Genomic DNA, 124,321 nt, shown 5'->3' on the forward strand with positions numbered 1-124,321 from the left:
TATAGTGATAACAATAATATAAGTATCTAAATGGATACTTAATAGCATCTCTATCATATGCAAGATAATTACTTGCTAGATATAAGTAAAAACAAGGAATGAAGCTACCAATACTTCACCACACTTATATCATATAAAGTTACTTGAACTGCCACCGTTCAAAGTATTATAAGTTTTAAGAAAAACATCCCATAGATGAGACCACAAGTTAAGACTTGAATAGATTCAATCTTTGAAATATTATTGAATGAAAAAGTTATGAGATACTTTATTTAGTCCCGATATATATATATCCACATATATATATATCCCGAAAACATTTCCTGGAACCTCTGTTATGTGAAGTATGAACAGAGTTCGAAACATCCAATGAATTTAGGAAAGGAAAAGAATTTTGGCATAAACCCGATATCTTGCTGATCAGGCAAAGATACCAATAAGTAACCTTTTCTACTAGTAGATGGACGAATTCCCCACTGGTCATCACCCTGGTCATAATTAAGACCTATGCTGGACTGCCACTCAGCCACTTATGCATTTGATGGACTCCCACTGAGCCACTTACACAATAATAGACCGTACCCCGGCCTGTCGCTTATGCCGACTCAATGAGAGGGGCTTACTTCCCGAACGTTGGGCAAGTAATCAATTCATTTACCAAATCTGCAACCTTGTTGCGAATATAAAATACACCACAGAGCCGGATTCCCCAGGTTTTGAGCGAGTATTTAAATCCCCTTAAAAAGGAAGATCTTAAATATAAAAATGAGTTTTGGGATCCACTCTGACTTTTAAAAATCATTTTGAAGACTCGAAAACACTTTAAAGAGTGTTTGGAGTAAGGCTGATTTAATGAAGTAAATCAGTCCCCAGAATTTTTAGAAGTGACTGAATATTATTATTTAATATAATATTCCCATAAAGAATAATCTTTATAAAAATAATAGAAGTAGAAGTATTAAAACTTATACTTGAAACGAGTATTAAATAACCCAAGATATACTTATATGAAAGTATTATCTTTATTTGAATAATCGAAAATAAGTTTGATTATTTACACCTTATTCTTTAATAAAATAAAGAATATATCTCAGCAAATAATCGGAGTCATAGATCCTCAAATGAATATTCAAATAATATTCAATAAATAAAATAAGCTGAGTCATAATACCTCGAATGAATATTATAAATAATATTCATTAAATAAAATAAAGGAGTCATACACCCTCAAATGAATATTCAAATAATATTCAGATAAATAAATAAAAGAGTCATAAACCCTCGAATAATATTCGAAATAATATTCAATAATAAAATGAAGTTTAAAGTTATCGAATAAACCTTATTCGATTAATAGTTTGGAAAACTATAACCATATATATATATATATATATCCATATCCATATATATAAAATCTACTCGGGATCCTCGACTCCCGGTTTTTGAAAACATTTTCACCTTTGAGTCCCTATACTAAGGGTATATGCAAGATACAACTATCCTCTAGCATAGGTATTATCAAATAAACCAACAGATATATATCTCAAGAATATAAAACAGGCATGCATATATACCATATCACATGCTACAATATATCGCAACATTTGCTAAATAACAATCATGCAATATCACAAGATAATGCATAAATATACATTTACATCACAACAACAGTGTATCGGATAGAATACTTGCCTGAGCGACTTGGGGGTGAGAAAGGCTCGGGACGAGTCTGATAACCTATAAACAACAAGTAAGTTGGAATTAAACCAAAATCACTTGTAAATCTATGCTTTAACTAACTTAGACTCTAATGCTAGTTTTACGCTCACCGATTCGCTTAAGTCACTCGGGTACCCTCGGCTCCATCATTTTTAATAATTTAATCTTTACGAGTTTTAAAGCGATTCCTTCGCGAATGTCTTACCAACTGCCTAACAAACTTACCATAAATGTTTCATACATTAATTAACCCTTTTTGGTCTTTAACCTATGTTTCAAAGTAAGGCGAGGGAAAAAGTTTCGTTCGCGAAACGCCGTTACTTGAAACGGTCGTTTCTCCTAAACCATGCATCGGAATCGAACGAACTACATATCAAAACGAAGCTCGTAACATGAGCTACCTAAACATGGCAGTGGTCACAATCTAGCAGGGGGTCCTCGGGTCCTAATGTTATGCACAAAACAGTCTAAAGAAAATCGGACGTTACGACGGCTATGTTTACGCGATTACCAATATTTATACCACTCCAATTCTTTACCAATTCACTACAAACCACCCAACCATCATCAATACCTCAAACACAACTTATATCAAGGCAAAGTCAGTCCATAATATCAAGGTTTTCCAACTTATTCAACCACAAACATGATCTACTAACCATAACTTAAGATTCATTAACCATTAACCAAGATTCATATCCAAAATCACCACAAATCCAACCAAACCATCTATCATACATGGATCTTGCTATACATACATGGATATTTCTATATATACATTAATCCATCCATAAACTCATCAAAACTCAAAGTTCAAACTATAAGTTAAAGGTGAAAGTTGTTTATACCTCCTTGAAGCTTCCTAACACAACCCAAGAGTTTTGAATGCCTAAAAGAACCTTGATCCTTGCTTGTATAACCTTAATCTTTCATAAAAATTCAAGAAAACTAAAGTTATTTCTTGAAGGTTACTATTCACCATCTTCTTCCTTGATTTATAGAAAAAGATTGGCTTGGAATTAGAAGCTTAAACTTATAGGAAGTATGTAACTATCCATGGGGAAGCTTAGATAATTACCTTGCTAAATAGTAAGTGGTGGAGCTTGGATCTTCAAATTTTAAGAAATGGGCCGAGAGCTAGCTTGGGAAGAAGATATTTTTGTGTTTTGTTTGATGAAAATGAAATGATTTGCTTGGTTGGTTGATTTTTGTGTTGTTTTTGGTTAATGACTTAATTAACCTTGATTTTGTGTGGTTATAATTCAACCACACTTCCTTCCCTTCTATGTCATGCTTGTGTCACCTTGCACATGTCATTATGCTCCCACTTGTCCACACCTTGTGGTTTGATGATGTCACAATCCCTGGCTTCTTGTACAAGCTTGTCTCTTGGTCACTTATTTATTTTACGGTTCGCTTATCTTTAGTTCTCGTTTATCAGTTTGAGGGATCATACCCGGGATCTTATTACTTAGGTTCCCTTAACCTTTCTCAATATATTATATTCCTTTTATGATCCTCTCCTATAATCCTTTAATTTCAATCCTTTTTATCCTGTTACCTTATACTCAATTCTCTCCGTATCTTGTGGATTTCCGGGAAAAATCAAAGTGTTCGGAATTGGATTCTGACGATCTTTACATACACTTATATACCACATAGAGTACTAATAATATCCCATAAGATCAATAACAGAACCCCTACATAGCGTGGCATGAAAAGTTTTCTCGTTCAGCAAAAACACTATTCATAAGGGTTTCAAAATTTCTCAAAAATTGGGGTTATTACAGTCTCCCCTCCTTAAAAGGATTCCGTCCCGGAATCAGATAGAAAACAAATGGGGATACTTTCTTAGCATTACACTTTCTAACTCTCGAGTCAATTTTCTACATTGTGGTTCTACCACCAAACTCTGCCTAGTTTGATAATCCTTCTCCTAAGCACTTGTTCCTTTTCACTCTATAACCCTTCCTGGTTGCTCCATATAGGTTACGTCGGGTTGCATATCTATGCGCTCATATGCCCTCTATTTATCTGGCATCTGAATTACGCTTCCTTAACATTGATACGTGGAACACGTTATGAACTTGCTACATGTTCGGGGTTAGGGCTAGCTCATATGCTAACTCCCCAAACGTCTTAATATATCCAAGGGTCCAACAAATTGCTTTCCTTTCTTTCCGAACCTCATCAATCCTTTCCAAGGGATACCTATAACATTACTAGGTCCCCTATTTCATACTCTTTATCCTTTCGTGTCAAATCAACATACTTATCATGTCCATCTTGGGCTACTACCAGCCGTCCTCTGATTAGATCTATCATATCCTTGGTCCTTTGGACTACTGCGGGTCCGAGCATCTTGCGCTCTACAACTTCATCCTAACGTAAGGGAGATCGACATTGACTTCCCTCAAGGATCTCATAAGGCGACATCTCGATAATGACATATGATCTATTGTCGTAAGATAACTCAATCCGAATTAAGTGATCATTCCAAATTCTTTCAAGTCTATTGCACAGACTCTCATTATAGCTTTTATCATTAGAACTTTTGCTTCTCAATACCTATTCTTTTCCAGTTCGTAATCGCTACTACCTTCCGTTCCTAATATTATACGGGTTATACTTTTGCTCGTTAGCGTTCTATAACCTTTTAATAACCACGTCAACCTTAGTATCACGAATGTGTTTCCATTCCGCATACTACCACCACTTTATTACAACTTTTTCAGTTGTTTCTATTTTCCAAAATTTGATCAATCAAATAGAAGTAAAGGAATTTGTTGAGAGATCACTATGATCATGAACACTTGTTATATCGCATAGTTAGTACAGAAGGTGGCCAGCCTTTAGTACTTGACAAGCAATTAAACAATAGTTGGTATCCTACTCGGCTTCTATCACACAGATAGATAGTCATTCGGCAATACCTCCCCTTCTGGAAGGGTTGTTCTTCTCAGCTTACATGAAATGAAAAGAAGAGAAAAGAACGAACTGAAGAGAATTGTATATATGAAAAAAATATACTGCCACAAAATATCTGGCTTGGAACCTACCTCTGAACTATAGAGGTTTATCATAGGAGAACAAAACATATACGTATTTATATCAGCATCGAGCATTATAGCCTCGTATTTCATGTGCCTAAATATTTTCGCTATCCCGTCCATCATTCTATGGACCCATGCTCTTCCTCGAGCTTATACACAATTACCTTTGAAACTCCCTCGACATCGAAAATCGAATCTGGGATCTCATTCTAGACATCATCGTTACTTGAATTCTATGCTTGCACCGCAACCTTCCTCGTATAATAATACGACTCTCTATTGATAAGAAAGAATAATAATTCACTATGTAGATACTCTACTTAATTAGTCTATCAATGATAACTTATACACCACCACGACCCGATTAGTGGTACTCAATCTCAACACCCATTCCAATACAACTCTCATGGTTGTAATCAGCTCACTACTCGCAGAATTATTGCTGCCTTACTATGGTCCACCACTGACCCACTATAGTCAGTCATTTTCCATGAAATCTTAATAACTAACCATACGGAGTCCATACATCTCGTATCTAATTCTCCTAAGGAGTTAACATAACCACCAATCACAATTCATGAAGAACACTCCAAACTCTGACGTACCTTCATGACATGAAGCAGATAAAAGTGCAGAAGAGTTTCAATCAAAGCAACGATAGCAGGTTAATACCATTTTTAATCATATTCCTTAAATAGAAGACTTAACTCAAAGGTTCGTCTAGTCCTTTTTGAAACATGGTTCTGGCTTATCTCAAGATAGGACCTTCTAAGATAGATAGCCCGTTCATGGCGATTACACGAATTAAACCTTTACCAACTACTATTACGGTTGGGTATTGCACAGTCATCAGAAGGAATGTCAATCTTCCAAACCATAATTCAACCTTCACATTTTTAACCATCATCACTGTATTCTTTTGGCACACGCGCCTATAATTATCCACTTACCTTTAAAGTGTCGGCCACCTCTTTGGCCTTTCCTGATAGTAAAATTTCCTTACAGTCAATGTCATTTTAACCACCTCCAAATAAATTTTCTACCTTATTTCCGATCACTGCTTGAGTGAAAATGCTTTCCTTAAAATCTGATGAGTAAAAAAAAATCACCATTTTTCCATAAGTTATTGCCTCAGTCTTTAGAGGTTAATCACTGTCGCGACTGACTCTCGATCGTACTTAGAACATCTTTTGTCTTAGGTCCTAATTGCCCTGAATAATTTCGACCTTTACTGGTTCGATCCATACTTTCTCGTGGTTTAACACGTGCCCCACTTGGCATCATTATAATTATGTCATATTTCCTTTATCAACATTTTTATTCTTGAGAATTTCGAATATTTCCTTTCTCCTTGTAAAACCTCTAAGGTTATCCTTCAATCGTTCCTCCTATATTCCCTATATACAGGGCATATCAAAATACCATTTACTGATACTAGAACCATTGTCTATATACTTCTGAAAAATTTCTCCACTGATCCTTAAAGGTTATTATTACCTTAATGCTTTCCAATTCATACTGTCAAAACTCATACTATCCCTATCAAGGGTGAAATGACAACCTTTATGCATTCCCCTAGGATTCGTTTTAAGTTACCGATGTTCTATCCTTAATTCCACCTTTAAAAAGGTACAAGCATCCTTCCATAGATAAATAAAGTCATATATCCCTGATATAGGTATCTTATTCAATCATTCCCACCTCGATAGTAAATGCCTAATTTCACAATAACATCTGTATACAAAATGAGGTTAATCAAAATGGCCTCCAAAAGATAACAACGGTTATCCGCTTTTCTTTCCTAATCTGGTAACGATAACATGGATGTTCTGGAAGATATTGGTCGTGTTCAACGTGAACTTCTTCTTAATAATTCCTTATTTACTTTTGTTGTTTATCTCAACAGTCACCTCAATGTTGGGATATCTTTCATATCTGGCGTCTCCCTTTCTGGGTATCATGCCACCGGTCTTACACTTCACCTTCTTGAAGGTCACTTCCTTCATCCAATTTTCTTAATTTCTTACTTTCTTATCCCCTTAGTCTATCCGCGTCTCATTATTTATCCTTCGAATTATCTCAAGGTTTCCTCGAATCCCCCCAACTTACAGGGGATAAACTATATGTATCTCTTATGCCCTCAACCATCAATTTTAACTTATGGTGAATCACCCTCATCCTGAAGAATGCATACTTTTCTATTGCTATTGCTACGAGTCGTTAGGGTTTCCTCGTACCCAACTCCCTTATCATACCTCAAACTCTATTGCTGTTATATTCCTTTCCACTTCAATTTCTTCTTTTCTTTTTTTTTTCCTTCTCTTATCATTATTTCATGAACCAACACAACATAAGCATTGATTTCAAACATCCCGTCATTCTGGATTCGTGTCTTCAGAACGAATCTTGATAACTTTTACAACTTAGATTCATAATTCATCATACTCATCTGCCTTTGTTCTGGCTCTAAAGCTTTTACACTATTCCATAACCTTGGGAATTACTTTCCCGAAAACAATTGGCTGAACTTTAATCAGTTTATTATAATCTCTTGCTCCGTGCCTTCCTTGGCCTTTCACCAGCGGGTGGTCTCTCTCTTGGGAGGGTAAGTGACAAAACAGTCTTTTGTGGTTCGTCAATCATTTAGAATCCCAAATGATTCATCTATTTCCTTTAGCCAGGCTCTTGCCTCGACTGGGTCAGCTTGTTCCTTGGAACTCTGAGAGCTTAGCGACTTAAAGGTCATGAAAGAATTTCCCATCGCACTGTCTCCTCAGGGTGGTGGTTGGGGATAATAGTCTAAGTTCTTTTTAGACAGGTCCATGAATTGCCGTATAGGAGTACCGTCTCGGGTCTCCTTTCCTTACTCGACTTTCTGTTTCCTTGGTATGAAATGTTTCAACCTTCTCCCATAATCGGGGTTATCTTATACATTAAAAACCTTGTTTTCCACTCTATTATGTTATGGGTTCTTTCTTTCTTGATGGCAACCTCCCTGACTATCACATTCAGGGTTTGCCCTAAATCTTATTCCTCAAACTATGGCTCTCATCTAAGTTCTCATCCTTAAGCTCTTGAACTTTTGGAACCCAATTTCTGTAGGAATACCTCATTATTCCCTTATCATCTTTCTCAGTATTAATCTCATATTTATTTGTTGGCTCTCTGCCTTCATTCATCACCTTTTTCTGGCATAATATGCTCTTTTCCAATAATTCGGTCTCTATTGCAATCTCAAACAGCTTTTCGGTACCGGCTCCGGTTACCTTCACTACTATTTCCATTTTCTCCAAAATCTCTTATCAACTCTCCCAAAGACATTATCATCTTGAGTCTCTCCTTTTTACTAAGGGCATCAGCCACCATATTGGCTTTCCCCGAATGATAAAGAATCTCCCAATCATTATTCTTGATTAGCTCTAACTGCCTCCTCTGGCATATGTTGAGCTCTTTCTACGCGAAAATGTACTAGAGCACTTATGGCTTAGGTAATTCTCGCACTTCTCTCCATACAAGTAGTGCCTCCAATCTTTAGGGTAAAACTATTGCCACGAGCCTAAGCTCATGGGCGGGGATATTGAATTTCATATTACCTTAATCGTCTTGACATGTACGTGATTTCCTTACCGTGCTGCATAAGCACGCACCCTAAGCCCTTGTGCGAAGCGTCACTACCCTTCACAAAATCTCCTTTTCCATCCGGCAACGCCAGCATAGGGGCCATCACCAACCTCTGCTTCAGTTCTTGAAAGCTGTTCTCACATTTCTCTGTCCATTCGAACTTCTCAGTCTTACGAGTAAGCCGCGTTAAAGGGGCTACTATCTTTACAAACTTGAACGAACCTCCGGTAGTCGACCTAACCATGGTCATCAATTCATCAGTGGTCCTTTATCCAATCTTGTCAGGATCCTCCATGGGATCCTCCTCAACAACTATCCCTTCTAGGACAACATCCTCAACCGCTACATCCTCAATATCAACATCATCTGGTCCTGCATTAGGACACTCTATCGGATCCACAATCCGATCTCCAATTAGTAATAAAACATCATCGCGCTGTTGCTCCTCAACCTCAGGGTTCGGAGTCCCGCTACTCTATACGATAACGAACTACGCTTCTATCGCTACATTTATAAGGGTTCTCATAAGGGTTTTAACTGTCAGTGCTACGTTAGGTAGCCCGACTATGAACTTGGCAAGAGTTCTTATTATCTTAGTTAACTTATTATCTTAACGTCCCATCATCTCTGAGGTTTATAACGCTTAGCTCTGATACCATTTCTGTAACACCCCCAGATCCGGGGTCGAGGATCCAGGTCGTCACGGTCTTTCTTTCCACAATATCACTTCACTTAATTAATAATAATAACCTTATGCTGTGACCCCACACTAACACACACCACAACCCGTTATAGTCTCAGAGATGAAATTTAAATAAGTACAAGTCTTTGAATCCACAATTTAAAAGTTATTACAACCCAAAATGATTACTTGATAAATTTACAGTTAATTGCCATTATCTGCCACAAGTTATAATTATACATAATTGATTCTCAAAAGTAGATGGTCTGATCTACAATAGATCTACCTCTGCAGCTATAGCAGCTACAACATCAACAGGAAGACGCGGAACGCTTCCCACGCGCTTGCGCTGGGTCTGCTGGAGTCTGGCCATCTTTCCTAACTGTTGTTGTGTGATGAAGAAATAAAGCAAGGGTGAGCAGCAAGCCCACCAAAATAATATGTATAATGATTTACAATATATGAGCCTACTCATAATACTCATGAAAGTCTTGGTCAAAAGAAATGAACCAAGTTTGATATCTTAATGCGATAAAGTCGCAAAATATTCAGTATATATACATATATACTTTTCAAAATATTGGAAGTCCTCTTCCATGCATAATATACACAAAATCCCAGTGTATAACTGTATATATAAAAAAAATATCGTTGCAAGGTGATCTCATATATCTAACCTTGTCTCAACGTTTTTCTGAAAATCTTTGTCATACATAAGACAATTATTAATTAGATATAAGTTTAAAAGATGAGGTTACCAAATACCCCAATATACTTATATCTTTCCCAATACTACTTGAACTACCACCGTTCAAGTTATAATCAGTTTCAAAAGTTCATCACATAGATGAGACTACAAGACATGATTTGAATAGATTCAATCTTTGAAATATTATTGAATGAAAAAGTTATGAGATACTTTATTTAGTCCCGATATATATATATCCACATATATATATCTCTAAAACATTTCCTGGAACCTCTGTTATGTAAAGTATGAACAGAGTTGCAATATCCAATGAATTTGGAAGGAAAAGAAAACCTTTGGCATAAACCAGATATCTTGCTGATCAGGCAAAGATACCCATAAGTAACCTTTTCTACTAGTAGATGGACGAATTCCCCACTGGTCATCACCCTGGTCATAATTAGGACCTTATGCTGGACTGCCACTCAGCCACTTATGCATTTGATGGACTCCCACTGAGCCACTTACACTATTATGGACGCCCACTGAGCCCATGTTGCTTATGCCGACTCAATAGATGGACTTACTTCCCGAACGATGGGCAAGTAATCAAGATGTTTTCTCAAAACAGCAACCTCGTTGCGAATGTAAAATACACCACTGAGCCGGATCCCTCAAGTTTTGAATGAGTATTTAAATCCCCTTTAAAAGGAAGATCTTAAATATAAAAATGAGTTTTGGGATCCGCTCTAACTTTTTAAAAATCATTTTGAAGACTCGAAAACACTTTATAGAGTGTTTGGAGTAAAGCTGATTTAATGAAGTAAATCAGTCCCCAGAATATTTAGAAAATGACTGAATATTATTAACTAAATAATATTCCCATAAAGAATAATCTTTATAAAAATAATTGAAGTAGAAGTATTAAAACTTATACTTGAAATGAGTATTAAATAACCAAAGATATACTTATATAAAAGTATTATCTTTATTTGAATAATCGAAAATAAGTTTGATTATTTACACCTTATTCTTTAATAAAATAAAGAATATATTTCAGCAAATAATCGGAGTCATAGATCCTCAAATGAATATTCAAATAATATTCATTAATTAATATAAACTGAGTCATAAGCCTTCGAATGAATATTCAAATAATATTCAATAAATAATATAAAAGAGTCATAAGCCCTCGAATGAATATTCAAATAATATTCAGATAAATAAATAAAAGGAGTCATACGCCTTCGAATAATATTCAAAATAATATTCATTAATAAAGTAAAAGGAGTCATAAGTCCTCGAATGAATATTCAAAATAATATTCAATAATAAAAATAAAGTTAAAGTTATCGAATAAACCTTATTCGATTAATAGTTTTAAAAACTATATCCATATATATATAAATAAATATATATATATATATAATATACTCGGGAACATCGACTCCCGGTTTAGAAATATGTTCACCTTTTATCCCCTATACTAAGGGTATACGCAACTACTTGCTTATTTCTAGCATAGGTATTATCAACTGAACCAACAGATATATATTTCAAGAATATGAAACAGGCATGCATATATACCATATCACATGCTACAATATATCGCAAGAATTTGCTAAATAACCAATATGCATTTATCGCAAGATCATGCATATACAAATGTATACATCACAACAACAGTATAACGGATAGAATACTTGCCTGAGCGACTGGGGGTTACGAATGGCTCGGGACGAGTCTGGTAACCTATAAGCAACAAGTAAGTTGGAATTAAACCAAAGTCACTTGTAAATCTATACTTTAACTAACTTAGACTCTAACGCTTGTTTTGCGCTCACTGATTCGCTTAAGTCACTCGGGTACCCTCGGCTCCACCATTTTTAATAATTTAACCTTTACGAGTTTTAAAGCGATTCCTTCGCGAGTGTCTTACCAACTGCCTAACATACTTACCATAAATGTTTCATACATTAATTAACCCTTTTTGGTCTTTAACCTATGTTTCAAAGTAAGGCGAGGGAAAAAGTTTCGTTCGCGAAACGCCGTTACTTGAAACGGTCGTTTCTCCTAAACCGTGCATCGGAATCGAACGAACTACATATCAAAACGAAGCTCGTAACATGAGCTATCTAAACATGGAAGTGGTCATATTCTAGCAGGGGGTCCTCGGGTCCTAATGTTATGCACAAAACAGTCTAAAGAAAATCGGACGTTACGACGGCTATGTTTACGCGATTACCAATATTTATACCACTCCAATTCTTTACCAATTCACTACAAACCACCCAACCATCATCAATACCTCAAACACAACTTATATCAAGGCAAAGTCAGTCCATAATCTCAAGGTTTTCCAACTTATTCAACCACAAACATGATCTACTAACCATAACTTAAGATTCATTAACCATTAACCAAGATTCATATCCAAAATCACCACAAATCCAACCAAACTATCTAACATACATGGATCTTGCTATACATACATGGATATTTCTATATATACATTAATCCATCCATGAACTCATCAAAACTCAAAGTTCAAACTATAAGTTAAAGGTGAAAGTTGTTTATACCTCCTTGAAGCTTCCTAACACAACCCAAGAGCTTTGAATGCCTAAAAGAACCTTGATCCTTGCTTGTATAACCTTAATCTTTCATAAAAATTCAAGAAAACTAAAGTTATTTCTTGAAGGTTACTATTCACCATCTTCTTCCTTGATTTATAGAAAAAGATTGGCTTGGAATTAGAAGCTTAAACTTATAGGAAGTATGTAACTATCCATGGGGAAGCTTAGATAATTACCTTGCTAAATAGTAAGTGGTGGAGCTTGGATCTTCAAATTTTAAGAAATGGGCCGAGAGCTAGCTTGGGAAGAAAGATATTTTTGTGTTTTGTTTGATGAAAATGAAATGATTTGCTTGGTTGGTTGATTTTTGTGTTGTTTTTGGTTAATGACTTAATTAACCTTGATTTTGTGTGGTTATAATTCAACCACACTTCCTTCCCTTCTATGTCATGCTTGTGTCACCTTGCACATGTCATTATGCTCCCACTTGTCCACACCTTGTGGTTTGATGATGTCACAATCCCTGGCTTCTTGTACAAGCTTGTCTCTTGGTCACTTATTTGTTTTACGGTTCGCTTATCTTTCGTTCTCGTTTATCGTTTGAGGGATCATACCCGGGATCTTATTACTTAGGTTCCCTTAACCTTTCTCAATATATTATATTCCTTTTATGATCCTCTCCTATAATCCTTTAATTTCAATCCTTTTTATCCTGTTACCTTATACTCAATTCTCTCCGTATCTTGTGGATTTCCGGGAAAAATCAAAGTGTTCGGAATTGGATTCTGACGATCTTTACATACACTTATATACCACATAGAGTACTAATAATATCCCATAAGATCAATAACAGAACCCCTACATAGCGTGGCATGAAAAGTTTTCTCGTTCAGCAAAAACACTATTCATAAGGGTTTCAAAATTTCTCAAAAATTGGGGTTATTACAAAAGTTAAAACCTATTAAGTTTGTAACTGTAAAGTCTAATAATGAGAAATCAGAAGTTAAAGAGGAATTACTTCTGACAAACTAAAACAGGAAAAGACAGCTGAAGTAAACATAGGCTTAATGACAAAGAAGCAGCTTAAGCATAAGCTGAAAGATGTCAAGAATGCAAACAAGGTAAAATCACCTAGGAAAAATAGGAATGGAAAGGAAGGTGTGAATAAAAGCAATGATTATAAACCTGTTCCTGATGCTCCTAGGAAAACATGTCATAACTGTGGAAGTTCTAACCATCTGGCTTCTTTTTGCAGGAAAAATAAGAATATTAACTCCTTACCTTCAAAATCAGGAGTTAAGAGTCAGTCAGTTAGATACAAACCACAAAATCCTTGTTTTCATTGTGGTAGTTTATGGCATTCCATTTATACTTGTAAGGAATATCATAGTTTGTACTATAATTATTATCAAATAAAACTTTCTTTGAAGAAAGTTTCCATTGTTCCTTCTAGTGTAAATTCTGATTCAAAGTCTGATAATGTAAATTCTGATAAGAAAAATGTTAACATAAACTCTGATGCTAAATCCGCTGCAAATGTTAACAAACTTAATAAGGCCAAAGGATCCAAGCAAGTCTGGGTCCTTAAAACTAATAATTAGTGGTCTTTGTGATTGCAGGGCAACAGGAAAAATATTCTAGTTCTAGACAGTGGATGTTCAGGTCATATGACTGGAAATAAAGTCCTGCTATCAGACTTTGTGGAGAAAGTTGGCCCAAGTGTTTCTTATGGAGATGGCAACATTGGAAAAACATTGGGATATGGCAATATCAATCTTGGGAATGTCATCATTAAAGAAGTAGCTCTGGTCTCAGGACTTAAACACAACCTACTGAGTATAAGTCAAATTTGTGACAGAGGTTATCATGTTGATTTCTTTGAAGAACACTGTAAAGTTGTGAGTAAATCTAAAGGTAAAGTTGTTCTGAAAGGATACAGACGTGGTAACATTTATGAAGCTAAGCTTTCAACAAGTACTGATGGCTCTGCAATCTGTCTGTTAAGTAGAGCATCAATTGAAGAAAGCTGGAATTGGCATAAGAAACTCTCTCATTTAAATTTCAACAATATAAATGAACTGGTCAAGAAAGATCTTGTGAGAGGATTGCCAAACACAGTATTTGCTCCTGATGGTCTTTGTGATTCATGTCAGAAAGCCAAACAAAGAAAATCTTCATTCAAGAGCAAGACTGAATCATCAATTCTTGAGCCTTATCATCTTATACATGTTGATCTATTTGGTCCAGTAAATGTCATGTCTATTGCAAAGAAGAAGTATGCGTTGCTCATAGTGGATGAGTTCACTAGATACACATGGGTGTATTTCTTGCACACAAAAAGTGAAACTGCATCTATCTTGATTGATCATGTCAAACAGCTGGATAAAATGGTCAAAGATTCTGTGAAAATTTTAAGGAGTGATAATGGCAATGAGTTCAAGAATTTGATAATGGAAGAGTTCTGCAAAAGCCATGGAATAAAGCAGGAATTTTCTGCTCCTGGCACTCCACAGCAAAATGGAGTTGTTGAAAGGAAGAATAGAACTCTCGTTGAAGCTGCACGTACAATGCTTGAAGAAGCAAAGCTTCCAACCTATTTCTGGGCTGAAGCTGTGCAGACTGCTTGTTTTACTCAAAATGCAACACTCATTAACAAGCATGGAAAAACACCATATGAGATGGTGAAGAAAAAGAAGCCAAATCTGAAATATTTTCATGTATTTGGATGCAAGTGTTTTGTTCTCAAGATTCATCCTGAACAGCTATCAAAGTTTGATCTAAAAGCTGATGAAGGAATCTTTGTTGGATATCCACTTTCCACAAAAGCCTTCAGAGTCTATAATTTGAGAACAAAAGTGGTCATGGAATCTATCAATGTCTCTTTTGATGATAAGAAGATCACTGGTCTTAAAGATTTCGTTGACCATGATCAGCTGAGATTTGAAAATGAAGACTCATATTCTGATACTGAAAATCCTGACAGTCTAAGTCCTGATACTACAAACTCTGATGGATTAAACTCTGATGTTATTGAAACTGTGGTGACTACGTTAAATGAAGATGCCCCTATGTAGGGGGAGCATACTCAAAATCCTACCACATCTCAAGAAACATTCGAACATGCATCTGGCTCTTCAAGTTCCGATTCGTCAAGTTCTGATAAGCCAAGTTCTGATAGTACTGAAAATCTAAATACTGAAGAATCCAACTCAGAAAGCATAGTTTCAGGGGGAGCATCAGAAAATGGAGATAGCATGGATCATGGGGGAGCATCCAGTTCTAGAGAAAACCTTCCATCTGCAAGGAAGTGGACAAAATCACATACACCTGATTTGATAATTGGAAATCCTGATGCAGGTTTCAGAACTAGAACAGGTACTTCAAATGAGTGTCTTTACAATTCTTTTCTCTCTCAGACTGAGCCAAAGAAAGTGGAAGAAGCTCTTCAAGATGCTGATTGGGTGAAAGCAATACAGGAAGAGTTGAATGAATTTGAAAGAAACAAAGTCTGGACCCTAGTACCAAGACCAAAGAATAGATTTGTTGTTGGTACAAAGTGGGTATTCAGAAACAAAACTGACAGTGATTGCATAATTACAAAGAATAAGGCAAGGCTGGTTGCAAAAGGATATTCTCAACAGGAGGGAATTGATTATAATGAAACATTTGCACCAGTTGCTAGGTTAGAAGCCATAAGGATATTTTTGGCTTATGCTGCTCACAAAAAGTTTACTGTCTTTCAAATGGATGTGAAAAGTGCTTTTCTCAATGCAGAATTGGAGGAAGAGGTATATGTTGAACAACCTCCAGGTTTTAAAGATACCTAACATCCAGATTATGTCTACAAACTTGACAAAGCACTTTATGGACTTAAGCAAGCTCCTAGAGCATGGTATGAGACTTTAGCTCAGTTTCTTCTGGAAAGTGGATTCAACAGAGGGATAATAGACAAAACACTGTTCTACCTCAACCATGGAAAGGACTTACTTCTGGTCCAGATTTATGTTGACGATATCATTTTTGGATCTACAAATGACAAACTTTGCAAGAAGTTTGCCAAACTTATGCAGTCAAGATATCATATGAGTATGATGGGGGAATTTAGCTACTTTCTGGGCCTTCAAGTCAAGCAGAATGAGGAAGGCACTTTTATTTGTCAAACCAAGTACACCAGAAACTTGCTAAAGAAATTTGGAATGCAAGATTGTTCAAGTGCATCCACTCCAATGGCCACTGCAACAAAACTGGATAAGGATACCGGTAAATCAGTAGATATTACTGACTACAGAGGTATGATTGGCTCTCTACTCTATCTAACTTCTAGTAGACCTGATATCATGTATGCTACCTGTCTTTGTGCAAGATTTCAAGCAGATCCAAGAGAACCTCACTTAACAGCTGTAAAAAGAATCTTTAAGTATCTTAAAGGAACAGCTGCTCTGGGATTATGGTATCCTAGAGAATCAGATTTTAAACTAATAGGTTACTCAGATGCAGATTTTGCAGGTTGCAAAATTGACAGGAAAAGCACAAGTGGAAGCTGCCAATTTCTTGGAGGCAGATTGGTTTCTTGGTACAGCAAGAAACAAAAGTCAATTTCCACATCAACTGCAGAAGCAGAGTATATTGCTGCAGGAAGCTGTTGTGCACAGATTCTTTGGATGAAGAATCGGTTACTGGATTATGGGTTAACATATTTCAAAATCCCTATTTACTATGATAATCAAAGTGCTATTTCTATGACAGGTAATCCAGTTCAACACTCAATGACAAAGCACATCAGCATCAGGTACCACTTCATTAGGGAACATGTGGATGAAGGTACAGTGGAATTGCATTTTGTTCCCACAGATCAACAGTTGGCAGATATCTTCACAAAACCATTATGTGAAGCTACTTTTACAAGATTGGTAAATGAACTTGGAATGGTTTCAGGTTCCTTCTCTAAATCTGCTTAGACTTGTTCTGTGTTATCAGACTTTATGCTCAGTATTTACAGAATTCATCTCATTGTGTATTCTGTGCTTAATTGATAGATGTCTTTAAGTACTGACTGTTGTCTGATATATGTTTCTAAACTCTGATAAGTGATATGTCTGTTCTAGTACCTATTCAATCCTATGAGGATAACTGTGCTAGATACTGGCCTAGTAGTCTTCAATAAACAAATGATTCCATGGAAGAAGTAATTATTTCAGTGGAAATCTTACAACACTAGCAAATTCTGATAACTGAGCTTAGTTAAGTTCACTTTGTATATCTTATTACTAAGTCACAAATTAGAATAATGCTACTCATCTGTTAAGTTCTGATACTAGTAAAACTGTTGAATGTACTAAGTGCTGATAGACCTCTCTTATCAAAAGCAAAAGCAAAAAGATCAAAGATTAAAATCAGGTACTCCTTTGAGATCTAGAGTAAAAATGTGGAAGGGACGACCCAAGTGCATTGCTGGTATTAAGTAAATATGCATCAGAAAAGCAAAATATTTTCTTGGTGACTTTTCACACTCTATGATTACTGGAGAAATACTCTAAAAATAGCATAAATTCTGATAAATAGTCGTGACTCACTTACACTGAGAAGCCACTGTAAAATAGAATTTCAAAAGATGCAGAAAATTAGCACAAAATAGTTGAGGTGGACTCAAGCATAAACTCATTCTTCAGTCGGTTTCAGGACAATGACAGATCTTTAGCAAAATTTTAGTTATGCCTTATTTCTAAGATGTACTGCAGTGAATCAGACTTTACTCTTTGTCTGTTTTTAGCTTAATGCACACACTAATCACTCCATCTGAATGATGAAAATTTCTGTGGTGGTCTATGTTATTTTAGATAAAACAGTCAATATGTCATTATTGCACAAATTCTGAGGACAAGTTCTAAGTTACACGTTCTGATGATTAAGTACTGACGTCCATACCTCAGAACTTGTATGAGTATTTACTAAGATAGGCATTCCTTTTTCGAGTTAAGAAATTATGTTCTGATGACTGTTAAGTTCTGGTATAGGTCTAAGTTCTGATTTCTCAGTCTAATCCTTTACTTGGCTTATCTTTGAATAAAATTTGATAACAGTCTCAGTTTGTACTCGAATATGTTGCAGTGGAAGATTAATAGTCACTGTGATTAGGATTAATGGTATTTGTACTTGAACAGACCAATGTTTCTTGTGTTTTGTGCGGACTAGACCATGCTTCCTCTTTCCAATGACTGTTATTCTTTTTCAAAGTCTAGGGAGACGAGGTAGAATTAATTCTACCTGTCAGCATTAAATATCTTTGCGTCTCTTGGCATTCTCTTGCCTATATAAGCAACCACTTCACATCAGTCTTTCCATCACATTCTTCTCACACACTAGTACTCCTTCTTCTATCAAAAACACAATGGTTCGATATAACATGTTTTTGAACAACCAAACCTTCACAATGGAGCTAAGTTGTGCCGATTGGCAGCAGGAGTGGCATGTAACAGCCATTCCTGAGGAGATCTGGGATTCTGTCCCACAGGAGGTGCTGACTCACCTTCTATTCTTCTATATGGACTACCATCGCCATCTGGAGCGATTGGAGGAGGAAAGGCGGGAAGCTATCCGTCAGCAAGAGCGAATCATACGACTCGCCATCTTGTTCGTCGAAGATAGGAAGAGGAACATGACTTAATCTCGTCTTCTTCCTGTTCTTCTTCATCCTCAGCTTTGTCAGGCTTCTTAGTTAGGACTAAAGCTGTTGATGTTATGGTTAGAAGCTTAGGGAAAATCTTGTATAAGTATTAATGTCATTTCCATTTTATAAATGTATTGACTTGATATATTAATGAAAATTGTTTTTACTTCAAGATTTTGTCTCTGAGTTATTTTATCTTGTGTTGATAAATCCTGATTGATATTCTGATGACCATTTACATTGTGCCTTTAGTTAAGTTCTGATTCTCTGTCAGCACTTATTCATCAAAATTATCTCGGTCATTTTTTAACATGATTTATTTTCAGAATATTAATGTTGCAGTGACAAATAATTCAATCAGTGATAACGGGTTAAAACTTGAATTGTTTCCCTTGATAAATGGAACAGTTTTTCCTTGAAACTCGGCAAATGGGTAAGTAATGATTACTATTTTCTCGAGCCCAGTAACTATCCGTTATTACTGCATGTCTGACAGGTGTCCAACGGTAATATTTTTTTGTATAAGTACAGCAGAGAGAAGATTTCTTTAATCTTTTTAATTTCTTCATCTTTTATCTCTCTTCTTACTTTTACTCTCCTTCACTTTACTATTTCCGTGGTTTTCATACATATATTATATCAAACACCTATCAGGCATACTTAATTCTCAATTTTTTTTCACATGGCACCAAAGGATTTAATCATTGATGGAGCTAAGTTTGTTCCAAACAACTATGCTGCAATTCTTGATCATGCTGAAGCTCCATCTGAATTGTACTTTGTGCAAGATCTTCTTGCACATAGTGAGGTTGGGTACGCCTTAACTCAGCCTGAATTATTTTCAAGTCAACAAGTTCTGAGGTTCTGGAGGACTGGCGTTTTTGATGATGGTGGTAACCGTGGAACTCCCAGTATTATCTTCCAAGTGGGTGATTCATCTTTTGTAGTCACTCCTGGTACAGTACGCAGGGCTTTACATCTTCCTGAGGATTGTACTTTCTCAGTTCCAGAGGACTCAGCCCTTCGGGAGTTAATGGCTGAATTAGGATATGAAAAGAGTCTGACGAAACTTGGAAAGTTGAAACGGGCTAATATCAGAAGAGAATGGAGTTTCTTCTTTGATTGCATCACCAAAGCTTTTGGGAACAAATGTTCAAATTTTGATGCTATCCCAATTCTGAGTCAGCACATAGGTCAGCACTCAAACCCCACCTTTTAAGGTTGCAAAAAGTTACTTTAATGACCTGGTAAATGCTGATACTAAGAAGAAAGTGGTTAGACCATTACAGATTCCTAAGTCTGTGAAACAGATCCTAGTAAATGCTGATCCTGATACTTATAGATCTGTTTACTCTGATCTCCAACCACCTCCAACCACCCAAAATCCATCAACCTCAGTACCTACCTCTCATTCTACTCAACCTACCCTCAGAACTTATCTCAAATCCTATCTCTCCACTTCACAGACTGCTCAACCTTCTTCTTTAGCACCTACTGTGAAGCCTACATCCTCTAAGTCAAGGAGAACAAAGACTGTTCCTCAAACACCTCAAAAGAGGAGGAGATTTACTTTGAGAGATGAATCAGATTCTGAGGAACAGATTCCTTCTTCAGAACCTGAGGTGGTTGAAGCTGAGAAAGCAACTTCTCAGAAGGATTCTGACATTGGGGGTTCTAGGCTTCTCAAGAGGCTTAGACGTATGATAGTTCCTGAAACTCCCATGGAATCCAAATTAACAAGGAAGTACAAGAAACAGAGGGCACAAAGGCCAGTTTCAGATGATGAGGAGGAAGCAGCTAAGGAAGGGGATCAGGAATCTCTGATCTCACAAGGCAAGGAATTTGCTTCAGTCACTTCTTCTCCATCAACTCCATCTCAGGAAGCTGTATTTGACAAGGCTAACTCACCATCTATGTCTCTTGTTGATCCAGGCACACGTGCTGAAATTGATATTCAGAACCTGGTTGTGCCTGAAATATTTTTCTTAGAAGCTCCAACAGCAAATATTACTTCTACAACACCTGTTATTGATGTTGTTCAAACTCTAGAGTTATCAACAACACCTTCTCTGCATCAAGATGCTGATGATCAGATTTTAGGTGAGCATCAGGATATGGCTGTTGATCAGAACTTAGTATCAGATCAGCAATTAGAGGATGCTGAAGCCTCCATTGCTACTAACACTATTGTCTTATCAGAAGATGCTGATTCTTTAAGTTCTGATGCTGCAAATGTTGGAGATACTGGTGAGGCTGCTACAACTGTAGATGCTGATGAAGCAGGTCCTTCAGGACATACTCCTTCACTGGCTCTTCCTAAGTCTGAACTGGTAAAGGAGTTTGTTATCAGGGATGCACCAGTACCTTGGAGTGAAACTCCTGCAGGTCAGGAGTGGACTAAGGAATGGAACTCAGTTTCATGTGTTCCAAATGCTTTACATCTTGCTGAGCACTTGACTAAAGCTGATGAAATGTTAAATTCTGATGATTTTAAAACCCAGCTTAGAGTCACTGCACTGAGTACTAAACATCTACAAGGTCTTCATTCCAATACTCATGCAGAGCTACACAAGATTCAGGAGAACTTTATCAAACAGGAACAAGTTTGGAAAATTGATAAGAAAAAGTTCTTCCAACCTACCATTGACAGGGTTGCTTATATTGAGAAAACTCAAGAGAAGCAACAAGCTCAGATTGATCAAATTCTGACAAATCAAGCTTCTCAGCAATCGCAACTTACTGAAATCCAGACCTCAGTGGAACTACTTATCTCTCTTTTATTACCTGCTGATGCCAAAAAGGGGGAGAAGGTAATTAAGTCCAAATGCAAAACCAACAAGACACTGCAAGGAAAGGATGATGGAAAAGATGACCAAGGAACCTCTGGAATGGGTAGTGGTCATAGTCAAGGTAGAAGGTTTACATCAAGACAAGCTAGTCACAGAACAAGTTCTGATACTGGGAAAAGAATAAGTTCTGCTGCTGGTAAAAGGATAAGTTCTGATGAACTTCTAGATCTTGATGAGGAAATGTCAAGACAGTTATTTCTTCAAGAAAATCCAGGGATGGACTTGGAAAGTTTAAAGGAAGAAGAAGCCAGACTTAAATCAGAGAAAGTCACATCTAAATCTGAAGCTTCTGGTAAAAAGTTACTTCCAAAACCAAAAGGCATTGTGATCAAAGAAAGGATACATACTGAAGCAACTTTGGCTAGATCACAACCACAGATAGATCCAAGATCCAAGGGTAAAGAAAAGGTTGGTGAACCTATCAAGGCCTTATGTACCTCCTGAGGAAGAAGAAATTACTGATGGAAAAGATGATCTTGCTCTGACTACAAGAAAAGTTCTTAAAACAACCTCTGACATGGCTCAAGTTGTTCAGAGTCAAGAAATTGTAAGTTCTGATATTCAGAAGAAGCAAGTAACCTCTGACAGTGCTCAAGTTAACTTGATATCAGAAAATAGATCTAAAACACTCCTACCAGGATTCACTAAAGCAAAACAGACTCAATCTTTGAAGACTACTGCAAGTGGTTTTGAAGCAAGAGTAGTTACTGGAAAGGAAGCTAGAGATAAAAATGGATTGGGAAGTGCTGATGAAAGAAGAGTACACAACACTACCAATGATCCAACTTCCTTGAGTGAACCAGGTATTGGAGCAACTCCTGAGAGCTTGAATCAACTGGAATCTGTACAGATGGTTTACCATACCTACTTGAAAGAATACATCATGTTGTATTTCATGACAGATGGTAGGGTTTATCATATAAGACAAAATGCCATTCTATTGAAGTATTTTGAAGAATTGGAGCATGTACTTTTCTTACTTCAAGTGGATGACAGAATAACAGAGACTGCTGTAAACTACTTAAAAGAACAGATTCAGAGACAGAAAAGGCTTTATTCTGTTAAGTCTGACAGCATATATGTTCCAAAGTACAGAGATCACAATGGTGATATTGTTGATATGAAGTATAATACTGCACAGATCAGAACGTATCTTGGTATTAAGGGACTTGAATTCAATCTTGAATCTGACAAAGCTTATGTCATAAGACTAGATCAGGAGTTAAGAAAAGCAAAGATAATGATCTCAGAGCTGCAATCTTTCAAACTGGTGAAGATACTGCAGAGCTTAAAGGTGTTAAAAGGAGAATGATTGATGAACTAAGATATGCTGAGAAATGTTTATTGAAGAACTATCTCAGAACAACTCCTGACATCAGAGAGATCAGAAAATGAAGAAGCCAAGTCGAAGATCTACAACTGCTTAAATTATGATATTTATACAGATTGAAGTTGTTATCAGAAGTTGAAATTGGTAAAAACTTTAAGGACTGTAAGTTGTAGTTATCTAGTCTATTTCTCATGCATTTGTACTTAATGTTTTTGACATCATCAAATATCTGTTAAACTTGTATATTTTGTTAATTTACAAGTTGGGGGAGATTGTTAGATATATTTGATAATGTCATGGCTAATATGTTTTATGTTTAGCTTTCAGATCTTACGTGAACAGGATAAATCAGTACTTAACTGTTGATCAGTACTTATACTGGAAGTCAGGACTTAAGGATATCAGTACTTATATTATCAGGAGATAATCATCAGAAGATAGATATCAGAACTTAAGTGCTGAAGGACAATCAGATAAGGACAATAGCTGATTAAAGGAAAGAAGATCGAGATAAACATAAGAAGAGATATGCATGAAGAAGGAATTCCGTGAAGAATGGAATACTTGGAAGAAAAGATATCTGATTGATATATTTTAGGAAGCAGAATTATATTCCATATCAATTAGCGATTATCTTGTAACTGTGTAGTATATAAACACAGACATAGGGTTTACACTATAAGTGTTATCATTATCGAAAGTATTATTCATTATAACCCTAGAAGCTCTCGTGATATTTGTTCATCACTGAGAGGTAACAGTTCCATACTGTAACAGAGTTTATTGTTTCAATAAAGTTTGTTTTCTGTTACTTAAGTTCTTAAAGTTCGATTTAAGTGTACTATACACTGTATTCACCCCCTCTACAGTGTGTGTGTGACCTAACACTATTCCCGAAATTTTCCCCCGTAGGTGTTGGGTCGTTAGAATTTCGCCCCATCCTAGCCTCCCAATCAGCATCATTATCGCTCCTCAACCACTTACTCCGGTTCTAATTCGCCGCCCTCCTCGACGGTGCCCTCAACCATCCACCCCATTCTTTCTGAACATCCTCCCCTCTATTATCTATATTCTTCTGACAAAATCTTTCCGTATGCATCACTGAACCATAAGCAAAGCAAAAGTCCCCAAGACGTTCGTACTTACAAGTTACAGTAAAATCCGTACCATTATTCCTCAATATTCTCTTCTTTCTTTTCAGTGGTTTACGTACATCCAGCTTGACTTTGATTCTCATAAACTCCACCCATATGCTCGAGTTATTCTTCATATCGTACTCCATAAATTCACCAAAGAAATCTCCTAACTGCCTCCCCACTGCCTCAGACATAAATCCCTTAGGCAGATCATGAATTTGAATCCATATTTCTAGGCTCCATAATGGGACATTGAGTGGCTCCTCCCCCTGAGGTATTTTGCTAATAGCAAGCATTGCATTGTCGAAAGACCACGGCCCCCCTTGTACACCCAGCATAGATCCTCTTTATGATAAAATTGAAAAAGAAAAATACCAGGATCAATCTCCTTGATATTGACTCCCATCATCGGTTTCCACATGTCCGCTAATTTGGTTGTCATGGCCCTTGTGTTTATATTCTTCTCCGTTAAGAATCTTCCCACCAAACATAGCTCATATCTATTCACCTGTTCTTCCACCTCATCACCAAAAATAAAATCTCCAGTCTCTTCCTCCTCGATATTGAGATATGCCAAATGCTCTTCCAAGTTTTGAAATCGTGCCATTGTTAAACTCTCACAGACTGGTTAACAGTTTGAAGAGAAATCCAAAACTCTCACAAAGGGAGAGAAAACATATAATGTTGTTAATCTTGGTAAGTATTAAATAATTTTGTACTTGTTAGCTATGTAACTTCTATTTTGTTGGAACTACGTCCAATTTAAAATACATTAAATTAAACAGTGTAATTATTTTATAATGTAAGGAACTCCAAGTTACACAACTGAGTTAAAACGAAACAAACGAGGTCCTTATTGTATTCAGAAAAAAAATATAAATTCATTAAATAATATATATATATATATATATATAGTGAATACGTCATCAATATTTCTTTTCTGAGGGGACAATTTTGAACTTTATAAATTTAAATTTTAACTTTTTTTTTCTCCTTGAATTGGTTATTTGTTTTCTTGTCCCCTGTTTCTATTTTTACTTATCCAAAATGTTAAAAAAATAAAAATAAATTGATGCCCCATTTCTATATTAAAGCAATTATCAATTTATTTGACTTTTGAATAAAGGTAAATTTTGATTTATGTATAAGAAAAACGAGACAAAGAAATCATTAAGGATATTAAACAATTTCTTAAATGTAAACATGAACTCATTTGAAATAAATTTGGGGAAAAAAATATTCCCTCTTCGTTCCATTCATTTTAACCACATATTTCTTATTATGTCTTGTCACAAAATTATTGTCCAGTTAATATGATAATTTAAGTGGCAATTATTAAGTAATATATTTATTATAGCTTTTAGTTATTTAGTTTAATTGAATAAAATGTGAAAATTTGACCAATTACAACAGGGAAAAATATCTAAGAACTAATTCTTAATAGAAATCCATTACAATATTTCAAGAGTACATGGAGTACTAATTTGACAAATTCAATATTTGATCTTGTAAAATACGAAGAAACGTGTAATATTTAAATTTATATAGAAGATGTTGAGTTAATTAGTCCTCCATTTTCAGTGGTTTATTTGACTTTTTGTGTTTAAATTGGCTAAACTTTGACTCGAATTACATATAATTTTATAATTTTAATTTTTTAATAATACATTATTATAAATGATGTTATAGATACTTTTTAACGGGTACAATTTTTATAATTATGAATAACAATATTATATATATTATTTGTGGTCAAAATTTGATCAATTTAAGTTGCAAAAATCGTCAATAATTACGGGATGGAAAGAGTAATAAATAAATAAAGAGTAAATTGCAGGGGTGTGGCTAACGTTTACACTCATTTTCAAAATATTAGTCCGGATTTTCAAATTCACAAAATGGTGGTTGAATTTCATTTTTGCATTTTAAAAATGTGCCTACCGTCAAGACCGTTAATTTTGCACCGTTAACTCAATTAAAAAATGTAAATCACAGGGGTATAAAGGTAAAATTACATCCGTGTTTAAGAAAAATAAATAATAAAAGAATACAATATATCTCCAGTCCCTGTGTCCCCAACTTCATCCCCCTCAAATCCCCCACTCAAACCTTATTTAGAATTTCATCCCTGATCTATCTCTTTCTCCTCCTAGTAGCCGCCGCGCTCCTTCCCTCTCCATCTCTCGCCGAAGTCAAAACCCTAAAAATCGTCAACGACCCCCGACCAATGATCTTTTTCGAGAAATTCAAACATATTAAGTGCATACATGACTAAATCCTAAAGAACAACAACAACAATACATACAAACTATACATACACTGGATGGCAACGACGGTGGTGGTAGGTGATGGAGACGGAGAAGGAGATAGGGGAAGAGAAAGGGGTTTTCATTATTTTTGAATTGGGGAGAAAGTTTGGTGAGTTTTAATGATCGGGGATGGAGGAGATAGATGGATGATGCTGGCGAGAGTTTGGTAAATTTTAATGATTGATGAGTTTTGACATGATCCTCTTTCGATTTTGACAAGAGAAATCACATGGTTGTTGTTGTTGTTTGATGTTAATCAGAGTACTGGTGATGTGATTTGGAGTGAAAATGAGCTGAAAAACCAAGAGAACCGAGCTGTTTTGGCCTCGTACGAGGCTGCCGGAAAATTTGACTGAATTTCGGGTTAGCCTGCAGGAATCTGGAAAACCAAATATCCGGCAGCTTGTTTTTGTCGAGCAATTTCCAACCAATCTTTTTTAAATAGATTATAAATAATATGTGGATTGGTTTGAAAATTTTCAGATAATTAATTAATTAATTAATTGATGAATATTAGTGAATTACCCAAATTATCCCTGATAAATTAACGGTGTTAGTGCAAATTTGACGTTGTCATGTTTTTGAAAGGCGAAAGGTAACTTCAACCACCGTTCTGTGAATTTGAAAATTCGGCCAATATTTTGAAAATACGTGTTCTGTAATTTACTCATAAATAAATGAGTAATGTAAGAGACACAAAAATAGTTACAAAAAATTATTATAAAATGACATGACACGGTGAGGTGGTAAGATGAAATAATTTAATTGATACTATTATGATGGATTGCAGGGGTACATCTATATTTAGTTAATAAACATTTAACACATTAGTTAATAAACATTTAACACGTGGCACTATCTTGGGAACTAATTTTGTATCATTTTCCTAAACAAATTACTGTGTTGAATAAGGGGTTAAATATCAAAGTGGTCACTCAACTCAAGATCATATATCAGTTTAATCATCAAACTTAACGGGGTATCATTTGGATCACTAAAGTAATAATAAATATCAAACAGATACCTCAAAATATGTGCTCGAGAATTAAAATTTATTTTATGGAGTTCTAAACATTTTTTTTAAATCTTATTACAACCAAATAAAAATTTATGAATTCATAGTATTTTAGATGATTTTTTGAGATTTTTAAAATTTATCTACTAATTATTTTTATTTAAATAAAGTAAATGACTACAAAATTAAAAATAATTAGTAGATAAATTTTAAAAAATCTTATTATATTATAGAAAATACTAGAATTCATACATTTTCATTTGGTTGTTATAGGATTCGAGAAAAATATATAGAACTCCATAAAATAAATTTTAATTCTCGAACACATATTTTGAGGTATATGTATGATATTTATTATAACTTTAGTGATTCAAATAAAACCCCGTTAACTTTGATAATTAAACTGATATACGGCATTCAGTTGAATGCCACTTTGATATTTAACCCGTTGAATAAGTCAGGAGACTTTAAGTCCACGGCATGGTAAGCAGTAGGGCGACCAACCGGCAAAATAACACAAACCTCAGTTCCCTTGACTTTTGTGCTAAGTTCCTGCACTCACAGAATCTTATCAAACTTAAATTATACAGCAAATGTTTATAAACTAATTGGTTCTCTTAAATATTCAGCATGCATCATGCCGGTCGACCTTCCTGGCAATACAATAGATCTATCGATGTACTATATAATATAATATGATGATAATATAACAGTAGTAAGACGGGTGGATGCAATGTACTGATGTACATTTAACATTCTGATTCTGTCGATTAATTTTATTATTGTTCCTTCCGTTAATGTTGGATTACACAAGTTGCATGTAAAACATGTGAGTTCAGTTGTTATCACCAACCAGGAGAATCTTTATCTTCTTCTTTGTTCATCATCATGGGGTTTTTAACATTAGTTGTTGCAAGTTGATATATATTGATCATGACTACTCCAGGAAATTAGATCTGAGCCAATGGCTAGGCCAATTGTTGCCCCCCATTCATCCCCTTTTGTCTAATCCATGTTTTCCCATGTGTAATTTGTAGTATATGATTTAGGGTTTGTCGAATCATTCTTGAATGCACTTCAGTAATCTTGGCTTAAAGAATAAAATGTGCTTGTGAAGATGATAAAATAAATGCAATTTCGGTGAAATGTGGATCAAAATAGGGTTAAATATCAAAATGTTCGCTCAACTAAATATCATATATCAGTTTCATCATCACACTTAAAATAGTATCATTTGAATCACTAAATTAAATGATAATAAATATCAAACGGATACCTCAAAATATTAACTCGAGAATTAAAAATTATTTTCATGGAGTCCTAAACATTTTTCGTGAATCATATTACAACCAAATGTAAAATAGTATGAATTCTAGTATGTTTGATAATATAGTGAATATTTTTAAAAATTGATCTTAGTATATATTTTTAATTTATAGTTATATTTTTTATTTACATAAAAATAATTAGTAGATAAATTTTAAAAATCTCACTACATCATCTAAAACTAAAATACTAGTAATTCATAACTTTTCATTTGGTTGTAATAGGATTTCAAGAAAAATATATAGAACTCCACAAAAATAATTTTTAATTCTCAAGCACCTATTTTGAGGTATCCGTTTTATATTTATTATTACTCTATTGATTCAAATGATACCTCCGTAAGTTTAATGATGAAATTGATATATTGATTTCAGTTGAGTGATCATTTTGATATTTAATCCGATCAAAATATCACATAATTCGAATATAATGAAAAGGATGAACAAAAATACGTAAATTTAATGAAATGTAAATCAAAATACGTAATGCCGCGTATTTTAATTATGACACTTTGGATTCAGTTTTTATGTTATATGTAAGAAACGGTCCTCTAAATCGTTGGATGATAAAATGGGCGGTGTAGATTTTAAAAAAAAATTAGTACGTACTGTCCTGATATAGTAGGAGGTGAAAATTTGTCATCCAACGATGTAGATACCGTTTGTTACATACACAGTCCCTGACAAAAAGTTTCTGGGACCAGGATTACCTAATCATTCTGCAATGATATAAACGTTACTCCTAATGTCTCATTGAATTCTATACGTTACTTTTCGGCACGCTTTTCAATGCTCATTTAAAACATAATTCCACAATATTTTTTTTAAAAAAAAATTCTTAATAAAAGTTTCATGTTTAAACTTTTATTCAAAAAAAAAATTGAAAAAAACATTACGGAACTATATTTTATAGAGGTCTCGAAATGCGTGCAAATAGTAAACGTATAGAAATCAACATGACGGAGAGAGAGTAATTATTATGCTGCACTTGATGCCTGCTGCCTAAAATCATACACAAAACATGAACGGGCCGATATAGTTCACCAATATTACTAGAGGGCTGATTTTGGCCCATTGCAATAAGACATGCTTACCAAGATACTGAATGTATGATTATGAGGTATTTACATGGTTTATGGTAGTCCAAGAGTTCAACAGATCTTAGCACTAAACTTGGTTTTCCAGGACCATAAGTAAAGTAAAAGGTTGCATAAAAATTCTGGAGACTTTTGCAGGAATGGGATCTGCCAAGTGCTAAACAACAAGCATTAACATGAAGCAAAACCTTCCGAGGGTAGGGCAACTTATCATTTTACCAATGTGTCAGAATTGAATTGAAAAAATATTCTATCACATTATCATTAGTAGCTCTTTTCTGAAAGTAGGGAAAAAAGAAGGGAGCCACCGGCCCTCTGGTTCGGCCACTAAGTTGAAGCTTCAGCAGTTTGTGTCGTTATTGAACCAGAGCAAACTGAAACATAATCACTGAATAAATTCAGTAGACTCGATAGAGCTGATTCCGCTGTCTTTTGTGATACCATGCTGCTGCATTAATTTTCTAATCCTTTTCATATTCTTCCCACCTTTGAGCTTCACTATATATGTTAGAGATGAGCACATAAAGCCCTGCACTGTATGACTCTAATTCCAGTACATGTTTTACAATTTGCCGTGCCATCTCAACATTGCCATGAATCCTGCAACCACCAAGCAGAGCTCCCCAAATTACAATGTCAGGCTTCATTGGCATTCTTCCTATCAACTCTATTGCTTCTCGGAAATGCCCTCCTCGGCCGAGTAAATCAATCATACATGCATAATGCTCGATATCACATGGTACTCTATATACAGACGTCATTTTGTCAAAGTAATATCTTCCCTTATCAGTAAAACCACAGTGGCAACAAGCAGAAAGCAATCCCGTAAATGTTATTTTATCAGGCAATAAACTGTCATCTTCCATCCGTTCAAAGAGTTCAATTGCTTTAGATCCATCCCCATGTAGTGCTAGGGCCCCAATCATAACATTCCACGAAACTACATTCTTCTCTGGTATATCAAGAAAGATAGCGAAGGCTGTTTCCACAGAACCACACTTTGCATACATATCTACAAGTGCATTATATAAAGTTACACCGGATAATCCCTTATTATTACAGATGTGATCATGGATTTTCTTTCCCATTTCCAGATCACCAAGTTGACAACATGCTGATATAACACTAACTAGGGTAGTCTCATTGGGAACGTAGTTTGAACCACACATATTAAAAAAGAGTTCCAAAGCTTCACTGAAGCAACCTTCTTGAATATAGCAAGAAATCATGGAATTCCACGTCACAACGTTTTTCAAAGGCATCTGATCAAAGTATCTCCTGGCCGAATGTGTCAGTCCTTGTTTAGCGTAGGCAGTCACCATGGTAGTCCAAGAAACCACATTTCTGTCCTCCATCCTATCAAATAGAGCTTGAGCTGTATTCAGATACCCACATTTGGCATACATATCCACCAGAGAATTCCGCACATAAATATCAGTCTTAACCCCGTTAATCTCAATATACGAATGCACAAACTTACCTAATTCCACATCACATTTATTAGAACAAACAGAAAGTAGACTAACAAATGTAAATCCATCAGGTTTCACCCCAAAGTCCCTCATATCCGCAAACAACAAAAACGCTTCCTTGCAACAACCCATCTTAGAATACCCACCTATCATCGAGTTCCAAGAAACCAATGTCCTATCGCTAATCTCACGAAACACTTCACCAGCACAACCACTCATCCCACAACCAAAATAAAAACTAATAAGCACATTTTGCACACAAACATGAGACCCAAAACCCAATTTCAGAACCTGACCATGAACTAAAACCCCTTCCACATACATAGACTTAGCACCACAAGCCTTGATAACAAAAGGCAACGTAAATTCATTCGGAGAAATTCCAAAATAATTCATTTGTTGGTAAACTAAAACAGCCTTAGTTAGGATCATCACTATTAGAATAACCCCTGATCAAACTATTATACATATGTCTATTTCGTTCAGGCATTTTATCAAACAGTTGGTGTGCATAACCGATATCGCCATTTTCCGGAAGGGCGCAGAAAGAAATGAGTTTACTGAGGGTCACAATTTGATTAGAGAGGCCATTTATTAATAATTTGGGCCTGAATAAGTTTGAGGTGCTTCATAGATGAGCATTTCTCGAGGTGACAATTTAGGGTTTCATGAACATGAGAGCTGAAGCTTTGGGTTCTTGAAATGGCGGGAACAGAGAACAGGGGTTTGTTATGGCGGGAAATAACGGCTAGAAATTTGAACATGTTGTTCTCTGCTCATTTGTTTTGTGGCAGAATCAATCAACTAATCAAGTTCTTAAATTTACAGTATTGTTGAGTGTAAAATATTAAAGGTTGAATAATTTTTTACTGTGTATAGTTTTGAAATATAATTTAATGAACTCAGTACACAGGTGCCTAACCAAAATTTGTTTTCTGATTGGGTGTAAATCAAATCAATTAAAAGAAACTATTAAAGTGGAAAATTCTAAAGCCAAAAACTTAAGGGTGCGTGGAGTGATCTGGCTCCTTCTATTCACATCAATTTTCTCGTCTTAAATCTATTCGCGTAAATTTTCCGCGGATAGATGGTTATAGTCATCGGACCACACGACCCTACTTTTAATATCCTCGAAGCAAACACAATCACTACCCCAATCATAACACTCTATTTGCACATTTGCTGGAGATATTCTTTGTCTTTGAAAAAACAAAAGAATGAATTCAAAAATAAGATAAACAAATTAATACTATGGTTCTCAGCACCTAAAAATTTGAAAGGTGTGAAGTTACCAAGTTTTTCTACCTGAAAAGAAAGCTGATTTTTGGGTTTGTAAAACAATGCCAAATGCATTCAAATTCAAAATGTGTATTGAAGTCTTGACTCGTGCAGAGTTCAACTTGAATAAATAAGAGTTGAGTTCAAACTTGTCTGCAAACAACTCATACTGCCCTACATGTCTGAGCCACTAGGCATCATCGTGATAGTGCGTGCCCCCAGCAGATAATTCAGATCATGGGTGTAATTAAGCCGAGCCGTGTCGAACACTGTCTTGTTTGGCTCGAACTCGATCGAATCTTTAATTTTAAATTCGAAATTCGGCTCGTAAAAAGTTCGGTAGGCTCGGGTTCGGCTCGAAAACTCGAATTAATTTCACTGAATATTAATAAAAACCCAAAATATTATCGGTTCGGCTCGCGTTCGATTCAATAATAAATAAAAAATATTTAAATTATTAAATATTTATATAAAAATATATTTATAAAAAAAATTAAAGATAATAGAGACTCGATAATGCTCGTGAACCTTACGAGCCGAGTAATTTGAATCTCGAGCTCCGCTCAGTTAAAAATTCTAAAAACTCGAGCTCAGCTCAATTATTTCGAGTCAAATTAAAAAATTTACGAGTCGAGATCGAATAGCTCATAAACAGCAGTTCTGTTCGTTTACATCTCAGTATTTTACAACAATTTCGACCTCAATTATAGTCGACAGAATTATGCGACTTACCAATCCTCCAGGAATTGTTGCCGAATATTATTTATTTATTCTGAACTACTTTCATTCTTCAAACCTCAAAATTTTCCAGAACAGCGACATAAATTCATAAACAATACCTCAAAACCACAGGTTCTTTTCAAAGAATAACTATACAGAAAGCTACTTTGGAATAGAGCTCTTAACCTCATAATTCTTTATTCAATGGAGCCACCAAGAACTCCGGTAACATATTTATACAATTTTAATATGATTGGTGTGCAGATTCAGCAATGCAGATGCCTTCTGCAATTGTTTTTACACTGTATTACACTTCCTACTTCTGAAGAAGGCACCATTCAAATTTAAATGCTAAGTGATGTACTTCTATGTGACCTATAATTGACTTTCTGAATGATTTTTTTTCATAAAGAGGGGAGGACCCAAAGATTACAGAGGGAGGAAGCTAGAGAAAGGCACCACGACAAGAAGGCCATGGCAGCGGAGAGTTGGTATCTCATGCATATCTTTCCAGCGCAAAGGTTTACATTAGAATGCCCGGATGTGATCAAGATATCTGTCACGCTAGCTGCTGAGCACGCTGCAGCCAGTGATAGAAATGAAAGGACCTGTAAATGTGATTGTTTATTAGTACATGAGAAATTTATGTAATGAGTTGCAGAGATGTAAATATGAATTTATTGAGGTACATACCCAATCTCCTACTGCTACGACTGACATTATTGCAACTTGACGAGGTGGCCGCTTCACAAAGATGGAGAATGCATCAACCACTGCTAATGTTAAGCTCCACGGAATCACCAAACCCATTATTGTTACCAGAAAACTGCATTATAGTATCAGGTGTTTAATTATAGAAATTGAAAATTCTATACTATTGATTTGTGTGCATGACCCCTAGGTTTAAGTGCAAGAAATCTTGATGCAAGTAAGCATTGGCCAATCAGTAAGGATATGTTTTACAAAGTCACAAGCTGATGTGCAATTTTTGGAATTAAGCTCACAATCATACAGATTATACAGCTCTCTTCAATGAAAATTCCTGCAGGCTTAGAGCACAAGGACCTCGGACACATTTTGGAACTATATCATGTGTGTTCTACTTTCTAGTATTGAAATATCAAACCATTCCCGAATTAAGGTTCTTTGATTTGCTACAGACATTAATTTAACACTGAGAATGTCTGCAAGTTCCAATATTCCTAGATCTTAGTCAAAAAAACTGAAGAGATTTCTCTCCAAAGGAAGTTGAAATAACGTAATTTTTTATTGATATATTACCTCTTACTAAGATATTAGTAACTTTCAGTAATTCTGAGAAAACATAGTCAATCACCAATGTAAATCTGGCAGGCTCAGGAACTCAACAAAGTACGTTTGTAGTTAGAACCATGAGCTGCAACACTACCATTATAATCCTTACTTCTCAAGGTACATCATGGCTTCTTCCCACAAGACTACAGGGATTAACTTTTCAATCCATATATTTTTTCCAAGACCACTTTCCTCTATTTCTTTTTTTTTTAGTTTTTCTGTTACTAATATAATTGCATATTCACTTGAGGCAATCTTGAGGGAGATCATAACTATACATTTTTTACCCAATTACCAAGAAAACCTATTGGAAACTTCTAGCCATCACTGATTAATTTAAACACAAAGGAGAACCCTTTCATGAAATGGAGGAAAGATCAAATTTTCCCGACAGATATAGATCAGAACTACGTCTAAACTCTGAAATAAGTCCTGTCAGAGGAGTCTCTGTGCCTAACTGAAATCAGAACAAGATACTTAAGATATGCCTGTATATTATAATTGCATGTGTTATTATTTAATTTTAATTATATGAAAGGCAATCTGAGAGCCTACATACCAATGTGTTATATCGACAAACTTAAGCATTCTAACTACCGATATTTGACCATCTTAAACCATACAAATTGCAGTTTATAATCCAGCTTCAAGCAGTTGACACAAGCCTTATAAACTTAATCTAATTCTATGAAGTTGACAGATAACCAAGATAGGATATAATGTCTACTAGACTACAACTCATATTACACGAATTAGTTTTTCTGGCTCTGCAATTTGTCTGTAAAATTCTAGTCCAATAATTAAGCTTTCGCTTGAAATTAATATCCCTCCCTTAATTACATAAAAACTAAACAATAGATTTACCCAATGCACACCTGAATGGTAGCGGCAGCGGGTTCCCTACGATTAAAAAAAATTGAAAAAAAATGTCCTGCTTTTTTTCTGCAATTATGAGTTGTCTACATCCTTTTATCTCCACCGAACAAGAACAAAAACAAAAACAATAGTAGCTCGGGAATTGGAATTAAAATCGCACAGTGTAAATTTGACTTGTGCATACTCCACTAATAAAATTGAGTTGTAATTTATAAAACATAAAGTTTGAAGCTTTAACACTTTCCAGGAAAATTCCATTTAAGAATAGTTTTCTGAAATTCTCTGTGTTTTTAAATTTGTTAGGAAATACATGAAATTAAGCAAGTTAATCAATGGACTAATAGAGCAAGCAAAACATGGAAAAGGACCAAAAACTAAAACCTTGGACAAATATAGAATTAACAAACAAATCAAGAAAACACTATGACAAATCAAGGAAAAAAATAAAAGTAAGTGTGTACACATGCATCATATATTTATGGCTACCCGCCAGATAAAAACAATTGTTGTCACTGTTCTCACGCTAAAATTGTTCCATCCGAGCACATGGACGTATTAACTAATATATAAAGGGAGGGGGGAGGGAGGTGACTAACCAGAAAGAAGTATAACTATAGAATTGGACGATACTTTAACACTCCCCCTCAATCGTACGATATTTTTCTCGCTACGATTGACAACATCGGACAAATACAAACAATACCAATATCAATACCAACAACAAATATTTAAATTAAATAAATGGGGTGCTCCCTAAACCGAGTTCTGTGATACCATCTTAAGTAACCAGTCCGTAGTCCGTCTAAAACAGACCTTAAGGTGGTAGAGGAAGACCCGAAAATCTTTAACAATATAAAGGGAGGGGGAAGGAGGTGACTAACCAGAAAGAAGTATAACTGTAGAATTGGACGTGAAAACACATGAAGAGAAGAGAAGTGATGGAAAACAGAGCTTGGCCAAGTCTCAAAGCTAAGCTGGCACTTGTTCCCAGAGCCCCTGGATATTCTTCTTCTGCCATTTTTCTGAAACTTTTGTCATAACAATTTAGAATTCTTGTTCTGTTTGTGAATATGCAGGCATGCCATGTTTATCTTTAGATGAAAGCTGGTGGTTACGGCAGACAATATAGATGGTGGTTTGGAAGATGAATGAAGTTTAGAGACTTTTCGACTCTTTCTTTGTCTTCTTGAACATCACAGAAAAAAGAAAAGAAATAAAGGATTCCCTTTTCTTTTCTTTTTTTCCTATTTATATTTAAAAAGTATAAAAATTATATTACTATAGATCCCAGTTCTAAAAATTATGGACTTTATTGAATAATTACTTGATTAATCATTACAAGATACTTTAACGATTCGATTTCGGAAACCGGTCAGTCTTGAATATTTTTCTTCGATAAATATATTAAGCTTAACTAATTAATTAATATTCTATTTTTTTAAAATTTATGCGATTAGTATTTCGATTTATCATTTCGGTTAATAACCGACTTTCAATTAATGACTTCAATATTCTTTATCCATTAATTTCAATTATCGTACATTACAATATTGCTTTCAATCAGGGACGAATCTAGAAAAAATTATTTACGAGGTCCCTGAATAAATTATGAAAGACACCCTCTTATTTTTTAATTTCGGGGGGAGTATTTTTATATTTTTTCAAAACTCTTAAGAGTGAAAAGATGTAAAAAAATATATTTGGGGGATACGTATCCCGTGTTCTTTATCGAAAAATATAGTTAAACCTCGATAAATGAATACCGTTGACACTGAAATATTTTATTCATTAATCGATATTATTCATTTATCGAGGCAAAAAATACACTCTCTTTATTATATTGGGACCGAAAAGAATATTTATTTAACGAGATTATTCAATTATCGACTATTTATTTATCGAGATTAACTATATGCATTGTTGATGAGGAATGTCTTTGTTTTTATTTTTTATTTAGAATACTTTGAAATATAGTAATAAATATAATAAAGAACTTTACTCTATATTTTAATGCATTTTTTGATATTTGTTTATTCATAAAGCAGGTTCCATGTCATAATTCAGCCGACGAAACCGGGTCCAGCCATGTATAACACGTCAAGAAGTTTAGGTGGGTCACTGTCCACACCATCAAGTTGCCCTCAAATGGTTCTTTTTTTAGTCCCGATATTTTTGGCACTCGGCATTTATTTTATTTTTAAAAAATTCGTGTTTATTTTTTAACTCTATCATAAATTTCCTTTAACCATGCTTTTTCTTTACTGAAATGAGTTATCACGGAGATGGAGTAGTCTAGCAACATTTATTAACACTATTAACTTTATAACCTGTGCGATTTTTATTAATATTTTTATATTATTTAAAATTATATAAATTTATTATTGGATCATTATGTTATTAGTATATTTATAAATAATAATATAAATATTTGTTGTTGGCGGGATTCGAACCTTTGTATATTTTTTTAGTATTTCAATCTATCAATGATTACTTATGATTACTTGATTACTTGACGGTCATAAATGGTCCTCCTAAAAGCACCACACCCGACTAATCCGCACACTCCCACACAAGGTTTCAGCTGATTCCTTTCGTTTTTAATTTAATTTTTCCCTGTCAAACGATATATTTTTTTTAAATCCGACTTCAATGTATTTTTCAAACCAACCAAAAAAAATCCTACCAAATTACACCGTATTCCGGTTATTATAGTATGGTTTAGATTTAGTAAAAATGATATTATTAACAAAATAATCATCAAAAAATTTAGTACTCTAATTTCAACTAATTTGCTAAATAAATTGCAAAAATAGCGTAATAAGTTTGGATGAGAGAAAAATATAATATCTGTTTAAAGTTTAAAATTCTTCAAGTATAGGAATTATTTGTTGATAAAGGGTTGAGAAACAGCGTGTATAAAAATATGATTTTGCAAGTTTTTATTATGATTGATAATGTGAGCTTTCAGCCCTCTATTTTCTTTCTTTTTGGTGCAAAGGCAAAGCTGTCAGTCCACTATGAGAGAAGGGAAGCAATATTCTTTTTTACTTTGCTTTTCTTTTCACTTTTTCGGCCAGACCGGATTATAAAAATTGGTCGATTTTTTAAAAATTATTATTTAAATTACTCAAAAATTAATTAAAATATTTATCCAATTTAATAAATTCTCGATAAATTATCAATAATTTTTTTGATTTTTAAAAATTACTCATAAATTAATAACTCAACTTAATAATTCTGATTTTCGAAACTCCAGTTAAACTAATGCAGTGTCGATACTCCTGTTAAACAAAACAATACCCTGGTATGCAGGCATCTATAAAACATATTTAATGGCATCGAACGGAACCAGGAGAAAAAAAGATATTGGTGCATAAATTCGTATCTGCCGAGTGCTGAGCATTTTTAAATACATTGCATTCACCAAGTCTATGGAACGATCTAAATTCATATTCATTTATTTTTACCGATTTCGAATAAGATCAATGTGAGAACCGTCTCATGTGTAGTCTACTTGTCAAACAGAGCTCCACCAAGAGTGTTGATAATTTGACACCATTGAAATTTAATCTCAGGCTTGTGAATCCTTGCATGTTGCATTATATTAAAATTACATAACAACATATATACAAGCAAGACAGTACTCTGAAAGCTCATAGGATCATATCAATCAATGTTCATAGTTAAAGACATTTTTCACTTCATAACAAAACCTGAACCAAGAAAACAAGATATACTGATTCTCGAAAGGTCCTATCATTCAAGTTGTGCATACCAGACCCCTTGAATTTTCACATCCTTTGGAACCTTGGCTCCCAAATCAGTATCAGATGGCTGAAGGCTTTCAAATACTCCAATCAGCTCTCCGGTATCAGGCTTTGTACCGGTCACAGTGAAGGTAATTTTCCCTGTTGAAGAAGCTGTGTTCTTAGTATTTTCCTTAGCCAACTCCTCCTCGTCTCCTCTCCCTCCAGCTGGCAATGCGACTGCATTGTCATAACCTGTGGAACCACCTCTGCCCTTTGGGTCAAGGAAGGAGGAACCTCTGTAAGATGGCACAAGAAACTCTCCCGAAAAGCCATCCGGTTTGCCAGATGCTACAAGTTGCTTGATAGTAAACAGGAACGGCACACGCTCCCCTCCTGGAAGCTGAACTGTAACAGCAGCATAATCAATGCCATCTTTCTCCTCAAATTTGATGGTGCCATCTGATGATACTTCAAACGGTCCCTCAATCTCGTCTAGAGTATAGGTTAACCGAGTCATGAGCTTGGTCTTTTGAAACTCTGGTGGGGCATTTTTGCCCACACTCTCAGCCTTAACAGTGAATGATGTTGGTTCTAAGCAGAACTTCTTGGCATTGTACTTTCCAGGCTTCACGGCAAAGGATTCAGTTCCACCTTCAATTGTCGGGCATTGGTTGGCAGTTCCAGTTCCCTTCACTTCCATGTATGTCTTGCTTTGAATTTCATCATAAGTTAGTCTCTTGGGAACACCTTCAGCACTTGCACCCTGTGATATCCCAGAGCAAAGTATTTTGTTTTTGTTAATAATGTTCATTTCATTTGATCATGCAAACATGACAGTACAGCTTAAAGTGACGATAAATCATTCTCTGTAGATCTTACAGAGTTGCACTGGATTATAAATTGAAATAAATATTCCTGAATGAAGAATGCTAGTTATTTATCTGAGGAACTAATGGTTAATCCTGAAGCATTATGACACCTGAAATTGTTATACCACTCTTCCTCTCCAAAAAGGATTTTACTTTGTAGGAAAACAATAAGTTGCTCATACATATTCATAATTCCCTACGATAATATTAACACTAAATGATCAATTTTATCAGCTTCAAATATCACTTTAAGGTTTACAACTTTTGCAGAAAGTAGCTATCAGTTTCACCATCAAACCTTCTCAAAAATATTATTTTTATGTATTATATCTCAAAATATGCATAAATTAAAAAAAATTACCAAACGGTCATCTAATTTACATGACGACACTTTTTCTCACAGCACAGCAGTTTTTAACAAGACTCTCAAACAGAGCCTAAGACGGTAGAGCTCGGGTTTCGGGAGTCTGAGGAGGGTGTTATTACTTCATAGTTCATAGTATGTGATCCACTTGGTAGTTTTTACTTATTACTATCACCTTAAGCTTAAGGTTTTTAACAGACAACTTATAGTCCCTGCAATTTGTAGTTCCTAGCTGCGTATTAACTTTTTGAATTTGTGTGGTTATGTAACAGACTAGACAATCATAACCTGTTGAGAACTAAAATAAATGAAGTGCACAATAATCTAAACTTGAAACAATGTAAACAACACTGATGAAAGAAACTGTAACCTAGCCAAGGTGCTATATTTTATGATCAAGAAAATAATCATACTTCAAAATCAAAAACCACTTACTGATACAACAAGGGCAGAAGTAGCCAAAGCAAAGCCAGCAATCTTGGCAGCATCAGCACACTTGTCAGCAAATTGTTTGAGATCAGAGTGCAAAGAGCAGGTGAGCCTGGAAGCAGAGGCATCTACACCAAAGGCTTTGGAAAGGCATTGAGAAGAAGGCTTGAGCTGTAATCCAGGTCGACCCAGTTTGGTGGGTTGCATAAACGTTGCAGCTGCTTGTAGTGAGGCTGCCATTGTATTCAGTTGCATAAACACTATCTTGTTCTGGACTTGTAGTATTACAAGTATGTGAGTTTAGGTTTGTGTGGTAGTGAAAGAGTATCTGCTGGCATTGGTTTGGATTGCTTGGATAAGGGGATCAGGATAAGGTGGTTATCTCTTTTCATTGGCTGTTCAAACCTCATGTGCATGCTTTCTTTTTTTGCCATTTGTCAATCTTCATTTTTATGCCAGGTGCGGATGTTTTAATTGGTGTTATTTATCTGAATGCACGGGCTCGTTCCAATCATAATCTAAGATATGTGATTTTGTAAAAAAAATTGTACTCAATTTTATGCATGAAGTATTATTAGCACTAAAAATAATCTCCAACAGTGTCATTTAGTTAAGGTGCTTGGTCCACCCATTATTCAAGAGTAGGGGTAACAAATTAGTCTTTAATTGTTGTTGGGTGGGCCAATGAGGTGAATAGATGAAAATCAGGTTAAAAATTGGTCAAAACTAGTTTAATGGGTCAAAAATCAGCCGTATTGCTAAAAAAATTCAAAGAGTATATTTTTTAAAAAAACTTGTATACATAATTATTATTTAAATGATTAACTATCTTAATTTTTCAGCTAAAATTGACTTCAATTTTAAGTTATGTCTTTTAAAAACATTTACTTTAATAATGTTATATATTTTAAATTAATATGTATAAATATATATAATAATTGTATATGTTTAATTAAAATAATAAAATAATTACATAAAAATAATGTGTGTATATATAATATTAAATTAGTTCCGACAAGTGACCTGATTAATTTACTATTATCCGATTAATTGTTGGACGGTACTTTTAACGACTAAGTCCGCTTCCCGTTTATCAGAATCTACAATTATCCGATTAATTATTGGATGATATCTTCAATAACTAAATTCGCTTCCCATTTTTTACAACAATTAACTGCAGTTTAATCTATTTTTTATGTCATGTATTTAGATACCCAAATTCATAAATGAATCAAATGGTGTCACAAAAGATACTTTAAATTAAACTAACGAACAACTTTTAGTTAACCTTTTTTGTTATATTACGCTTTTTATGTCTGATATTATCTGATTTTAACTATTTTTCGCCTTTAATTCAATTATGTATCCTTGTTAATTGGGGTTTTGTTGCATTGTCGCATTTCATATATGTATTATCTAATTTTAACTATTTTCGACTTCAATTTGATTATCTATGATTGTTAGCTGTTCGTATGTAGTTCAAAATAAGATAGGTGGAGAAATACGTAAATGATTCAATTTATTAGTGAACTCGATTTATATTTGCTTAGAGCAATTCTAAGAGTTGTCAAGAGAATCTTAATAAAAATAAATTATATATAATTTTAAATCATATTTTTAGGGTCTGCTCTAACCGCCCTCCTTTACAGTTTCCGTTATATCATGTTTGTTTTTCTTATTCTTGTTTCTTAACATCACATGCAATTTCATATAGTTAACTCCATATTTGAATATTTACCTAATTTTTAGGCCAGAGGAAACTATAGCGATAGCAGAATACTGCCATCTTTTTAATTGTCTTACTTCAGTAATTTATCAGATTGTATCTACTATCATTGTTATGGTTTTTGTATACAAAACAATGCTGATTGAGTAAACAATTTAAGCCTAAAAAATCATGCAATTAGATGATGAAGAATAAAAGCAACCACTCAGTAAAAAGGGAGGGAATATGATTTTTATGAAATATGAGGGAAGTGGTGACTAAATTTTGGAGGTAAAATGATATAAATTTATATTTAAATAATTTTACATACATTAAGGTCTCCTTAATAATGAGAAATGCTTTGAAGATACTATGTTAGAAGAAATTGATAATATTAGCTTATAAATTATCAGAGTTTACAATCAGCATTTGATATCGGACTTTAGCAGAAGGTGACGTCATCGGCATTTGTCATCAACATTTGCTGATCAGTAAATGATATCAGTATTTAGTCACTACAACTAAAAATCAGGAGATATCTTGCAGAATTCAAGTTGGTGAAAGACTTTACTTCTAGTAGCAATCAAATTAAGGGTATGTTTTATTATTGAACTCGATTTATATGTGCTTAGAGCAATTCTAAGAGTTGCCGAGAGAATCTTAATAAAAATAAATATTATATAATTTTAAATCATATTTTTTGGGTCTGCTCTAACCGCCCTCCTTTAAAGTTTCTGTTGTTTCATGTTTGTTTCTTCTTATTCTCTTTTCCTTAACCTCACATGCAATTTCATATAGTTAACTCCATATTTGAATATTAAGCTAATTTTTAGGCCAGATGAAACTACTATAGCGATAGCAGAATACTGCCATCTTTTTAATTTTCTTACTTCAGTAATTTATCTGATTTTATCTACTATCATTGCTATGGTTTTTGTATACAAAACAATGCTGATCGAGTAAACAATTTAAGCCTAAAAAATCATGCAATTAGATGATGAAGAATCCAGGCAACCACTCAATAAAAAAGGGAGAGGATGTGATTTATGAAATAGGAGGGAAGTGGTGACTAAATTTTGGAGGTAAAATGATATAAATTTATATTTAAATAATTTTACATACATTAAGGTCTCCTTAATAATGAGAAATGCGTTGAATATACTATGTTAGAAGAAATTGATGATATCAGTTTATAAATTATCAGAGTTTACAATCAGCATTTGATATCAGATTTTAGCAGAAGGTGACGCCATCGACATTTGTCATCAACATTTGCTGATCAGTAAATGATATCAGTATTTAATCATTACAGCTATAAATCAGGAGATATCAAAGAAGGAAAGGGTTTGCAGAATTCAAGTCGGTGAATGACTTTACTTCTGGTAGCAATCAAATTAAGGATATGTTTTATGATTACTTATTATAATAGAATAAGATTCCTTTTTTGATTGTGTAGATGTGCAGTATATAAGCACATATTAGGTTAGCGCTTTCAGTGTCGCGTATTGATATATATTTTGTGTAACCTAGCATCTCTCAAGAATATATGTTCATCATTTGAGAGATTAGTTTATAATCAGTTTTTATCAATTAATAGAAAACTATTTATCCTGGTGAGTGTTTAATTCGATTTATCTGCACAAACTGTATTTACCCCCTCTACAGCTGTATTAAGGACCTAACATCGTAAATATGCATGTTGGAGTTAAATTTTATATTAATTTTGTCAAAAAATGACTAAAAATAAGGAATATAGAGATGTTTCGAGTTGCTCATACAAATTAAAACTCGGTATTTTGTCATGTTTGAGATGGACATGACTCATGAGTATGCAATAAAAATGTGTTATAATTATCCAATATATTAAGTAGAGCCGACAATTTCTTACACGACACTATAACACGACAAAAAAATAACGGGTTTGGCTTGACATTTTTGGTATACGAACACGAAAGTATACGGATAAATTTAGTGTCGGGTTTGGGTTTACACATGGGTACACGACATGAAACGAAAGTACACGAAATAAATAAATATTTAATTAAGTTTATCAAAATTATATGAATACATATGTCTTACAATAATATTTTACATATAATATTTACAGAAAATAGATTAAAAATATATTCAAATTTAAATTTCATAAGACTTGATTGCATTTGAGTCTTTATGACTTATTGACTTAAGACTCGGCTAGTAAAAACTTAATATTTAAATATATATTTTATTTATCTTTATTTTTATTATTAATGTTAAATTACACGAAACAAGAAATGAAGGTACACGAAACGAAACGAATCCTTAACGGTTCGGGTTTGAGTTAGACATTCATGACCCGAAACACGAAAGTACACGACACAAAAATACACGAAACGAACGAATTGCCACCTCTAATATTAAGGGATTGATACGTGTGCGTAAAAATAATTGGGTCCCAATTCTAATAAAATATCTATTATTTCAAATATGAATGTTTAAATGTTGTGACCCAAGAGAGTTCGGTCTGTTTGGGAAATTTTATAAGTCAAACTTATGATTTATAAACCCGCAATAATTTATCGACGAGTATTTGTCAGTTAAATTTATACGTTGAATTTACAACTTATAAGACATGTGCGATGCATAGTCATTTTTATTATTATACATTGTAAATTATAATCTTAATAATATGTTGCTTCCAGGATTCGATTTAATATCACTTGAATAATAATTTTTAAAATTAATACTAACGTTTCTCATGAATTTGATCTGACGATTCTAGATTGAGTGACCAAGTACCAACAACCAAATTTTTAATGTTTCATCTTTAATATAATAGTACAGATATGTTAAATGTTAGTAACTACGTACTTTTTTTCAATTTATTTTGATTTTTCATTTTTTTATTAACTTTAGTTCTAGAATATATCTTTTAATAACATAAAAGAATTAAGATAATTATATTTAAAATTTATTTACTTAATTAATTTAAATAAAATAAATTCTAACTTACAAGTAAAATTATCCAAATACTTATATAATTTATAAATATTAATCAACTTATCATTTATAATTCACTTGGAATTCAATCGTCCGCCCATAAATCGAGTAATATATCGTCAACTTCGCTGATAAATCGAATGATATATCTTCAACTTCGGTGATAACAATCTTATTGTATAATCCGGTCCGGGTAAAAATGAGTCAAAATACGGGCCAACCCCGATAAAATCGGGTCATCCCTTAGAACTTATCTTTTACCCCTCACGATTTCGGAGAAAAATGGAAAAAACAAGACCTTAAAATTGATTGATGTACGAGTGAGAGGGTAGCTTCTATATGTGTTCTCTGTGAAAAATTGTACTATAATGGATCTTTTTTACATGTATATGCTGTATAATGGATTAAATCTGAGGAAAAATCTAACCAAATCTTTAATAGTTGAACTTGAAAGTAAAATTTTATTTTAATCTTTATTTATAGTCGGGTAGATATATAATAAATACTAGAATTTGGTAGATGCTATTTTCTCATTTTCATTTCATAATTCTTTTGATGTATAATTGTTTATAATATATATTAATATTAATGGCTCCCAATTTATCGACTGATTAATCCTTTGAATTAATCAACGATTCAATGATTAATCCTTTCAAGGTCCCGTAACCGATCTTGTCTGATATTCGACTTCTGTACATTGATTTTAAATCATAAATTACTTATTTTAAGATTTTTGAAACCAACACTTAATATCTTTTTTGGTGTGTTCTATAATTTTTATATTATTTGGGAATTTTAATTCAACAACCTCCGAAAAATTAATTCAAAGATAATAGTCTTCACAATATATTTACTCTGAAAATTAAAAACCGGCTCCCAATTTTTAACATTTCCATTCTCCAATTTCCATATAACATATTTTTTGGTGCTGCATAAAAAATTCTCAACTAAATTTCTATTTGAAAGTAACTCATAAACATGTATCACGTCCCAGTTCAAATGTCACTACTTCAGTGCCCCTGTTCAGTAGGTATTGTACTATCATAAATATTGGCAATCAGTTAAACTTGGTAATGATCATTGAAAGAAAAAAGAATGATAAAAGTTTATTCATTACATTTCCTTTTCCATTTATTAAATATATGGATAGATACTTACTCTATTCGTCCCTAAAAACGTTTACTAGTTGTGTTGGACACGTTTGTCAATACACACTTTTGATTGTTAATATTTCGTATTAGTATTAAATATAAAAACTTCATTATATTAAACTACTCATAAATACGAATCCAACAAGATCACTCATTGACTATATTTGATCTTATAAATTAGACTAATTTAATAGTATAAACAATCAAAACAGAACACATAATATGGGACGGAGGGAGTACAAAACTAGCACCAAAGAAGCACAAAGAGATGGAGGGGAAGGAAGAAAGTGGCTCAAAAGTGCTTGAAAACAATCATGGGTGATTTAACCCCCTCAATGATATTTGTATTATAGAGTGAGTTCATTTTCTCATCATTGCCACATTTCACCCCCCTCAACTCTTATCATATCATCATTCATCTTAACAATACCACAACTTGATTAATAATCTTGAAAAATAAAGATTTAAACCTTATTCTACAAATTGGTTTTCTATAACAACTCATTAATCACACTAAAAAAATGACACAAAATAAATATTTACCTAAATATAAATAGAATCAAAAGGGGCATTCAGAATGAGTAGGAGGTTAATCTTCAATCATACAATTAATCAGAAGACATTGTCTTTATATCCTCATTATGCCCACTATACACATTAACACAACCAGTAAAAAGGTAAAAACAGATATAGAAAATAAGGATCAGACACAACTCTAACGGTATCTCCCTCGCTACCTTTACGGGATGTCGAGAGTTCAAACGTAGAAAAAACATGGATCAGGAGTCTGAGGGAGGGGGAATTCTCTCAGACAAATGCCTCGTTTCGTCGTCATGATTTAGAATGGATTATCAGACTCGTCATCATAGTTTCATCATCACTGAGAATAACCCCCCCTTTCAACTTCGAAGCAAAAAAAAACACAATTGAAATATAATTAAGACAAAATCATAGAAATAGTGAAATCGAAAGATAATGATTATACCTGAAATCAAAAACTGAAAAAACTAAGGTAACACTGTTAAGCTATCATGAGCATTATGAAAAGTAGCTGCTTGATTGCAATGTATTTATAGGCTTTAACCCAATTTCTAGGGTTAGGGTTGCACTTGGGCCTATACTTGACAGGAATTTACTACCCGTCCAATCAGGATTCGTAAGGCCCAGTACTGTTTGCTCTGCTATGGACTTGATTTTGTAAGCTGGGAGCCCAAAGTCTTACCCAACAGTCCAACACCATGTACAGGTTCGGACCGGTTTAATTTAATTTTCTGATTAGATGATTCGGATCTCGATTTCATGAATTTTCGATTGAATTTTTCGGGTCTAAATCCATTTTTCCCGGTCTATATTTAGCATAACACGGGGAAACTATGGACATTATTGTTTTTAAATTTTTTTGTTGGTTTTATATTCAAAAAATTAATCATTTATATAAGTTCTTTTTTTTGAAACTTCATTTATATAATGTTAGAAATGCTACAATAATTTTTTTAAAGTTACGTACACCACATTTTTTAAAGCGGTTCAAAATATGAATATACATTTTTAATGACTAACTTAAAAATACCAACATGTGCAAAACTCTTTTTTGGAAAAGGATGCGATATGTAGTGAATGAACATGGTACAATTTAATTATTTTAAATTTATATAGTTTTACCCATAAAATTGTGGAAGTAATATCATTCACAATATTTAAAATTTCAACAAAGGCTTATTGCAGTATTTGAACGGTTGCATTCTATGGAGGAGTGACTATAAATCTATAACCTGTATTTTTGTAAATAAATTTTAAAGATAGCGATCGAAACAAATAACTCCCGCTCAGGAACAATTAGGAGATTCTCTAGAATAAATACGGGGTCACCCGGATTTGAACTGGGGAAAAAGGATTTGCAGTCCTAAATTCCCTTCTTTTAATGAATTTTAAACAAATTAATAATTCATTTAAACAAATCAAAGATTATATCGTATGCCACCTCAAATATGTTCATGTATACTCGTGAAAATCAATAAACAACTGCTAAACATTAACCTCAAACTCAATGAAAACAAACAACACTAATGCTATTTCTAATTACGACGACGATTATTCTTAGCCCTTCTCGTATCTACAGCCGAAGACTGTTGCGAATCACACACCTGCGTCTTAAACTTGCACCCAAACTTCCTCGCAAACGATTTCTTCCCACTCGCTTCAGGTATCTTCTCAATCGCTTTCTTCATTGTTGTACACTCACGCTCCAGCTCCTGTACACGTGTCCTCATGCTATCCATGTCCACGCGCATCACCTCGTTTTCTCTCACAGTTTCTCTCCACGTCACTGTCCTCGCTTCATTTTCGTCACGATTATCAGTGTTTCTTAGCCTGCCGCGTGCAGGAGACATTTCGACAATCGCGTGACGGAGCTGAAGCTGCTCGAAGAACAGCACTTGAACTATTGCTCGTAATGGGAGACGCTCGTTTTGAGCCGCGTGTGTACACGCTTCTAAAGTTAGTTTCTCGCAGTCCATTACTCCGCTTATTTTCTCTCGCTCCGCTTCTGATAACCATGGATGCGCCTGCAATGTACATTATTATGTTACGCCAAAATGTTAAATTATCAGTTCTCCTAAAACTTCAACATGACGGAAATCTCAATAATTAATGAAAATATTATGGTGAAAACGTTAAATTATTAGTTCTCCTAAAACATGAAGGTCGGAATATGACGGGATCTCAATAATTATTGAGAATATTGTGGATCAGAGAAACTCGATCTTAGCTCATGTTAAGCTATTAGTATTGCTAAAATCTCAAGTTAGGATTAGAATTACAAGGATCATATCATTAACGGAAAAACAAAAATTTCTTTAAAAAGTTAATTTTACATTCAACCAGTTCTTCATACAAACTAATAGTTTTGTCTAGCTGCGAGAAATTAAACATGTGATGTATCGTACACATGTTCTTGATTTTTGTTACTAAAATAGATTTCATTGACTCATGTAGCACAAATGCACAATATTATTAGTTAGTTTCATATAAAAATGGTTCTTCATACAACCTAATAGTTTTGTCCTGTTAAAGAGAAATTGAACATGCAATATATGATGTATCGCACACACGTTCTTGATTTTTGTTACTAGAGTAGACTTCATCGACTCATGTAGCACAAATGCACAATATTATTGTATGTGTAATTTTAACAATATAATCAAAGTGAATTTTGTATACATGTGCACTAAACATAATTATCAGTTCTGTAATTTTAAAACAAAACACTGAAGAGAAAACACATGAATGTAATAAACTTACTTTGAGATAAACGTCAACAGCTCTGTAAAGCCCGTCATCAAACAGCCTGGCTTGGTGAGGTAAAGTGACCGCAAATTTATAGAATTTATCGTGTTTGAGATTCGCATCCGATGCAATTTCAGACAAGTAGCCGTCGATTAATTTTCCGACAAGCATTAGTTCTGATGATCTAATATTGTCATTGTCCTGTCCGTCCTCATTTCGAGTCATTGTTATTTCAAGTTCATCCAGAAAGTAACTTAATATTCTTTCCACACAATCGACATCGTATAGCGTTTCATTGAGGTACGAGTAGCTTGGTATGAGAAGATCGTCTAATGTTGCTTGTTCGAGTTGAGACCCGATCTTCTTCTCTAGTGCATTACGATAAATCTCATCGATGTTTAATATATTTGATGTTCTTAGTAATCCGAATAAAAATTTGATTGCCGGTGTTGAAGATGCCAGCCTTTTTTCGCGGGGGAGATTGGAGATTATTGTTTCGAGCAGCTCTCTTTGTTCATCTTGTGATGGAGGCAATGAAGTGGATGATGATTGCTTCCAATTTGAACGAGAAATGCCTGGAATGTATTGCTTTGCATAAGCAATTAAGCAGCCTTCGATTAGATCGGGACTCGTGTGATCACGAGTCCTCATAGCGGAAATCAACCGCTTAAACAGAGGCAAACTTAGATCGCCAAGCTCATCGAACCACGTATTAGTTGTCCGTCGTCTTGTTGTCCCAGATTCTGAATTCGATCCTGAGGCTGGTTCATTTACTGGCCAGCCAAACAGCGATGGATCCGTGGTAGAAGCTCTTTTAGCAACTGAATCCAGGCATCTATTAACAATGCCTAGCCTTTCAGCTTCAGGCATTATCATCTTGCACGATTTCAGCGTCTTAATCGAGTCTTTTAGGCTTTTGAGAACAGATTGGGAGAGAAATCTCTCTGTTTTCGATATAAGATTATCTTCCGAGTACTCGTCTGTCATTTCTAAGACCTCGGCAGCACATCGAAGAGGAGCCACATTTAAGGTAGTCAACTCAATCTTGACTCCATAACAGAACTTGGCAGCTATCTCAAATGTGTCTGAACCTCCCGGAAAATCAGGGAGTACAATATTGCAGTACTCCTGATCTTCTTCTTCTACAATCTCCGAACGTTTTTCGTCGTTATCGTCTCCATCTTCACCCATCTTTTGAGGCCTAGTTGGGTTATTTTCTTCCTCCGTTATTAATTGATGAAGTTTTCTACTTCTAGACATTAGAGGAAACTGCATAAAAACAAATTCAAGTAACTTAGGTGATAAAGTTTCTTACTTCTAAACATTAGAGAAAACTGCAAAAAAAAAAAAACAAATTCCAACACGTTCAACTTTCAAGGCCGAACTCAAGTAACCAGTCACACGAAAACCTTAGTCAGACGCATAGACTGACCTTATGGAGATGGAAGGTCATGTCGTCGACTTCAATTACAACATCACTTGGTAATCCAGTGGTACAAAACCTGAAACACAAACAAGACAAGAACCAAAAACATCAATAATAAGATAAAGAGTGCAAAATTGTATTATTCCAAAAGTTTAAACTTTACACACCATGCTTGGCCTTTAGAGCTGGGCTTGTCAGTAGCCATTTTGTTTAAATGAACTTTGGAGCTAAAATGAGCAGAGAAACCAGAAAGCACTAACTAACTAACAAGGATACATCAATATTAAAGCAATAGTAAAAAAGAACAAATGCTAGTGACTTGCACAGAGAGTAAAATGAAGAGCAGTTGAGAATATATAGTGGAGGAGGATATGTACAAGTGAGAAGAGACAAGGTGGGGTTTGAACAAAGTCAGAAAAATGGATCAAGATTAGGAGTAGAGTTTGAGCAATTTCTCTGTTTCTTTTTTGAATGTTCTTCTCCTTTCTCACTTGCTGTTTGAGAAGTTATAATTAGAAAGTGATGACTTTGAATTTTCCTCTGTTTTTATGGACTCTTCTTGACATTAAAACAACCTCATTGTCATCACAGAACTAACTATTGCTTTCCAACCGGTTTTATTGCCTTTTTTCCTTCTTTTATATTTTCTTTTATACTTTCGTAGGAATTCAGTTACTATGTTATATCGAATTTTCTGTCATGTGCCCGTAAACACGATAAATGTGTAAATTAATAATTTTAAGTCATTTTGATTGGTTCCTTTTTTTAATAATGAAGGACCTCATGCATACATAAAAAGATACCAATCAAAATGACAAAAATTTATAATTTTTTGCGTTTATTGTGTGTCCATTGGCACATGGTAGAAAAATCGATCTTATATTACCCGTCATGTTCTTGAAAAAATTGATCCTTTAACTTTTTAATTGTTTACGGTGATTTTGTAATAATATTCTCATATTAAATATTTATAAGAAAACAAAAAGAATGAAAACTATCCTTTACACATATTTTTTTTATTGTAGAGAACCCGCCGGCGCTACCATTCGGTTGCGTACTGAGTAAACCTAAGGGCTCACGCAATAGCCTGCAAATCACCTGAAACAAAAATCTTACTTCTGCTTTTTTAGATGTACCTCTTTGCGCAAATCACGTGAAACAAGATACTTGCTTCCGCATTTTTTTAAATGTATCTCTTTGCATCATAATGTGTATGAAAAAAGGAAAATGATATTTTCAAAACGGATAATATTATTTTCAGGGCAGATAATTCATTTCCAGAGGAAGGTTGACGTAAAAAGATAAAATTGTTTCTGAAAGCTCATAAATTAGCAATATATACAAGAATATTATCATTTTCTAATTAATTTGCACACAAAATAAAAATTCAACTCTGAAAATAACATTTCTCGAAATATGTTTAACTTAATGCAACAACCATGGACGGACCATGTAATTTGTTATACTGGCTTTCTTGAAATCAGGTACATTGTAAAAATGATATCTCACCCAGCTAAACAAAAGAAAATGACATGAAATCATACAACCGTTTGAGAGATCTCTCCTACAATTTTTTAATCAATACTGTTTCCAATTTAATAATAAATTTCATATGGACGAGTTGTTGTATTTTGAAAATAAATCACAATAATGCCACAGATAATGCCATTAGTTTTTGTGGGGTTCTTTTTCTCAAGAATTTTGTTTGTATTAACATTACATTATATAATTAAAAATCTTAATAATTGTTGTGGTTGTTACATTTAGATAATTCAGCTGTCCATCCTCATTTGGCATTTTTTTCCAACCATAAATGTTACTCCCTCACGGTCTCTTAATTTTTCCGCACACATTTTAAAAATATATTGATCGCATAGTAAAAATTATCGTTTTTAAAATTTTCATTTTGTAAATAAAAAATTAAGTTATATATTTTTATTAAAAAAAATTAAAAATAATTATTATAACTATGCCATCAAAATACTTAGAAACGAGTGCCGAAAAACAACTATTAAAAAACAGAGGGAGTATAATTTTATCTCTCTCCGTTCAAGCAAAATCTTAATTTTGCCCGCAAGGGTTGGCTCAGTTGGTTAAAGAGAGGAAAATTGTCCTCTTGGTCAGAGGTTCGAATCCCACGGGAGGAGAATTTATGATTATGCCTCCTGAGTCAGAGCCTGTCGCTTAAATGCGATTTACCTTGGTTCACGTAGTTTGCAGGCTATTACGTGAGCCCGTAGGGTTTACCCACTGCGCACCCGAAGGGTAGCGGCTGCGGATTATCTACGATAAAAAAAAAATAAAAAATTTTAATTTGATTTTCGCTCAACCTTGAGATTTGTTTGAACAATTACTATCGTAACCGTGAGATGTATAAGCCTAATAATTGAGGTGACTAATTATTAAATAAAAAAATTAGAAACTAGATTAGATACATAAACTTTCAGTGTAATTAGTAGCAAGGCAGCTAGAGGGGAAAGGTCATTCAGTGTTTGGGGAAGGTGCTGAATTACTAGCTTAGATAGCATAAACATTGACGTGAGTGATAGTGAATCTTAAATTAGTTGTTTCAGCTTTTCCTTAAAAGCTGTGTTGCTGTAAATTCATAAAGAATTCATGTTTACTCAAAGCTACAGCATAATTGTAATTAAGATTTGATTACCAGATTATTGATTGTGTAATGGCGGTGAGGTGGTTCCAGCGGTGCCTCCATTGATAATCATTTGTATGAATGTATTTATATTTTAGCAATTTTATAGATGCCGAAAATAATTTTAAATATGTTTTTAAATAACATGTGGCGTTATCTTATTCATTACAAATGTATTTATATATGGAGCAATTTTATACATCCCGAAAATGATCTTAAAAATATTTTTAAATAACATGTGATGTTATCTCATTCATAATATTTATATTAGTCCACGAGAAGTTCATTACTCCCTGTATCTCATTCATTTCTATACATTTTCTTTTTTTGAATGTCTAATTCATTTATATACATTTCAAAATTTACCAAAAATAGTAAAGTTTTATAATACTATAAAAAATAACTACACCTCGCTTACCACCACTATTTTTCCCCACACCCATTTTATATATTTAAATATTAATCGGTCCCATCATTTTACACACTTTTCCTATATATCTATTTTTTAAAATTACAATTTTTCTTAACCATCGTGCTGATACCAAACGTACATAATTTAACGGAACGGAGGGAGTATACTAGTAAGAAGATAGTTAATGAAATTTCGAGATAACTCAACATTTAAAAATGATTTCGAAAACATTTTTGAGAACTCTAACATTTGTGCGGCAGGCAGGTGTCTATGTAATTAAGGTTCCGGCCATTAAAATTCAAATTCACACAGAAACTCTGAAATTGCAGGGACTGCTCATTCGGAATGTATGATCAAATTTATGATCGCCACCACAACATAAATTCAGATTCAACTGGCCCTTACTATAATACATATTTATAAAATTTAAATATTGAATATCTGCCTATTTTATTTGCTTTGTGAGTAAAAAGGACATGTCGATATCTGATCATAAATGTAACACACATCTACCACACCCCGCCATTGCTTCAAACATTAAATTGCCCTAGTAAATATCTTTGTCAGGGATGGTTGGATGTTGATTCCCTAAATAGGCTTGCGTGTGTTTCTTTTGCTTTTTCAAAACTCCTCCAATGTTGGTGGTAGTAGTAGAGTTGTTGACCCGTACGGTTCTAGACGCTTAACGTAACTTAACTGGTTGAGATCATGAATTTTATAATTTTATATGGTTATGTATAAATTATGAGCGTGTACGTAAACTAAAGTTGTTGTTCCCATATGCTTAATTCGACGGGTAAGTCAGTCGGTTAAAATCAGGTGTTTAATAAATATGCATGATTATATGTAAATTATGAACGTGTACGTAAATATTATCTGCGATCATGATTTTTATAATTTTGTTAATTATACGCAAATTATGAATGTGTACACGTACAAAAACTAGAGTTGTTCTCATATACTTCTCGTTCGACCCGTAACTCAGCCAGTTGAAATTATACGTAAATTATGAACGTGTACGTAAATTTTACTTCTAATTACACTAAATGTGAGGAGTGTGAGTTTAATTTGAATGAGCTAAGAGGGGGATAGGTTATATTGGTGGTTTAAGGTAATTAACTAATCATTGAACAAAGAGGATGATGAATCAATTATTTCCCATCAAATGACAAAGTAGTCTTCTAGTGTGTGTGGAGGGAGGAGCACATAACTTTTGCTTCCTTCTTGTTCAAAAAGTTAGTGTGAATCATTCTTGTCTTCTAGTACTACTACTACTACACCCTATATGCATAATTGCTTCCCACTTGGTACAAATTGTGCACAACCCTACCCTCTTAATCACTGGGGCAATCATGTTTAGGACTCCTTGTTCTGCATAATTATGTGAGCTTTTTGGGGTTATTAAAGAAATGTAATATAGTTTGAACATTGTGAAAGGGAATGAAAAGGAGAGAGCACAGTAACCCTGACAAAATGGGCCAAAACCCCACATCTTTAGGACAGCTCTTTCCCAGATCCCAAAACCACAAGGTTGCTAATCTAGCCAATCAAGTTTAATCTTAATTGTACTAAGAACATCTCTAAGGTCAAGCACCGGTTAGCAATAATGTCTGGCAAACCTAATTTTAAAAATATACATGATACGTCAAAAAAAAAAAGATTCTCCAAGGAAGATACTGCTAGGTAAATATGTTGAATGAGTGATCATCATCTATTTTTTAAATATAGCTAATACCACTGAAGCACAATTCCTTACGGGTTCAACAAATTTTACATAATATCTATTCTCAACTTAAATAATTAACGGATATAACTACTATCCTTGGAGATGTTCTAATACTCTTAACAATTTGTAATCCTAATTAAGATCAGGAAAATGTTACAAACATCAAAATATTTTTCATGATGGTGTACTTTATAGACAATGAGTACTGATGTATCTCTAAAAATAAAAAAACTACTAGCAAACTAAATCAAATTAATAATTGGGCAAGTAATAAATTTTTGAAAATTTTAACTTTGGAGCTATTATTGATTAATTACACTGATATGAAGTTTGAAGTAATCGTAATTGCGGAAATAAGATCCCTTATAATTATTTGAAATATGTATTTTCCCGAAACAAAAGTGAATGATTCGAATTTTATCCGTATAAATATAAGGGCCCTAAAACTGTTCCCAAATAATGATGTATAACTGACATACTTATTTGTTAACGATAATGAGATGAGATCCGCGTGCATTGATAATGAAAAATAATCCGCGTGTATTTATATATGTGTATAAACTAAAATATAATAAATATCATATCAGATCATTCGAGACAAATTTTCGAAAGGAACCGCTCTATTACATAAGATGAAAACGGAGAGAAATACCATCATTGACTTACGAAGAGGCAACCAGGATGTAACAACACCGTACTAAACAATTTCAAAAGGCTAGTAATACAAAGTGCAAAACCAAGGCACATTATTAAACTTTTGAGCGTACATTATTCTTCTTATTTTTATCATTTTTAATTTATTCAGTACTACTACCCTCCTAAAATACTAATACCCACATCATCCAGCTATGACTCCGCCTCTCTTTCTTCCATTATTTTATTTATTTTATTTATTAATAATTATACATAAACCCCCATCACACATACGTGTGTGTGAATAGCCCATCTCCTGCCAAGCAGCATCCAAAGTTTCACTTGACCTCACTACCTGCACAACAAACATTCACTAAACGTTATAAGCAAATTTAATCATTCAGCATTTTGACTTGATCTGCATGGACACAACTATGTCATTATTAACATGTTTTCTTTAATTAATCTCCTTTTTGATCTACTTTTTGGAACATTTCTTTGGGTTCCATCTACTATATTGACATTCTGCTGCTCTCAAAAGTATTGTAGCAGCCATGATTCATTTTCCATTTTAATCATGAATGTAAGCATAAACATTTATCACATTTAAAATGTATTTTATGTATTCACACTTCTAAATTATTAAGAAGTAGTATGTTTGCATGACTAGGTCATGATGCTAATCCTCTCTCATTCATCCCCACAAAAAGTATGTATAATAAAATTACCAAAACTTAGTGTCAGTTTGGATCATAGGATTCTAATTCGGTTGACGGGATTGAGATTAGAATGAGTTTTTAATATAAGAAATGTATTAGAGTTTCGTTCTCATTACCATTAATCAGGTTTAAAGGAAAATGTTAAATTCAGAGTAAGTTTTTAATTTCCAGAACAAAAGTCATGTGTAAAGACTAAAATGCCCTGCCTAAATGTCCATCAATAATCCTAATAAAAATCAATCTGAGGGTAATTTAGTCTTTTCAGAGCTCTTTTACTCTGGAAATTAAAACTTTGCTCTGAATTTAACATTTCCCTGGTTCAAATCCAATGATCCAAACGACCCCTTAATACTTCGTGATCATGTGATGTGTAGGATACTAAAGAGAAAGGACTCAAACATTAGAAAACCTAATTTATTATTCTTAGGGCAATCAAATTTAACAACCGACTACCAAGTCTGAGAAATTACAGCAAAGTTGAGAACCATTGAATTACTAGTTGAAAGTCATTTAGAAAATCACATATTATACTTGATAAAACAGATAATAATGGTAATTATCAACAAAAATTTGAGAGTACGTCACGGATCCTCTCCGCTCCATTCTGCAAACGTACCGGTGGTGGTAGTGGTAGTGGTGGAAGACGCAGCGGAGGCGGAGGTGTCGACTCCGGGCCAGGAGCGGCAGGTGCAATGCTTCCCCTCAGCAATGGTTGGGTACAGAGTTTTGAGATGCTTGCCGCAACCGCCCCATGTGGTTTTGCCACATTGCTTGCAATCTACTTTATAACACATGATGATACTTGATGCTCGTTGATGAGGTTTTAAGGTCTTTGGTGTTTGGATTCTATTTCAGTTTCGAGTTTTATAGCAGGGTTGAACGCGCTTTGTGGAGATCGACTTAGTCTTAGTTCAAGGTCTTGGGAAACTTAATTATTAACGATTTCATTGGTTGTAGTAGTTGTCCAAGGTTTGAGATGTTAAATGAACACAACGTGGCTTTCTAATCTTATCATCATTTCGGCTTTGTATATGTTTCTTCAACTTCGGGGCTTCCGCAGACACACTTAATTCGAGCATACAAAAGGAAGGATTACAATTTATTAATACGAATATTTTTTAGTGTGCCCTAATGCACATATTAAAAATCTGTGCTCTATAAGTTGTCAAAATTTTATTATTAAATTTCTTATTGTTGTATTATAAACATATATACAATAATAATACTTCGTCCCTCCCATTTTTTTACATTTGGGTTTGACAGATGAAATAGTGGAGAAATGTTTAAAAGGTGAGTAAAGTAATGAGACCGATTAATATTATATGAAATTTTCTATTGGGCACACCATAGTCACTAACTTCCATAAAAATAAAAATAGGCTCTTCTTATTGGCGGTTGAATAATAAAAATAGGCTCTTCTTATTGGCGGTTGAATAATAAATGTTAATAGCCTCTGCATTCAAATCAATTCCACTAATAAAAAGAGGCCATTTTTATTGGAGTTAGCGACTAATGTATGCCCTTGGGCACACATTAGAAAGCCCGATATTATATTTATAAAGTGCGTACAGTGAAGATAAGTAGTGGATGTAGTTAATTTATTATTATAAAAACTTTGTTATTTTTCAGATTTTTTGAAATGTAAATAATTGAAAGGGACATTTTACAAAGGGAAGTAAGTATAAACAAATGAGAGGGACGAAGAATATGAATTTATTAATGTAGGGCAGAATTGAGTTTATAGTTAATAAAAGTATATAATTGTTCCGTTCGTCAACGAAATTAAAAAAAAAATGGTGCAACAACCTAGAAAAGAGGAAGACCTGGTTTAGTTAACATGCAACTACATTTTTAATGTACCGTCAACTGTTACCTTATATTATAACAAACTATCCAAGACCAAGACTGTACTGCTTTTGCAGCAACTTGTTATTCTTTAACTCAAGACCATGTTATGCTCCAAGCTTCTTCTACTTTGTTCCTCAAGATATGCAAGTTCTAAGGGCGAACATCATAAATCTGGTAGAATTCATACATTATATACTAACTAATCTTGTTCCAACTATAAACTCCCGTGTTACTCTTACTAAAACGGTAAAACCTAATGCACAATCGGTCATCTTAACTTCTCTTAGCATCATTAATAGCTGCACAGAGCATGAACCCGATCCTAAACAAGTACCCACATTACTACATTAGAATCACGCCTAGAACAGCAAGAATCAGAAGCGGTTGCATAGTACATTTAAAATTCACTCACGAGTTCTGATTAAATAGTAAAAGAAAATAGGTTGGCATAAAATATTCCTCAGTAGGATAACCTTCAATAAGGCTCTGTCACTTGCCTTTTCTTACCGCACTAATAGTTCTGGTACATAATTATTCAAGAGGTCTTGTCATCTGCCTTGTCTGCTGCTGGATCCAATGCAGGCTTTTTCATTGGAACAGACTCGGTTGATTCTGAGTACATCACGACTCTCTTGACTCCTCTCCCCACCACACCAAGATGTGTTACTTCTGCAGCCCCATTCGTGTGAGCTGTGGAAATAGTAGGGGAATCCAGATTACCAGAAGTAGCAGTACCAAACTGCGAGGAGCCTATCCCAGCAGAAGAAGCACCCTTCTGAATTTCTTTGGCCTTGGCAGCAAGTAGTGCCATCAAATCTGGGAGTACAGGTTCTGTAGGATTTAATGCAAGCAGCTGCATATCTTCAAGCTGGAATCAAAGTATATTAGTGGATGGAATGCACACAAAATAACAAACAACGAAGCTATTGGCATATGCCTAGAAACACTTGCCTTTTTTTCCAGATCACCTAATAGGCTGTTAAGTGTCTCGATCTCTTCAACTTTATCTGCAGCAGATTCAACAGGCACGCTAGAAGAGATCTCAACACTCTGATTTGATACAGGAGAATCTGAAGCTGATGATTTCTGTGCTTCATTCGTCAGCCGCTGAATTCTGGACTTGCAAACTGAAATAGCCTTTTCGCAATACGGGATTGCTTCCTGCGTTTTTGATCCAATTTCTAAGCACAGACATATTCTGAAATTTCTGAATCCTGTTAGGGCAACAATTAAAACCGGAAAATGACAACTGCTCCAAGTTAGATATATATTTTCTTTCCCTTGGTAATCTTTTTAACTTGGGAACTAAAGAGCATGAAATTCCTAAACTGCTAATGACTATTTTAATTATATACTCTGAACAGATTTGTGCAAAATCATGGCAACGCCACTTCCAGTTGAATTAATGCTAAGAATTTATTTTAAGTTAAATCGCCTATTAAAACTTCCATTTTAAAATATAACTTATGAGTAAATTTTACTACAAAACTCGGAGATACAAGTAACAGAGTAGGCAAAAAACAACAGAAACATATTCAGTCTCACAACTTCAAGGATACAGTGAAGCAATATGTCGACTATCTGGTTCAGCTAGGCGTTCTAACATTGACAGAGCTTTCAAATAATCGCTAATGGAAGCTTCGATATCCTCTGCACAAGAAAATAAATAGCCATACAGCTAAAAAGCTTAATTACATAAAAATAAAAATAGTGAGCACATATATATATATAACTGTAACATTTAAAACTATCCTCAATCATTCAACTGACCTCTTTCCAGAGAAACCTCTGCTAGAGCTGATAGTATCTCAACCTTTTCCATTGTGTCAGCAGAGTCTTTTTCAACAATTGCTCTGGCTATATCCAGCATTTTCCATGCCAAATCTAGGTCAGATTCATCCTCGTCTGCTTCACCAAGGTCCTCTGTATCACTTCCGCTGTCATTCTCACACTCATCTTTCCCAGCATCACCTGTTATCCAAAAGGAAATTCAAACAATTGGGGGGGGGGTGCTAAAAATATATGCTGTTCACAATTATATAATATATTGACCTACTCTAGCGTGTACAGATACACCAAAATTTTAAGTAAATATACAGGCAAGCAAATATTTGACATAAAACAGTTCACAATGGCAACTTGTTGACTGTTGAGTCTCAACCACACAAGTAAATCAACTTATAAACTTAAACAAATTTCCAAAGGTCTGTTCTCTGACCAAACATCTCCTAGTTTTAAACTCAGGTAAATAATAGAGCAAAAATTGACCGCGTGCTCACAACTGGACCTGGCAAAATGGGTCTAGATCCGAAGAACCAAACCGAAATCAATGGAACCGAGATCCGATCCGAGATCCGAATCATATAATCCGATAATTATCCGAAAACCAAATTAAACCGATCCGAAAATTTAACCGAAAATTATCCGAAAACTAGATCCGATTATAAACTGGAGCCAAACAAAACCGAATCATATATTATCCAAACCGAATATGATTTGAAATAAGCAAAATTTATACCTAAAAGTATTTTATGTTAATATTCTGTAAAAGTAAATTATATTATATTAAAAGTACTACATTTAATAAAAAGATATTTGTTTAAGTCTCACAAAATGAAAAAATAAATAAGTTATGATTCAAAAATATCTGAACCGGATTTAACCTGAACTGAATTCCGTCCGATTTTTATCCGAATTAAACCCGAACCAAATCACATCCGACCCGAATGGCCTCCAGTTATATCATAATCCGAAATTGAAACCGATCAAAAATTGATCCGATCTGAAACCAATCCGGTTATCCGATTTGTCAGGTCTTCACAACTCTGGGTGATGTGACAGATATCCATATACCCTACTGCTAACATCTTTTCAGCTGGATTAAATAAGTCATGCTGTGAAAATACTTATATACTTTTGTTAGGAACCACTCTGAAAATCCTTTGTACAGGGGTGTTTAGTATTCAGTAACAAAAGTCATGCATAAGATATACAGGGGTGTTTGTTTTAACTAATTTAAAAAATAAAATCACTCATTTCTCAAAAAGAACGTGTGTAGGTACTTTTGCTTTTCCTGAGAAATAATTGCTAATTTTGTTTTTAGCAGATTGTCAACTACTTCTAGAAACCGTTAAATCAGATAATGCATGCTCTGAGAGTGAAGAGAACTAGAGAAATGTTTGCATAATGGTTGTAGCTAACAGTTTTCCTTGAGTGATTTTTTGACACATTTTGGCATTGACAAGGCACAAGAAATTAATACATATTTCCCCAATACTAACTACTGTTAAAAGCACAATCGGAAATTATTGTGACATCAAGGTTATCACGGCGCCAAGTCGACCCTCGAAGCCTGAGTACCTTCGTGAAGACTAGTCGACAAGTCGTCCGACTAGTCGTAAAAAGTCGACAAAGTGTTCATTATACGTATAATTACTAGATTTAATATATAATATATTTGAACACGTTAATTTTATAATTTAGATCAAAAGTAATAGAATAATTAGTTCAAAATAAGCATGGTACATCACAATTATGGTTATGAAGCCCCCAAGTCGGGCTACGAGACTCTTAGGTGACCTTCACGTCAACTAGTCGACGACAAGTCGGGCTTGGAGACTTTTGGCGCCTGAGTACCTTCGTGTCGACTAGTCGCTGACTAGTCGTCGACTAGTCGTCTTCGTGATAACAATGGACATCAGATATCTAAAAATTTTGTATGGGAGCAGTGGAGCACACATTGCTACTTTGAGCTAACAATAGTGAGAATATATAACATAAAATCTAAAAAAATGACACTCACCATCATTGAGCACTTCATCCTGCTGTGTTGAACCCCCATTATTGTTAGCATCAACTACAACAGATGTTGAAGAAGATTCGCCACTCTTTACACTCTTTAAAGATCCATCTTTGTCAGAATTTGCTTGAGTTTTCTCCTCTTTTTTTGGCATATCACCTAGTATATCAGCCTCATCCTGAGCTTTATATAGCAGTGCACGACCATACTTGTAGTAAGCATCGACACATTCGGGAGCAAGTTCACCATAAACTGACGCTCTGACAGTATTAAATCCCAAGACCACAATAATTGTTTTAAAAAATAATCTTGGCAGAAATACAAGAAATAAAAAATAATGTATATAAAGAGAAAACCGGGCTGAGAATAGAATATATGGGAACCTCCATAACAAAACATATGGATACTTTCAAATCATAGAAATACTGTATGAATATACAGCTGTAATACCTTCTTATTAAGAAGTAAGAAGGAGGGTAGTATAGTCTTTAACTAACCTTCTATATATATGTATCAAGGATGTAGCTGTGTGACCTAATTGAGAAGAAACAATGTAGCCGTTTTTGGTGAAAGCTATGCAAGTATATTGTATTTTCTTTCTTCATCTCTTTATCTTCGATTACTTGTTTTTGGTTCTCACTCATAAAGTTATCACTTCTATCAAGCATAGAAATGGACATATTTTGCATTAAGATAGTTGGACCTACTAAGAGATGATCAATCCACGATTTTTTTACTGAAAACAATGAATACAGACCCCTCCATAATCTAAACGATGAAAATAATCTAAAAATTACTCCCCACCGCATTTTATTAATTAACACCAATTTTTTTGGGTACATTTACCTATTCTCCACCGCATCAAAAAACAAGCATACGTGGAATGAGGAATTTAGGCTAGTGGCTTGGCTATCAACAAATCCTTAATAACATAACTTATGGATTACAAATATACAAATACCATGCATTCGTACCACCACATTCCCAACTGTAAGGCCTAAACTCGGACGTTTCAATAATGTTGACTCAAACAAGACATGAAAATCAAATCAAATAGCCACAAAACCAAATTTTACTGATATAATAAGCAAAAATGATACCAAACAAATGAAAGCACAAAAACCCTAAACCACTAATTTGAGAGAGAGAGAGAGAGGGAGAGAGAGAGAGAGAGAGAGAGAGAGATGGGGAGCGAGAGAGGGAGAGCGAGAGAGGGAGAGATTACTTGCTCGACTGTAAATTCTAAACCCCTAATTTGAGAGAGAGTAAGAGAGAGGGGGAGAGGGAGAGAGATGGAGAGAGAGAGGGAGCGAGGGAGGGAGGGAGCGAGGGAGGGAGCGAGGGAGGGAGAGAGAGATAGAGAGAGAGAGAGGGAGGGAGGGAGAGAGAGAGAGAGAGCGGGAGAGAGAGAGAGAGAGAGATGACCTTATTTCTAGGGCACGGCTATAACAATCAGAGGCTTCAGCATAATCACGGTCCTTAGAAGCTAAGGCACCTTTCTCCATCAATTCATCAGCCTGCTTCAACGAATTGACATTCTCGGGGTCCGAGCTCTCACCGACGGGCTGCTTTGTAGTGTTGCAAGTTGATTCGGTGCCACCGACGGCATTGGATTCGATAGTTGCTTCTACTGAAGCTGATTTGGGTTCCTCGGTTGCTAGGGTTTCTGATTTCGTGATTTCTTCGGACATTTTTGTGTGAGAAATGTTAGTGAGAGTGTGAATATGAAAATGAAAATGAAAGCCCTTGAAATTGTTGTGTGCGAGGGTTTGGAATTGGGGGTATGGTGATTTGAGCGCCTTTTTAAACCCTCGGCGGAAATTGGGAAATTAAAATATTAGAAATTTTCGAGGTTATTTCCCATTTATCTTTTGTGACTCGGCGAGTGGTGTGTAATAAAAAATCTTACACTAATTTTTTTTTAAAAAATAATTCAGCTGAAGTGGTTAAGTCCGAGATTTATGAGAACAGATACTTATTTGTAAGGCTACATTATAAGCCATATTTGTCAAAAAAAAATTAATTCAGGGATAGCTATTTTGAAGTAAGACGCGAGAGATAAGAGAGCAAGTATTTAGTTGGGATTTTTAATATTTTTTTGAATTTTAAAAATTTTATGATATTTAATTTAGATTTTAATATTTTTTTAAAATCTGATGGTATTCTATAAGAATTAAATAAAAATAAAATTTGGTGGTATTTAATTTAGATTTTTAAAAAAAAATATTAATATCTAATGATATTTAAAGTCCGTGATTTTTTTGTATTTTATAAAATTATAGATTTTGATGATTTTGATAGTGTATTTCATATTTTGAGCAAAGATTTGTAAAAATCACTACTAAAATCAACATGGTTTTACGAAATTTATTCAACAACTCCGTTGAAATCCGCGTATATTTAAATCAGCCAAAATCAACAACAATCATTCAAAATCAACAAATTATTATAAATTCTTTAAAATCTGAATTGAATACATCCCCAAGTAATTAGAAACTGGACTTCGTCATGGATTTACTAGAACCAAATCCATTTTTTAATATTTTTCAAAAAATCTAGGTTTCATCTGAAAATAAATTTATAGCCTATAATGAGTGTGGTAAAAATAAAAATCAGACATAATCGATTGAACTATCGATTTATGATTAATCAAAAGTTAGGGATCAATTGAAAGAATTAATCGGAGTAAAAATCGAATGTGTTTTAATATTAAAATATTATTTAATATTTTATTATGATTTTATTCTTTATTTACTATTAAGTATACATTTATTATATCATAAATTCTATAATTATTCATATTTAAATGAATACATAAATTAAATATTATTAAATTATTATATATATTCCGATAAAGAAAATATAATAAACATTAATCGAATTTCAAAAATTGGATCGATCAGTCTACTTGCAGAGAATTAATCAGTTAAATTCGGTATTTTTATACCACTGCCATAATAATATTTAAAATGTGATATTATTTATTTTTCATTTAGCCGAAAGACAATTACTTTCTAATTCCAAGTCCCGGCCTATGAATCTAAGGTCTCGTTACCGATTTTTTTGAAGGTAATGAAGTAAACGGTAAGCTGATAAATTACTTTCATCATAATTTTTGAGTAAAAATTTATTAAATTTATATTAATTATTACTTATTTTTATTTTTTTAAAAAAATTATAAATATAATTATAAATATAAGTGAAATTACTTTAGTCGATCACCAATTGTTTTTTTCGTAATTAAAAGTCGGGAGCGTTTGGTGTAAGAATAACACAGGGAAGACTGTAGCGTGTACGGTAATAGAACCCCAAAAGTCAGTAAGCCGAAATTAGAACAAATAAACAAATCAAAAACTTGACCGGTCGGTCGAATACACAAATTTACACATAATTTGTGTGGATGGCTATGACTGTGGTTTCCAACCTCGTCGGAATCAATAAACTCCGGCCGCCGTCTTTTTTCCCCTCCTCTTATCCATCTCTCCACCTAACCAAACCTTCACGCTTCCTTCATTTCCCTCCCTCTCCTACTAAAACTCTTAAAATTTCCTGCCAAGCAGACCCTAATCAGAACCTCGACTCTTCCTCCTCAGAGGTCTCTCTCTCTCTCGCCCCCTCTCCCTCCCTCTCTCTCTCTCTATCTCCCTTTTCCTCTCTCTCCCGCTCCTTCTCTCCCGCCCTACCCCTCTCTCTCTCTCTTACATTTCCATCTTTTTTTATGCATTTTAAATATTTCCAATATCAAACTCATATTTTAACTGGAATTTGAATAAAAATAAAATATACATTGATTCTTGAAAGTGGTTATGCAGGATGAGTTGCCTGTAGAGCAGGTTAGTGAGGCCAATGGTGATAAAAATAGCAGCGATGAGTCTGCTTCAACAAGTAGTACAGCAACTACTGGATTTGAATTCCCTCAATACCCAACCAAGACTTTCAATAAAGGGATAGCATTTGTTTCTGTTCTTGCTGCAGTTGGACTCTTCTTATGGGGCCGGTTAGACTTGGGAGTTTCTTTAAAGGACCTCTCTGCCGCAGCATTACCATATGAGCAGGTACACTTACTGTAATGCACATTTTTAAGCGACTTCACAGTGTTCCTTTCAGTTATTACATACTAATTTGTTGAGGGGAAACGTGAGTTGTATGCTAGTTGGAATTGATCAACATTGCGAGCGCTATCAAGCTAATATATTAGTTAAGGCTTATAGTTCTCACCATATGCGATTAGAATATATTTGAATTTTGTTTTTGGAGTTTATAATGAATTTATACTTCTATTAGAGTTTAGAATAAACTCTTAACTCTTAGTTAGATATGTGGCAAACTGATTCAGTTATACACTACTACACAAGTTTACAGTATAAAACAACATTAAACAAAGTACATAACATTAGTTTTTCAGGCTCTTAATTGAAGCATATGTGATAACATCAATACATCATACTTAAACGTGAGCACCAATTCATTTGAAGGCCATAAGTGATTTTACCACGTACATTTATCTTTCAATATGTAAAGGCTCTAGATTTATACATTATCAAATTTTCAGTGTCTATTTCCATTCTGTTCAACTAATGTACCCTGTGCTCGGAGGTCTGTATCCTTCTTCCTATCTAACCTCGCATTTTTACTGAATGTCTATGAACTCTAATCATTTAGTTTTTTTTTTGGCTTCCTGCACAGGCTCTCTCAAATGGGAAGCCCACTGTTGTAGAGTTTTATGCAGATTGGTGTGAAGTTTGTCGAGAACTAGCTCCAGATGTTTACAAAGTTGAGCAGCAGTACAAGTAATTTTCCCGAGCTCACTTCTTACTCAATATATGTTGACTTCAGCAACCCAAAATTATGCTAACATGTCTCATATACAGGGACAGATCTAGGAATTATTTTTTAGGGGGGCACCGAGTAAATTTTGGGAATACACCCTTCTGTTTTTGAATTTTAGGAGGGCACTTTCATATATTTTCAAAAAAAAATAATGGTGAAAAAACGTAAAATTTGATTTTAAGGGGGACACGTGTCCCCGGTGCTCCTTACTAAATCCTCCCTTGTTCATAAAGATATTTTATTATTTTGAAAAATATATTCTGATATTCATCGTGTCATATCTTAGTTTGTAATAATTAATTCGAGTCTGTCTTTGATAATTTAGGGATCGGGTGAATTTTGTTATGCTAAATGTGGACAACACAAAGTGGGAGCAAGAGCTTGATGAGTTTGGTGTTGAGGGTATTCCACATTTTGCATTCTTGGACGGAAAGGGTAATGAGGAGGGTAATGTTGTAGGCAGGCTGCCAAGCAAGTACCTCGTCGAGAATGTTGATGCCCTTGCCCAAGGAAAAGAATCGATCCCTCATGCTCGTGTTGTGGGACAATACTCGAGTGCTGAACAAAGAAAGGTGCATCAAGTATCTGATCCAAGAAGTCATGGTTAGGCATCATCGCACAGACTGAGAGAACATAAGATAAGTTTCTTAAAATTTTATTCTCTTTTGGATGCAGTTGTAAATGAATGTTGTGTATCAATATTTTGTATTCATGGTCTTCATTTGGTAGTTTGCGTGCACTAAATACTAAACAAGGACCAAGTCTCCACTCTGATCAATTTACTAGATCTCGATTCCAAGTTGTAATTACGGGGGATCTTATGACCCTCGGTTTTCCTTCTCAAGGAAGTAACTACTAATTATCCAAAATATACATGTTGGAATTTTAGAGAGTATTTGTGCATGCATTACAATGAATGCTCGGCTATATCAAACCTTCAACTGTCTGTTCTGAGTTCTGATGAATGCGCCATTTTCACAGCTCTCGCTAAATTTGGTTGGTTTTAATTTGAAGCGGACCCTGGGATCTGGATCAAATAAAGGATTGAGAACCTGTAACCATATAAGTATAGAACTATATATATTTAGGGAGAAGTCTACTAACATGAAATGAAATGCAAAGAAAAAGGGTAAAAAGCATTCTGCGCTGTTCTCAGGCCTATATACAATATAAATAACTTGGGTGATTTCTGACAAATACGCATTCTCATTTTCATCAAAAGACAGCAAATCTATTACATGAAAAACATGGCCACAGTATACATTGCCCAGGGTAGTACGAAATTTAAATTAAAAATTCAACTCTACTATATATAAGGATATCATCATCCCCTTCTTGTATTGGATAATGCATAATTGCACTCTCCCCATTCTTTAAAAAGAACAAGAAACAACATCACTCAACAGGATATCCACTGTCAAATATGTTGCAAACAGGTAACTCATAATCGTTATTGGTATCTATAATATTAACAGCTGGCTATATACTATCAATGAACAATATTACGCAACAAACTATTTGTTGAAGGCGAGCTCTGTTCACTTGACCATGGATCCCGCATAGATATAGGGGAGCTATCACTTACCTCTTTCATCGGAGTAAGGCAATCTATAGGCCTGTGTGGGACAACTACCCTTCTACTTCCAACCCCTAGTTTCTTTACTGTCGCGCCACCTTGTGACTTCTCACTTCCATCAAAAGGAGATGAACATGAGGATGCTATTGATGAAGCCATGCCTATATTCTCGTCCAATGGAGCCCAAGCACCGAGTCTGATCTGCTCTAACTCTTGTGAAACTTCCACCATAGAAGGTCTCATGTCTCTATGAAAAGCAAGACATCTAAAAGCCAACTCTGCAACCTTGTGAATGGATGAAAGTGTCCAGGCGTCTCTATTTGGCTCTAGTAAAGGATCTATTATTTCATCCACACGACCTCTTCCAATCCTGTCAATAGCTAGTGCAGCTAAATTAATCTCAGTAGCAGGTCGAGAGAAATCAACTACTTTCAAGGCAGTAACAATCTCTACAAGAACCACCCCAAAGCTGTAAACATCGCTTTTATCAGAAAGATGGAAATTTTGATGGTACTGGGGGTCAACATAGCCAGGAGTCCCTTGAGGAGCTGTTGAAACATGAGAATTATCTGTCATGCCCAGTCTAGAAAGACCGAAATCTGCAACCTTTGAATTAAAGTTTACATCTAATAGTATATTACTAGATTTAATGTCTCTGTGGTATATAGGGGGGTGTGTAGCTGTGTGGAGATGAGCAATTGCAAGTGCTGTCTCAGTTGCAATGGTCAGGCGTACTGTCCAGGGAAGGACATGGCCCCTTTCTCTCTGTAGATGCTGTGCTAAAGTTCCATTTGGCATGAACTCATATACAAGAATCTGTTCACCATTCTCAATACAGCAACCCAAAAGACGAACTAGATTCTGATGGCTCACTGAGGACAGAAGCTTTATCTCGTTCATGATCTGTTCAATGCCATCAGTATCTTGATGCCTTAGCTTCTTAATGGCTACCCACTCATCATTATGGAGCTTTCCAGCATAAACTGTACCATAGGCTCCGGTGCCCAGCTTTTGTTTCTCAGAAAACGCATTTGTGGCTCTCTCAATATCTTTGTAGGAAAAAAGGGGAACAGTGGAGTTGCGTGCTTCACCTAAAAGACGGTTTTCACTCATTTTGTATTTCCGAGAAGTTGATCGTCTTCGCACATAGTAACAGATCAAAGCAAGGGCAGCAATTAAACACGCTCCAGCAGCAGCAACTGAATTGAGAAGGAGAGAGAAAACTTTAAAATTTCTGGAAACATTTTGGAAATGAAATATGCCAGTGTCTAAAAGCCGAATCAACAGGAATCTAAAAAGGAGAGCTCACGGATCATTTAATGCACATAACTTATGCGAGTCTCGGTTTTTTACTATTGAAATGCTATCTACAACCTATGATGCTCGGACTCTTTAAGACGGATCCGACACTGACACAATTCGGAGTGTCAGATTCTCCGAACTCCAGAACCAAAGACCCGGGAGACACGTTTTTACAAGGATCCGACACTTGGATTTGGGCACATTTGTTTTAATTCAATATGATACTTTGTATAAATAAATGCATGTGTATAATTTGAAGATAACAAATAAACTTTTGAAAAAAAAGAGGTAAAACTATATTTGCTATATGCATAAATGTATAACAGGTACAACTTCAACATTTAAAAGGTATGTTGGTAAAAATTAGTAAAATTGTCAAGGATATTTATTATAATTACCATAATTACATTTTGCAGAACAATCAGTTGCACAAAGTTTCATATGTTCGTTTCTCCTTCTACATTATTTACTCTCTCTGTGTTGCTTTTTCATCTTTTTCTCTTTTTCTTAGAGATAGATTGTCAAAGTTAAGTTAGATTGTCGGAGATGAAGAGTCCATATTCACATGGAGGATCCGATCTAGATCCCTGTGTGGTGTACTGTCAACACGGGTATGGCCGGGTCTTCCGGAGAGTCCAAGCATCACATTCTACAACTACACCAGATAAGATATAACTACCCAGGTGAAGAGATCATGAGGTGAATCATCGGACTTATATGCGTAAACAGTTGCAATTCGGAAGCATTTTTACGAGAATATAGGTGGTTTCTGAAACACACGGTATCTAAGATTTATGTGATTAGACCAGTGAACTATGTCATAAAACATTTGAGCTATAGAATTGTAACTAGCTCAGAAAATATAAACTATCCAGTTACTGGAAGAGGTGAATGCCATAAACTGAGGAACTAACTTTGTCTATATACGTTAATTAAAATGGGGTTTTTTTTACCTGCAGCTAAGATTACCACTCTCTTAGTTCCACCACATTTACCAGATATGTATCTTGAAGCACTGCAATAGGAAACTGATGGCGAGACAACTGATATGAAGAAAGAGTAAATATATACAAAAAAAAAGCAATGTAAAATGATATATCATGAGGTTATAACTGAAGCAAAAGTAGATCACACTGCTGTTAATTAGAAACAAACTCTCAGCACAAGAAAAATGTCTTCAACTTGAATAATAGAGAGATGGATATTCAGGGCTCGATGATAATCAATGTTTTTACAATAAGTTGGTTACTTAACATGGTATCAAAACTCGGTTTAAGGAGGTTTCTCGGGTTTCTTCCACCCCCATCTATTTAATTTAATTATTTGTGCGTCTGTTTGGTCTGTCATATGATACCTTCAAGCTTAGATGAGTTGGTTATTTAACAAATATGTTTCAGAACATCAAATGCAGAGATAATCACTACAATTCCTATTATGAGGTTTGAGTAAAGTCAGTGTCTGTACTCTGTTCACTCTAATTTTAGGAGGTCCGTGACTCGATGGATTTAGAAATGAAAGCACTTTAATGTTGTAAACGAAGGTTAAATGTTGAAGGACGTTTTAACGTATTTTTATCTAAACAAAATAGGGGAATTTGTTCAAGATTAGCTTTCTGTATTATCATAGCAGCCTTCAGCATGATTAACACGTTACCATGTCCAAGGCGAAGCACATGAATTTCTAATGTCCAATTTCTGTGCTGTCTTCACTCAAAACTTAGAAACAAGGGGAAGGCACAATGGACAACTTATGTTCCCTATATATTGTGGTCCAGAAATGAATTTCTTAACATATAATTTGCTTACTGTGAATCTAAAAGTTGTAATCAATGCATTATCAGCCAAATTTAGAATTTTAAAAGTGTTTCCGGTTGATGTGTACATCAAACGTTAAGGATCCCTTATCAAAAACATATCACATAAGGTAGAATACTGTAAACTATTTAGCCAAACATGAAGCAATCCCTCTGCTTCGTCGTTAGAAACAAAAACCTTAAAACATAGCATGTGATCCCTAGACATCCCATGATTAAAATTATTGGCAAGATTTTGACTTGTCTGCACCAATATGAAACTTAAAATTTAAACCACTCCAAGACAGCTCTATAACTCCATCTACGGGGTAGAAGAAATATGCAGGAAACTTCTCTTATCATTTTCCTGGGTATGTCAATGTCGTATTTTAAGCACATGTAGGCCATAAATTACTTTCCATCCACCAAAAAATCACAGTTGACCAATAGGAATGTTCATTGAGAAACATATTATATCCTACTCTTTCCTAGCATAAAATTTTCTACACAAATGATTCATAGTACTTGAAGACATGTCAGGCCAACTACTAAAATACCAGCAATAATCTACTTAATTTTTTTTTTTTTTTATAATCTGTTCATAGACTTTTCGCCAAGCAGCTTAAAAATCTAATAGCCTAAGTGACCGAGTCCAATTCAATCCCAATCGATGACTACAGATAAAATGCAAAGACTTTTCTAGCATCGCTGATAGAAGTTGTTCTTATAGGGGTGTATTCAATTGAGATTTTGAAGAATTGTTAATAATCTATAGATTTTAAAAGATTTTTGTTGATTTCAATTCTTCGTGGATTTTGATGGAGTTGATCCAAAATCTTGTAGAGTATTTTGTGGAGTTTTTTAGAAATACATCAAAATCTCATGTATTTTGAAAAAATTTCAAGATATTAAAAATGTACTGGCAAATCTATCAAAATCCACGACTTTTTTAAATAAATGAAAATCCATGGACTTTTGAATACCATCAGATTTTGATGAATTTTTTAAAATCCAAATTGAATACCACCAAATTTTGATTGACTTTTTAAAATTTAAATTGAATACACTCAGATTTTAAAAGACTTTTTCCAATCCTGGTTAAATACCTTCAGATTTTAAAGGAATAACCCATGATTTCTAAAATTCATAAAAATTCTTCAAAATCTCAATTGAATACACCCCATTAGTCAAATGCATTTATGTCAGATAAATATAACTAAAATTAACAAGATGATGTAATATTAGTAAATTACATAAAAATAATGTGGATAATGGCAGCAACAAACTAACCTCTCCGACAACCACCGCGAAATCCATCGCCTTCAAATCCTTCCGTACACTGACACCGAAATCCCTTGTTTACACCTTCAAGTCTCACACGAACACATTTCGCATCCGTAGAACAATTACAATTCCCTGGTATCCCCCACTCCAGCTCCACTACCTCAAACTCCAAAGCCAGTACAACTGAATCCGCACTCTTGTTATTATTCGAATTAATCAAAATTGATGTGTACAATACAGAACAGTCGCTCATGTTCAACTCATTTACCACGCTCCTACCCTCTCCTCTATAACAGCTAACACCATCATCATTACAACTAGCCGATAAATGATCATTTATCAACGACGAATTGGCCTGTATCAAACACTTGTTAACCAGTGGCTTATTGCATCTCCTGATTAGAAAATTGTTTCGCTTCGTAGGCGCGTAATTAGGACCAATCAACTGATTACTTTCGTTGATTTTGCGGCTACAATTCGCTGGAAAATGAAGCAATATGTTGTCACTAGTAACACTTTTAACTATAATTTTTCCGAGACTCATAGTTTTGTTATCGTTACAGTCTAGACGAATTCCACAACCCTCCGAAAAACCAAACGGATACTGAACAGTAATGTTAGTACCGCAGTGAAGATTACAGCAAGTAGAGCTACGCGGTTGAGCTAAGAAAAGCACCGTGAAAAACATAACAACAAGCACGGTGATTTCCATAGCAGCAGTGAAGAGAGAAATGATAAAAAATGAAGAACAGGAAAGTTAGAACTAAGTAGAGGAAGATAGTTGAGTAGGCATTAAAGTGTGGAAATTAAAGAACTAGGAGGAGAAGTTGGGAGATGGCTGAATAACAATAAATGATGATAGTAGTAGTAAAATTTGTGAGGTTGTAGTAAAATAAGAGTAGGATACGAAATCGAGTACCAAAATTTGTTCCTATAAAATTTACGTGAATGCAGGGAATTCGTTATTATTTATTGGGTCGTAGCTTGTCAGGACATGACACGTGGTATTTAAATTTGTTTGGGTAGTAATTTGGAATCTTTAGCATTTTCCGCAAAATGATACTAGTACTCTTCTACTGGGTTGTTAATGACAAGTAGGTTGAAGAATAGAGGGGGAGGGAGCGTGAAGGGCGTTAATGAGAGTGGAGGGGTCTGTAAATAACAAGTGGGGGGAGGTGTGTCATGAGTGATGACGAGTGAACTAATACCATTCAAAGCGCAAGGTCTCCGGAGCGTATTCATTTATCGAGATTTAAATATAATCGAGGGATGAGTCTAGTAAGGTGTAACGAGAGAATAATCTCGTGGTCGTGTATTGCCCTCTTCTACACTCAACTTTCTGCTTTTATATTTACTTGTTCAAGTTCATTTGAATGTTGATTCATTGACCGAAAATAATAATACATGTATATCTTTTACATTTTAACTATATGTTTGAACCAATTTACACGCATTTCGACTACTTTTGAAAAAGGCTATCATATCGTTTTATCGTTATATTCCTCCACTTAAATCTGCACGTATACTTAAAATTAAATATGGGAATTTCTCTTTATAAGTCTTTAAAGTTCCGGATTCAAGTGTCTGCCAGCTGAGTTACTCGATATGAAAATAATGCCTTTAACTCTAATCAAAGTTAATGTAATATCTAACAAAAAAATGAATAAATATAACTAAAATTATAAATGATTTGATATGTTCACAAATAATTCGATATTTGATTTTAAAATTTTAGCTCGTTCAACTCAATTTAGTTCGGGAATATAATGCATGAACGTGCTCATTGAAATAACTCATAATAATTACTTAATATAGTACTAAGAATTCTATATCAACAACTACTTATATACACATAAACTTGTTTGATGAACAATATAACATAATGATTAGTTTTAATTGTGTGTGTAATTTAATTCACCAGCTTGTTTAATTTATTTTTTATCTTTCGTATTAAATTAAATTTTTTTTATAAAATTTTAATTGTAATATATGCTAAATGGTAAAATACGTTACTATTTTATATGATATCTATTTCTAAATTCAATTGGCCTATATATATAATTAGTTACATAAAATAACGTAATTTAGTCATAATCAGATGTTAAATACTAAATTTATTTGGTCATTAAGGTTTTCAAATTTATAGCGACGATTTTGTATTAATTTTTTTTAAATAAAAAAACTCATCTAATATTCGCGAGAATGAGCTGGTATGCTGGGTTGTTCATGAAACATATTCATAAGTAATTCATTGAAACATAGTTCATGAAATATATTCGCGAGCTGTATATTAACACATTTATGAATAACCGTTTTTAGCTTCCATAAAAGTTTGAGATCGGATTTCAATTCGATAATTTATAATGAGTTAAAATATGAATACTTAAACTTCAGCTCGGTATGGTGCACGTCAAAACATGTGATTAAACTCGTTCTCATTCCCCGTTTACTGATATTATTCGATTTTTTTTTATCATAAATTTATTTATAGTTCATCCATTCAACATGTCGTTTGATTCTATATATTATTGAATTAAATTATGAATTTTGTGCATCACAACCCATCCTTAAACTAGAATAATTATTATTTAAATCCCCTGGATTTTTTCTAACAAGCGGGAAGTCGATATCGGAGGGATTACAAGAAATTATATTTATTTTTACTATGAACAAAAAAATAATATTAAAGGTGCGCACTATGTGCTAATTGTAATTCAATTAATAATATCGGGCCTCTATATTTATATTAATTTCAACAATAGCATCTTTCAAATTATCAAATCACTAATATTGCGTCATTTGAGATCAAATTTTGACATCCAATTAGTTAACTCTTGCATTACTCATTTATATATTAACAATTAAATGTAAATACTTAATAAAAATAAAATCAATGAACAAAATATATACTAATATTATAATTGAATTAATATTACAGATTAATTAATTTTAACAATCTAAAAATACTTTAGATTAAATCTTCAATTAATCTTTAACCAAATTTACGAAAATCATCTTAATTAAACTTGTGATACACGACCGAATTGTGATTCCAACCCAACAGATCCCCCGACAAATTAAAGCTCGTGCTCAAATACAAATAAATACTATAATACGAATTACGAACCAATCACATATTTAATCAATTTCTCTCTCCTCCGTGTGCGTCATCAATTCATGTATATATATTTCCATTCGTTTTTAATTTAATTTTTCACAATAATCGGTTAACTTTTTTAAAAACCTAACTTCATCGTATTTTTTTCATCTCCCACTCGTCACTCTGCATAGTCTATTTGTTATATCCCACATGCTCACGTAATAGTCTGCAAATCACGTGAAACAAGATAAAGATAAACTGTACTTAAGTGATGATTCTGGTTGAGGAGGCATAATAATAAATTCTCATTTCATGAAATTTGAATATGAGACGAAGAAAATAATTATCTTTATTTTAACTAACCGAGCCAACATTTGTGGCCAGATAACCATTTTTTTTAGAATAGGTTGAAATTAGTTTATAAAATATCTCTAATATTTTAATTTTTTCTGAAAATTCTCGAGGAATATTGGAATGTATAATATTTTGTATTGACTAACATTCAAAACTCTATAACTAAATTCTAAAGTATTCAAATTCTTTCACTAAAACTGAAAAAGAGCTACTAACAAAATTTGGACTATAATAAAAACTTAAAACTTATACCGTACGTTTTAATTAATATAATAATTTTCAAGAAAATGGCTACAAAATTTATATAAATCATTGAGATAAATATTTCACCAAATTTTAATTTTAATTTATATAATTTTTAAGTTATTATACAAGGACACTCTTTTAAAATTAAACTTAAGATGTACTTGATCATTTGAATTTTATAATTTTAATTTTAAAATATGTTAGTTGGTTTGTCACAAAAAGTTTCAATTTTGATTTTAGAACTAATAATGTTACCTACATTTAATCAATATAATTATTAAAATTTGCAGCAAATGTTATTTTAGTAAAAAAGTTATTTTAATATTATTAGTATTTTTTTTTGATTCCATCACTAACGTGTTTGTTTGAACGTAGTACATAGTGATAGAAGGATAGAGTCTTTTGACTATCGAGTAAAGAATTTAATGGGCCCTATACAAGTATCCTATTTACGTTACATACTAATCGATGACATTGACTTGATTCTTTTTCTTTTGTCTGAAAAGTTGACTTGGTTTTAATAAAATGGAAATTGGTAGACTCATTTTACAAATATATTTGTACATTAAATTAAGGTTGTAAATAATACATAGCTTGATCTCGGCAATTCTTATGTTACATGTTCAATTCATAATTTATATGCAAAATATTTGACCCAAATTATAAACTATTATTACCTCCATCTCATTTTACTTGTTGACCATTCAATTTGACTAAAATTTGACTAAAATTTATTAATATTTTATAATTGAACAAATAAAAAAATTACATCACCGGAAAATAGATTTAATCTACTTTAATATATAATTTTTAGGTTTTTGTAATAATATAAGAGTAATGTATAGCTTTTGGTCAAAAATTGGTCAATTTAACTTCTATAAAAGAAAATGTGACAGATAAAATGGGATGGAGGGAGTAATATTTTGTATGTGTCTATTACTATTGACACCAAAAACTAGTTTTCATTAGTATTGTATAATTTTTGTCATATAAAAATTTATATCATTAAACTAAACACATGATATTGATAAAAAATTATTAAGAACATTTGAGTAACATTTTTTTTATTAAGATGTAAAATCATGTATATTAACATTGTTAGCCCAGCTTGGCGTGCAACTCGACCCAGCCCAATCAGTTGATATTTAAAAATAAAAAATAAAAAAATAAAATAAGAGAAGCTAATTCCATTTGCACCCACTCGTTAGCTAGGGTTTCTAAAACCCTAATTCGCTAAATCCCCAATTATTATACTCACATATAACACCCATACACCCATCTTTTCAATCCAAGTAATTTGAATTCGATGGCGGTTCGTGAAGAAGATAGCGATTCCGAAGCTCCCGAAGAATTTACAGTCGAGCAAGTAATCTCTCTCTCTCTCTCTCTCTCTCTCTCTCTCTCTCTCTCTCCCTCTCTCTCTCTCTCTCCCTCTCTCTCCCTCTCCCTCTCCCTCTCTCTCTCTCGTAATCTCTCTCTCCCTCTCTCGCAATCTCTCTCTCTCCCTCTCCCTCTCCCTCTCCCTCTCCCCCAATTCTTTTTGTGTTATATTAAAAAGTAAAAACAAATCAAATCAAATGATTTGCAGGGTATACAAATAGATGAAGAGATTACAAAAGTTCAAAAAGAAAATAAGGCCAGGTATATCACTCCTAAAACATTCAAATTAAGCTCTGGTTTAGCTGTTTTTGTATTGGCAGATTCAAATTGAGCTCTGGTTTAGCTGTTTTTATTGGCAACTACTTAATTATACGTGAGGTTAAGGGAATGGTAGATTTCTACAACCTCTGCGTGTGCAATTTTTTTGATACCTAAATTAGTGGAAGGCATGTATATTGTTTAGTGGAATGGAGGGGACCGGGGAGTGTGTCAATTAGGGTCTATCTTACCTCAAGGTTTCCGTTTCAAAATTATAAAATTATAAGGTTCTAACTAATTAAGTGTTTTTACTTTGACTGGAGTTTGCACCGGAACTTTGAACAAGCAGCTGCTTGGTATAAAGTTCTGTTCATGCTACATTATCTGGCATGCGGTAGTGGTGTCGCGAAACATGATTTTACAACTTTTAGTTGTGGTGTTAGGTTTAGAGAGTTTTTTTTATTGTCATTATGTTGTTTGACATAAGGGCAAAGTACACAGTAGCATTTAAGATAATGATTTAGAAAGCTTCTACATGTTTATACCTCTTTAGTACCTTGTCTTTACTTGTATACATGTTTGCAAAGGATGATATAAACAAAAATTGTATTTGATAATACAACTTTTACCTGAAAGAGCTATAGTTGATGATAAGTTCATAGAGGTGACTTCTTCATTTAAGATTCAGATGAATTAGGTAATGAAAGAGAATATGAACTAAAGAAAGTTTCGAAAAAGAATTTGGATGAGGTCAGGTTGTTCACTGAAATACAAAAACAAAATCTGCTATACCATCAAATTAGTTACACGTTACATGACCACAATGCAGTAATCATGTCTAAAGTTAATTATTTGGATCACTTGTATAATTTAGTGAGATGGCTGCTAGTTTTTCTTATTAGCGAGGCATTAGATAGTTTTTGATCCATTAGCAGTATCATTTTACTCACACGACCTATGTTATTCAATGCTAGACTTGTTAAGCCTTTGTTTCAGTTTAGTTATTACTGCATCAGCTTTGCTCCAGAATTGCCTTCAAAACAGTGGCAAATATATATTACTCATTGATATTTGTGCTTAGAAGATTTAAATATCATGGCTGTTACAAAATAATTAAATAAATTATTTCTTTATCTTGGTTAGTCACAGTCTTCCGAAATAAGAATTCTTAGTGTTTAAAAAGTAAGAAAGAACTTTTTAAGACAATTTTTATGTAAGAATGTAATTGGTGTTTACAAATTATTTTTCTTTTCTTTTAAAGCTGTGATCTTTATGTTGAGATCGTCCATAAATAACGAATATGATGTAAAATATAGAACCATCAAGTATTCCTTGACCAGGATGTAGAATGAGGAGTTCCGTTATGGGATGAATTGATACATGACATGAGCTAACCTGTCCATTTTAGGGTTGTTCGTGAAGGAAAGGAACGCCGCAGACAGTGGGCCCAAAAGTTGACACCAAGATTATCACGTCCAGATAAAAGTTTGCAAATTACAGAAATGCCTCAAGAGAGTGAAGATAATAAAGATATGCTTCCAGATGACATAATCCAAGCACTTGCTGCCCGAGAGAAGTATGTCATGTTCTTTAACCCTCTTCCGTTCTTAATTATATATGTGTGCATGCACAAACATTCACAATGCATAATTGTGCAATTTTTGTCTCTTCTCTTTGTGCAGGAAAATTTTCTTGTCAGACTCCGAGGAAGAGAAGACCGAGAAAGGACATACTTCAAGAAAGAAAAAACTGAAAAGCTCTGGGTAAAGATTTTTAGCTTTTACAGGGTCGATTTTGATGACTTATATTCAACTGAATTGTAATTGTTGTTTTGCAGGTTAGAACCTGTAATTTTGAAAGATATACCGCCTCCCCAATGCTTACAGAATTCATTAGATTTCTTGAAGAAAAGGAAATTGCAGGTTCCACGGTCCAATGCAGTTCTGAATAACTCTTCCCAAGCGCTTCGCTTTATTTCAAAATCTGGGCTTCTTAATAAGAAATAATGAAGGCTAGCCTTGGTTTCCATTTGCCAGGTCAATGAAATGTTGCATAGCTGTTCCTCGAGCAGCATGCCAATATAACAAAAGCGGTCATCAGAGTTCTCGTTTGTCAAGATAATTAATTTTGCAGTTTTTGTATCATTGCTCCGAACAACTCCGGATGTGCCATTTTATGTCATCTTAGTGTTGACGGTGAACTAAATTTGTTCAGTCATTGTCAAAGGTTATCAATATGAGCTGTTGTGTTGTGTCGATATAATTGTTGAATTTAGCTTTTTTTAAAAAAATCGAGTGGCTATAAATTGAACTACATTGCAGATGAAAACACTAGCACAGTTTTGGTGGTGCTTTGGGGGTACCAATTTTCTTAGAGTTAACATGTTCGAGTTCTATTTTCTTCAATCGCAAGAAACATGCAAGTTTTGAAAAACTTTTTATCACCAATTTACTTTAATTGAAAATTAACTAAACAGTTGGAACAAAAAAACAACTGAACGGGATATGTTGTGTTTGGGAAAAAAATCATAACTTTCATATTATTGGTCATTTTGGTCTAGAAAAGTTAACAAAAAGCCACTAACTATTCTTCTTGCTATAGGATTAGGTATACAACGGCACAACCGTCCATCCAGGTATGCAATTAAACCGGACAAGACAAACCTGCCAATACCCAATCTCCATATAACCTTCCCCTTTCCCTTCTGTTCTTGTTCAACAGATGTCGCCGCAATGGGCTTTCCATCAATAACTTCCAGTTTTTCCTTCAACTTGATTTTGGTTGTAACCTTGCCAGCTTGCTTTCGCAGACCACGGATCATAAAACTCACAAAGAGGTGCTCACACAGGGTCAGAATTGTTGGCCCGATTTTCCAGTCCTGCAATTCAAAAGCCTTTTTGATAAATTTCTAATCTTACAAAAAAGAAGAAAATACTAGAAACATGATAGGCTTGCTTGGGCCCGTCATCACTTGCACAATTCGTATATAACCCTTTTCCAAATCTTCTGGAAGCCACGATGATAAAGTAATATTTCATATTTGTCAACTGATCGATATATAAGCAATTAATCGGATAATTCATGTTCTACTTGTCAATGCTCAATGTTGTCCCTGTTTCTTTTCTATACACTTTAGTTTTATAGCAAAAATAAAAAAAACAAAATGCTCAATATGGTGCTATCTCCTCAGTCCTCAACATAATTACACTTCTGCCCTAAAAAGTTGTTTTAAGGACTTGCAAAAAGAATGACCAAATCAGGTACCGATATTACATCCTAATAAAGCATCACCAATATCCTAATACTTGTCACATCACATAAATATAAAAGAAAAAGCAGAAGATTGATGACAATCCCATGTAAATTATCAATAGCATAGTATAAGTTGGAAGCCTATGTTGAGGTAGTAAAGATAACCTGCTCGTTAAATAATTTTTTACTTACACTTTCTCCTCGAATATGACGCAAAGGACGATAGGAAGAAGAATCTCCTTTCAGTAGTGTCTTGCTAACCAAGAAACCTTTTACACGATCCATGATCTCCTCTATAAGAGAACTGCTCGGGGGAAGGTTTTTTAAGATAACCTGTTTAACCATCATGCAGTGATAGCATCATTTATAATCATAATGTAAGCTGAACACATAATTGCTCACACCGCAAACTCCTACTTGAAGTAGGGAAGGCTACTTGAAATACAAGAAAAGAAACACAGACACGTTGAACAGGACAAAGAAACAAAAGAAAGATATGGTACTTTAGGCTTGTTTTTACCCAAGTCCACGGTGTATTTCATAATGCTCTTTATTAAAATTTAATATATAATCTTCTCGCCACTCTCATAAAAATATGCATTTTGTCAAATATAATCTCCAATTTTAGAACAACTTCAACCGGGAACAAGGAGACCAGGTACCAGCAAGTACAAAATTCCTTCGATAACGACATGGCTCTAGTAAAAACTGCATCGTTTACCAGTTACCACGTAAATTGTTTAAATATTGAAAACCGTCACTTCCTCAGATACAAGTATATAAATAACTTCTAGATTACAGGTGGTAAATGTGTAATGGGATAAATTAAATAATGTTTCTAGTTTATGAAATTGTTTAATGGCATTGTATTCACATATATAAGCCCTTATTTCAGAAAAATATGGAAGTTAAATTAGATATTCGTATTCGTCACCAACCCTTACTGATGTTTCTTATGTTAGTTAATTTGATGATATGGGCTCCACAATGGTCTAGTAACTGACCAATACTCAACATTAGTCACATGCTAAACTGAAAAGACATGATAAGTAGATAATACATATATATGCACACCTGGTCATCAATAACTCTAACTCGAAGATATTCTTGTTTGTACATAGCATCCAACATAGCTTGCAGGTATCCTTCAATATATAACTGCACAATTCAAATTACGGCATCCGGCTTAATGATAACAATCGCTTTAAGGACTAGCAAAAATTAATCCAGGCATGCATACTATAATAGGGAAGCTCCTTTAATTATTTTTATATCTCATTTTCAGTTATATATCAAATGACTACTGAAGTATCACGAAGTCACTTATAAAGTCATGTATGGCCAACTAAATTAGAAATGATTCAGTTGACCCACTGTACATGAAGTATAAGCCAACAACATGCTAGTCTAAATTAACGGAAGAAGCTTGTTCTTTTGTGCTAGGTTTCCCCGCCGTTGCAGGATATGAAAGACCTCTATGGTTTAAGGAGTCAACTTTTGGGGGGATAGGGGAAGGTTAGAATTGAACACTATACCCTAAGCACCTTTTCCACCATCTAGGAACTCCTTCCTTAGTTAGAATAAGATGTAACAGGTTTTACATGTTTAATGTACATCATCAATTGAGAACAATTTCATTTTAGTAGACAGGATGCAACTTTCTATGCCATATCAAAGGACGTCTTTTTACCGTTTTTTTCTTATTGTACTAGTTAAGTCCTACAACTCTTATAGTGTCTCCTAATATAACAAAACTCCAGGTGGTTAGTTTCATTTCCACCACATTTTGAGATCTTTGTCACTATTTCAGTATTTTATGACGACAAAATCACTCTCATGTCCGGTAACTTGCTTGAGTAAAATATCCGACATTTTATATCACTTTTATAATGCTATATATACATTTAGAATAACCGACAATGCAATTATAATTCACTGTCAGATGCACATTGCACTCATTTAAATAGTCTAGCTGTATGCCTGTATCTGATTGATCAATCTTCAAAACAGATCCTACTTTTTCCTCACATGACTGAGCTGAGTATCTTTGCTCGCTACAAACCCTTCCCTTCAACTTATTCTTTTACAACAATTCTATTCTAAGTTCTAACCATTCACACTTGGTTGTAAGAATTTATGCTGGCTAAAAGACAAAAATGAAAATTGTTCGTTAAGGCAATTACCCTGCATTTATGTGTATGTAATACATATTGGACGATTGAAGATAAATATACTGAATTGCATGTTCCTTGAGGAGAATTTTGATCTTTATTTGAAAAATTATAATGACAGTTCAAAGAGTGTTTTATTTTGACAAACAATTAGAGCATTAAACTAACAAGTCAAAAATACGAGATCATGGTACCACCGGGAAAAGTCGATACAACGATGGTATTATTGAGAATGTCCCAAATTTCAATTTAAACATAATAATTTTATTTTTCAATTTTGCTTTTTAAGTTTGGATCAGTGGGGTATCAGGTGATACAGTAGTGTAGTTCTAGATAATCTTAATCTTTTAAAGCCAGCTCATTCTCTACAATTCAATATGCTACAATGCTAGAAAATCTAGAAAGTCATGATGTATGACCTCATTTATAATTTTGGCAGATTGTGAATATAACAAGATTAGAGTGTCAATTTGTATTTCCACTTCATAGTGTATACAACTGGATCATTACAAAGTCCATACACTTTGTAGTTTTTTACCTAACGTATACTTGAGTAGCTGTTTACACTTTACATACAACTAGCTTAAAAACCCGTGCGATGCACGTGTTTCTTTTAGTATTTATAATTTTTTATATTTATTTTTAATGATTTTTTTTAATATTTGTCTTTATTTATGTGATAGTTGTTTCACTTTTATTTGATAAAAAATAATTCTAATTACACTGTTAGTCATATTAATTAGTTTATATGATTTAATTGGTCTAAATAATTTATATTTGTTATAATTGCATAGTTTCGGGAATTTTATATTAATAATGTATTATAAATTCTAATAGGATTTTATTATAAGTAATAATTATTTCTAATCGAATATTAATAAATTCATATTATAGAATCTTAAGCTGGCCCAATAAAATTACCAACTCATTGATTATTTAACTTGGTCCAATATTATTCATAATTTTGTTCGGATAAGAACCAAATAAAATATTATTCATTATATAGATATGTTGTGGACGGGATTCGAAACATAGACCTTTGGTAGTAGTTTAAATATTAAAATATATCATATTCTGTAGGATTAGTTAGTATTAGATTATATCTAGCTCTTCTCATCTATTTACTATAACAAATCTATATTGTTAACCAAACTACCAACTATACATATGTTCATTTTTAATAGTTTAGTAGTATATATATTACCTCATCAACCCCTGGATTTCTGTCGAGCTTAATCTTTCGATCAGGTCCACCTTCTATAAAAGCAGTCCCTAGTAAAGTTGGCTCCATAGCTAATTTAAGTACACCTTGGTGGAATCCACTGACCTAAAAATTAACAAAACGATGTAAATAAGAAAGTTTACAACTTCAGAAACATGTAAATCTATAATGATTAATACCATTCCATTAAAACCACTTGTTTCTGCTCCCTTCAGAATAGAGTCAGATATTTCAGTGGCAGCAGCAAAAAGTATATTTGACCCTGCTGCTTTCAACTGCACATTCAACATTTTTTTTCTTCATATTTTAACATTAGCACCTTCGTCATTAAGTTGGAAAAAAAATAACAAAAGAACTTACAGTTTTTCCCAGATCACCAAAATAACGTTTTGTTCCTGAAAAACCTTTACTATCGATACTTTTGCTGATGAGTTTGAATGTACCTGTTGCAACAGCCCAAGCATCAGATAAACATCACTATGTTGAAATCTTATATAATATTACAATTTACAGGAGAGGGACACAGACCACCTTAAGTTTGGCCGGACATTGATAATGTTTCTATTTAACATAAAAAATGGGTAATTGATTAAAATAATTACTATTAACTTCTCCACTTATTTCCCTCTACTAGAGTCTAGAACCATATTAATATATACTCATTAATTGAAATCATATTTTTTGGTCAATGTCCTACTGCAGCAGCTACATCTCATAAATACTAAAGAATACATAATGAACCGACACCCATTTTGAAAATTCTAAATCCTCATTACTAGTGGTATCTTATGGATCTGCTAACTGACAGGGAGATCCTTTCAAATTTTAGAAAAAATGACAACAATAACAAATTTCACCTGAAATTTTTAAAAAGAACATTTTTTGGTGTTTCGGTCAATTTTCATTTGAACTGGCCAATGCTTTCAAAATGGGTATTCATGTGTATGCCAAGCTCGAAAATGGTTAATCTTATCCATCACTAACAATTTTAGCTGGATTCTTATCCAATTCCTCCACTGAGAACCCTAGTTATATTCAGTCATGCTATACTCTGTAGTAACAAATAGTAAAACCCAAGTTCTTCTGGATCAAGTAAAAATAATCAGGGAACCTTGTTTACTTTGGAAGTATTAGAGAAGGAAACAATAAACGTACTGAAAAACATATTCTTCTAGTGTATCAATCATGTACCCAAAATAGAAGTTTGGGCAAACATTTTTCTTTTACCAACTCAACCATATAATTGACTTCATTTTGCATCATTTCCAGGAAGACATAAAGATGCAATCGTGCAGCTATAGTAGTCAACAAAGAGAAACAGATAGAGACACGACCTATGGTAAGGCCAGGGAGATTAATCAAGCCGCTAGATGGATCAAAAAAGACATCAAGAGAGGACGATGCAGAGTCATCAAAAATGGAAGCAAAAGCTGGCGGAAGCAATGGGCTTCCTTTTGCGATGTATATAGCCCTCATGGCATACCTAGAAAACCAGTTATTTCAGACATATTAACATTCTTTAAATAAATTATATAATAGCAAATTCAACAGAAGTCACATCATATACTCACCACGAATAATGTTGAGCACACTTGATTGACAATTCTCGTATAGTTATCATCGCATGAGTAACCAGGACACCATTAAGTTCTACACTCTTATGTTTTATGGAAGGGATCTAAATAAGTACAAAAAGACATTGGTGAAGCCAGAGAAAAAGAAGCAGCACGAAGTGCAGTACACCTTACTAGATATGATTAATATAGGCTGTGCTAAAGTTAATGGAATAAATTCCCTTGTTTCATTGTTTCTTACAATATTAATAATAGTTATATCTTCAACGACAAACCTTTATTACGCTATGCAGTAAAGACCTCAATGTCTCTTGAGTTGAGCTATAACTGGAATAGAACTCCCCTGGAAGAAAGCTTGCAATGATCTTCAAACCATGCAAACTATGTGAGAATACATTACTAGAAGACTTAAATTCACACACACACACACACACACACACACATATATATATATATAGATTAAAACCTTTATAGGGTGGATCTCAAAATGATCAAAGTAATATTGTTGACTCTTCGTATGCGGGTCGCTGAGAGACGTCCTCCAAAATGGGGCGATTCTCATAAGTGTCTCCTCATCAAGGTTCAGATCAAATGGCTGTTAATATTGAGGTGACACAATCAATATTTCAGCAATATCTTGCAATAAAATCATTTGTTGACACAGATTTGAAATTAGCAGATTTGCAATAAAATCACTTGTTGACACAATCAATATTTCAACTCTGCTTAACGACTTCACATAAATATCTACAATAGTAAATGTTCGCTTATCTACAGCTACAGTACTTCAAAGGTACAATATTAGCTCAAAAAATCACAAGAAGACAATTTGTCAGGAGTATATTTGATGACAGGTAGATAGTTAGAACAGAAAGTCAACATGACAAGCACTCCCATTATTTGATATAAAAAATATAGTTAACAGGATGGAGATGAAAAGCTACAAGTGCAGATTGCAGCTGGTACCTGAAGAACAATCGACGAGTACTCCACATGTTTAATTTTAGAACTAGTTGAAAGTAGAATGAACACAATATGAAGCATGCTGCTATCTGTGTCGGGGTATTGCGAATGATGCCTACGGATCAATGATGCAAAGGGAGCTCCTATCCATTTTTCGTCCACACTCAGAGACTGAAATATCAGAAGATTAAGGAATTACTTTGATGGTAAGGAATCAAGTGAATTACAATTACTTATTAGCATCTTCACTCTTTTAGGGAAAGCACGTTAGAACAAAAGAACTTGTAATAATGACAGCTGTACCAAGACAATAAAGGGGGTAAAGAATTACCTGTACTCTGATACTGTTACATTTACGGTGATTAGTAAGTAATGAATCCATATAGATATTTCCAAGCCTTATAACAATGATTGGGGTGTAGGTGGGCAGCTCAATTACATCTCTCTCCTTTCATAACAAAAAATAATTATAAAAAAAATTAGGCAAAGATGAACAAATAATCAAACTCTCTTAACAGCGTAGACAAATTCATAATTCCATCTGGTACTCTTTACCATGATCATTTGCCCTTGCAAGGGTGGGCAATGTAGGGAGATTAAGCATACATGTTAAAATACCAATTCACCTTAAACATTATGGAAAGCCAGCTTACCTTAAACCTCATTCTCATTTTTTCAATTTGAATGACCGTGTATAAAGCTAAAGGAACTAGTAAAGCAACAACTTATTCTATAAGAGCAATTTAGCCAAAAAAAAAAAAAAAAAGTGCTGCCAGTTTCACATTAATTTGTTTTCAAATGAGACCTCTGATATTTGTTGGCCTTTGAAAGGATTCCAACCTATCTTTAATCTGATACATTTTACTCAACCGCCAAGTGCAACAATTTCAGGTGTACAGTGTTGCAAATGCTTCTTCCTTCATTAAACCTTAATGATTAAAGACCAACAAATGTACCATTCATCTGGTACTAAATTTCCGTTAACAAGAACTCAAAGAATTTAACAATCAACGCCATTCAGCTAACCGTTACGCGTAGATATTTTCTTAAACTGTTAAAACCCATAACACCGTCAAATGAGGAAAGCTGAAACATAATGTTTCCTAAACTTTTTTGACGTCAGTTCTGTGCCTATAAAATGTTGACAAGGTAATTCAAAGTATTGACAAGGGTGAACCTTTATCTTGTCAACGAGTCCTAAAATCTGCATAGGCAAAAGAATTAGCTTGACATTTATGTAAATAAATTCCTGACAAGTAATATCTACTACTCTTAAAATTTATATCCAGAAGCCAATCATACCTCAATTTAGCTTGTTAGTTGTATGTTTAGAAGATAACTTATTGGCAAAAAACAACAGTAAGTATTACTACTACAAAGGAATTAATAGTTGAAGACAGACTCTCATGCACGGACAAAATATAAGAGATGAAAAAACCTTTTTAGAAAGTTCTAGGATGCTGATTGCAGAATCAAAAACCCTTAGTTGCATCTTTGCACCAGAATAAAGTGACGTGTTTGCTTTATGACTATCAGGAAACTCGCAAATACGCAGGACTCGTGTAGGTCCATCTGCATATACTTCGTATCCTGAAGTTATGATCTCTATACTACTTAATTGCCCAAAACTACTTCTCTTGTCTCCTGGATTTCTCTGCAATGGTAATTGCAACCCCAAACCTCTCTGCTTCCCAGCTCTATAGAATGGTTTCCATGCTCGTAGCTTATCCAAATTGATTTCACGCAGTAACTGGACTTCTACATGTGAAGTTCAGTTAATCAGTAATACAACACTTCATGAACTCATTGACATATCACCAGACAATAAAAACAACAAAGATCGAGCATTTTGGAAATCTTATGGTGTACAAAATGAATCCATGATTGACAAGAAAGCAATATCCAGCATGTTTAAGTGTTCGTAGGCATAATTTAGCCAAAAACAAAAGTGTTTGTAGGTATAGAAGAAACAATTAAAGGTTCATAACATCAGAAGGAAAAAAGTATACAGGTAAACTATTACTAAAAATAACACTCCGTCATATAGAAAATGCTTGGATGTAGAGTCCAGTCTACACATACAGCATCCCCTTGGGAGAAGGGCCATAGCCTCTAATACATGATTTTTTTAGGTAAATGCGGATTTATATTAAGGTTTAATATATATTTTAAGAAAAACTCTAGAAATTCACAAAATCTACCATCTTATAATATCCTTAGAAGTGATTCACTTTTGGATACCGCTATATTGGAATAGATACCTTAAAATCCAGATTGTATCCTAACAAACTTCTAACAAAAGATTGTATCCCAAATAAATATCAAAAGATTTTAAAGGACATTTAAAATTGTAAAAGAATACCTATTGAATTTGCAAATGTAGAAAACTTTGTAGACTCTAAATTGAACACACACACCTTAGGCACACTCGAATGCACGAAAAATTTGGTACATCTACAATCAAAACTTCTAACAAAGACCATGCATTGCCTCTTTGACTATTGAAGAAGGCATGAATATCAAAGTAGTGACAGGAATTGTTAGACATACGATCCAATAAACTAATTAAGCATTCTTCCCAACACCTTAAAGTTATATGAGAGCTAGTAATTTGACAGGAAATCACCTTAAGTCTTGATTTTGAACCTCTATAACCCCAATATTTTCAAAACTTTACATTTGGACAGTAAGGTTGAATATTGCCCAAAGATGGGTTCCTAGTGTTCTACTCTTCAATCCCAAAAGATTGGCTTTTGATTGAGAGTTAGTGTTAAAGATAAGTAAACAGATCTAAATGAGAAATAAGTACCACTTATCTGGATGACTAGTTTATGAGGGAGACTAGAATCATCCCAGACATAATCAACATTACCTCCAGCCCCAATTACCTCAGGTTCTGATGAACCCTGAAATTCAACAAGGAGAAATATTTAGTGTTTTATATTTTTATTTCATAGAATCCATAAAACTATAATCATTGGAGGGAAATCTGTACAACCTTCTGATAGTAAGTTATAGGTGCATCTTCCAAGTAGTTCTCAATCCGATAGGGTAGACTAGTATGCGGGGGCCTGTAAAAGTGCAAGACAAGTGTGGAATCATCTTCAATTACATGAACAGAAGAATATTCATGATCAGGGGTTGCTGCATGATTGCTGATGCCTTGTACCGAATAATCTTTCAATCTTTTAAACTTAAGAAAAAACCGTCCCAGTGAAGTTACACATACTGGCCCTGACCAATCAAACCCCGCGTCTTTTGGCTTAAACTGAACATAGAGTAACGAGTCATCTCGAGAACTTTTATGATGTCTGAGAATCTTGTCAAAAACACCAATCTCTTTCTTGTTGCCTTTTACATTCCGCAGATGTACTGCTGTTCTCTGTTTGCCATTGACACTAACTACCCCTTGCATTTCATCCTATTTAAAAAAAAATTATTGACAACTTAAAAGACAGCTAAGATATAGATAAATATATGCTAACACTAAACTAATTAGTATATGCAGACCTCCAAGTAACATTGTCGGACAATAATAGTTTCTTCCGATTCATTGGACACCATATATCGAGGATTAATAGATACTGTTCTTGATGGGACAATGACTTTCCCCGAAGATGGCTTCAAAGACACACCCAATTTTGTAATAAAGTTGCAACCATAACCTTCTTCTACTTCCAGGTCAATCTCTGTGAGTCCGGATAGAGCATCCAGGTCCAATATTGTGTGAGATTCATTTTTGTCCAACAAGATTAGGCGCACCTTGTTGCATCTATTGTTGGCAACAACAGTCAAAAATTAGCCATTCCGGATAAAAGAAAATAAGTATCATATAATAAGCTTAAACGCAGCCAATTACGGAGAGATTTATGCTTGACATATTGAAAATCTTATTACTTGATGAACCATGAGCTTGTTGACTTTGCAGGTAGAAAAGATCCAAGCTCCGGAGGAATTTCAGAATCAAGGTTTCCAGCTTCATACCTGTGTATATGAAAGCTACTGGTCACTATTATTTGGATAGATATAGATATATCTGGAAAAAGAGGTAAAAATATAGCTATTAGCACTGAGAAGTGAGAGCTGACAAGGATAACTACCATTCCTTTCTATATAATATATGATTACCACATAAGAGTACTACCTCGCCAAGGGCTTCTGATTTGGTCCACAACAAAACAAAAGAAATTCAGTTTCATTCTTCAAGGTGTACGGAGTAAAGATAGCAGCCTGCAAAAGAAAGCTACATTAGATTTCCAGCACATAATTGCTGCTTATTAATATAGATTTATGAAAGTGTACCTCCAGAATGCCATTATCCTTGAAAGCCAATCGTAAGAAAGCAAAATATTTTCCACTTCCAAAGTCCAACTCAATGTCCACACTATTAACATCAGATTTCTGATTCTGTAACTTTTTAACCCAGTCAGCACTATTTACTGGTTTGCAACTTGAATTATAAGCAGTCAAAGTAAAAGTGAAGTAGATTGTGGCAGGGTTAGCATATAGATTAGAAGTAGAGTTGCATGGAACAATTGCGAACTTCCCAATCTTGTCACGGCAAAGTATGCTCTGGGAATCTACAACAAAATATAGAAAATTAGTACAGCAACATATAGTACAAGACTACCAGCAGGAATAAGTATACAGAGTTTTGCATCACATTTTTTTTGTTTCTAAGCATATTTGTTTATTTACCTTTATCACTCAAAAATACTTCGACTTCTGACTGCAATAAGTTTGATATCTGAATAGTAGGAAGAATAAAGATTTCCCTTTGTTCTTGTAATGCAACATGTGAATTCGTATTACCAGATGTGTATCCTGTGTTATCAGGTTGTATAACTGGAATATCCCGTCCAATGCTCTGAACTAAGAAGTCTATGTCACCAATGTGTCCCTCTTCAGATTTCAGAGAACAATGTGCAATGCTGAAGGAACATTTCACTGACTCGGTGGATAGTGCCTTCCGCACTTTGTAGCTTAACTTATCGAATAATCCAGAGAGATAAATAGCCTTTCCTCCTTTAAGGTCATTTGACCACTCAACTAAATGTAATTCACTGAGGCTCCTCGAGTCCTTGGTAATCTCAGGTCTAAAAGAAAACAAGTAATTTCCTGCATGTCAATTAGCACGAGATAAATATTTAGAGTAAAAAGACGTCAAAATAAAATAAAACTCAACTAGTATTGTGTTAAATTGAAGATATTTATAAATAAACAGCTAAGATATGCACATAAGCAACAGATAGACAATTTAGGAACCATGTGCCTAATTGCGTTAAATAAAAGCCAAATAAGTGGATAAAACTACATAACTAAGTCATGTTTTCACATTTTCTCACATTTTTTGTGATGATTTCCATTACATCAAAAACAAAGACTCGACATATTGTTGTCTTAAACATGTGATGTGTTTTAAACAATCTATAACTAACTTCAGGGTTACAATAACTTTGGATTTATATGTCATGAATACTGGAAATCAGTTTCATGTCCAACAAAAGTAGCTGGCTAAGTATCAGAAAAACAAACTGGGCCATTTACCTGTTCTCAGCTTTACCTTACTACAGGGATTTTTTTTTTATTAATATATTTTATGTGCATTTTTATAGCTATGCTTTCTGCAACAAAGAGCTACCTGTAAAGGTGCTCAAATCCTCCTCTAATATCTACTATTTTGATTTTAGTTGTTAAACTGCTGGAGTATTCAGCTTCATTTCTGGTTTAAATGAAAAAAAAAATCAATGTTTAATTATTTTTAAAAGCGGTAAACTCCTAATCTGACAAATAATGCACTTCATCCAGAAGTTGGCTACCTTAAATATTTGTCCACATATAGGCAGAGGTGCAAATAAATTTGGCCGAATACATGTAGAATTTTGTAAGTATAAGAAACCACATTTGTGAAGACAACTAGTTGAGTGCACTTCTACATTTAAGTTTCATGATGTGTCACATTATGCAAACAAGCCAGTCTTTGCCATTTTCCATTTAGACACAAGTCCATGCCATAAACTATCCAACTAGTAATCATACTGTACTACAATTAGACTACTACGCCTTTCCGCTCCACTAGTTATTTTACTGCCTTATATTTGTTACAATTATGTTACGTCCAATTATCAACAATTAGTAGTCATCTAGTGCACATCTGAAAAGATTTTTGATCAAACCATGATGATTGTCATTTTAGTAATGCAAGGAAAAGAATACTAGTAAACTACACACTAGTGCCTGAATAAGTCCAAAGTGGAAGAGTGGATTAAACACATACCCACACTTAAAGACACCAATGCTTTCTTTGATCCACCAGACAAATTGATGGCACTGAAAGCTGCCAATGTATCATCTATAGTATCCCCAGCCTTGAGTATAACAGAAGCAGATTCAGATTCCTTGTGCTCGGGCCGTTGAAACCGCAATTCCATAGAGAATTCAGTTTCATTGTATATTCTTAATAGAGGAGAAACTGCAAGACACAACCCATCCTGCACAATGTTATAGATAAAGATGAAGACCACAATAATGACAATACTATTTTGTCAACGTTTTAATATATAATCTCACAAGATAAATTTTCTGAGCTCACCCCTCTTCTTCGTGAAACTTCAGCCACAATAAATGGCCCTGGGTAGGTTTTAGGCTCTGTGCAAGGATGTATACTAGTCAGATCTTATTGCAGAGACTTAGAATTTAATTTTACAATTTAAAAAAAAACTGATCAAGAAACCAATTCATGTTAAAACGGAGGAGAATTTTTGGAAAGCATTTAATTCAAAACCAACTGACTAAAAGAAAGACTAACCAATAATTTCATATTTAATATTCATAACTTTACCAAGGAGCAAGTTTTTTAGGTGAATCATCAAATTCAATATATTAACGGTTCTTCCTCCTGCGCCAGGACAAGAAACAGTCCTCCACCAGCCCCCAAAAAGAACGAAATCAAAATTTTAGATTGCACTGTAGTAAATTATGATTGACATAAAAATTGAATTGGTAACTGGTACATTACAGTGAGAATTCTGAGCTGGGCCCATACACACTATTAATAAGGCATTCAGAAAATATAATGATCAGATGATATTACTGTACAACTTTTTATAGAGAGCATGGAGACTGACTGCACCTTGTGATGAAACTATACGTGTCCTCCAAGCAAACGTTCTAGCTTCTGAAAGTGAAATGTGAACTGGAGAAGTCGTAAAGGATCCCTGATCCGTAAGCTGTACCGTGACAGTAGATGCATTGGAAGTTTGATTTACCAAAGCTAAATGCCTTGCAATTAGGTAAGAATCAATATCAAAAACTTTCAATATACCATAGACTCTATAGGTAATTAAGTTCTTAGATAACTAATATGACTGACAGTAAAGTAACCATGACTTAAAGAACAAGTCACATGTATTACTATAAAGTCTCTGAGTGGAGAATAAATCTCTAATTTAGTAGATAAATAAAAAAATAATCAGAGGGGCAGAACAAAAGATACAGCAGTACTAAAGTTTCATTTACATGAAGCCAAAATATGATCTGCAGATGCTAAATTGACAGGCCAAATGCAATTCTCAGTTCATCATCTCACCTTGATATATAGTACGATTATACGAGTATCCTCGAATGTTAGATCCAGAAAGTGGAAGTGAATTTTTGAATCACTTAAAAGAACTTTCAATATTAGCAGACAATGATAATTCACCAATTGCTTTTGATTCTCAATATAAATCATATCTTAACTTTATGCCACATGCAGCAGCTAATTCGATAAATTGCAGTTGATCACAAACTATGATTCTATGAGGTAATGACTACTGACTTATTCTCCATCTCCGGAGTTCACTATAACCACATCTTCAGACATCTTATACTCCCAATACACTCATAGACTTGAGATTTGTGATTTTTGCACCCAGTCTACAACTTATTAAACTACATATCCCTCTTTTGTAGATGCCTCTTTGCTAACTCAATCCTTTTCTGATTTGAACAGCCATATCAGTCGAACTATTGAACCATAAAATAGTGACATCAAAAGCTTTTCATAGTTATGGGTTTCTTAATAGCCTTGAGCCATTTACAAAACTCGACTGCAAAATTGCATGTGCTGTAGTTAAGAAATTTACTATCTTAATTCTGAGAGTAGGCTGCATACTTGTCTACCTATGGAGAGGAGATGATGGCAAGTTAGAAGATGCAGTGAGATTTAAGCAGCAGTGAGATTTAAGAAGCACAGAATTACTCTTCCTTGTTAGATCTTATTCTGAGAGTTATCATAGTCCCACATTGGTGCTTAAGTATCAAGTTGAAGGTTTTCTATATACAGGATTCCCTCAAAGCCTGTCATAATTCATATATGATACAATATTTGTTCATGTTCGATATAACCACTGTATTTGGGTGCATAGAAATAGAAGCATCTTATGAGTAGGCATCTCTTGTAATTCTGATGTTGGAGAGAACATTTTCGTCCTCTGCTTCCGAAATACGCAAGTATTAAAGTGCATTTTGGATCATGGGATTCCGACCCGGTTAACGGGAATTGGGATGAAATTTCGATACAAAAGTAATTCATATAATATAGTGCTTTTTTAAACATGTTTGGGGTTAGTTATGGTGGTTAAATGATGGATTTGCTGCAGAATCGACACATCAAAGCATGTGGAATTATTTAAAAATTGCAATGCACAAAACACTTTGTGCTTCGAGGCAAAGGGTGACTTTTGTCTGCAAATGAATTCTTCACATTAGTTTGCCCTTCAAATGACATTGGGCATCAGCAAAGCATTATGCATTTGGGGACTCGTGGATAAATCATTTAAGGAGACTAGTGCAGAGATACCTTTTGGGAGGACTCCAGGTATTAAGTTGAGACTCCCAGGTTTTGATACAAGAGGTGTAATTTTATTTCAATATACTTTTCAACTTCAGTGAGCTTTCTTTGGCATCAAGTGAATTTGTTTGATTTATTAATTACCAGAATGTAGACTATATATCATGCGATGCAGACAGTATTACATGGACGCACCTTAAAAAAACCATACTGCTTTGATTTCTGGCTACTGAAGCATACTGGTTCTGATGAAAGTGACAAAGAAGAGTCAAGCCTGACTGGTTCTCAACCTGCTCATTGAAGAAACTATTACCACCATTCATTATAGAAGCATGCGGGAGTGGCAGTTGGAATATTTTCTTCCTGAACCTCATTTTAAAATCTTTGAAAGTTAGGTATGCATAAAAATATGGCTAGTTGTCATATTAAAAGATTTATACTATTACCAACATTCAGAAGTCAAAGTATGTAGGTAAAAAGATTGGTCAGATCTATAGAAATAGTCGTAAATAATAAAGTAAGTAAGAGAACTAGATGTGGCCATGAACTCAGGAAAAGAAACAAAGTTTCAAAATTGCAAAAAGTTGTACATCAGATGCAAAGCATGAATTTGTGTATATATACATAACAACCTTGCAGCAGTTGGCCAATATTACGGAACTTCTTACGGCAAAGGGACCGGCCAAAGTCAATTCTCCAAGAACAAAGAGAAGTATATCCAGTGAAAGCTCCGTCATTGATATGTCAAGCTGCCATGTTCATGTCAACAACATAAGATAATTTGGCAGAGATAATTGCAACGAGATTACTGATTCATGCAACAATATTGTATGAAATAAAAACTATACCCTCCGTCACATTTTGAGTGATGATGGTCCTTTTTGTTGTTTATATTACCATAATATTCAATATGTTCTATGTATAACTGAAAGCTCAATCACAAAACAGATTACATTTAAAAAAACTTATTATTGATACACCTAAGATAGATAAAAAGAAAGGAAGGCAGAAAGTGTAGCAAATAAAAAGTAAGCATCGTTATTGCTACAGGAAAATTTGCTAAGCTTCAAGTTTGATTTGTGATACTTACCTATGTGCATATATTTCTGACACTCCTATGAACATTTCTCCATTTAATCTAACTGATAAGTGACGAAGAGCAGTACAAGGATAACAAAAACTAATGCATCCTGACCTGCTTGATTTTAGCATAAAAATGAACTGGCACTGTTGGCAAGATTGTTTCTGTACCCGCGACTTGAAATCTATAGCGATAAAATATGCTTATTTCAGCAGGGTGGAGCAGGTCACTCCTGATAATGTGAACAAAAGACGTTACATTTAGGAGTTGCAAGCATAACAAAGTTATTTAAAAAGCTATACAGCGAGAGAATGTGAATTTTCTAGTAACATTTGGTAGCAGTGACATACTCACCACAAATTTCTCTGTGCATCAAAATAATAAAGCACAACATTCAATCTGCTCATAATCCTGGCTTTAACATGTAGAATCTGCATTAAGAGTTCCTGATTAACGATAGATAGCTGCAGCAGTGGGATCTTTTCCTTTGTAGTTGAAATTTCATGAACAATTGTCACAATACATTTGTCAACTTTAATACTGATGCATGTTTGACTTTCTGTTTTATCTGAGCCTTCTTTGATACCATTCTCCAAAGCCTCCACCGGATAGGTATCTAGCACATTAATATCACGGGCTAGCACATAGTTCTGAAATACTTTCAGCTTGAATGGACTACCAGGCTTGCTCACGCACTCCAAAGAATCATCAACAAAAGCGATGCCACGGTCATTCTTCCTATTGATGAGGTGAAACATATTGGCTGCCACGAGACTGTACGAGTCTATATCAGTATCACCATAATAATTGACAGCCTTGAAAGGATGTATTTTCCATAGTGCCCATGCACTATCTGAAGAGCTAGAAATATCAACAAAACTTGATCCTGCTCGACAATTCAATCGTAATGACTCCCCAAAATCACTTTTAGCAGATAGAGAGGTCAATGATATCCACAAAACTGTGGAACCCCATCGCCGCTGATAATGATATTTCACCTGTAAAATGCAGTTTGGTGAATAATTAAAATATTATTATGAGCCCTTATCACTGCTATGATAATTTATATCAAAATAAGGCAATGCTACAATCAATTCATCAAATTGCATGTAAGGTACTGGTTGCTATTGCAGTAAGACCGGCAAGTCAAAGAAAGGGCCTTCTGATAAAATGGCGTTATGCATATTAACATATTCTAAGGGACTGTAAGAATTCAAAGTCACCTTACAAGCACAAGGAAACCTTTATACAGAACAAGTTTAGCATGTGGGGCGCGGCCTCACATGACCCAATTGTTTGTACAGTAAGCAGAGTGTGCACTCTAACTACTTGCTTGTAAGACTGCGAGGAGGCCTTCCTTTCATATGATGATGAGAAAATGTAAATGTGTAATGGCATCCTTCCTCAAAATGATGGAATATGTTCATAATTTCATATTATATACAAATCCTTAAGCAGAAGCATTAAGAAATTGTTCAAACTGCAACGAGAATATGGAATGCCAGAGGTCATGGGTTCAGTACTGTCTCAAAGTACCCAAAGTATTGTAAACATGAAATAAGTAGCTATAAAACAAGCAAGCGGCCATTTTATTTGTTATTTATCCTTTCCTAAGGACTTTTTTAGGGACAGCCTGTACTTGCCGGTTACCATTATTATCTTTAATTAAACTGTGAGTTCAGAATTTAAAAATTGTACAGAGTATGCCAGCCTCACGAGAAAAATATTAAGAATAGTTTAAATATGATGCTCCTATAGGAAGCCTTCATGTTACAGAGTGTGGCATGAATAAAAAGAACAAACATAAAACATACGTAAAACGGTAAAAGCCATCGTTCCAATACTGTCCTCGAGAAAACCAAAACTATTAGTAATGTCAATATCTTAATGCTTGGGTATGTGTATGCAAGAATTTACCCTGAAAAGAGCCCTCTCCCCTACAACGGAATAATGTAAAGAACCAACTACATTGTAATTGTTTTGACCACCTTCAACAGTGATATACATGTGGTGGTCTACGTCCTGGAGTGCAACAACAGCCCCTGGACATTGATCAAGTAGTGCATCTTGTCAACCCTATTAAGCTCCTTCTCATAATAAAGCATAAGTGAAAAAGAAAAGGCATTTATATAAGTTACTGATGATAGACAGACAACAAGTTCTGCTTGAAAGTAAATACCATCAGGGACTACATCTTCAAATTTTCTTTCAGGTTCCTGATTTCTGGTCAAGTACTTTTGCTCTACATTGCTAATCCGCTTTTCACTGAGAAACCCAGACACTGTTTCCATCATGGAAAGTATTATCTGATGCAATATAAGCAAGTAAAACTGAGTGCAGCGCATCAACAGTGTAATTAAATACAATCAGTATGAAGCCCGTTTGATACAAGTGAATTACTTCTGGTAACAACTCAGGTGCCCACTTTGTTTTACTTTGGCAGGAAATTAAAATTTCCAAAACAATAAGCATGTTTATATGCATTATAAGCTTAAAAGTTTTTCTAAATTCTTCAAACAAATCCTGATCAAATGTGTTGTTTCTTAGCCATCTTATTGAAAATAATTTAGGTACTTGGTTGAAGTTTGTCGTGACAACTGTGAAATGTTATGTCTTAAAATGGTATTAAATTGCTAACCTGTATCTCTTGCAGAGATATTGTCATTTCAAACCCAGAAATAGAACCACCCCCAACCCAATATTGTTTACTGATATCCTGGGGCATAAACTTCTCAAGTGCAAGGGAAGCACTTAAATGCTTCAGTATGCAGTTTTGAGGACTTAAACCAGAAACTTTGGTGGATCTGATAGCATCTATATGCGATTCTATAGGAAATATAGAATGGCCTGAGCTGCCTGCTTGATCCAAAGCTGAAAAAATCCCTCGCATTTGCTGAAATGGAGTGGTCGGACCTCCAGTTATAGGTATGATGGGATCTTCGACTATGTCTTCGGTAGTATTTCCTAGTACAGTGAGAGAAGATGGATGATTTGACACACCAGAAGACGATTGAGAAATTTGGATCTCAGAACTTTGTTGTTCAACACTCTCGTTAAAGATGCGTGAAATAATTGAAAATTGTGAAAGGCGAAGTAAAAAATTTCTCCTCTCGGCCATATCAACATCCAAATGAACATCCAATTCGAAAAGAATTTCCTGAAGTATACCTGCATGAAAAGTGTATGTACAATTTAGGCCTAAGAAAACATAGTTACGTACATGTATATGTAATATGTAAATAAAAAGAATTGAGCATGTTAAGCACATTTAAAAAAAATAAGGTGATAAGACTAAAAAGCCTATACCTAATTCATCTCTTGCCATAAGCACGAGAGAAATCTCAGAGATACCGATAACCAACTTGTCCAACTTGTCCTGATTTACATTTTGATGTGCAGTCTGCGACCCTTGGCTGTGATGATTAGTATGTACAACATCATTTTTAACTGTTCCAGCTCTAAGGGTTTGTTTGGGTAATGGTGCAGCAGGCAAAACTTGTCTAAGACACTGTTCATACGAAGTTAAACATTTGAAGAACATTGCCACGGCTTCTGCTTCAAGGAAAATAGAACCACCCTGTACAGTATTTCTATGTGTTAATTGTTAGTCATTTAAATGGTACAGGTGCTCACAACATAATCAAAAGAAATCCTCCACTGATGCTTTTTTTGTTACAAAAGAGTCTCCATGAAATGTCAACAATGTCATCATATAACAATTATACAGGCTATACATATTCAAAGCCTAATTTGATAAATGTAATAATTTTGTATGACACTATTTCTATGTAACAGAGAAAGTAACAATATTGTAGCAGTCAGCCACACAATAGCAGTTGAAAAGTAAGACTGAGAGCCTTCATGCTTGCTAAATTCAGCACAAACCAATATGATTGTAGATACATACAAGACTACACTATTGTAGTGAAAAGGCAACAAAAGTGTAAGATTTATAATGCCTGTATTTATAGAACTTTTGCAACTATGAGTATACAACTGACTAGTGCATAGCATCAGTTTCGTTATATGAAGCACTCACCTGGGCAAGGCAAGAGATTCTCCGACAGTTTTCTCCAACAGAAAGTGATAATTTGAGCTTATTCATATTATGTTCTCCGAACAAGAGATCTTTTACCTCACTTCCGGCAAAATAAATTTCGCTAAGGCTAATATTTACAAGTAGGCTATGACTTGATGCTGGACCTATGCTCTGTCCAGTACCACTAAACTTCTGAATAGTATCGGGGGACAAAGTTACTGATCCTTCATTATCAGTTGCCATTTGGGATTCTTCTACTAAATTTAAAACTTCAGCGTCACAATCAGAAGCATCATTTAAACTTTGTACACGTTCACAAACAGAATTCCCTGCAAGGCATCTCAGCCACAGAGTAAACGTGCAATCAGAAAAAGACAATTCCTTTCTGAAGTTCACAGAATATGGTAACAAATTGCTCACAAAAAACTGATTAGACTTTCCAAGGACATTGCTCACAGAGTTGAATAGGCCTGCCCTCAAGACAGAGAAACTAGCGAGAATGTCCGCATCCCTCGCCACATATGCAATCCCAATACGCGATTCGTTAATAGAAATACTAACTCCGTAATCAAGCACTTCATGCATGGTCAACTTTTTGTTACCCGAGGTATCAGATGTATGATCCTTATAATTGCTTTCCCTGGACTTGTGAAGTATTAAATCCATTGCCTTTATCTCATATGTGCAATTAATTACAAATCCAGTACTTGACTCGATCAAGTTCCCCCAATTCACTCTACTCACCATTGTCCCTGTATTTCCAGAATGACCTTGAGCTATCTTTTCTCTACCTGAACCATTGCGATTCATATAACCATTTGAATCAAAGAGGGTAGTTGTATTCGTAAAAATAGAACTTAAACCGTCAACTACCTGCCGGAAAGAAACGTTATTAGACATGTGAGCATGTGTACCTTGTATAATTTCTTAATAGAAACTAAATAAAGATTATTAGAACACCTTGACCAGAATAGAAAATTCATCCATAAATATCATAAGAGCAAGTTCAGTAGTAATCCAATGTAGTCCCGCAGTGAACGCGACACTTGTTGCACCAAATGAATGAAGCTCCTTCCTGTTAGATATAAAACCCATTAACTAGAAGAAATGAATAAGGGAGCAGCGCTAGATGCCCCATTGCATGTATCCGTCCACATGGGCAAGCCATAAAAGATGAGAAAGAGGGGAAAAAAAAGAAAAACATGATAGCTTGGCTAAAAAGTTTTGTAACCACTTGTGTACCAAAACAGGTAGTACAGAGCAGGTCCAACAGTGTCCTAAATCTCCTTAAATATAATAAAAAAAGGCTCTTAGCAAGTTAAGACATGAATAAGCATGGTTGTCTCCAACAATACTCCTTGTACATATTTCTTATTTAATATTTTATTAAAAAGTGCATCCCATCAATGAAAATATAATATAAAAGAGAGAAAAGTGATAGTGGTCCCTATAAATTATTATAAAATATTAGTTAAGGGATTCTTAAAAAGAGAGGGCTACTACTAAAACTAAGTAGTGAAGGAGGGTGATCTCTGTTATTTAAGCACATATTTTGTTGCTAATCCTTCAAATTCAATTTAAGAACTTGAATAGCTAATCTATTGGACTTGCTCTAACAATATCATTTTGGCAGCAGACATGTTCTCAGTTTGTCCTTAAGCAGATCTCAGATTTTACAGCACTACCAGCTTGAGTAAAAGTGGCCAAACAGACAATTTAGGGAGATACAAAACACAAAGTTTCTGTTAATACAACCACTAAATTTTTTCTTAAACTAACGACAATACAAAATTTGCCAACAAAGTGTTGGTGCAGTGGTTAAGCTCTTGTACCCCTTGCGGGCGGTCAGGAGTTCGACTCCTGATTTGTGCGTGTGTAATCAATTAGTAAAAAAGAATACAAAATTTCATTATTATTCTCAATTAAATTATTAAATATTAAATCACTTTATATTCATAAATTAATGATAAAAAAAATTACATTAAAAAGAAATAACTCATGATTCTAATATTATTCAAGGCAGTACTAACAATCTCATGGTTGGCATTTAAAGTATGGTCTTGTGTACTACTAAATCAGATTTTAAATATAACAAAATCATAGAATTTAATATCAATTTAAAGCAGTTGCTGCTCAGTAATATTGGCCAGTCATGAAATTTTATAAAGAAATGAAAAAGGCATATATTTTTTGTTATAAAATGAATAAAACTAAAAGAGTGGTACTCGCGGTACAAATATTATAAAGTGGTACGCGTGCACAAGGAAAAGTGAGACGCTGGCATTAGAATAAAAAAAAAATTCTTATCAAGCTATTGAGTACAGATTTAAGATTTATTGTTTCTATTTCCCTATAAAATCAGAGCAGCTGAAATGATTGACAAATCAAAACTATTATCGAGGTTTTGGGAACATTAGCTATCATTGATTTTATACATGTATTAATCAATCAAGAAAAGAGACAACAGGACAAGTATACAAAATTGATGCAAAAACTCAACAAAGAAGGTAATCTTAATGTTTCTCCGGGGAAGAGATACTAATTTAAATTTTTAGAAGGCGTTTTAACATTTATGCTCATCTTGGTTGGGAGGAAAGGATAGAAATGATAACTTATATGTAAACCTAAAGGTGAAAGAGGGAAGATAAAAAAAACTGAGATGTAAATTTTCCATGCTATAGATTAGTGGCTTCAACCTTTAGATTAAGTTGGTAGGAATGATAGCTACAAATATTTTTCTACAAAACAGTACATATTTCCATTCCAAGCAAAAAGAGCATTAGAACTTTCTTTCCCAAGAAACAATCAAGAATCAGAAGACATTTTGAGGGAAGAGACTTTAAGAACATTCCAAAGATTTAAGATATAAAGATTCTCGTATAAGGGTGCAAAATTGTCGTTTAGAAATGCTAAATTCCAAGACTTGACTAACATGTGTAATCAATAATGCCTTTTAACCCTAATCTTGACTGCAACTTACTTGACAACGTCACAATGACTTGCAGTTATATAAACAATATTTCATACCAATCAATGCTAAATAGAGTTTTAAAATTAATAGAAATCTAAAAGAGACGGCACTTTACATACCTTATAGATGATAAACGTATTGTTGTTGGATTTAATACAATAACTTCGTCCTGCTGATTTTTAGTGTCAAGATAAGCTATTAACCCATTTACTTTAAGGTGTGCAGATAAGGTGCTTCTCGCTTGACATTTGCAATTTTTTTCATCCGACAGATTACTGCAAGTTAGTTCTGGTTCTTTCAGCCTGGGGCATGCAGGTGGCTCATCCTGTAGTGACTGGCCCCAAAAAGATGATTCTAGATCAGAACCCAAAGCTGGCCTGACATCAAGTTCAACACTGCGGATATTAAATATGAGTTGAATCTCATCGTGCATGCTGTTTACATGTGCTTCATCACCAAAAAAACCCTCTTTGTTTAGTGATATTCTTATCTGAGGACCGGCAATGAATACTGCAGCTTGAATATGTTGATGTGGAAGCAATTTATACAGTTCAGTCTCCATTTCACTGGCATATGATTTATATTTATTATCCCAACCCCTTAGTAGTGGATCCTCGCACGTTACTGGAGTATCGAGAGGAACACTGGCCTCCAAACTGCAGTTACTCCAGTAAAGAGCACTCTGTATCTGCTTAAGAATCAGAACTACTGATATTATTGATGCATAATCCAAGATAACATTCAATTCGCCAATCACCAGACAACAATTCTTAAACCCAAAACTCTTATCGCCGAAGCCTTGATTTGTTAAAAAGTCTTTGATCTCACAGAGAATGAATGGGTGCTCCTGAAACAAGACCTTACCATCTTCAAGTTCTACACGAGAAGTCTTCCATGTAGACCACAATTCTTTTAATTGACCTCCCACAAAGGGAAAAGAATTTGCTTCAACACAATCAAAAACCTGTGCTGGCTTACCCCATAAAGTAAGCAGAGGATCACTAGATTTCTTTTTCCGGACTTTAAGATAACTATCATAATTGTTTGAGCTATCTATTATGACGGAAGAGGACAAAACATTCAAGTTACCACAGGAAAAAGACAGAAATCGATCAAAAACATACTCTTTATAAAGAAAGTAGAAAGTGTCAACAGAGAAACAGAATGACAGCAAATTAGAATAAAAGATCCCGATGTCTGACTTTGCTCGTCCAGAAACAGAGTGTTCAACTGCTTTTTCTGGATATATAGTGATTGAAATGATCCCAATGTTCACGCTGAAACATTGTTTTAGGCAGACATTGTTAGATGCAATTCCTTGACCAGTATCATTCAAATGGTCTCTATTGTGACTTTGCAGAAGGGCAAGTAGTATAATTGAGTAACATGTGCTGCATATGAAGCTCCAAATATTAACTAGTAAGTTTAGTATCTTCCGGATACAACTGGTGTGCCTATTATCTAGTGACTCAAAATAAATATTCTTGGATTGCTTAACAGACGATGATACTCTGCATCGGACTAGCCGTCGGGCCAGCACAGCAGCTTCCAAAGGCAATTCTTTCTCAAATATAGAAATTTCATTCCACTTTTGCTTAACTGATATTGAAAATTGTTTGTCACGAGACATCATTATAACAGATCTGTTTAACATTTCATCAACAGGATAGCCTACTGATGAGAGTAGACGCTCATAAGCATGGACATATCGCAGCCAAAGAGAAACAACATTGACTAATTTCTGAAAGGACCACACACGGGCAGGAAGCAATGATTTGTATCTGCTTGCAGCTATGCTCCATAGTTGCCTACCAGTTCGTGTACACTTGGAGTCGGTGGTTGACAATTCACTCATTGCTGCTACTATAGATATTTGCGATGGAGAAATTGCTAGTTCTATTTCTGGATTAGATAAGTTGAAGTTAACAAGGCGAAGATCTTTCAATGCTATGGAAGTTTGCAGATATCTCGAAGAAAAAATGTTGTTAATGATATCTGTATCCTTTAATCCAACCGTGAAACATCTAACTTCAAGCTTGAAAGAATTTTCTGTGGAAGGTAACAAAAGTGAACTAAGAACTGCTCGGAGAAAACATCTATGACCAGTGAATCCTGATTTTATATCAAAATCATTTATCTCCAACATACATGAGTAGGAATGATTTGTGGTCGGACACTGCACTAACAGATGAACATGACGTATCCGTAGATGACAATGTCCAAGTATAGTACAGAAAATAGAAGTTTTCCGATTGTAAGAGCAGATGATAGCTGAGAGACTTTCCATAGCATCATTTAGAGCAATACCCTATAGTTCATGAAGACAAAGCATAGTTGAGATGTCCAACCTTACTGTTAGTATAGATAACATACTAATAACAAAAAATTGATAACAAGTTTACCCTCACATCCGGTTAATTTTGGAAGCCCTGCTGTGATTTTTATTCCTTCCTCACCCTCTTTTGCTAATTATTTTATTAAGCATTTCCCTGCTGCAGTTTCATTTTTCTTTTAATTAGATTATATAGTTCATTTTTTTTACATCTGCCTAAAATACACCATATTACCATCTCATATGCTTTCAAGTTCTAGTCATTACTAATCTAAAATTAAAAAAACAGAATGACCTTCGTTTAATAAAACCTAATCATATAGAGGTACATCGTACCCAAAAGACTATGCTTCACTTGTACAGCCCCCTTGGCCCCTTCCCTCCAAGGAAAAGATAACATTAACTACAAGTACTTATTGTATGCATTTCAGATTGTCTACCATTAGAAAAATTAAAATTTTGCAACTTAGCTCGTCCCTTGTTTTTGACATATCCGTCTTCTTCCATCACATCGCTATCAACTATTCTTAATTTGTCTCTTTAGCCTTCTCATTTCCAACTCAAAATTTTCAATTTCAGTATGCTATGCAAATGAACAGACAGTTCATCCTATCATATTTTTAAACTACTTGAAATTATATCGCATGAGCTCCATGTATAACCTTAAAGCATAGTCAAGTTGAAACTTACGCAGGTAACGTTGCAAAGCCCCCCCCCCCACAAATTTCTTTCTGTACAATCAACACATGTAAAATTACTACTGTAACTACGATTACAACAGGAGGTTGCATATATTTTAGTTGCATGCCTGGTCATTTTAGTTTTAATATTCTCAATTTCACAAATACCCTTTCTTCTCTGAACATCAACATTAAAACAATTAAGTACACATTTAGTTTGTTGTATGTGCATTGATAGGCATCTAAATTTCTTAATCCAGTCCAACCACTTAGTTCGTATCAAACTGCTTTTCCTGTTGCGTTCCTTAAATACCAGTGCTTACATAAAACAAAAATAATAAGTTTAAATGCAAAATTACCAGTACCTCTGGATCAATTTCAGATAGAACCTTCTTCATATCCTCTGTAGATGTGTCAACTGTTTTGGCCCTCTGATTCGCCCTATCCTCATCCTTAATTTCCCTTCAATAAAACCAAGCGAAAATAAAATCATATATTCAATACACGCATGCAAATCCAGGCGGGGGTGGGGGTGCTAAGGCTCCAGCCCTAGCTGAACTCTGATATTAAGTAAATGTTTTTCTTATTTTTCAGTTTATCTAGTTTTAAAACTAAATCAGCCAACATTTAAATGCTTAAATCACCTTGTAAATGAAAAAAAAAAGTATTAAATTTTTATTTATTTTTTTAAAAGAATTTTAACAACTTATTAGATTAACTTTAAGTTCTGATATGTAGTTTACTTGAATAGAACGATAAATAAATGAATATATAAGATATTAAACTTTAAGTCACTCTCAGTACTTTAACAGCACATTTAGACACTGGGAGGAAACTTCTAACTTCAAAATTCTAACTTAATGGCTAAGCTCTGTATCATGCATAGAATGTTCATGTAAATTTCGGTTTTAACAAAAATGCTAACGAGTTGATTGTTTATGTATAAGTATAAGTGAAAAACTTACTTAAATTTAAAAAAAGTGCCTTAATGTGAAAAGTTGATAGGAGATATTTTTTTAAAAGACTTACATTAGTTTTATAAATTTATCTGTTAAAGTAATACCACCATTCAAATGAACAACCTACAAATATAATTTTTATTTTTTTAGTTTCAATCACTCATAAGTTACACAATAACAAGAATATTATCCAAACATTAGAAACTTAAAGTTAAAATTTTAACTTCTATTTAGCAAAAAAATTAAAAAATAAATAAATAAATAAATAAAATAACTTCTCCTTTAAACCAAATTTTAGTCCCAGGTATTTTTAAGTTTAACCAAAAGGGCTCGTAGGTGCCCACAACCCCTCCTCTACCGTGTCTCGTTTCCAAACTCAATCTTCCTCCATTTTTACAAGGCTCTCCCTCTGCAATTTTTTTGTTCTATCGCAGATTATTTGCTGATTGTTGAAGGCATGGCTATATCCTTTTATACTTAAAATTACACTCTGTTTTTTAGGTCTTCAAAAAATTGTAGTTATATCTTGATCTTTAACTGATTTTATATCTCGCTAAAGTAGCATAAATAGAGTCTCAAAGCTCTGACCTTCGGGTAAGTCTTCTCACTTCAGTAAACTCTTTAAGGCAGAAAAAAGGTAAAAATAAAAAATCAATTTTGTATAAGCTTCTTCTTAAAATGCTATGAACTGTCATTAAGTGCTACAAATTGTTATTAAGTGTATTACGTATTCTATGTATAAATGCATATTTAATATTTGTCATTCTTCCAATACACCAAATGGCTTGGCTATACAATTTGATTAGTCTGCTTAGATATAAATTTCAGCAGCATGTTTTTTTACTAGAATCAGGAATGGATAATTTTTTAATTAAAAGATCAAGGCCACCCACCTCCACATTCAAATTCAGAAGCTACACGGTCCAAATCCAAAGTTATGATATCGAATCCGGGACTTCGGACTCCAAATGAAAGAGTTGTACCACATAGCCATCGCTTTTGAGAGGGGCAAATGGCTAGATAATAACTAAGGAGACAATAAACTCCATTAATATGAGACTTTTTGGGATGTACCCAAAAACAAATCTGTGCAGGCTCTACCCAAAAGGAAAGTATCATACTGAGTGTGCAGTTAAAATTTAGAGCCCCACAAGGTGTCAAAGTTATGGTTGTAACTTGTAACGATCCATAACAATCTCAAATGGGCTCCCAAAATAGGTGAATGATTTGCTTATGGAGGTGGGTGGGCCTTTCCGGTATGGCCCGTATGGGCCTAGGGGAAGAGTAAGGGAGCCCGGTGAACTTCTAGTATAGGTGTCGTGCTTGATCGATGTGTGAGGGGAAATTGTTGAGAGTTGTCCCAAAACAAATCTGTGCGGCCCGGACCAAAGTAGATAATATTATACTATTGTGGAGTTCAAAGTGTTATGCTTTCTCGGCGGTCGAACAAAAAGTGGTAAAAAAATAATTTAAGAGAAATAATTAAGAAACCTATTTAACTCGTCCTAGAGATACGCGATGAGGTTCACATCATAAAAAAACTATTACAGTGGAAGTACTTTGGGATTAACTTGAGGATGCTAGTAATCACAAGTTGAAAGGTTTTACACAAGGCATACATGAAAAATTGAAGATGTTAAAGTTTGTCTTTTTTTTTCTTTTTTTTTATCGTAGATAACCCGCAGCCGCTACCCTTCGGGTGCGCACTGGGTAAATCCTACGGACTCACGTAATAACCTGCAACTTTATGTTGCACTTAAATGAAAGTTATCTTGGAAATCACTAGCGACTTGTCTGAAATTTACAAAAAAGACTCCAAACATTATCAATGCTATGATAACAGCTTGAGTTATAAAGATAAAGCTACAAGCCTATAATCATAAAGGAAGAAAAATCCAGAGACGTTTTTCGAAGACGTTAGAAATTAATTTTAGTGCTAACAAATGTATTGAACAATATGGAAGATATATTGCCAATTTATGGCCATTTAGGGAGTGAAGGACAAGTTATAACCTAGTACCATCTCTAACGTGTTGATTTTTTTTTAATTCGTATCTGTCATTTTATAATATTTATTACAAATTATGTAAGTTATTGATCTTATTTTTCCATAGATAAAAAACTGCTTCACTAAAGGTAACACAAAGTACTATTTTGCATTAATCATCCTAATCCAAGAAAATTTCAAGTTTTGATCATGAAAAACTTGTCCAACTACGCACTTTCATCCCAAAGATTTTTTATCGCGGGCTATTGTGATGTTAAAATATAGTAAAAGTTTCCCGGCCTTCGAACAATTGGCAAGCTTGCTATCGAGATAATAGACACATGGCTTTTCCTTTAATTTATCTACTTAATTAACTAGCTCTTGTTTTACTAGTCATGACAATATTTAGCTAGTTGTTGTGGAGACGGTGTTTTCAATAATAAAGATACTCGATACTTGCACAATAAACTGTAATAAGTAACTAAATGATAGCATGGTAGCATACATCGAGAAAGGTATTTCTACAACCATAAATAATGAAGCCATGCTTAGAGCATGCCCAATGCAATGTTATGTTAGAAGCACTAATAATAAAATGCACTACCGAATGGCTGCAACACTAAAAAATAAAAAAAAAAGATGCTATTTTTTGTGCTAAATATGGAACCAAGTATAAGTTGCTAGAATTGCTCATGCGAATAGTAAAATGGTGGGGAATGAATAGATAAAGCAATGGTGACAAATATATTGTGCATTTAAATGTTAGTTGGTTAAAATATCACAAAATTTAGATCTGCTTGGTGTTCTTAACTACGCATTCAATTGAAAGTTCTAATTTAACATCAAAAGTCATTTTTTTAATTTCATAATATATAAATAACTATATGCATTTTAGCACTATCATTGGACGTGCTCTAATTGTAGGATTCATTCACATCCACTACCTCTTCTCCTATTCAGGCAAAGATAACACTAGGCCTACCGATTAATTTTTAGTCGATGTATTTTAGATACAATTACTATTACGAATATTTTTCAATTACTGTGTAGGATTGTTCTGTGGTGATGTGGTGAACATTCTTAACTTAAGAGCGCCTATTCTGCACATTGCACAATTTGCAGAATAACATATATACAAAAAAAATGCATAATAACTCAATCGGTGCCACGAGAGCCAAAAAAAGTGCATAATAATTTAATCGTGCCACGAGAGCTAAAACTGTTCACACCTGAGCGCGAACCAACAGAAGGGAGTTAGTGGTATACCGTAGAGTGAGAGTAACATGGAGTCCATCCACATCAATTCGAAAAGCAGGAAACGACCAATTCGAGACTCCGAGTCTCAACTCGTCAATTCTGAAATCAGTAAACGCGAACCGAGCCGAGTCACCGAGTTGCTGAGTTAAAACATCAGTGTCGAAACAGAGGTTTTTAGCGGTGCCGTGAGAACGAAGAAACCCTAGCTTGAGTTGAAGCTCCGAGTCTTGTCTAAGCCATGGATTTAACGCAGAAGCTAGCTTCCGCTGAAGCCAGCTATTGAAGAACATTGAGATTCGATTTTGTGAAAAGTTTAACAATTTTTTCAGCAATTAATTAGAAACTGAAAAGAGTGTGTGTTTATATGACATGATAATTGTGTTGGATTGAGATGAATAGGGTGGAGTGGGGGTTTTGTGAAAACGAGAAATACATGTTCGCGGGGTCTGTGGGATGGAGAAGTGGGACCGGGATTCAATTCTTGTGAAACAAGGCAATACGACGTCGGTGAAGGGTAGTTTTTTTTATAAGTCGACTACAATTTTTGGCATTTTGGGGATTTGGGATTTTATCTTCTGAAATCAGACACGTACAAAATTAGGACCACTAGTTTAGTTTTGTTTTGTTTAGAGTGTGATTCGAAATTTTTCATTTTGTTTTCTATCATTTATATGTTTATTTGTTTATTTTGTATTAAGCATGTTTTAAGATTATTTCATGTATTTTATAATATTGTGGTACCTTACTAATAGAATTTAGAGAATTTAGAGGAATTACCAGAAAACTATTTTTTTTATTATTTTACTATATTCTGAGAAAATATTCGTAAAAATACGGTATAAACCAAAATCAATTATTTTTTTGTTGCATTTGAGATTGCATATAATTGCAAAAATACGTTGAGCTTGAATCTAATTGTATCAAGTTGTACAACCCCGTATTTTTGTAAAAACAATTGAAAAATAGTATTTTTACAATTTAAAAAACTTTTGCAAGTATTCTACTGTCTGTATTGCGACCTTCAAACTAGCCTCACTTTCAAAACAGTGTGAACACAAAAAAACGCATAAAACAATGTGTATTCGTTATTGAGGACGCGCTACATGTTTGCGAGTAGCTGAAAGGCGTATTCTCTTCCACAATGCGTATAGGATATGTGCATTCTTTTAATGTAAATACATTACTTTTACAAACCATTGTATGTTATAATAATAAATACTGAATAATTAAACATATAATTGATTTTACATTTGATGCGTATACCGATCACGCATCTCAAAATGTGCAATTGGTGAGTATCTTGGGAGCTACTCTCCGCCCGCGAGTATTTTGATTCTCCGGTTGATTAACAGTTGGTAATTTGATGTTTCACCTATAATTTATTATATTATAATTTGAAGATATAATCAAAGGGGGGAGCACTCAATTTGAAAATAGGGAAAATTAATTCAGAAGTCATGAATTATGATATTTTATTATTTAGTTTTTAAAATATTACGATTCTAAAGTATGGTTAAAAAATATTTGCATCATTCTGGTCTAATTTCGACTAACATGCATTATTTTTTACTGATGTGAAAATATAGAAAAAAAACAAAAATATAATTTATTATTACATGACATACATGACAGCGTATGTAGCTATTATATTTGTAATTGCATATTGACATGTACATGCATATCTCATATACATATTCACTCTTCTTCAATTTTGTCTAATCACTCGTTTGTTAGATCTAAATATATAATCAGGATCATCTTATGCGATAATATCTAGGTTACATAATAAATTATAATACGGGAGTGTACCCGATTGCATGATTGTAAATGTGAATACATATATGAATACAGATTGTGGGACTTGATCTTCCGCAAACTTGATTCGGCATCCAGCTATATCTCACTTCAACTGATTGCAATAAAGGAGTAGATGATGTGAATAGTCTCGGGGACCAATACCCTGCTATGTTCATTATGTAGTAGTCCAATTAAAGCCCATTAACCCTAATCAGACTCTTATTGGGTATTACACATTACAAAACTCATACCGAATAAGACGTTATTGGACACTTTATTTTAGACCACTTAATTAGTCCAAATATATAATAAACATTAAATATAATTATCATTAATTTGTAAGCCCGTATATTGAAAATATTATAAAATATTCTAACAATATCCCACTTGGGCTACAAGTTATTCCCGAACAACAATTACATTCAATAATCTTGATTGTGCACAAAAAAATGTTTATTCCTTAGAAAACATCTTCTCAGCCTTTTCTCAACCTTTTCTCAACCTCATATGAAAATCATCTAGAAGATTACTTCTCTCATCCTTTCTATTTTTAGCAAAACGCTTTTGAAGCTTGTCAAGGAGATTCTTTACAAATACCTCTTCAGAGTCGTCAGACAAACCACCCCTGAAAGCTTTAGGAATGTTGCGCTTTATCACCATTAGACTTAAGCGATTAGAACATTCTCATTTTTAGAGTTCAATAATCGGAAGCAAACCTTTCATTCGTAAGAGAAGAAGGTTGCTCTTTTCTCATAGCATAGTCCAAATCCACGTAGCCGAGAAATAACTAAACGTTCTCTTTCCAGCTCTTAAAGTTTGTGCCGTTAAGCACAAAAATAAAGTTCATGTTAGCAGTTATATTAACATATGTATCAGCTAACAATTTGGAACAAAAAATATATAAGCTCTCATAAAATACATAATAACACAAAAAATATGAGTTTAAATTACTATAGTGTGTATGGGCTCATTTGATAAGATACCTAACACAATATTAATATTCAGTATTTGGACGGAAATATTAACAAAATACCTAACACAACATTAATGTTTAGTCTTTGAACATAAATATTAATTTGCAAGTGGTATTGTGACAACCCGGGTCAAATTCTGAGCTTTTTTCGAAATCAGCTCAAGTCCCAATTTCGGGTCTGAAATAAGCCGAAGTCTATTGTCCCGGCTGCAGCCAACCTGGATAAACAACAAGACCCCACATGCTCCCAAAATATCATGATTTTTTGGTATACTTAGTAGTAGTACTCTCCCTTATATACAGAACAGTAGCACCAAATCTCCTTGATATGGGACTGGGGTGTTACAAACTCCCACACTTAAACTCCTGACGTCCTCGTCAGGCCGAAACAACCCATAGATCCAAGATCATACCTCTCTAGAAATTATGGGATAATATCGGTTGCTTTCGTGTCCCCATCTCCGAATCTTTGTCCATAATGAGATAATACCACCAACCTTCGTGTCCCCGGCTCCGGCAACTTGACGTATTATGTTTTTCGAGAGTCGACACTGATATCATATATGACAACCGGGTCAAATCCCGAGTCTTTTTCAAAACCGGGTCAAGTTCCCATTTCGAGTCTGAAATAAGTCGAAGCCTACTATCCCGAGTGCAGCCAACTTGGGTAAACAAAAAGCCCACCACAGGGCCCCAAAAGATCATGATTTGTTGGTGTACCTAATAGTAATACTTTGACTTATATACAGAACAGAAGTCCCAAATTACATGACATATATGACAGCCTATGTAGCTATTATATTTGTAATTATGTAGTGACATGTACATACATATCACATATACATATTCACTCTTCTTTTTTAACTTTGTCTAATCACCCGTTTGCTAAATCTAAATCATCTCATGCGATATTATATGAGTTACATAATAAATAGAAATACAGAAGCGTACTTGATTGCATGATGGTAGATATAAATACATATATGAATACTAATTGTGGGACTTGATCTTCCGCATACTTGATTCGACATCTAGTTGTATCGCACGGATCTGATGAAAATGGAGGAGTAAAGATTATAAATAGTCTCGGAGACCAATACCCTATTATATTCTTTATATAGTAGTCCGATCAGATATCATTAACCCTAATCAGACTCCTATTGGGTATTACACATTAAAAGGCCCATATCGAATAAGATTTTATTAGACCATCTATTTTAGACCACTTAATTAGTCAAAATATTGAATAAACATTAATTATAATTGTCTTGTTAATGTAATTTGTTTTTTTTTAATTTACAAGAAACAGGTATAAGGAGTATTATTAAAATTAAAATATATAATGTAATATTTTAAGTTAATAGACATGATATTCATAATATTATCAGGAAATTTTATCAGGCTGTCGGACTTAATCCATATGGAATATAAAGAAAACAACATCAGAAATAAGGGACAAAATGATAAAAATACTTCATTTTTAAGATGCAACTGCCTAAAACGGCTAAGATGATTAACTTAATCCAAAATATCGCTCTTACGCATTTGGAAGATGCATATTCATTGTTTTTCAAATTGTATAAAGGACACGCATGTGTAACATGCAGGTTCCATTTTTTACTTAAGTGGAATACAAAAATAAAAAATGGACCTTCGTGGTCTTTGTTAATTTTGACAAAAAAAAACGCATTAATACATATTTTGTGAGAATTTTGGATAAAATTATGTGACTTTTGATATTTTGGGCATTTGAAACACGAAGTGGGTATTTTGATAATACGTCCAACAAAGAAAGAAGAAAGTATTGGAGGTCGGTTGGTTCGAATAGTGGTATGAGGTTGTAGTCAGGATTCGGGTTAAGGATCATGTGTTTGTTTGATCTCTGGAATGAATAGGTTTGATTTAAAATATTTTTAATTCATTAATTTTAACTATTATTTTAATTATTATTTTAATAAATTTTTGGTTCATTAATTTATTTTTGTATTAAATATTTACATTTGGTTGCTTGAATAGAGTTGAAATACTAGAAATAAAATTGATTTCCCATACCACTCCCTTCTTAGGTTTCAAAAACCTTAAGGGTACGAGAAATGAGTTGAAGAAATAAAATTTTGAACTTATGGGGTTTGAATAAACGAAATTCATACATGATAACAGAATTTCTCCAACCAAATGACCTGGGGAATGAAAATCTTTGAACTACAAATTTTAATAGATTGAATAAATTACTACGACTGTACATCAAATGCATCACGACAAAGCTAGTGGACCTGACGGCTTGAACCGTGCTTTTTATCATAATTTTTGAAAGGTGATGGGAGAGGACGTGTATAAATGTTAGGGGAGAGCATGTTTAACAACCCAAATAAATAAAATTTCTCAAGATAATAAATATTTATATCTAAACTCCATTAAAATCCGATAAAAAAAATTTCAACTCCTAAAAAATCCAAACTTACAATTCTTGAAATAAAATAAAAATTAAATTACAACTACAACAACGAACAAACTCTAACAAAAATCTAAGAATAAAACTAAACTCCTCAAAGTTCCGCAACTCGCACTCTTCCCACTAAGTAGCCCACCTACGAAAACCTGCCGGAGGAAAACAAAGCGAACAAAGGACCGGCAGTGAGCGAAAGACTCATATACGGATATAAAACAACGTAATACTGGACAAAGACTAAAACTGATGATGGTAAAAGCACAACTGGATATCCGAATGAGGATCAAAAGAAATAATGAATGAGACAATCAGAGAATGGATACTCAACTCAAAAATCAAAGCAATTATTTTTAATCAACTTAATCTTGCCACGCACGCATGATATACTCACAAATAATATAATCGAAGGCATAACCAATAAACTGTAATCATACTCGTACACATACTCTTACACATATTCTCACACTTACAAAATAATACACAAAAAATATTTTACATTCGAACATGGGAGACAATCTTACACTTACATGATGTCCTACATTTTCGGTAATCTAGAAATATGTAGTCATCAAAACTTACAGGGGTTTGCACAACACAAATCAAATGATACCCAATATCTTACAGGGGTTTGCACGACAATAAGCACATGCTACCCAAAATGCCAAATCATAAAATTACTAGTCATGGCTATACATGTCCCACAACATCGGTGACACATCCATACAATTTAATTACACCGCATAGGAGGTGCCAAACACGAGATTATCCACTTGCGCCGGATGTTTTGTCAACTCTCAAGTCATACAAATAACATAAATAACTCAAAACACATACTCAAATATCACACACCCAAATATTTTATATCTCCAAAATCATATATAACTATATCAAAATAACCTCAAAACACTCTAATCAAGTATCACAAAACTAAACATCACACAAAATTACTGATTATACTGATAAGGTCAAATCTGATCGGTTCCAAAAAATGCCAAATTAATGAATAAAGACGAATTCAAATGAAAAAGTACGAAACACGAAAGTCGTAGAAAATTCAGAGACTTTCCAGAATGGCAAGGCACGTCAAAAATGAATAAGTAACGAATTCAGAAAACAAATAAATACGGACTGCATAACAGAATCAGCCCCTAATCAGTTCAGTAATTTATAATTTAAGGCATCTGAATTGTGAAATATGGCGGTGGAATGTAAAAGAAAAACACAGATGTCGAAAAGGGCTTTCCAAAATGGTATCGCTCATAATTTTTGAAAAAATAATCAATTTACAATGAATTTAGGAAGTTAAGACGTACAAGCAGAACTTAACCTACCAGATTACAGAAAAGGCAGATTTCAAGATATTTACAGGCATACTTTCAGAAAACTCAAAAAACGAAAAACAAAGATAATCAAATTAGCTTTCTAACGAGTCTAGGATTACAACAATTCAATAAAAAGAGAATTAATTATGAATTTTACAAGAATTCAGATTACTAGAACCGATGCACAAGAATTAGATTAAGTACAACAAGATTGGTAGTATAACGAAAATATCCGTACCTCGAGATCCTAGTAACCGAGAATGAAAATCAATAAATTCAGAACCCCAATCACAAGAACCCTAATTTCATATAACTCCAAATCCAAGATCTTTGATTAAGATATGATAATCATCTCTTTCTCATTAGCTTAACTTTTCATCTCCTTTTTTTTATCTCTTTCATTCTCTTCTCCTCTCTCCATCACTTTCTCACTTCACCTCCCTCTTTCATAAAAAAATAATAACGCAAGCTCCCTTTTTTTACAAACCCTAACTCTCATCTCTCCTTCCTTCTTTCTCTTTTTTTAATTAAACCCTCATTTTTTTTTGAATAAAGGCCCCAAATGTCACTTTTTTGATTTCAAATGGCCCTCAATCACTTTCTAAATAATTGGGCCCAAATGTCACTCCAAAACAGAGTTTCGGGTGAAGTTTTTCTTTTTAATGAAAAACGAAGTTGCGTGTTCCGTTTTGATTATTTTTTCCAAAAAAAATTTGAAAACGCAACTTCAATTCATGTTTATGGGGGCAAAACGTAATCTCAAGATGAGTTTTTCATATTAACTCGTTTTGGATTTGCGTTTTGATTTTTTTTTTGCATCCTGAGAAAAACTCGGTTAGAAACTGCGTTTTTACGAAAAACTCAGTTTGCAAACCCGTTTTTATATCCATAAATTCAAGACGAGACTGCGTTTTTGACCAAAACAATTTCTGAAATTGCGTTTTCATCCAAAACACAGTTTAAAACCACGTTTTTAGACAAAAACACAAAACAAAACTGCGTTTTTCTTTGATTTAAAAAAATTAAAAAAAATGTTATCGAAAAACTCAACACGAAACTGTATTTTTCGTTTATTTTGAAAAACTTCAACCAAAATACCGTTTTCAAGTGACATTTGGGGCCAACAATTTAAAAAGTGACATTGAGGGCCTTTTGACTCCACAAAGTGACATTTTGGGCCAACACCTTTTTTTTACTAAAAGCCTTACTATTTTTTTAACTAACACTCTTAAAACAATATTCTGATTATTAATATAAAAATAAACTTACACAAACTAATTTAATTAAAACACATTAACATTAATAAATAATTAAATTAAAAATATCGGGATGTTACAACATGGGCTGGTTTAGCTCGGTTTCTGGTCAAAACCGAAACTGCAACCATATATTTTCGATTTCTAAAGTCCCGGTCCAGTTATAATCGGCTCGATTTGGGTTACAAAACCGACAAATATAAAAATGAAAAGCAATATACAAGCGAGACAAACTGATGTAATATAATAAAATACTAAATACACAATTATTAGAACAACTTATTGAAAAAAAACTTAAAGCATATATAACCCTTATATTTTCATTGATTATTAAAACCATCACTGATAAATTAGATTATGTGATAGTTCTAGGACTGCCGACAAATGATTGCCCATATGGTAATGAGACCAGTGATTGATTATTTAGTCACTAAATTAAAAATAGCCCTCAAAGTTTAGCTAAAAAATAGCCAGGAAAGTATTACTGTAAGTTATATGTGCTAAATGCCTTGAAGTTCTTTTTAATTTTATGCATAATCTGCGAATGTTCATAAATAATTATATAAAATAATTATATATAAATAATTTATAAATTACATACGTAAAATATAATTTTATTTATTTATTAATAATAGTAACCGGTTCAATTTTTATCGGTTCGGTTGGAACGTATAACCGGAATTGAGCCATTTAAATCAATTTAGTTTTTTATTTTTCAGTTTTGATTTCAGATCGATTTTATTCGGTTCGGTTTTTATTGATTTTCTCCGATTTCAGTTCAATTTAAGTTTTAATTCGGTTGTGTTTGCTCACCCTAATAAATGCTGCAAGGGTTGGCTTAGGGGTGAGGGTTTCCCGGCTGATCAAAATAGTACTAATGTGGTACTAATTTCAAAGAAGGAGGGTGCATGTCGTATGATAGACCTAAGATCAATCGCTTTATGTAATGTCATATACAACATCTTGGCTAAAGTCCTAGCGAATAGACTGAAATGTGTTATATCAGGTCTCATATCGTAGAATCGATATGTTTTTGTGTGAGAAAAAAACATCATAGATAATGCGATAGTTACTTTTGAAGCAGTACATCATATGAGAAGTGGTAAGGTAATGGGTGGGGGTGAGGTTGCGCTTAAGCTAGACATTATCAAGCCTACGATAGGATGGACTGGGGCTATTTGAGGAGTCGATTACGGGTTATGGGGTTCCGTGAATAGTGGGTTACTTAGGTTATGAGGTGTGTAACGACTATGTCATATAATGTTTGTATTAATAGTGATTTAGTTGGACCAATTTTTCCTAAACGAGGTATCCATCGAGAAGATCCCCTATCACCCTAATTATTTTTGATGTGTGTGGAAGGCTTGTCCAATGAATTATATAATGATGGTATAATTCAGGGTTATCATGTAAGTAATAATTCCCCGAAGATCACTAACCTTTATTCGCGGATGATAGTTTCCTCTTTTTCAACGCAACGACTGAAGAAGACATGTATGTTTGGGATTGTTTGGCTAGATATGGAGAGGTTTAATGGCAATACATGAATTTATAAAAAGTCAGGTATTATATTAAGTTCTAATATAAAACGGGATAAACATGTTGTATTATTTGCTATTATGTATGTGCATAAAGGTATTAGCAATGAAAATTGTCTAGGTTTGCATCTTTTATAGTGAGGCCGAAGAAAAGAATTATTGGTTTTATTAAGGAGAGAGTATGTAAGAATATCCAAAGTTGGGAGTCGAAGCATATTTTAGAAAATTATTCCTTTAAAAAAATGTCGTCCAAGCTATGTTATTATATAACATATATTGCTTTCTGTTACCGAAAACAGTGATTCAGGAGATTGAGAGGGTGTTCAACAAGTATTGGTGGAACTCAGGAGATCCAAGGGAATTAACGGGGCACTTTGGGGGTCTACGAGTATGAGTAAAAATATCGAGGGTTTAGGTTTTTGAGATTTATATGATTTTAATATTGCGCTTCTCGAAAAGCATGTTTGAAACTGTATCACCAAACTAGATATGTTAGTTTTTCGTGTGCTTAAAGAGATATATTTTCCGCACAACATTATTTAGATGCCAGGAAGAGATAAGGTGGGAGTTATTTGTGGACGAGTATTTGGCAGACGAAGGAGGAGCTAAAGTCACTAAGTCAGGCTTCCTGTGGATAATTGGATAAGGTGGGAGTTATTTGTGGACGAGTATTTGACAGACGAAGGAGGAGCTAAAGTCACTAAGTCAGGCTTCCGGTGGATAATTGGTAATGGTTTTGACATTATGACTACAAGAGATCCGTAGTTGCGATCAAAAGCAGACTTATGTGTTGAAAACAATCACATATATGTGGGTAGAGGTGTAAAAATGGATGCTTTATTTTTTTTTAAATACGACTATCCTGGATGTGTGTAATATTTGATGATATTTACTGATGTTGATGTCACAGCTATTCTGGAATTGAGTGTGCCACAACGTCATGTGCGTGATATAATAGCTTGGTCCAAGTCAAATGATGGAGTGTTGGCTTGACAGAAATGGTGACAATCCTGTATCTATACCACAACCTGGAGGTTGGAAGGAAATCTGAATGTTACTTATCCCTCATAAAATGAAGATGTTTTTATGGCATTTCTGTTGTAATAACATTCATGTTCACAATTAGACTAAAATCCAAAAATGTGTTAGTTAATATTATTTATCCTTTTTGCAACACGAATGTGGAGCATCTCATCCATGTTATCTTTGAATGTAGTTTTGATATATATTATTGGAACCATAAGGGATTTCAGCTTGAGATGAAATGAGTTGAATTAGCTCCACTATGGCTTTTGCACAAGCTTGATACAAATGAGAATGGTGAAGATTTGTACAGAGCCGCGGTCTGTGGTTTTGAAGGAATAAGAAAGGGATTTTCAATAGTTTTCGAGAATTGAGAAATACCAGGGAAACGAGAATGGAAGGCTGTATTATTAAGATGGTGGTCCTGTGAAGTAGCAATAGGAGGTGGTAAAACCCCCCGCAAGGGGTGCTCTATTTCCTGAACGCTATTACGTTGACTGTTGGAATGATTTTCAGGGATTAACGAGATCAATTTATGGAGGGTTAAAGTGTGACATTGTTGAAACCAGCCTCTGTGCTTGAAGCGGAATGTACCAGTATACGGCTTATGTGCTTGAACGTTGTGCTATCGAGATTTTCAGGGTGAGAAGAGAAGAGGTGGGATGAGAACATAAGAGAAAAGAAATAGTATAAGAAAATAAATCAGTCGTGTGCTCCCGAGTTTGTGTAAAAAATGAGAAAAAGTGATAAAAATAAGAAGGTAGTGTGAGAGGATCTTTCCAAATCTTCCCATTTTTGGGAAGAAAATTTTGGGGGGAAATTATAGAAAATTTCCTCTCCTGATCATTTCTCTTATCTCGCCAAAAAACTCGGGAGCACGACTCAGAAGGAAAAATTTAAAATTATCTTTTTTCTTCTCTTATTTTCTCTTCTTTTTCAAACTCTGGAGCACAACGGAAGCGAAATGTATCGGTATACGAGAAAATCTCTCTTAGATCATGGTGATGGAGAATAACTATGAGACGATAATGGAAACAAATAAACTGCTC

General features: G+C 34.1%; 9 protein-coding genes, 2 long non-coding RNA genes, 2 other non-coding genes and 1 pseudogene across 19 annotated transcripts; 2 read left to right on the top strand and 12 right to left on the bottom strand.

The window, feature by feature from the left end:
• Nucleotides 1-24,176: 24,176 nt before the first annotated feature.
• LOC141691867 (uncharacterized) lies at nucleotides 24,177-24,928 on the bottom strand. Its single transcript, XM_074496619.1, has 2 exons — nucleotides 24,697-24,928; nucleotides 24,177-24,643 (listed from the first exon to the last, which is right to left on the bottom strand). Exons 1-2 carry the CDS (start codon nucleotides 24,926-24,928, stop codon nucleotides 24,177-24,179), a joined length of 699 nt encoding a protein of 232 aa, XP_074352720.1.
• A 4,979-nt stretch (nucleotides 24,929-29,907) lies between these two features.
• Nucleotides 29,908-32,557, bottom strand: LOC141689383 (pentatricopeptide repeat-containing protein At2g22410, mitochondrial-like; annotated as a pseudogene).
• Nucleotides 32,558-33,710: 1,153 nt separating this feature from the next.
• LOC141693870 (CASP-like protein 5C3) lies at nucleotides 33,711-36,942 on the bottom strand. Its single transcript, XM_074499060.1, has 3 exons — nucleotides 36,609-36,942; nucleotides 34,231-34,363; nucleotides 33,711-34,145 (listed from the first exon to the last, which is right to left on the bottom strand). The coding sequence occupies exons 1-3, from the start codon at nucleotides 36,743-36,745 to the stop codon at nucleotides 33,942-33,944; spliced, it is 474 nt and encodes a 157-aa protein (XP_074355161.1). The 5' UTR covers nucleotides 36,746-36,942; the 3' UTR covers nucleotides 33,711-33,941.
• Nucleotides 36,943-39,304: 2,362 nt separating this feature from the next.
• On the bottom strand, nucleotides 39,305-41,465 carry LOC141693946 (oxygen-evolving enhancer protein 1, chloroplastic-like). The gene is made up of 2 exons (XM_074499136.1): nucleotides 41,145-41,465; nucleotides 39,305-40,239 (listed from the first exon to the last, which is right to left on the bottom strand). Exons 1-2 carry the CDS (start codon nucleotides 41,391-41,393, stop codon nucleotides 39,484-39,486), a joined length of 1,005 nt encoding a protein of 334 aa, XP_074355237.1. The 5' UTR covers nucleotides 41,394-41,465; the 3' UTR covers nucleotides 39,305-39,483.
• Nucleotides 41,466-47,545: 6,080 nt separating this feature from the next.
• LOC141694464 (small nucleolar RNA Z105) lies at nucleotides 47,546-47,621 on the bottom strand. The gene has a single exon (XR_012563769.1). It is a non-coding gene; the product is annotated as a small nucleolar RNA Z105 (small nucleolar RNA).
• LOC141692823 (uncharacterized) lies at nucleotides 47,552-48,005 on the bottom strand. The gene is made up of 2 exons (XR_012562924.1): nucleotides 47,959-48,005; nucleotides 47,552-47,876 (listed from the first exon to the last, which is right to left on the bottom strand). It is a non-coding gene; the product is annotated as an uncharacterized LOC141692823 (long non-coding RNA).
• Nucleotides 47,776-47,859, bottom strand: LOC141694493 (small nucleolar RNA SNOR75). Its single transcript, XR_012563796.1, has one exon. It is a non-coding gene; the product is annotated as a small nucleolar RNA SNOR75 (small nucleolar RNA).
• A 941-nt stretch (nucleotides 48,006-48,946) lies between the features above and the next one.
• Nucleotides 48,947-52,269, bottom strand: LOC141692759 (BTB/POZ domain-containing protein At5g66560). The gene is made up of 4 exons (XM_074497694.1): nucleotides 51,852-52,269; nucleotides 51,691-51,760; nucleotides 50,274-51,527; nucleotides 48,947-49,537 (listed from the first exon to the last, which is right to left on the bottom strand). Exons 1-4 carry the CDS (start codon nucleotides 51,887-51,889, stop codon nucleotides 49,049-49,051), a joined length of 1,851 nt encoding a protein of 616 aa, XP_074353795.1. The 5' UTR covers nucleotides 51,890-52,269; the 3' UTR covers nucleotides 48,947-49,048.
• A 4,760-nt stretch (nucleotides 52,270-57,029) lies between these two features.
• LOC141688813 (uncharacterized) lies at nucleotides 57,030-58,938 on the bottom strand. The gene is made up of 2 exons (XR_012562161.1): nucleotides 58,441-58,938; nucleotides 57,030-57,460 (listed from the first exon to the last, which is right to left on the bottom strand). It is a non-coding gene; the product is annotated as an uncharacterized LOC141688813 (long non-coding RNA).
• Nucleotides 58,939-59,995: 1,057 nt separating this feature from the next.
• On the bottom strand, nucleotides 59,996-65,290 carry LOC141692244 (NASP-related protein sim3). Its single transcript, XM_074496971.1, has 6 exons — nucleotides 64,897-65,290; nucleotides 63,475-63,731; nucleotides 61,443-61,643; nucleotides 61,232-61,322; nucleotides 60,624-60,879; nucleotides 59,996-60,540 (listed from the first exon to the last, which is right to left on the bottom strand). Exons 1-6 carry the CDS (start codon nucleotides 65,160-65,162, stop codon nucleotides 60,208-60,210), a joined length of 1,404 nt encoding a protein of 467 aa, XP_074353072.1. The 5' UTR covers nucleotides 65,163-65,290; the 3' UTR covers nucleotides 59,996-60,207.
• Nucleotides 65,291-66,791: 1,501 nt separating this feature from the next.
• LOC141690050 (thioredoxin-like protein HCF164, chloroplastic) lies at nucleotides 66,792-69,196 on the top strand. The gene is made up of 4 exons (XM_074494634.1): nucleotides 66,792-67,066; nucleotides 67,284-67,526; nucleotides 68,158-68,261; nucleotides 68,627-69,196. Exons 1-4 carry the CDS (start codon nucleotides 66,872-66,874, stop codon nucleotides 68,907-68,909), a joined length of 825 nt encoding a protein of 274 aa, XP_074350735.1. The 5' UTR covers nucleotides 66,792-66,871; the 3' UTR covers nucleotides 68,910-69,196.
• Nucleotides 69,197-69,574: 378 nt separating this feature from the next.
• On the bottom strand, nucleotides 69,575-75,439 carry LOC141690049 (wall-associated receptor kinase-like 14). 3 transcript variants are annotated; one of them, XM_074494632.1, is made up of 3 exons: nucleotides 74,262-75,437; nucleotides 72,133-72,207; nucleotides 69,575-71,076 (listed from the first exon to the last, which is right to left on the bottom strand). In XM_074494632.1, the coding sequence occupies exons 1-3, from the start codon at nucleotides 74,965-74,967 to the stop codon at nucleotides 69,791-69,793; spliced, it is 2,067 nt and encodes a 688-aa protein (XP_074350733.1). In that variant the 5' UTR covers nucleotides 74,968-75,437; the 3' UTR covers nucleotides 69,575-69,790. The 3 variants fall into 3 exon arrangements, with proteins under 3 accessions (XP_074350733.1, XP_074350732.1, XP_074350734.1); XM_074494631.1 differs by having other exon boundaries at nucleotides 72,133-72,222; XM_074494633.1 differs by lacking the exon at nucleotides 72,133-72,207 and having other exon boundaries at nucleotides 74,262-75,439.
• A 3,679-nt stretch (nucleotides 75,440-79,118) lies between these two features.
• LOC141693371 (uncharacterized) lies at nucleotides 79,119-81,855 on the top strand. Its single transcript, XM_074498453.1, has 5 exons — nucleotides 79,119-79,321; nucleotides 79,544-79,596; nucleotides 81,002-81,169; nucleotides 81,276-81,356; nucleotides 81,431-81,855. Exons 1-5 carry the CDS (start codon nucleotides 79,262-79,264, stop codon nucleotides 81,597-81,599), a joined length of 531 nt encoding a protein of 176 aa, XP_074354554.1. The 5' UTR covers nucleotides 79,119-79,261; the 3' UTR covers nucleotides 81,600-81,855.
• Nucleotides 81,856-82,098: 243 nt separating this feature from the next.
• LOC141689470 (uncharacterized) lies at nucleotides 82,099-113,355 on the bottom strand. Of its 5 annotated transcripts, none has more exons than XM_074493768.1 (37): nucleotides 112,924-113,339; nucleotides 109,077-109,173; nucleotides 105,819-108,007; nucleotides 103,689-103,803; nucleotides 102,729-103,601; nucleotides 101,996-102,266; nucleotides 101,328-101,857; nucleotides 100,869-100,995; nucleotides 100,607-100,731; nucleotides 99,044-99,687; nucleotides 98,804-98,921; nucleotides 98,241-98,357; nucleotides 97,804-97,898; nucleotides 95,908-96,056; nucleotides 95,584-95,673; nucleotides 95,368-95,423; nucleotides 95,053-95,266; nucleotides 93,474-93,893; nucleotides 93,078-93,355; nucleotides 92,920-93,005; nucleotides 92,673-92,759; nucleotides 92,286-92,547; nucleotides 91,774-92,196; nucleotides 91,585-91,681; nucleotides 90,214-90,530; nucleotides 89,107-89,223; nucleotides 88,779-88,946; nucleotides 88,279-88,407; nucleotides 88,088-88,177; nucleotides 87,810-87,916; nucleotides 87,573-87,721; nucleotides 86,599-86,681; nucleotides 86,418-86,513; nucleotides 86,221-86,343; nucleotides 83,920-84,003; nucleotides 83,038-83,178; nucleotides 82,099-82,471 (listed from the first exon to the last, which is right to left on the bottom strand). In XM_074493768.1, the coding sequence occupies exons 1-37, from the start codon at nucleotides 113,202-113,204 to the stop codon at nucleotides 82,133-82,135; spliced, it is 9,687 nt and encodes a 3,228-aa protein (XP_074349869.1). In that variant the 5' UTR covers nucleotides 113,205-113,339; the 3' UTR covers nucleotides 82,099-82,132. The 5 variants fall into 5 exon arrangements, with proteins under 5 accessions (XP_074349869.1, XP_074349870.1, XP_074349868.1 ...); XM_074493769.1 differs by having other exon boundaries at nucleotides 90,214-90,533; nucleotides 95,617-95,673; nucleotides 112,924-113,338; XM_074493767.1 differs by having other exon boundaries at nucleotides 90,214-90,533; nucleotides 112,924-113,338.
• Between the last annotated feature and the right edge of the window lie 10,966 nt (nucleotides 113,356-124,321).

This window comes from Apium graveolens, chromosome 10, assembly GCF_009905375.1.
Source record: "Apium graveolens cultivar Ventura chromosome 10, ASM990537v1, whole genome shotgun sequence".
NCBI classification, from domain to species: domain Eukaryota; kingdom Viridiplantae; phylum Streptophyta; class Magnoliopsida; order Apiales; family Apiaceae; genus Apium; species Apium graveolens.

Excerpts from the sequence above, each read along its gene's own strand:
- LOC141691867 (XM_074496619.1), bottom strand. The coding sequence starts at position 24,928 with ATGGCACGATTTCAAAACTTGGAAGAGCATTTGGCATATCTCAATATC. Across the intron at positions 24,644-24,696 it reads TATCAAGGAGATTGATCCTG|GGGGGCCGTGGTCTTTCGAC; the intron begins GTATTTTTCTTT and ends TGGGTGTACAAG.
- LOC141693870 (XM_074499060.1), bottom strand. The coding sequence starts at position 36,745 with ATGGCAGAAGAAGAATATCCAGGGGCTCTGGGAACAAGTGCCAGCTTA. Across the intron at positions 34,364-36,608 it reads TACAGTTATACTTCTTTCTG|TTTTCTGGTAACAATAATGG; the intron begins GTTAGTCACCTC and ends ACTATAATGCAG. Across the intron at positions 34,146-34,230 it reads TCGTAGCAGTAGGAGATTGG|GTCCTTTCATTTCTATCACT; the intron begins GTATGTACCTCA and ends TCACATTTACAG.
- LOC141693946 (XM_074499136.1), bottom strand. The coding sequence starts at position 41,393 with ATGCAACTGAATACAATGGCAGCCTCACTACAAGCAGCTGCAACGTTT. Across the intron at positions 40,240-41,144 it reads CTTCTGCCCTTGTTGTATCA|GGTGCAAGTGCTGAAGGTGT; the intron begins GTAAGTGGTTTT and ends GGGATATCACAG.
- LOC141692759 (XM_074497694.1), bottom strand. The coding sequence starts at position 51,889 with ATGGCTACTGACAAGCCCAGCTCTAAAGGCCAAGCATG. Across the intron at positions 51,761-51,851 it reads AGCTCTAAAGGCCAAGCATG|GTTTTGTACCACTGGATTAC; the intron begins GTGTGTAAAGTT and ends TTTGTGTTTCAG. Across the intron at positions 49,538-50,273 it reads CTGTTGACGTTTATCTCAAA|GCGCATCCATGGTTATCAGA; the intron begins GTAAGTTTATTA and ends TGTACATTGCAG.
- LOC141692244 (XM_074496971.1), bottom strand. The coding sequence starts at position 65,162 with ATGTCCGAAGAAATCACGAAATCAGAAACCCTAGCAACCGAGGAACCC. Across the intron at positions 60,880-61,231 it reads AGTCGACATATTGCTTCACT|AAATTTCAGAATATGTCTGT; the intron begins GTATCCTTGAAG and ends AACAGGATTCAG. Across the intron at positions 60,541-60,623 it reads TAGGTGATCTGGAAAAAAAG|CTTGAAGATATGCAGCTGCT; the intron begins GCAAGTGTTTCT and ends CTTTGATTCCAG.
- LOC141690050 (XM_074494634.1), top strand. The coding sequence starts at position 66,872 with ATGGCTATGACTGTGGTTTCCAACCTCGTCGGAATCAATAAACTCCGG. Across the intron at positions 67,067-67,283 it reads TCGACTCTTCCTCCTCAGAG|GATGAGTTGCCTGTAGAGCA; the intron begins GTCTCTCTCTCT and ends GTGGTTATGCAG. Across the intron at positions 68,262-68,626 it reads AAAGTTGAGCAGCAGTACAA|GGATCGGGTGAATTTTGTTA; the intron begins GTAATTTTCCCG and ends TTGATAATTTAG.
- LOC141690049 (XM_074494631.1), bottom strand. The coding sequence starts at position 74,967 with ATGGAAATCACCGTGCTTGTTGTTATGTTTTTCACGGTGCTTTTCTTA. Across the intron at positions 72,223-74,261 it reads TCGCGGTGGTTGTCGGAGAG|TTGTCTCGCCATCAGTTTCC; the intron begins GTTAGTTTGTTG and ends TCTTCATATCAG. Across the intron at positions 71,077-72,132 it reads AGTGGTAATCTTAGCTGCAG|TTGCTGCTGCTGGAGCGTGT; the intron begins GTAAAAAAAACC and ends TTCTCAATTCAG.
- LOC141693371 (XM_074498453.1), top strand. The coding sequence starts at position 79,262 with ATGGCGGTTCGTGAAGAAGATAGCGATTCCGAAGCTCCCGAAGAATTT. Across the intron at positions 79,322-79,543 it reads AAGAATTTACAGTCGAGCAA|GGTATACAAATAGATGAAGA; the intron begins GTAATCTCTCTC and ends AATGATTTGCAG. Across the intron at positions 79,597-81,001 it reads CAAAAAGAAAATAAGGCCAG|GGTTGTTCGTGAAGGAAAGG; the intron begins GTATATCACTCC and ends TGTCCATTTTAG.
- LOC141689470 (XM_074493767.1), bottom strand. The coding sequence starts at position 113,204 with ATGTTCTTCAATAGCTGGCTTCAGCGGAAGCTAGCTTCTGCGTTAAAT. Across the intron at positions 99,688-100,606 it reads GGGAGAGGGCTCTTTTCAGG|GTGAAATATCATTATCAGCG; the intron begins GTAAATTCTTGC and ends TGCATTTTACAG. Across the intron at positions 87,722-87,809 it reads TGTGCTCAACATTATTCGTG|GTATGCCATGAGGGCTATAT; the intron begins GTGAGTATATGA and ends CTGGTTTTCTAG.